At 37.4% G+C, this 144,179-nt stretch overlaps 1 protein-coding gene across 1 annotated transcript; it reads left to right on the top strand.

The window, feature by feature from the left end:
* The first annotated feature begins 88,856 nt into the window (after positions 1-88,856).
* FAM241A (family with sequence similarity 241 member A) lies at positions 88,857-131,816 on the top strand. The gene is made up of 2 exons (XM_030313248.1): positions 88,857-89,156; positions 126,707-131,816. Exons 1-2 carry the CDS (start codon positions 89,001-89,003, stop codon positions 126,950-126,952), a joined length of 402 nt encoding a protein of 133 aa, XP_030169108.1. The 5' UTR covers positions 88,857-89,000; the 3' UTR covers positions 126,953-131,816.
* Positions 131,817-144,179: the final 12,363 nt, after the last annotated feature.

The raw sequence follows: 144,179 nt of genomic DNA, 5'->3' as shown, positions 1-144,179 counted from the left end.
GTTTATGGTCCACAGGTTAAGAAGCTCTGCTCTAAAAATAACATTAAGATCAACTTTATAATTGGGAAATTGAGATGATCTACTGAATGTGTTATTTTTGCCTGCATTGCTTCAACCGTTAATTATCCCAGATCCTGGTAGGAGAAGAGTTGGACTTCCTGATGGTGAAATTAAAACTAATGGGGAAAAATTAGTTCTGTTTGAAAGTCATACTAAACATTATACTAAACATATTTTTTAAGAGAAAGTAGGAGATAGTAAACTAATATCCATAAGGTATTATTTCCAAAAAAGAAATTAAAGTAACAAAATTAACACGGAATTTTATTTCTTTGGAAATTAGGTAAATGAATATATATTTATAACAGTGAATTTTTATGCATACTATATGTATTGGTATCATTACATATTCATATATTTCAAATGGGCCTCTTAGTAGATACACAATATTGAGGAACTTTCTTTCTGGCCTCAGTGGACCACGCTGTCCCCTTTGATCACTGATCCTTCGCTCCCAAACCTCCTTCCAGTTCTTTGTACTCAACCATCAATAGACTGTTCCCCCAAACAGAAGTATTTTTCACCCTGCTCCTTTCCATCCCCCACTCTTTATTATATGCCTTTTTCTCATCCTTCAAGTCTCAGTTTAAGTGTCTCTTCCTCAGCAACCAGGTTACATCCTCGTATTATTGCCTCAAAGCACTCTACGCTTCTCCTTCATAGCACCTAATAGAATTGAAGTTTGTGCAAGTGTTTGTCTAATATTTCTTGCATCTACTAGACTGTAAGCACCATGAAAACAACAAGCATAAATATCTGAGTTGCTGTTGTACCCAGCATATAACCTGCTACATGGTGCATAATAAATGAATGAAGGAATGAGTGGAATTTTATATCTTCATTCCCTCACATTCCCTTAAGTTAAAACTTAATAAATTTTATGATGAATGTAGTTGCCAAATAAAACACCTGATACACATACTTAGCCTAGGATAGTGTCAGTCTCCATAAATATTTATTGCTTATTAAATATTGAATAATATCATTATGAGTCAATACCTGGCCATAAAGTCATAAAACATTTACTCTAAGTTGATACTACTTTAATCTCTCCTGAAATATTGAATTTCCATAAATAAGAAGAAAATTTAAATGTAAGCTCTCTGTTTTAATATCTGGGGCATTTAATCAAGTTTCTCTAGCAATGAAACCAGTATGGCCCTTATCACTGACTGGGATTGTACGTTTGGTTACTTCTTGTATTTTCCACTGAATCACTCCACCAACCTGATTTCATTAATTGAAGGCCCATCATCCCTCTCCCTTAAGACCTACTCTTTCCCACTTTAAGCCCAGAAACAAGAAAGCCCCCTTAGCCCAACACAGCTGTTGTTTCTTTCACTGACACTGTTGAAAACCAGGTCTTCACATTCTGAGGCCTACATGTCTCCTCCAACCTGCAGCAAACTCCTTTACAATCTGAGTCCTTGCATAGCCCCACACTTGAATGTGAATTCATATCTCTTTAATATCCTACTCAGATGCTCAATTTTTCCCCTGGGTATGAAAATTAAGTCAGAGTGGCTAAGTTGAAGAGGGATTTATAGCCTCAGCTACACATGATGCCACAACTAGCAGGCTTGTGACCTGCAAATCAGGGGCCTCCAGTTCAAATACGTCTCCTTGATATATTTTGTTAATCCACATTCTTTGAAAATTTACATAAAGTTTTTCACATAAAAGAGAAGAATTTCCAGTGTCTCTTAAATAATATTGCAATACTGAGCTCTTACCTGACACGGCAACAACCTTTTGGAGGTTAGTTGCAGGTACCTCCTTCTGCCTCCTATGTGCCAGATTACACGAGGCAAATACTTCATTACAGTCTGGCCCACTCCACATTCATTCTTTGATATTGACTGTTACCTACCACTGATTTTTTTGATGCCTGTTCTAGGCCCTAATTGTTCTCCAAGGTCAACAATCCAGATTACCCTATTTTCTTACAAGTTTCCCTATGTGAACCTGTGGGTCCCTACCAGCCATCAGATGTCAGTCAATGCCACTTTTGTCCATCAGAGAGGTCTCCAAGGCCTTTCCTCCCACAAGACTCATTGACCCCCAACCATCTAGGAACAAGCTCTATAGACAAGGCCAGCTACATAATTTGTAAAGTCCAGTGCAAAAGGAAAATGAAGAACCTCTTGTTCAAAAGACAGGAAAAAGTGTCAATAAAAATATTACACTATAAAACATTTTTCTTTCTTCTACTGTCCCTCTCTCACTGTGTCATGGTGGGTTTTATTTGCTATTTAATGAATTTAATGCCATTTAATGCTCCCTCAGACAGGGGAATACTTGTAGTACAAGTGCAGACCTTCACAGGTGCCCAGGGATCCCAGCTGCAATTCTGTACATATGACCCACCAGCAGCTGGGATTCAGCTCCCTGTGGTTGCCAGGTGCCTGCACAGCCATGGCCAGGGAAGTCAATTCATCTCCCCTTCCCATAGTTCTGCTGCCTCAATCCATGGTGGATAGGCAACCACCAAGGGACCATAACTTCAACACCAGGATGAATTTGGTACCTGGGAGGGAGGTGGGCAAAAGACTCTCCCCTACCAAGTCACCTACCAAATCACCATGGAGTTGCCAAACCAAGGAAGGGATGGCCACTACCTTGATGCACTCCAAGATTCTATGAGGCACTTGCTGACCATGAACCTCCCATGTTTGTTTACATGCTACTACTAGGGCCAAAGAGAGATGGCAGCACCACCCAACCTCCTCTTGTCAATCTAACCTGGTTGCCACCTCAAACAGAGGGCTGCAGCAGTCATGGAATGCAGACAGGGAAGGAAAGACTAAGCATGGCCAGGGTGTGAGGTACTAGGGAGCAGACAGCCAAGAACCCATCCTAGGTAAATAGTAGGAGTGATCAGGAGTGAGCTGAGGCTCCAATCACCCAACACATGCTCCAATGTACCATCATACTTCCCTTACAAAATACAAATTCTAAAACAAAATTATTAAGAATTTCATAATAGCTACAGAACATCCAGCCCCAAATGTGGAGCCCTTCTGAGCAGATCTTGTGTGATTGTACCGGCCCCATACCTGTGAAGCCAGCCCTGCCAGCAGACCATTGAATCTGAAGAGAAGTATCCTTGTCTAGCCACAAAAAGTTCTGTTACACTTTTCCTCTAAAGCCATGGATGCTTACTCATTTTATGTTTTCTAACTTAGTAGTGTACTCAAGTGACTCATATCTCAAGGAAAGTCTGTTTCAAGGAAGGTGATTTCCTCTATCCATCCAGGCATAGAGGTGTCTGGCAGTTTCTTACCAAAAACATAATAATAGATTGTATATCACCAAGCACTGCAGTTAGGAAAAGAAAATCCTCTAAGAAATTCAAACTTTCTGAGGAAAGTCATTAAATCATTAGCAAGTTAAAATAACAACAATAATGATAAACACATAGACAACTTCCACATCAATGGTATCTCAATAAAAGAAAGGATTTCACAAGCACATTTGTGTTCATTCAGATATGAGTACTGCTCTTCACTTTTAACTAGATTTGGTACAAAAGAGAACTAATACAAATGCATATTTTTTTTCAAGTATCAGAAGTGAAAGAGGCAAACATGGTATGATATTGTGATTTATAATAAATATATATTTGGTCTTCATCCACATTCCTGGCACAGAGCTCCTTAAATTCTTGGAATTTCCTCCATGATAAGAATGATGAAGGTGTCTTGATATTCATAACAAACCCCTGACTCTTTTTTAATTTTTTTTAATGTTTATTTCTGAGAGAGAGAATGTGTGTGAGCTGGGGAGGGGCAAAGAGAGTGGGAGACACAGAATCTGAAGGAGGCTCCAGGCTCTGAGCTGTCAGCACAGAGCCCAATGCATGGCTTGAACCATGAACCGTGAGATCGTGACCTGAGCCGAAGTCAGACACCCAACCGACAGAGCCACCCAGGTGCCCTCATAACAAACCTCTTTTAACCACATCTGTGTATATGTTAATGAAGTGACTTTTGTAAAGTACCTAAGGATGGGAGGGCTGATCACAAGGAGAAACAACCATGCAATTAGAAGACTGGAACTTTCAGTCCTACCCCCAGATCTCTGGGAAGGAGAGAGAGGCTGTAAATTGAGTTCAATACTAATGGCCAATGATTTAATCAATCGTGTCTATGTAATGAAGCTTCCATAAAAACTCAAAATGACAAGGTTCAAAGAGATTCCAGGCTGACAAACCAGAACTCATCCACATGCCACCCTGCTGGACCCCAAACTCTATGAGGACAAAAGCTCCTTCATTCAGGGCCTCATCCTATTTATCTCTTCACCTTAACTCATATCTTTTCATATCCCATGTAATAAACTAGTAATCTAGCAAGTAAACTGGTTTCCTGGTTTCTGTGAGCTGCTCTAGAAAGTTAATTGAACTCCAGGAAGGGGTCATGGGAACCTATGATTTATAGCTAATGGGTCAGAAGTACAGGTAACAACCTGGGCTTGCAATTGGCATCTAAAGAGGAGGGCAGTCTTATGAAACTGAGCCACTAACCTATGGGATCTGATGCAATCTCTGGATAGGTGGTGTCAGATTCAGTTGAATTGTAGGATATCCAGATGCTTGGTGGTGTGGGACATCCCACCCAACCCCCAACACACACTGCAATTGGTGACCAGAGTCATTACATGGTATGTTTTATTATGAGAAGTTATTAAATCATATTGGCCAAAGTCTTCTGAAGATCACCAAGAAACAAATATTAAACCAAACAGGCTACCACTTAATGAGGAGTCTCAACTTTCCTTCTTAATTAAACAGGGCCTGGTAATAAGCAGAGGGAATTCATTTTCTTTCTTTGCCTCACCTCCATTCTCTTTACATCTATATACATCCCATTGCAAATATCTGTGAACTTCACCACATTTTCCCTTTTCTCTACATTATTTTAGCATGTTTGATATGAAGCATATCTGACTATGACCTTGATTCCTAATTATATTATTTGAATTTAATGCTCTGCTAATGTTGTAATGTCAACATTGACATTATTATGGTTTCATTATGCATATATCATGATATAGCATGTGTTGGGCATTGTCTTAGGCTATAGCAATAAGGAAACAGGAGGAACAAAAAAGTATATTAGTTTTATAAGGGATAAATCACTGTGAAAACATTCAAATTTTTAATGGTCTAATTATTATTTCATAATTCTGTTCCATAATGTCAGTGGGTTTAATTTTAATATATGAATGTATGCAATACACAAATGGTTTTGTGTGACTGTTCAATAACAAGAAAACTGAAATTAAATGAATATAAAAGGAAAAATTTTGCTATCTACTACTTTGGAGGAATATTATCCTATCAATATGCCTAATCTAATTAGTACATGATTATCTGAGTCTCTGTCTCTATGTTACTTTTTTATCTTTTAGGGGGAAACAATTCCTTTTAAAATCCTAGCTTCAATGAACTTTGATGTCTTCAATTCCAGGGCTTCAGTATACTTTAGTAACTCTATCTGACCTCTTCAATTCCAGTGGCTTCAATACACTTAAATAAATCTCTCCCATGGCCCCACTTTGAAATTTCTCTTCAACCAACTCTAATACTTAACCCAAAAATACCTCTCCCTGACTATAGGTTTCTATCATACCAGCTCTCTCATTCCTACTCCACTTTTAGACTTAAACTATGTGCCCCTGATTTGTCCATTGACCCTGCTGGCCTCAAATCCTTCCACATCTAAATGGAACACTATGATTACCTCATGATGGGCCATTTCTCATCAACAAGTTTAACTCCCCAGATTTGGGGTCTAATTTCATAGGAACTTCAACACAATTTATCAATTTTTTTACTGATCTTTTGTCACCTCTCCCATGTATTTACTTAGCATTCATGTGAGCTCTCCATCTAACCCTAACCTCCTCATTCTTAGCAGATGATCTTGCCTTAAATGCCACTGCATACTTGGTTAAGTCTCAACCATCTTCTTCCTTTTGTTCGTGCTCAGAGAAAGAGGTATACCTCCATTCCTTCATGGTTAATTCTATACTTTTATCATCACCTCATGCCTTCCCAATCTTTCACTTCTTTGTACACCTTGCTCCAACAACTTCTACCTATCTCTTCTGTATGTTCAATCTCTCTTTCTCTCTCTCTACTAGGTCTCTCTTTTCAGATTATAGCATGCCCAACTTTCATCTATTTTCTAAAACAACACAACAAAAAATACCTTCTTCTGATGCCATAGTCACTGACCCTTTATCTTACTTAATGCATGGATTTATATTTCACATCTTATTTTCCCAACTTACCCTCATCCTACTTATCTTCAAGAGTTAAATCCAACTCATCTTTAAAATATAGTGCATGAGAGCTAGAACAAATAATCCTAAAATTTGTATGGAACCAGAAAACACCCCAAGTAGCCAAAGCGATCTTGAAAAAGAAAACCAAAGCAGGAGGAATCACAATTCCAGACTTCAAGCTATACTACAAAGCTGTAATCATCAAGACAGTATGGTACTGGCACAAGAACAGACACTCAGATCAATGGAACAGAATAGAGAACTCAGAAATGGACCCACACATGTATGGCCAACTAATCTTTGACAAAGCAGGAAAGAATATCCAATGGAATAAAGACAGTCTCTTCAGCAAGTGGTGCTGGGAAAACTGGACAGCGACATGCAGAAAAATGAACCTGGACCACTTTGTTACACCAGACACAAAAATAAAGTCAAAATGGATGAAAGACCTCAATGTAAGACAGTAAGCCATCAAAATCCTTGAGGAGAAAGCAGGCAAAAACCTCTTTGATTTTGGCCGCAGCAACTTCTTACTCAACACGTCTCTGGAGGCAAGGGAAACAAAAGCAAAAATGAACTCCTGGGACCTCATCAAAATAAAAAGCTTCTGCACAGCAAAGGAAACAATCAGCAAAACTAAAAGGCAACTGACAGAATGGGAGAAGATATTTGCAAACGACATATCAGATAAAGGGTTAGTATCCAAAATCTATAAAGAACTTATCAAACTCAACACCCAAGAAACAAATAATCCAGTGAAGAAATGGGCGAAAGACATGAATAGACACTTCTCCGAGGAAGACATCCAGATGACCAACTGACACATGAAAAAATGCTCAACATCACTCATCATCAGGGAAATACAAATCAAAGTATGTATCATTTTCTTAGGAGAAATCATTCTTGCAGCCCAAGCCTGATCACTTCCTTTGTCAAACATTTTCAATAAACTGTGTTCTCTTCCTTCAGAGAAATATCCCAATTGCCAATTATATATAATTTAGTATGATTGATTTATAAATTTTTCCTCCTCACCACTCTTAAAACTTTCAGAGAAGAGGCGCATGTCTGATCTTGATAAACACTGTCCCTCCAATATACTACAGAGATCCTAAAATGTATTTGGTGTTCAATAAATGTTTATAAATGAATGGATATGTTCATTGACTACTTTTCATAGATCCCTCTTTGAAAGGCATATTGTAGCTCTTTAATCCAGAAAAACTAATATGAGTCTTTCAGTTTAAAACAAAACACCTAGTTTTTTCTTCATATTGGCAATGCTAAAAGAGAAAGAGCATGTGTAGAGAGAAAAAAAAAAAAAAGGCAGTTCCATGGAAAATAGAAAGCCAATTCTCTGCCACTGTGGAGACCCTGTCCACTGTGGGAAATAGACCTGAATTTCTTGAAGTTTCTTTCTTCTTCTGAAACATCTCATTTTCAGATTATTGGCCACTAAAGCAAGTAATAGGCTATCCCTTGAAGGAAATTTTGAAAATTTTGTTTTATATATCTACAAATATTTTGAAATCTCTCCCATTTTTTGAGCACCTATGTAACAAATGTCAATTCAGCCTATTGACTTGTTTTAAAGCAATATACTATGTAATAGATCATATATCCACAGTGATCTTCAATAGTGAATATAACTATTTTAATATGCCACAGAAAAAGTTTTCTTTACCAGAAGAAACTTAGCCAACCCAACTTCACTCTCACATTGAAACTGGGACTTTGATACCACTAAAGTCTTCTGATGAAAATATGATGAATTTGGTATAAAAACATGATAATAAATGTCCATTTTTAGTGAGGAATTTTAATAATCTATTAATTTTGCATTGATTTTACATGTTTCCTTTTCCCAGAAGATATGATTTTGGTTCTTTCCCACAGAGACTTAAAAAGTTATCTTTTTTAATACTCTTCTACTCCTAGAATACATTGTCCATCAAATTGTCTGCCTTGGATTTTTCTAAAATAAAGGATAAAAAAACAACACTTTAAAAATTTTGTATATAAGTTTGCCAAAATGAAATTCCCATCAAAGGAAATGTATCTCTCTTCCTCTATTTATTTTTTTCTTTTATGAATACTAAGTAGTAGGTGTTGCTGGTCATCCAATAGTCCTTTCATAGAAAAATTTAAGTTAAATTCCTGAGAATTTAGGTTTCAGGTTTCAGCTGATATTTCTATTTCTTAGAGACATCATCATGTAGAAAGATGCTCTAAACTGATAATAATGTAAACCTGAAGGGAAAAAAATTAGGTAACATATGTAGCTGGAAGCGTTCAATTATGTTTTTTTGTATTGAAAGTAATGCTACTAAGCAAAAAAGACAGAACCCTCTTTTTAAGTCCTCATAAGTAAATTTTCATTGTGTTAAGTTCTCACTGAGTTAAGTCTCATGTCCAGAGGACTGATATTTACTAAGGTTTCCTAATGACATTTAGCAACAATGCTAACTCTAAAAAAGGAGACATACTTCAGCAAAATATTTAGATTGTAAACGTTTAGGGAATTAAAGAGTTCATAAGTGGTTATTAGCACAAAAAATGCATAGCTAAGGAAATGGAAAATGAGGTAAGAACTGTTAATGTTTTTTATACTCAGCATATAAATCAAAAATGAGGTTTGTAATTATGGTGTATGCATAGATGTGTCATTAAAGACACATTGTGGTGGGGCACCTGGGTAGCTCAGGTGATTAAGCATCCAACTCTTGATCTCAGCTCAGGTCATGATCTCACAGTTCGTGAGGTGGAGCCCCACATCAGACACTGTGCTGACAGCATGGAACTTGCTTGGGATTCTCTCTCCCTCTCTCTCTGCCCCTCCCCACTCATGCATGCTCATGGGTGCTCTCTCTCCCCCTTTCTCTCAAAATAAATAAATAAACTGAAAGAAAGATAGAAAGAAAGAAAGAAAGAAAGAAAGAAAGAAAGAAAGAAAGAAAGAAAGAAAGACACATCGTGGTAAAGCCAACATCAAAATAAGCTCAAAGCATTGGAGCAAACCCTTTCTAGTAATAAGTATACATCACTAACTTACTAAAAAAGGTACCACCTCAACTTGCCTTGAAATTTTTAGCCTATGCCAAACAAGAGTCTTCTCTGAAGAGTAAAATCTGGTAGTATATGTTGATGCTCAAAACTAATACTGTATGGGGGTTCTTAAAAAAATAGGTTTAGAATTACCATATAGTTCATTAATTCCACTTCTAAAATTGGATATATAGAAGAGAGTTGAAAACAAAAACACGAAGAGATATTTATACACCAATATACAGCATTGTTCACATGACAGAATTCACAATAGCCAAAAGATAGAAAGAACCCAAATATCCATCAGCAAATGACTGGATAAACAAAAATGTGGTACATACATTCAATGGAAAATTATTCAGTCTTAAATAGGAATGAAATTCTGACACATGAGACAACATGAGTGAACTCTAAAGAAATTATGCTAAGTGAAATAAGCTGGTTACAAAAGGACAAAGATCATATGATTTCATATATATGAGATACATAGAGTAGGCAAATTCATAGAGACAGAAAATTGAATGGTAGATGCCAGGGATAGGGAAGGGGAATGGGGAGCTGTTGTTTAATGCATACAAAGTTTCAATGTGGGAAGATGAAAAGTTCTGGAGATAGATGGTGGTGATGGTTGCACAACAATATGAGTACACGTAATGTCACTGAATCACTTAAAAATGATTAAATGGTAAATTTTATGGTATGTATATTTTATCACTTTTAAAAATCTTACAAAATAGAGGTTAGCCGTATAAAATTTAGAAAATTCAGATAGGCAAAAAATTCTCATAATATTACAATTTCATATAACTGCTGTTAACATTGTGGAGGAAGGGAAGCAAATACTAATGATTATGATGAATGTGACATTACTATTCACTTCTCTCAAGGAAAATGTAGCACAGTTTAAGCAAAACCAAGTTGAAAGGATCTTTAAATACATCTTTACATATGAAAAACAAAAACAGAGTCCCAGAACAGCTAACGTACTTCCTCCAACTTCACAGAATTTAAAATACATCTTGACTCTTAGCTAGTGTTCATAAACACAAAATATCTATTGCATAAATATTTTATCCTACCTACAAAAAAACTAATTGAGTCTTACACAAATTAAATCTATCTATAGTAGCCAGAGTGTTTCACATTTAAAATCTTGTTGAATAGATAAAGATAACACAAGGTTATAGTACTTTAATAATTAGCAGATAGAAAGGCTGTGGAGAGGATGATTTAGATGACATCAGAGCTTCTATTAGGTATTTCAGTACCAGAAATGATATACATTTGAGTCCAAAATGATTGTTACTGCTTTGTGTTTTCATCTCTTTTTTCCCTTACATCTAGATTACTCATTATCACATTGTTTCTCAAAAGTGTAAAAGTTAATCTTTGGTGTGCAAAAGGAAACTGATTAACACATTGAGCATAGGCCATGGTTCTTACGCAATACTTTATGTGGGCTCACTACAATAAGAGGGAAAAATCCACTTGATCTGGAACATAGCCCTAGAAATTTAGCTTGGCTTGAATTTTAAATAAACATATGTACACACTTCATGTGTGCACCAAAGTTGAGGCTTATCAAGAATATGTTTCTATTACACACATGCTCAAAAAAGAAGACTTTTTCTCAATAAGATACTAGCAAATCGAATTCAACAGCATATAAAAAGAATTATTCACCATGATCAAGTGGGATTCATTCCTGGGATGCAGGGCTGGTTCAACATTCGCAAATCAATCAACGTGATACATCACATTAACAAAAAAAAAGAGAAGAACCATATGATCCTGTCAATCAATGCAGAAAAGGCCTTTGACAAAATCCGGCACCCTTTCTTAATAAAAACCCTTGAGAAAGTCGGGATAGAAGGAACATACTTAAAGATCATAAAAGCCATTTATGAAAAGCCCACAGCTAACATCATCCTCAACGGGGAAAAACTGAGAGCTTTTTCCCTGAGATCAGGAACACGACAGGGATGCCCACTCTCACCGCTGTTGTTTAACATAGTGCTGGAAGTTCTAGCATCAGCAATCAGACAGCAAAAGGAAATCAAAGGCATCAAAATTGGCAAAGATGAAGTCAAGCTTTCGCTTTTTGCAGATGACATGATATTATACATGGAAAATCCAATAGACTCCACCAAAAGTCTGCTAGAACTGATACATGAATTCAGCAAAGTTGCAGGATACAAAATCAATGTCCAGAAATCAGTTGCATTCTTATACACTAACAATGAAGCAACAGAAAGACAAATAAAGAAAATGATCCCATTCACAATTGCACCAAGAAGCATAAAATACCTAGGAATAAATCTAACCAAAGATGTAAAGGATCTGTATGCTGAAAACTATAGAAAGCTTATGAAGGTAATTAAAGAAGATTTAAAGAAATGGAAAGACATTCCCTGCTCATGGATTGGAAAAATAAATATTGTCAAAATGTCAATACTACCCAAAGCTATCTACACATTCAATGCAATCCCAATCAAAATTGCACCAGCATTCTTCTCGAAATTAGAACAAGCAATCCTAAAATTCATATGGAACCACAAAAGGCCCCGAATAGCCAAAGGAATTTTGAAGAAGAAGACCAAAGCAGGAGGCATCACAATCCCAGACTTTAGCCTCTACTACAAAGCTGTAATCATCAAGACAGCATGGTATTGGCACAAAAACAGACACACAGACCAATGGAATAGAATAGAAACCCCAGAACTAGACCCACAAACGTATGGCCAACTCATCTTTGACAAAGCAGGAAAGAACATCCAATGGAAAAAAGACAGCCTCTTTAACAAATGGTGCTGGGAGAACTGGACAGCAACATGCAGAAGGTTGAAACTAGACCACTTTCTCACACCATTTACAAAAATAAACTCAAAATGGATAAAGGACCTAAATGTGAGACAGGAAACCATCAGAACCTTAGAGGAGAAAGCAGGAAAAGACCTCTCTGACCTCAGCCGTAGCAATCTCTTACTCGACACATCCCCAAAGGCAAGGGAATTAAAAGCAAAAGTGAATTACTGGGACCTTATGAAGATAAAAAGCTTCTGCACAGCAAAGGAAACAACCAACAAAACTAAAAGGCAACCAACGGAATGGGAAAAGATATTTGCAAATGACATATCGGACAAAGGGCTAGTATCTAAAATCTATAAAGAGCTCACCAAACTCCACACCCGAAAAACAAATAACCCAGTGAAGAAATGGGCAGAAAACATGAATAGACACTTCTCTAAAGAAGACATCCAGATGGCCAACAGGCACATGAAAAGATGTTCAGCATCGCTCCTTATCAGGGAAATACAAATCAAAACCACACTCAGGTATCACCTCACGCCAGTCAGAGTGGCCAAAATGAACAAATCAGGAGACTATAGATGCTGGAGAGGATGTGGAGAAACGGGAACCCTCTTGCACTGTTGGTGGGAATGCAAATTGGTGCAGCCGCTCTGGAAAGCAGTGTGGAGGTTCCTCCGAAAATTAAAAATAGACCTACCCTATGACCCAGCAATAGCACTGCTAGGAATTTATCCAAGGGATATAGGAGTACTGATGCATAGGGGCACTTGTACCCCAATGTTCATAGCAGCACTGTCAACAATAGCCAAATTATGGAAAGAGCCTAAATGTCCATCAACTGATGAATGGATAAAGAAATTGTGGTATATATACACAATGGAATACTACGTGGCAATGAGAAAAAATGAAATATGGCCTTTTGTAGCAACGTGGATGGAACTGGAGAGTGTAATGCTAAGTGAAATAAGCCATACAGAGAAAGACAGATACCATATGGTTTCACTCTTATGTGGATCCTGAGAGACTTAACGGGAACCCATGGGGAAGGGGAAGGAAAAAAAAAAAAAGAGGTTAGAGTGGGAGAGAGCCAAAGCATAAGAGACTGTTAAAAACTGAGAACAAACTGAGGGTTGATGGGGGGTGGGAGGGAGGGGGGGTGGGTGATGGGTATTGAAGAGGGCACCTTTTGGGATGAGCACTGGGTGTTGTATGGAAACCAATTTGTCAATAAATTTCATATATATAAAAAAAAATAAAAAAATTAAAAAAAAAAAGAAGACTTTGTGGGTTTTTTGAGTACACATACCTGCATTACTTACCTCACAAACACCCAACCTGTTTCTGGTCTGTGTGGGTAGTCCCATTCACACTTCATATCCCAGAGAAAAGCTAAGTAATTTGTTACTTTAAAACAAAACAAAACAAAAACCCCCAGAAAACAGAAAACATTTCTTGGTAAGGCTCCAACATTGTTGAGGTATGAGAGAAGTCCATAGTAACTTATCTGGAAAGGGCTCAGTGATCCTTGACCTCATTTGTGACTGTGTTTCCTCCTTCCCTGAATGCTTATTATCCCCATGACCCCAGAGAAGAAATGATTCATCTCCTCCAAGATGAACTTTTCAGGGTATTTGTTATTTAAGATTTGGCTGACTCACACATACAATGGAATTTTTTATTGTTTTTCCTTTGATTTCTGTTTTATTCAGAGGTTCCTGATCATGATCTTTTTCACCTCCTGTGACTTGTACATGCTTTTCCTTAGGAAGAAATGCTCTTCCTCAAATACCACATTTCTGGTAAGCACCTATTTGTCCTTCAAGTCCAAGTTAATAAGAAACCTCTGAGAAGCTTTTCAGGCTCCTCACTCCCATCTCATATTGGGCTGATCACATATACACCCCTGTGCTACGAGGGTATCTTGACACAGACATCTCTTGTCCATTTACTCCATTATATTACAATGCTGTCAATTCATAGAGAAAAGAAATATGTCCTCTCCTACTTACTATACTATTGCTCTCTTTTCAGAGAGAATTTTTTTTCATCTTTGTATTAACTGCACCTAAAACAGTCAGTTTCAAATACATTAGTACCCAATTAGTTTTTCTTTGATGTTGATTATTTAATTCTAAATTCTAAAAAGTAGTCTACTACCTTACTATAGGAGCTGAGACTCAAACGTAGGTCTGTTTCTAAAGCCCAAGATATTTCCCCTTCAACATGCTATCTTTTTATCTGTTCACTAAACCTCATTTTTTTTCCTGCCTCCTGACCATATGGTTAGACTTCATTTCCCAGCCCTATGTAAGAAGAAATGAAATATGCCATTCTAGGGCCTAGTCCCTAAAAGTAACTTCCTGTCAATTTGCTACCACTCATTGCTTTTCTTGTCTGCTGGATAGATTCAGTAGATTCAGCGAAGGAATCCAAGATCCTAGAAAATAACAGAGCCACCAGATGGGTCCCAAGTCACCATGTGAAAAAAAACAGGAATACCCAAGTAGAATTATTTTGAGAACAAGAAATAATTTCATATGGCTTTAAGCTCTTAAAATTTTTGAAGCTTTTAGTCAGCATTTTGCTGAGTGGCAGTTACCAGACTGGCTGCACCAGTTTGCCTTTAGTGCAAGAGGGTTCCCTTTCTCTGCATCCTCACCAACACCTGTTGTTTCCTGTGTTGTTAATTTTAGTCATTCTAAACAGATGTGAGGTGATATCTCATCCTGGTTTTGATTTGCATTTCCCTGATGATGAGTGATGTTGAGCATCTTCTCATGCATCTGTTAGCCATCTGGATGCCTTCTTTGGAAAAGTCTCTATTCATGTCTTCTGACCATTTCTTTATTTTATTTTATTTTATTTTTTTTAATTTACATCCAAGTTAGTTAGCATATAGTGCAACAATGATTTCAAGAGTAGATTCCTAAATGCCCCTTGTCCATTTAGCCCATCCCCCCACCCACAACCCCTCCAGTAACCCTGTTTGTTTTCCATATCTAAGAGTCTCTTATGTTTTTGTCCCCCTCCCTGTTTTTATATTATTTTTGCTTCCCTTCCCTTATGTTCATTTGTTTTGTATCTTAAAGTCCTCATATGAGTGAAGTCGTATGATATTTGTCTTTCTGTGATTAATTTTGCTTAGCATAATACCCTCTAGTTCCATCCATGTAGTTGCGAACGGCAAGATTTCATTCTTCTTGATTGCCAAGTAATACTCCATTGTGTGTGTGTGTGTGTGTGTGTGTGTGTGTATGTATGTGTATATATATATACATATATATATATATACACACCCCACATCTTCTTTATTCATTCATCCATTGGTGGACATTTGGGCTCTTTCCATACTTTGGCTATTGTTGACAGTGATGCTATAAACATGGGGGTGCATGTGCCCCTTCAAAACAGCATACCTGTATCCTTTGGATAAATGCCTAGTAGTACAATTGCTGGTTTGTAGCGTAGTTCTATTTTTAGTTTTTTGAAGAACCTCCATACTGTTTTCCAGAGTGGCTGCACCAGTTTTCATTCCCACCATCAGTGCAAAAGAGATCCTCTTCCTCTGCATCCTCACCAACATCTGTTGTTGCCTGAGTTGTTAATGTTAGCCATTCTGACAGGTGTGAGGTGGTATCCCATTGTGGTTTTGATTTGTATTTCCCTCATGATGAGTGATGTTGAGCATTTATTCATGTGTCGGTTGGCCATGTGGATGTCTTTGGGTAAGTGTCTATTCATATCTTTTTCCTATTCACTGGATTATTTGTGGTTTTGGGTGTTAAGTTTGATAAATTCTTTATAGATTTTGGATATTTTTTGGATGTTGAGTTTGAGAAGTTATTTATAGATTTCGGATACTATCCTTTATTAGATACGTCTTTTGCAAATGTCTTCTTGCATTGCATAGGCTGACTTTTAGTTTTGTTGATTGTTTCCTTCTCTGTGCAGAAGCTTTTTATTTTGATGAAGTTCCAATAGTTCATGTTTGCTTTTGTTTCCCTTGCCTCTCGTGATGTGTATAGCAAGAAGTTGCTACGGCCAAGGTCAAAGAGGTTGCTACCTGTGTTCCCTCTAGGATTTTTATGGTTTCTTGTCTCACATTTAGGTGTTTCATCCATTTTGATTTTACTTTTGTAAATGGTGTAAGAAAGTGATCCAGTTTCATTCTTCTGCATGTTGCTGTCCAGTTTTCCCAACACCATTTGTTAAAGAGACTTTTTTTTTCCTTTGGGTAGTCTTTCCTGCTTTGTTGAAGATTAGTTGACCATATAGTTTAGTTTTCTATTCTGTTCCATTGATCTGTGTGTCTCTTTTTGTGCCAGTCCCATACTGTCTTGATGACTGCAGCTTTATAATACAACTTGAAATTGGAATCATGATGCCTCCAGTTTTTTTTCTCTTTTTCAGAATGGTTTTGGCTATTCAGGATTTTTGTGGTTCCATACAAATTTTAGGATTGTTTGTTCTAGCTCTGTGAAAAATATTGGTGGTATTTATAGGGATTGCTTTAAATGAGTAGATTGCTTTAGGTAGTATAAACATTTTAACAATGTTTGTTCTTCCAATCTATGAGCATGGAATGCTTTTCCATTTCTTTGTGTCCTCTTCAATATCTTTTGTAAGTGTTCTACACCTTTCAGCATACAGATCTTTTACCTCTTTGAGTAGGTTTATTCCTAGGGATCTTATTGTTTTCGGTGCAGTTGCAAATAGTATCAATTCCTTGATACCTTTTTCTGGCGCTTCGTTATTGGTGTATAGAAATGCAACTGATTTCTGTTCATTGATTTTATATCCTGCAACTTTGCTAAATTCATGTATTAGCTCTAGCAGTTTTTTGGTGAAGTCTTTCAGGTTTTCTAAATAGAGTATCATGTTGTCTACAAATAAAAGTTTGACTTCTTCCTTGCCAATTTAGATGCCTTGTTTTTCTTTTTGTTGTCTGATTGCTGAGGCTAAGACTTCCATTACTATGTTAAATAACAATGGTAGACATCCTTTTCTTGTTCCTGACCCTAGGGGAAAGGCTCTAACTTTTTCCCTATTGATTATGAATATTAGCTGTGGGCCTTTCATATATTGCCTTTATGATGTTGGGCTATGTACCATCTATTCCTATTTTGTGGAGGATTTTTATCCAGAATGGATGTGTTTTTGTCAAATGCTTTTCCCTCATCTATTCAGAGGATCATATGGTTCTTATCCTTTCTTTTATTAATGTGGTGTGACACGCTGATTGATTTGAGAATATTGAACTAGCCCTGCAGCCTGGGGATAAATCCTACCTGATCATGGTAAATAATTCTTTTAATGTACTGTCAAATTCGATCTGCTAGTATCTTGTTGAGAATTTTTGCATCCATATTCATCATGCATATTGGCCTAAAATTATCCTTTTTTAGTGGGGTCTTTGGTTTTGGAATCAAGGTAATGCTGGCCTCAATAGAATGAGTTTGGAAGTTTTCCTTCCATTTCTATTTTTTGTAACAGTTTGAGAAGAACAGCTATTAAGTCTTTAAAGGTCTGGTAGAATTCCCCTCGAAAGCCATCTGGCCATGGACTCTTGTTTTTCCACAGATTTTTGATTACTAATTCGATTTCTTTACTGGTTATGGGTCTGTTCAAATTTTCTATTTCTTCCTGTTTCAGTTTTGGTAGTGTGTATGTTTCTAGGAATTTATCTATTTCTTCCAGTTTGCCCAGTTTACTGGCATATAATTTTTCATGATACTCTCTTATAATTGTTTGTACTTCTGTGGTGTTGTTTGTGATCAGTCCCCCTTCATTCATGAGTTTATTTGGGTCCTTTCTCTTTTCTTTTTCGTAAGTCTGGTTAGGGTGTTATCAATTTTATTAATTCTTTTGAAAACTCAGCTCTTAGTTTCATTTATCTGTTCTACTGGGGGTTTTTTATTTGTTTCTATGTCATTTGTTTCTGCTTTAGTCTTTATTATTTCCTTTTTCTGCTGGCTTTAGGCTTTATTTGCTGTTCCTTTTCTAGCTCCTTTAAGTGTAAGCTTAGGTTGTGTATTTGAGACATTTCTTGCTTCTTGAGGTAGGCCTATATTGCAATATACTTCCCTTTTAGGATTGCTTTTGCTTCATCCCAAAGGATTTGGGCTGTCATGTTTTCATTTTCATTTGCTTCCATGTATTTTTAAATTTCCTCTTTAATTTCCTAGTTAACCCATTCATTCTTTAGTAGCATGCTATTTAACCTCCAAGAATTTATGGTCTTTCCAAACTTTTTCTTGTGATTGACTTCAAGTTTCATAGCATTGTAGTCTGAAAATATGCATGGTATGGTCTCGATCTTCTTGTAATATTGAGGGCTGATTTGTGACCCAGTACATGATCTATTCTGGAGAATGTTCCGTGTGCACTCGAAAAGAATGTGTATTCGACTGTTTTGGATGGAATGTTCCAAATATATCTCTTAAGTCCATCTGGTCCAGTGTGTCATTCAAAGCCATTGTTTCCTTGCTGAGCTTCTGCTTAGATGATCTGTCCCTTGCTGTAAGTGGGGGTGTTAAAGTCCTCTACTATTATTGTATTAGTGTCAATGAGTTTCTTTATGTTTGTAATTAATTGATTTATATATTTGAGTTCTTTCAAGTTGGGGGCATAAATATTTATAATTCTAAGATCTTCTTGATGGATAGACCCTTAATTATGATATAATGCCCTTCATCACCTCTTGTTACAGTCTTTGGTTTAAAATCTAGTTTGTCTGATGTAAGTATGGCTACTCTGGCTTTCTTTTGGCGTCTTTTAGCATGATAGATGGTTCTCCATCCTCTCACTTTCAATCTGCCCATGTCTTTAAGTCTAAAATGAGTCTACTGTAGCAGCATATAGATGGGTCTTATTTTTTTTATTTTTTTTTATCCATTCTGATACCTTATGTGTTTTGAGTGGAGGAGGATTTAGTCCATTTACATTCAGGGTGATTACTGAAAGATATGAGTTTAGTGCCATTATGTTACCTGTCAAATTAATGTTTCTCGTGATGGTCTCTGTTCCTTTCTAGTCTCTGTTGCTTTTGGTGTTTTTGTTTTTGCTTTGTTTGCTCCCCCCTCCCCAACTCAAAGAATTCCCCTTTAAATTTCTTGCAGGGCTGGTTTAGTGGTCACAAACCAAACATGTTTAGTTTTTGTTTATCTGGGAAACATTTTATCTCTCCTTCTATTCTGAATGACAGCCTTGCTGGATAGAGTATTCTTGGCTGCATACTTTCCCCATTCAGCATGTTGAATATATCATGCTACTCCCTTCTGTCCTGCCAAGCTTCTGTGGACAGATAAGCTGTGAACCTGATCTGTATTCCCTTGTAGGTTAAGAACTTTTCTCCCTGGCTGCTCTCAGGATTCTCTCCTTGTCTATGTATTTTGTGAATTTGACTATATGATATGTCTTGGTGATGGCTGGCTTTTATTGAATTTAATGGGAGTTTTCTGTGCTTCTTGGATTTTGATGTCTGTGTTCTTCCCCAGATTAGGGAAGTTTTCAGCTATAATTTGCTCACCTATACTTTTTGCCACTTTTTCTCTCCATCTTCTGGGACTCCTATGATATGAATGTTATTACATTTTAATAAATCACTGAGTTCCCTAAGTTTACCTTAGTGATTCATTACCTATGTTTCCCTCTTCTTTTCAGCTTTGTTATTTTCCATAATTTTATCTTCTGTGTCACTAATTCGCTCATCTGCCTCATCCATCCTCATTTTTATGGCCTTCATTTGGGTTTACATCTTGGTTATAGCATTTTAATTTCAGCCTGACTAGATTTTAGTTCTTTTATCTCCACACAAAGGGATTCTCTGGTGTCTTCTATGCTTTATTCAAGCCCAGCTAGTATCTTTATAATTATTGTTTTAATTTCTAGTTCAGACATCTTACTTATATCTGTATTGATTAAATCCCTGGCCATCATTCTTTCCCTTTCATTCTTTTGAGGTTAATTCCTTTGTCTGCTGTGTTCTCTCCCTCAAATTATGCAGATTATTCTGTTAATCCTTAGATCAATTTCCTAGGCATTCAAAATGTTTTGATGTTGATCTAGCTATGTTTGAGGCATGAGACAAGCCCAGGGTCCTCTTATTACTCCATCATTTTAACTCCTCTCTTGTTCTCACATGTATTCTTATTCCATGTGTTTGCAATAGGAAACTTACTTGGGGGGGGGGGGCACATTCAATCCTTTTCATTCACTGCTTACCAACTCCAGAAACAGTTACTTAATACTTCCACTCCATCTCTCCTACTTAAATGCTCTGTTATTAGAGAATGTCTACTATATTCTATCTGCAAAAGGGAGACAGTATAAGGGATTCTTCAGTACAAGGGATAACATGGTGATAGAAATCTACATCTTCTCCATTATCCTTCACCTTCTCTTGCCCTTGAGGCCATATTGGGATCTCATGTCTGGCAGGCATTCGACTCCATCCTTGTTCACTACTTTGGTTTTTCTATTCTTTTTGTGGTCCATGGAGGTGTTTGTCTTGTTTTTGAGTTGGTTCTTTCAGATATCTCCTTATAAAGGTTACCTTTCGGGGTGCCTGAGTGGCTCAGTTGGTAAAGCGTTCAACTTCGGCTCAGGTCATGATCTCATGGTTCATGAGTTCGAGCCCTGTGTCAGACTGTGTGCTGACAGTTTAGAGCCTGGAGGCTGCTTCAGATTCTGTGTCTCCCTCTCTCTCTCTGCCCCTCCCCTGCTTGCACTGTGCCCCTCTCTCTCTCAAAAATAAATAAAACATTGAAAAAATAAAGATTATATATCATTACTCTTTGACACAGGTAAGATGTATCATAGCCTGGAAGTCCTCTGTACTTAACCCTTCTCTTCCTTGTAACTATTGACTTTCTCTCCACCTCAAACATTCTGAATGGGGATGTTCCACCCAGGGTCTAGAGAAAGAGGGTATGGGATGGACAGATACCACAAAGTATGTATCTACACATCCTTATAATAAATCCCTAGAAGTGGAATTCCTGTCTCAAAGGTATGATACCTACAGCTTTTGATATATATTATAAAATTGCCCTCCAGAATACTTAAACCAAGTTATGCTTCTGCTTGCAGTATGAGACTATAGCCAACATTATGTATTCTCAGCAGCTGTGATTAATAATTGGCATTTATTCAACATTACCTCTGGTGAAGTCAAACTCCTACATTACCTTCCCCTTTCATCATAGTCATACTTCAGGGAAAGCAATGTTTAGATAATAGCATGGCACTTCCTGAATGTCAATCACAGAGTACTCTTCCTGTCAGTTTGCATCTTTGGACTATTTTCACATTCGTGCATGAATGCAACTGAGCATATGGAATGTGTAACATTACGATTTATAATAAATATATATTTGATCTTTATCCCTGTTTCTGGAGTAGAGCTCCTAAAACCCTTGATATTCATAACAAACCCCTTTTAACCACACCTGAATTTATATTAAGTCATATGAGGTGACTTTTGGAAAGCACATAAGGATGAAGGCTGGTTGCCAGGGCAACCAACCATGTAATGAGAGCATTGGAATTTTTAGTCCTACTTCCAACTCTCTGGGGAGGGGAGAAGGGCTGGAGGTTGAATCACTTGCCAATGGCTGGCATTTTAATCAATCATGCCTGTGTAATAAAACTTCCATAAAAACCCAAAAGAACTGGGTTCGGAGAGCATCTGGGTTGGTGAACATGTGGAGATTCTGGTAGAGTTGCATACACAGAGAGCATGGAATCTCCATACCCCTTTCCACATATCTTGCCCTATGCATCTCTTTTCCCCCTTTCCTCATTCCACCCAAGGAGAGGTGGAGAGATTTATCTGATTGTTACATTTGAGAAAAGAACACTGGGCATGTTCACCTCAACAACTTCAGGTGTTCTCTGAAGAGCTAGGTATGTGAGAACATAGAGTCTTCTTTGCTCCCACAGGGATAGGCTATGTGAGCCCTTAACACTGGAAGAAATAGCTGCAGAAAAGGCTTGGGCCAATGTATCACTGTCATGACCTGGAGCTAATCTGTGATGTTCTCAAGTTCAGTCGTCAAACCTATTTTGCTCTCACACTAAGACAATCCTATAAATTATCTTTTCCCTGTAATAATGGTTTTTATTCCTCTTCTTTATTGGGCCAAACAGATATGTGGTCCAATCAGAGCTAATCGCAAAGTTTTTCGAAGGGTAATGGGGAGGAGGGGTGTGAGGCTTGATTTTTCCCTCTGGACTTGAATGGGGAAAGATGTGAGCCTGTATGTCTACAGGAAGAAGGCAGCCCAAATCAAGGATAGAAGCCAGGTTCTGCTGACATCAGGTAAATTCCTAAAACCGGTTATTCCTGAAGACAACTCTATAATTTAGACTTCTAGATTCATAATCCATCACATTTTTTTTTATTACTTAAGCTGATATTAGTTGGATTTCAGTCACTTCGAATAGAAAGAGTCCATACACAGGAATTAGCAAAAGGATATTAAGTAAGAAGATATAAGATAATTGCTTTTGGAGTTTGGAGAAGGAAGTTCAGGCTGGGATGAGCTTCCTAGAGAGGCTCTTAGTTTGGATCAGTTAAAGACACCATCAATGAATGATCACTATTATATGCTAAACACGATGATGAATAAAACAAAGCCTCTAATCCCAAGTTATTTACTCTCATTTACTGGGGGAAGATGGAGGTGTAAAAGATTATTTCCATATGAGATGACAGGTTCAATAGCAGAACCATTTTCCCAGTGTGCTATGAGGGCACATAAGAGTGCCTCCCCCATGGGGACTGGGGTGGAGACTGTTAGAAGCTGACACCTGAACTGCTTCTTGAAGGGACTAAGCATAGGAGTTGGCTGAAAGAAGATGGCAGCATAGGGCTTTCCAGACAAAGGGAAATGGAGTTGCTTAGGCAGAGAAGTATAAAATAATATGATGTTGGGGGAGGGGAAGGGCTGACCTAAGCTTGTTGGACCTTGAAGGATGAAGAGGAAGATGGAAACATATGATCACATATGTGGAGCATATGATTTATACAGGGGAAGAGTTGGAGACACCCTGGAAAAATAGGTTGCAGCAGACTTTAAAGGACCTGAAATAACAAGAGGGGCAAGGAAACATAGCCCTTATAATAAGTGATGAGATAAAACTGAAGCAAGCTTTTAACAGAGAATTGCATGATAAAAGCACTGTTTTTAAAAACTAATCTGGCAACAGACTATAGCATGGATTGGATGTTACAATACCAGTTAGGAGACTATTATATTGGTCACACTGAGAGAAGGCAAGGACCTGAACTATGGTAGTGGAAATGAAGTGGGAATGGATGAAAGAAGGAAAGCTACCTATCAGTGTTTGTTCCAATCCTATAGCAACTGGCTTAAAATAAGTATCATGAAGAAATTTTTCATCTCTGCTTGTATGGTGGTTATGGGTGAATGTTCTTCTCTACATAGGTCGCAAATTCTCAAAGGCAGGGACTACAGTTGGTTCTTTGTGATTCTCTAGGTATATAGTAGGTATTTAAAAAATATTATAGGCTTTAATTAAATTCTCAAATTGGGTTTCGCTGTTGTTTTTGTTTTTGTTTTGTTTTGTTTTGAGAGAGAGAGCACTGGGCAGGGGCAAAGGGAGAGGGAAAGAGAGAATCTTAAGCAGGTTCCGTGCTTCTAGCAAACAGCCCGATCTGGGGCTCAATCCCATGAGATTAGGACTGGAGACGAAACTAAGAGTCAGATGCTTAACTGCCTGAGCCACCCAGGCACCCAGGTTTTGCTGGTTTTATTATTTTTTTAAATTTTCTTCAAATATGTGTCTATGTTTAACTGACAAGGTTATATTGTTTGCATTGTTATAAGAGTCAATAGGAAAATGAGTTCAGTAGGGCACTGGTCCAGGAGAGAGAATACACAGTGATCCCACTATTGTTTACTAAAGAACCATAAGAAGAGATTTAATCCTACTTACCTATGAAATTCCCCTAAGATAAAAAAACGAGAACTCTCTTTTACAAAATACATGGAGACTTTATATTAAAAAGACTGAGGAGGAATAAGGAACAGTCCCTGCTCTCAAAAACTGCACAAGGGGAAAAATGAAGATAGCAATAACTATTAACATCGATCGTTTTCTTAGGATTCAGACATAACATAAGCCCAGGGAATTTTAAGGTTTTAGGAGGGGACTTATAGTTTAATAAATAAACAAATTGCTGCTCTCAAGATTATTTTCTTCTACATAGCTTTTTTTAAAATTAGGAAGCCTGATTAAAAGAAAATCAGTTTAAAAAAAAGTAAGCACTGGTACCACTACCATTAACTACAACCCTGATAACTGAAGCCAACACTTTTGCTTTGCTACCAATAAAGCTATGAGTGTTCACATCTTCTGGCATGTGTTTTGTTGATTAATGCAGCTCATGGAGGGATTACAATTTCAGGTAATGTCATGAATGTCTGCAATTGATAAAGCAATGGTTCTTTTTGTTTTACTGGTTGCAGACTGTACTCCCAGAGATTCTAATTCAATAGATGGTGTAGGAATCTTTCACTGACCACAAACCCTAGATGATGTTGAAGCAAGAGCTCCATGGACCATGTTTGAAAATCACATACTGTCTATATCTAGGTTTCCTATGTCATGAATATCTGGATTCAGGTATGAATCTGAGTATGTAATATGGGACCTAATTAAAATATAGTGGCACAGATAAGAAACAGACTAATTTTGTTCAATGAAAAGGGAAGGCAGGAAGAGGATAAGAGAGAAACTCTCCAAAAGTAGGTGTATTTAATTTAAGATTTAAAAGATGAGAAGAAATTTTACAACTTGGAAGGGGCAAGAAGAGAAATAACAGTGAAGAAAAAAAGTGTATGCAGAAGAATGACAGGTAGATGTGACAAAATATAAGACTACAAATATAACTTGGGCTACCTTATGCAAAGCCTTGTGCCCTCAGAGGAGCAATTTACCCTTTGGGCTTATGGTTCCCAAACACAACAGTTGCACAGGAAATCTCCTAATGTATTTATCAAAATGTAGGTAGATTCCCAGGGCCTCCAGCAGACCCACTGAGTGAAATCCTTTGGGGAAATATCTGGATATCTGGACTTATAAGAAGGTCCCCCAGGCACTCTGATTAGCAGCCAGTATGGGAACTACTGGTAAACCAAGGGCTTATCCAAACTGACACTTTAGGTCCTTGAGAGAATACAGCATTTGAGAGTTAATTTCAGGAAATATTCACCCAGGAGAGCAAAATATAAGAAGTTCCAAAGCCAGAAATAAGGCAGTCAGAAAATTTCCATAGAGTAAGGGATAGATTACAAAGATGAGAATTTGGTAAATAAATTGGGCCAAAAAAAGGAGAAGATGTGGACACCAGAAGGCAGTTTCTAGAAATAAAGACAATGTGACACAGAGAAGTGTCCGGTGAGAGATGAAGCAGGGGTGGACTTCCTGAACTGTATGCATAAGGTACTGTCCACAGAGATGGTTTAACAGCATCCTTAATCTAGCCAATGATGAACAGATATAGACAATTGGAAGTTGAAAAGACAAATCTAATGAAAAAAATATGTATTGAAGTTTGGAGATATGATTCAATAGAAATCTGACTTTTAAGCAACAGAGTAAAGAGGCACTGAATCATCAAGAGGTAAGAGGGTAATCTGCGCTGTATCTCTTAGTTTTGTAAATTATGTAGGCCTGTAAGGACTCAGCTTCCTTTTCCCTCATATAAATATATAGAACTGTTCTTAAAACTACCAGTAGATGGTGCCAGGGCTTTGGTAAAGAATAAGGTTAACACCAATGATCGTAAATTCAATATCTTGTTTTTAAAAAATAAAAATTTGTGTTAAAGAAAGAACAAACCCAAATCAGGATACTGGATAAATATCTGAAGGCTTATTTCTTGTCCAAGACTTACATTACTCTGATTTTCACACTCTAGTTTTAACTTAAGACCAATAAATTGCATAACCTAGCCAGAAATAAAACAGATCATGAAAGCCACAAACATAAAAACTGAAGAATGTTGAAAATGGTTGTCATGTAAGAAATGTTTATTTGCTATAAAGAAGCCATCTATTTTCAGTGTGAGTTATGACTTGTGGGCTTTAGGCATTTGTATACATACAAATATATTCCAAACTGGACTAATTAATTATTTTTTATAGTAGGCTCCACGACCAACATGGGGCTTGAACTCACAGCCCTAAGATCAGGAGTAGCATGATCTACCATCTGAGCCAGCCAGGTGCCCATAAACTGGATTATTAAATATTATTACTATATTCACATTTTCCTCTGAATTCAAAATTAAATATTTTTGTGGGCCACTAAAAGTATCATGGGTCCTATACATTATGTCTATTATGCCTAATGGATGAGTGCACTCTGGACCCATTAAGTTATCCTAAGAAATGAAACTTAGAGAGTAAAACTAAGGGGAGAAAATAAAGGTGAGGAAGAAAGTATCCCAAGCTGTCCATTAAAAAATTCTTTAAAGCTTCAAAAGTTATCTTAATATTATATTAAAACACTTCAAGAAATGTTTTAAATTACTTCCCATCAGGGGAAAATAAGGAGAACAAAATTTCTTAACTGATTCCTTGGTCAACGCATAAGGTGCAATTGCAGTGAATCTAAAACTCCCAGGAATTCATTGCTGAGGGAAGCAGAATGCAATGTACACACAAGACATTGATCAAGTGCTGTTGCGAGAAGAGGTAGAATCAATTTATGAGAAAGAATATTATCACTTTGAAAGATCTAGGTTTCTATTTTGTCAAGAGGGGAAGGATGGAAAAGCAGAAGAGAGCTGCTGTTATTTTTCTCAGGATCTAACTCTGAAAAAGGAAGTTTATGACTGCAATATTGATAGTGTGCAGTTTTCAGGCCTCCCCTGTACAACGGTAGCAACTTTTTTTTTAATTTTTTTTTTAACGTTTTATTTATTTTTGAGACAGAGAAAGACAGAGCATGAATGGGGGAGGGGCACAGAGAGAGGGAGACACAGAATCGGAAGCAGGCTCCAGGCTCCGAGCCACCAGCCCAGAGCCCGACGCGGGGCTCGAACTCACGGACCACGAGATCGTGACCTGAGCTGAAGTCGCGATCGTGACCTGAGCTGAAGTCGGACGCTCAACCGACTGCGCCACCCAGGCGCCCCAGCAACTTTAAATATAATTCAACATCTTATGAGTCGGAGAGCTGGAGAGTAGAAGGGCCTAGTCACTGGATTCCTGGGGAAGCAAGGAAAGCCATTCTAAGGCATTCTGAGAGACAATGCGGGTGTCCAGGATCACAGTCAGGAGTGTAGGGCCACTCTCCAAATGGAGTGATGCCTTTGAACACCATCCTTGCTGTGGAAATTGCTTTATTTGAACTTACCTCCCATTAATTTTTGCTAGACTTCAAATACAACTATTTGATGGAGAGTGCTTTAGTTTTTAATTTGTCCTTAATACTTTAAATATTAAAATAATAACTCATCAAAAATGTTCTATATTGGTAAACAAACAAAAAAATCTTTCATTCACATTGGAATGACATGGAGCACCTGGGTGGCTCAGTGGTTAAGTGTCCGACTTCAGCTCAGGTCACCATCCCACACTTCATGGGTCCGAGCCCCACATCCGGCTCTATGCTGACAGCTCAGAGCCTAGAGCCTGCTTCAGCTTCTGTGTCTCCCCCTCTCTCAGCCCCTCCCCCACTCACGGTCTGTCTCCCTCTCTCAAAAATAAACATTAAAAAAAATTACGAATTGGAATGACATGATTTGCTTTTTTAAAACTAATTTTCTTTTAATGTTCACACTTCATAAAGACTATGGGGGGAAACTATTCATCTACATAATTAATTCTCCCTATAACCTTTTTCAAAAAGAGCTACCAAAAAAGAAAAATCTTAACAGTAGAAATAGTGGATTTCTGAACTTCCTGCTGTAATAATAACAAGTTAACATCAAATTGGAATGTATTCAAATTCCAAAACAAATACTTAATTATTTAAACTCAATCTACAGATTTTTGGCACAGAAATACCTGTGTAGGCGAAGACTTCCCAGAACCTACCACATTAATGACTCAGACGGGCGGGGGGGGGGGGGGGGGGGGGAGAGACAAAAACCGTGAAGGAATATAGCCTTTTACTGAGGGGTGATGCTTATTAGGGGATTTAAGTCCAATACACGGTTCCAGACAGATGGTAGTGAAAAACTAGCTGACCATATCCCTATTTTTCTCAGCTTGTTCCCCCTCTCCCTTGCCACTTTACCCCCCCCCCCCCCAGGCAGAGACCGGAATAACAGGCTGTCCCCCAGCTCCTGCTCTTTCAGAGGCGTGAGGAACAATGCCACAAAATGACTTTCGTGGCAGCCCTCCAGTTCCAACCCACAAGTCTGGCGATCAGATTTGGGGAAGAGGGGTGGGTGTAGGATTCCTAGTGAGTATCATACACACGGAGAATAAGCAATATAGATTGTTTGTTTATGCGTCTCCAAACAATCCTGACCTTGGGCAATCCACTCTCACTTGCGGAAATGTAATGCAGGTCACAGAGCATTTGGTATTCACCTTCCGTTCTATTAAGCTTGCACTATATCCATCACGGAGAAAGAATTCCCTGATGACCAGCCATTCAGAGAAGCAAAATAGGGGTTAAAATCAAATTTCCTGGGTTCAGATCTGGTCTCTGCTACTTATTAGTTGTTTATTGACCATAAAATGGAGATGATGATAATAATACCTGCATCAGAAATATCTAATGGAGCACCTGGGTGGCTCAGTTGGTTAGGTGTCCGACTCTTGATTTTGGCTCAGGTCATGATCTCACGGTTCATGAGATTGAGCCCCACATCAGACTGTGCACTGACAGTGGAGCCTGCTTGGAATTTTCTCTCTCCCTCTCTCTGCCCACTGCGCACACACTCTCTACCACTCTTTCAAAATCAATAATTATTTTTAAAAAAGAAGTATCTAACAAGGATTAAATGAGATAATTTATATAAAGCTCTTAGCTTCTAGCACCTATCACGGAATAAGAGTTCGAAGTCAGGTATTAGCCATATTATTTGTTATTCCAGGAAATGACACTTCAGGACATGTCTGTTAAAGATGGCTGAGTCCCCATAGCTTGCATAGAAAGAGCTAGGGCAGAGGAGTATCCCCCACTGCCTCTGCCAAAGGCAACTTGAAAGTTAGACTTTTGTTTTTGAACTGCAAATGTTCAACGGCAGTGAACAAGAAAGAAACCCCGGCAGCCGTTTCCTCTGGAATCTGGCTAGTGATTTGTCATCTGGGAATTAACTCAACTTGTGGGTAGAAATAAACAAATCTTCCTCCCTACAACCCTATAAAACTACCTAGGGTTATTCTAATTATTTTCTGTACCTAATCCCCACTTCCCAAAACTATATAAAATAACTGCCATCTGCAAGCAAATGTGGCACTCTTGAGGTATGATCCTGAATAGCAAGGATGCGTATCTTTCTGTGAATACTGAATATTTTTTTTTCCATTACAGGATTTAACAATAATGATATAGACAAGCTCTGTGTTGAAATAGTAAGTAACCCCTTAATGTCAAAATTTGGCCTTTATTTCCTTTCATAAACCACTTCTTATTTCATAGTGTATTACTATACTATTATTTATAAAGCACACTTAGTCAATATTTAATTCAAAATTATTATGAAGAATAGAGTTATCTCCCATAATTTCAGTACTACATGTTTTCCACCATACACAATTTGTTTCAAGCAAAATAGAAAAATACCTATCCTCACATTATCAGTGTTCTTTCTTATAGAGAATATGCCATTTCATACATATCCTTCAAGGTCTCTCAGAGATGGAGAATCAGGTAGCATAAGAAATGAAGTCTGTTCCACAATTAGTATCCAGCTCATATTCATTGGGACTACTTGAAGAAATTAAAAAAAAAATTTTTTTAATGTTTATTTATTTTTGAGAGAGAGAGAGAGAGAGAGCAAATGGGAGAGGGGCACAGAGAGAGCGAGACACAGAATCCGAAGCAGGTTCCAGGCTCTGAGCTGTCAGCACATCCCTTGCCTCAAGCCTGTGTTCCTCTCCTTTAATTTGTGCTACATACCCCCTAAAATGAAGTTGCCTAGATACCCATTTTCTAAATTATTCATTCTGTCTCTCACCATTAGCAGCGTGGTCACAGAAATACTGTGAAAATGTTAGCATAATCAAGCAAACACATTGATTTCTTCTTTTATTCAAAACACTATTCCTTGAATACCCTCTGTCTCAAATATTGTACTAAGTGTAGCTTATGTAGTGACAAATAAAAGTTATAATCTTGGGGTGCCTGGGTGGCTCAGCTGATTAAGCCTCCAACCCTTGATTTCCTCTCAGGTCATGCTTTCATGGTTGTGGGATCAAGCCCCATAGTAGGCTCCGTGCTGAACATGGAGACTGCTTGGAATTCTCTCTCTCCTTCTCTCCCTGATCCTTTTCCACTCATACTCTCTCTCTCTCAAAATAAATAAACACACATTAAAAAAAAAAGTTACAGTCTCATCCTCATAAGGCTTACATGAAGTGGAGGAATCATATATGAGACAAATAAACTAAAAATAAATATATAATTACAAATTATAGTGAACAAAAACAAAAAGAAGAAGAAAAGAAAGCATAGATCATTACAAAAATGAGGCACACAACTGATGCTAAAGGATCAGAGAAGATAAAATAGGATAAATAACTTGAGGACCTATAGCATTCCACAGGGGTTATGTAGGGGGGGGATTATTATTTTTTTCATGTTTATTTATTTTTAAATAAGAGAGAGAGCATGAGCAGGGGAGGGGGGAGGTGCAAAGAGACAGACAGACAGACAGACAGAATCAGAAGCAAGCTCCAAGCTCCGAGCTGTCAGCATAGAGCCTGATGCAGGGCTCGAACTCACAAACCGCGAGATCATGACCTGAGCCGAAGTTCAACCAATTGAGCCACCCAGGTGCCCCAGGGAGAGATTATTCTAAGCAGAGCACATGCAAAGTCTCTAGGACAACAAAGAACTTGTCACCTCAAGAAACTGAGAAAGTCCAATATGGTGGAACATGATGAACAATGGGGAGAATCTTATAAAAAGGACTTAACTTCATATGACTTCTTTTAATTCAATTTTTTAATCTAGAAAGTCAGTTAAAAACAACCTACTGCTAGATAATTTACAGTGTGAATTTAAATTTCAGGTGCCCAGAAAAATTATATAAATAAGCCTGTATTCCAACCTGTCATCTTCCACACTCTCCCATACACCACTCCCCTAAGTCCTGCCTATATCTTTTAAATTATTTATCAAATGGTCTAAAACTAGTGAAGTACAAACATGAAATGAATTTTGCTTTTCTCCTTTTAACCATGCTCTATAAAATCTCTGGTCTATATTTTAACATCTTAAAGCAAATTATAATCACATCCAGTTATGAATGTCTAACCTAGTCTAATCCAAATTTTAGAACTTCAATCTCAATTAAATTCTGGGTTGTTTTCTTCCCCTCCTACTTCTTGCCTGAGTGATTTGGGAAGGAGAAGGGCAAGTTCTGCTCATCCACTCCTCCTATCCCACACCTGGGTTCCTTTCCCCTCTTGTGTATTGATGAGAAAGAGATATAGACCCAAAGGTTTTCAAGGACTAGATTCTAAAGAATCTTCTATGTTAAACTAAAGAACATCAGCTTTATTTTTTTAAAGAGACATAGAAAACATTAAAGGAGAATTACACAAATAGGATTTCATTTTAGAATGGCCCGTTTGCTACAATATAAAGAGTAGCTTAGAAGGAGACAAGGCAAGCATTTTGATTACAAAGAGAACACTGGCCTCTTAGAATCTCACTGATTGTTCCCTGTACACGTTTATTCACACAAACTTCTCTCAAAATGTCATGCAACCTCTGTTGGCTTTGAAATACTCCTTAAAATTCTTTCTCTAGACTTGGGCAAGCCTGACCAATCATTTTTAAGATTTATTAAACACTAGTATCCAAGAAGTGGAATTTCTGTTTGATTCATCTTGCTTGTAAAATAGCCAGATATTAATATGGGACTCTTTTGTCTTAAAGTTTCATCAGTGGCCCCAAAGTCTAAGAATAATGTGTAAATTGAGGTGCGACACTACTGAAGCAATACATCTTAAGGACTGTGAAACTGATGCTGCCAACATTGTTTAATCTTCCACCTCCATTTCAGTAAATGTTGAGAATAAAGAAGCCAATAGAGAAAATGCCTTTGAAAAGAGTTCTAGGCTAGTTCTCTCTAGGTAGAGAGAATGAGATGGGAAAGGGAAGGAGAAATTATTTTCCCTCACCTTAATCCAGGAAAAAGGAAATTCCCTCAAAGAACTTGACCTACAGCATTTGAAGATTGGGAAACCAGAAACTGGACTCTGCCTCTGCAACAAGAATTCTAAAGATGCAAAACTGACTTTTGCTGAGAAGATGGCAGTGTAGGAGGACGCTGTGCTCACCTCGTCCTGCTGATCACTTAGATTCCACCCACACCTGCCTAAATAACCCAGAAAACTGCCAGAAGACCAGCAGAACAGACTCTCCAGAGCCAAGCATAGATAAGAGGCCCACGGAAGAGGGTAGGAAGCAGGGAGAGGCGGTGCACGCTACACGGACTGGCAGGAGGGAGCCGGAGAGGTGGAGGGGGAGCCCACCGGGCAAGGCAGAGCCCCTGAGTCTGACTTGCAAAAGCGGAGGGGCCAGACTGTGTGAGTTCTGACAGCCAGCGGGACTTAACATCTGGAATGTTATAAATCAACAGCTCTGCTCGGAGAGAGGGAGGGCAAGAGGACACCGGGAGGGAGAGGTGTTGAGCCCTGGAAGACAGAGCTCAGCTCAGCGGAGAACAAAGGCACTGGCCAGCGCCATCTCCCTCTCCCATCCCCCAGCCGAAACCCCAAAGGGAACCAGTTCACCTAACTTGTTTGCACCGTGCAAACACCCAACACTGTGCTTCTGCGGATCCCTCCCTCCCGGTGCTGCAGGGCCCCTCCAGCAGAGGACCACGGACAGCAAAGCGAGCTGAGCCTGCCCCTCCTGCCCCTGTGCACCTTGTGGATCCACCCCAGCTAATACACCAGATACCGTCAAAGCAGCACCATAAGCCTGGCAGTGTGCAAGTAGCCCAGACAGGGGCCACACCACTCCACAGTGAGTCCTGCCCCTGGGAAAGGGGAAGATAAGGTACACACCAGTCTGACTGTGGCCCCAGAGGTGGGCTGGGGACAGATATCAGGTCTGACTGTGGCCCCGCCCACCAACACAAGTTACTCCAGACAGCATAGGGGAAGTGCCCTGCAGTTCCACGCCACCCCAGGGACCATCTGAAATGATGAAACGGAAGAATTCTCCTCAAAAGAAACTCCAGGAAGTAGCAACAGCTAACGAATTGATCAAAAACAATTTAAGCAATATAATGGAACAAGAATTTAGAATAATGGTCATAAAATTAATCGCTGGGCTTAAAAAAAGTATAGAGGACAGCAGAGAATCTATTGTTACAGAGAACAAGGGACTAAGATATAGTCATGAGGAGCTAAAAAATGCTATAAATGAGGTGCAAAATAAAATGGAGGCGACCACAGCTTGGATTGAACAGGCAGAGGAGAGAATAGGTGAATTAGAAGATAAAATTATGGAAAAAGAGGAAGATGAGAAAAAGAGAGATAAAAAAATCCAGGAGTATGAGAGGAGAGTTAGAGAACTAAGTGATGCAATCAAACACAACAATATCCGTATAATAGGAATTCCAGAAAAGGAAGAGAGAGAGAAAGGGGCTGAAGTGTACTTGAACAAATCATAGCTGAGAACTTCACTAATCTGGGGAAGGAAAAAAGCATTGAAATTCAAGAGGCACAGAGAACTCCCTTCAGATGTAACTTGAATCGATCTTCTGCATGACATATAGTGAAACTGACAAAATACAAGGATAAAGAGAAAATTCTGAAAGCAGCTAGGGATAAACACGCTCTAACATATAAAGGGAGACTGATAAGTCTAGTGACAGACCTATCTACTGAAACTTGGCAGGCTAGAAAGGAATGGCAGGAAATCTTCAATGTGATGAACAGAAAAAATATGCAGCCAAGAATCCTTTATCCAGGTTTGTCATTCAGAATAGAGGGAGAGATAAAGGTCTTCCCAAACAAACAAAAACTGAAGGAATTCAACACCACTAAATGAGCCCTACAAGAGATCTTAAGGGGGATTCTGTGAGTGAAATGTTGCAAGGACCACAGTACCAGAGACACCACTACAAGCGTGAAACCTACAGACATCACAATAACTCTAAACCCATATCTTTCTATATTAACACTGAATGTAAATGAACTAAATGCTCCAACCAAAAGATATAGGGTATCAGAATGGAAAAAAAAAAAAAAAAAACAAGACCCATCTATTTGCTGTCTACAAGAGACTCATTTTAGACCTGAGGACACCTTCAGATTGAAAGTGAGGGGATGGAGAACTATCTATCATGCTACTGGAAATCAAAAGAAAGCTGGAGTAGCCATAATTATATCAGACAAACTAGACTTTATATTAAAGGCTGTAACAAAAGATGAAGAAGGGCATTATATAATAATTACAGAGTCTATCCATCAGGAAGAGCTAACAATTATAAATGTCTATGTGCCAAATATGGGAGCCCCCAAATATATAAAACAATTAATCACAAACATAAGCAACCTTATTGATAAGAATGTGGTAATTGCAGGGGACTTTAATACTCCATTTACAGTAATGGATAGATCATCTAGACACAGGATCAATAAAGAAACAAGGGCACTGAATGATACATTGGAACAGATGGACTTGACAGATATATTTAGAACTCTGTATCCCAAAGCAACAGAATATACTTTTTTCTCGAGTGCACATGGAACATTCCCCAAGATAGATCACATACTGGGTCACAAAACAGCCCTTCATAAGTTTACAAGAATTGAGATCATACCATGCACACTTTCAGACCACAATGCTATGAAGCTTGAAATCAACCACAGGAAAAAGTCTGGAAAACCTCCAAAAGCATGGAGGTTAAAGAACAAAAGAATGAATGGGTCAACCAAGCAATTAGAGAAGAAATTAAAAAATATATGGAAACAAATGAAAATGAAAATACTACAATCCAAACACTTTGGGATGCAGCGAAGGCAGTCCTGAGAGGAAAATACATTGCAATCCAGGCCTATCTCAAGAAACAAGAAAATTCCCAAATACAAAATCTAACAGCACACCTAAAGGAAATAGAAGCAGAACAGCAAAGACACCCCAAATCCAGCAGAAGAAGAGAAATAATAAAGATCAGAGCAGAAATAAACAATACAGAATCTTAAAAAACTGTAGAGCAGATCAACGAAACCAAGAATTGGTTTTTTGAAAAAATAAACAAAATTGATAAACCTCTAGCCAGGCTTCTCAAAAAGAAAAGGGAGATGACACAAATAGATAAAAACATGAATGAAAATAGAATTATTAAAACCAATCCCTCAGAGATACAAGCAATTATCAGGGAATACTATGAAAAATTATATGCCAACAAACTGGACAACCTGGAAGAAATGGACAAATTCCTCAGCACCCACACGCTTCCAAAACTCAAACAGGAAGAAATAGAAAACTTAAACAGACCCATAACCAGAGAAGAAATTGAATCAGTTATCAAAAATCTCCCAACAAATAAGAGTCCAGAACCAGATGGCTTCCCAGGGGAGTTCTACCAGACATTTAAAGCAGAGATAATACCTATCCTTCTCAAGCTGTTCCAAAAAATAGAAAGGGAAGAAAAACTTCCAGACTCATTCTATGAAGCCAGCATAACTTTGATTCCTAAACCAGACAGAGACCCAGTAAAAAAAGAGAACTACAGGCCAATATCCCTGATGAATATGGATGCAAAAATTCTCAATAAGATACTAACAAATCGAATGCAACAGCATATAAAAAGAATTATTCACCATGATCAAGTGGGATTCATTCCTGGGATGCAGGGCTGGTTCAACATTCATAAATCCATCAATGTGATACATCACATTAATAAAAGAAAAGAGAAGAACCATATGATCCTGTCAATCCTGTCAATGCAGAAAAAGCTTTGACAAAATTCAGCATCCTTTCTTAATAAAAACCCTCGAGAAAGTCAGGATAGAAGGAACATACTTAAACATCATAAAAGCCATTTATGAAAAGCCCACAACTAATATCATCCTCAATGGGGAAAAACTGAGAGCTTTCTCCCTGAGATCAGGAACACGACAGGGATGTCCACTCTCACTGCTGTTGTTTAACACAGTGTTGGAAGTGTTAGCATCAGCAATCAGACAACAAAAGGAAATCAAAGGCATCAAAATTGGCAACGATGAAGTCAAGCTTTCAATTTTTGCAGACGACATGATATTATACATGGAAAACATGATGGATTCCACCAAAAGTCTGCTAGAACTGATACATGAATTCAGCAAAGTTGCAGGATACAAAATCAATATACAGAAATCAGTTGCATTCTTATACACTTATAATGAAGCAACAGAAAGACAAATAAAGAAAATGATCCCATTCACAATTGCACCAAGAAGCATAAAATACCTAGGAATAAATCTAACCAAAGATGTAAAAGATCTGTATGCTGAAAACTATAGAAAGCTTATGAAGGAAATTGAAGAAGATATAAAGAAATGGAAAAACATTCCATGCTCATGGATTGGAAGAATAAATATTGTCAAAATGTCAATACTACCCAAAGCTACCTACACATTCAATGCAATCCCAATCAAAATTGCACCAGCATTCTTCTTGAAGCTAGAATAAGCAATCCTAAAATTTGTATGGAACCACAAAGGACCCCGAATAGCCAAAGTAATTTTGAAGAAGACCAAAGTGGGAGGCATCACAATCTCAGACTTTAGCCTCTACTACAAAGCTGTAGTCATCAAGACAGCATGGTATTGGCACAAAAACAGACACATAAACCAATGGAATAGAATAGAAACCCCAGAACTAGACCCACAAACGTATGGCCAACTAATCTTTGACAAAGCAGAAAAGAATATCCAATGGAAAAAAGACAGTCTCTTTAACAAATGGTGCTGGGAGAACTGGACAGCAACATGCAGAAGAATGAAACTAGACCACTTTCTTACATCATTCACAAAAATAAACTCAAAATGGATAAAGGATCTGAATGTGAGACAGGAAACCATCAAAACCCTAAAGGAGAAAGAAGGAAAAAACCTCTCTGACCTCAGCCACAGCAATTTCTTTCTTGACACATCCCCAAAGGCAAGGGATTTAAAAGCAAAAATGAATTATTGGGACCTCAAGAAGATAAAAACTTCTGCACTGCAAAGGAAACAATCAACAAAACTAAAAGGCAACCAACAGAATGGGAAAAGATAACGGACAAAGGGCTGGTATCCAAAATCTATAAAGAGCTCACCAAACTCCACACCCGAAAAACAAATAACCCAGTGAAGAAATGGGCAGAAAACATGAATAGACACTTCTCTAAAGAAGACATCCAGATGGCCAACAGGCACATGAAAAGATGCTCAACATCGCTCCTCATCAGGGAAATACAAATCAAAACCACACTCAGATACCACCTCACACCAGTCAGAGTGGCTAAAATGAACAAATCAGGAGACTATAGATGCTGGAGAGGATGTGGAGAAACGGGAAGCCTCTTGCACTGTTGGTGGGAATGCAAACTGGTGCAGCCGCTCTGGAAAACAGTGTGGAGGTTCCTCAAAAAATTAAAAATAGATCTACCCTGTGAGCCAGCAATAGCACTGCTAGGAATTTACCCAAGGGATACAGGAGTGCTGAGGCATAGGGGCACTTGTACCCCAATGTTTATAGCAGCACTTTCAACAATAGCCAAATTATGGAAAGAGCCTAAATGTCCATCAACTGATAAATGGATAAAGAAATTGTGGTTTATATACACAATGGAATACTACATGGCAATGAGAAAGAATGAAATCTGGCCCTTTGTAGCAACGTGGATGGAACTGGAGAGTGTTATGCTAAGTGAAATAAGTCATACAGAGAAAGACAGATACCATATGTTTTCACTCTTATGTGGATCCTGAGAAACTTAACAGAAACCCATGGGGGAGGGGAAGAAAAAAAAAAAAGGCTAGAGAGGGAGGGAGCCAAAACATAAGAGACTCTTAAAAACTGAGAATAAACTGAGGGTTGATGGGAGGTGGGAGGGAAGGGAGGGTGGGTGATGAGTATTGAGGGGGTAACCTGTTGGGATGATCATTGGGTGTTGTATGGAAACCAATTTGACAATAAATTTCATATTTAAAAAAATAAATAAATAAAATAAAGATGCAAAACTGTGACCATTATTTCCTTGACTGTAAACAGCAGAGACGGCTGCATTGGACAAGATCTACGTTTCCAATGACTATGGACAAAGGTGTTTGTCTCATAGGACCCAGATGTGGATCCTGGGGCAGAAAGGCAGCCTAGAGCATGAGAGGTCAACTGGAGAGGCCAAAGGTCCACAATGGAGAAGTATATTTCTGGGAACTTAAAGGTAAAGGGGAACTCAAAAGCAGTTAGATATGGGAACATTACTTGTTTAAAGGGAACAGTAGGTCCTCTAGCAGGGGGATCTCCCAAGGGGATAAAACGCATCTCAAGAGAAAAAGAGTCCTCTTTGACATGCTTCTTATCTTTGTCCCCTGGCTTTGACTCAGGGTGTACATGTGACTCTCTTTTAACAAATACAATGTGGCAGAAGTGCCATTGCAGGACTTTAAAAGCTAGGTCAGAAAAGACAAGGCCGCTCTCATTTTGTTGCCGGATACAACTGGATCAGTCAAATAAAATCTTTCTTACCTCTTACCTGTCTTTTCTGGAGGAAGGGAAAGTCATACCTCGGAGAGGAAGAGGAAGTAGAATTAGGAAATCATGAAGAGGCAGAACATGCTTTCCCTGTTCCTAGTCAAGCCGAAGAGAGGGGACAGGAGAAACCTAAATGAGATAAGAATCCTAAGTTTTGATATTATACCTGATAGGAGTTTTTATTTACTAAAATGAGACTTTCATATGATTAAAAGAGCCAGTAAGTTGTTAGGCCTGCCAAACATTTCATCTAGGTCAGGAAGGAGTAATTCCAAAAGCAGGTTTGAAAAAAAAAGAGACTAGACAATAATTCACACACCACAGAGTCTAATTTATTTGATAAAATGACTACACAATTTATGATGTCTTTCGAAGCAGGTATAAAACAAGAGCTATGGGGTCAACAGAAAGAAGGAATTACATAGAAACTAAAAGCCATCTGCTGACTGTATCAAGGCAGGCTAAAATCCTTGGCCTGCTCAGGGTTAGGGCTTTATATGAAATAAATAAATTAGGGAGTACAATTATTAAGAACACACATACACACACACACACACACACACAGATACACACACACAGACAAAGAAAAATTGAGGTATACTTGCTCTTCTTTATATAATACTTCACTGTTAAAAGTTTAGTGGGTTTTTTTTTTTTTTTTTGGTATTTCCTGCAAGCCCAGTGAGTATTGAGCAATATGGGATTAATTTAAAAACTATGAAGTATTCTATGTTGTGGGAAGACATGCATGACCAGTAGATGAAGTGGCACTAATAAACCAGAGTAAGCCGTACATGAATCTCTCTTTTCTGCATGCAGCCTTTTTTTTATTTCTTTCCAAAAGCAAGACAAGAAGTTTGTGTTTCTCTTAGATGGTCTTTTGCAATATGTCCTATAATTTAAATTTCCTTAAAATAGATACATGTTTTTGTTTTGTTCTGTTTTTTTCTGGGCAGGAATTCTTCTGTCAATAGATATATAGAACCTATAGCGCCTCCTCAGGGAGGCAGGGGACCCACTTTTAAACAAAACAGTGAGGTGGAAGTGACATTGCATGACTTCCAAGGCTAGGTCAGAAGACCTAGCTGGTCAGACAACCAGCTCCCACTTTGTTTTCTAAGATACGTGCTTTGGGACCCCCAGCTGCCACACAGAGAGGTGTTGGTGTTGGCCCTGGTGTTGCCATACTTTGAGGAAGCCCGGGCAACAAGGAGAGGCCTCATGAAAGTGTTCCAGTTGATACCCCTGTTGAAGTCACAGCTGACAAATAACATCAGCCACCAGACAAATGAGAGAAGATATCTCCAAATGATTCCAGAACCCAACCCTTGAGTCACCCCTAGCCATTAAGTTTCCCAACCAAGACCCCAGACTATGAGCAGAAACAAGCTATTTGAATTACACCTTATCCAAATTCCTGATTCACAGAGTCTGTGAGCATAATAAAATGTTTAGTTTAAGCTACAAATTTGTGAGTGATTTGTTATACAACAATAGTCAGTACAATAAAACATTTTTTGCAAAATATTGACTTATCCGGCTAGTTTCTAGAATTTACAAAGTCCACCAGTCTCTTTAGCTTATCAATCACATTTTCCCTTACACATCTGTTATGAGTTGAGTTGTGTCCCAAAAACTTCATATGAAGTCCTAGCTCAAGTACCTCAGAATAGTACCTCAGTATCTTATTTGGTGATAAAGTTTACACAGAAGTAATCAAGTTAAAATAAGGTTATTAGAATGAACCTTAATCCAATATGATTGGTAGTCTTATAAAAGGGTGAAACTTGAAGACAGACATGCATACAAGGAGACAGCCATGTGAACATAAAGATGGCCATTTCCAGCCAAGGAGGGCCTCCTAGAACTGATCCTTCTCTCACAGCCCTCAGAAGGAACAACTCTGTCAATGCCTTGATTTCTGATTTCTAGCCTCCAGAACAGTAAAACAATAAATTTCTGCTGTGTAAGCCACCCAGTTTGTGGTGCTTCATTATGAGATCCCTAGAAAACAAATACAGCATTTAAGCTACAGCCAGTAGTCAGGGAGAATTCCCTGGATCCAGGACAGATGTAAGATTTCATAGAATCGCATTTCATAGAGTCCACTATTGTTGGATATGTCCTGACACATGAGTATTTTCTACAGTAGTCCCATCATACGATCCGCTGACCTATTTATTCCTGTGATGGTAAGGATATTACTATGCCCCCCAAAGCAGCCATTTCATCCTTAACCAACTCTGTTAACAATTCACTTCATAAGCCCAAATCATCTGGGGATCACACAGACTGAATTTAATCCGCCTTACATAGAATAGTCTTTTACATATTCTGAAACAGCTGCTTGTCTCACAGGAGTATACTCTTCAACAAAAGACATATCCTCAGTCTCTTGCAAAATTTCCTTATGTGATATGATGTCATGTCCTTTCACCACCATGATTATTCTCCTGTTAATTTAAGTCAATTTATGCCAAAACAAGAAAAAAAATTGTATGATAAAAACTGTCTGGTAATACCACAGACTACCTTACATAGCAGTGAGTTTACTATCACTGACAGAAGAGGTTTGAAGATTCACTCAGGGATATTGTAGAAAAATAAATAAATCTGAGAAGATATTAGACTGGCTGTCTTCAAGGATATTTTTTAATTTTATCATTTTATAACATATTAGACACCTAAGATTCTGTTATATTGCCTCAGAAAACATAAAATTTCTAGAAAAAAATGAGGAATTCTTTTCTAATCTTGAATGGGGAATGGACTTTATAAGCATGGTCCCAAACATCAAGGCTATAAAAGAAAACTGAAAGCTTAACTTCATAAAATTTTAAAACCAGGAATGGCAGTAATTAAATAAATAAAACAAAACCATTGGCAATAGGTTTTTTACAAAGTTTACAAAAATGAGTATAAATGACAAACATGAAAAATGCTTAATTTCATTCATATTTTAAAATGGAAATGAAAAGGAGGAAATTGTATATTCTGCCTATCAGATTAGCATTCTTTTTTAAATAAAACCCAATGTTGTCATGAATTGAAGGAAAAAGAGCTTCCAGATAAGATCCCAATCCTACCCACACCTTGTTAGACTCTAAGCAGAGGACCCAGTAGAGCCACACTGTACCCAGGCTTCTGACTCACAAAGCCATGAGATTAAAAAATGAGTATGTTATGTTGTTTTAAGCCACTAAATTCATGTGACTTTCAATGGCAGCAAGAGAAAACTAATACATCTATCAAGTATCAAAAGTCCATAAATAGGCCTAGATATATTATAAAAGTGACCCTGAAGTGCTGAAGGATGTCCTTTTCAATAAATAATGCTGGATCCATTTGATTTCTATATTTTGAAAAAGTGTATCTAGACCACTATTTCATACCATATACAATATAAATTCCAAATGGATTGCAGATTTGAAGGTAGGGAGGTGGGTGCTAAGTTTTTAGAGAAAACACAGCTTAGAGAAAAAAAGCTTTGTAAGCTTTTTTTTCCCCAACTTTACTGAGGTATTTATTATTGGCAAATAAAACTTGTATACATTTAGATTGCTAAGTGTGCTTTTTTTAGTTTATTTTTATTTATTTTGAGAGAATTAGAGCAAGCAGGGAAGGGGCAGAGACAGAGGGAGACAGAATACCAAGCAGGCTCCATGCTGTCAGCACAGAACCCAATGTGGGGCTCACGAACCATATTATGACCTGAGCCAAAATCAAGAGATGGATGCTTAACCAACTGAGACACCCAGGCACCTCATGGAATGTGGCTTTTTTATAAGGTGTACAATGTGATGATTTAAGATACATTGAGAACTGATTACCACAATCAAGTCGATTAACACATACACCACTTCACATAGTTACCATTTGTGTGCATGTATGGTGAGACATTTAAGATGCACTCAGCAAAATTCAAGTATACAATACAGAATCGCCACGCTGTACATTCGGTCCACAGAATCTATTCCTCTTATACCTGAAAATTTGACCAACATCTCCCCATTCTCCCCACCCCAGATCCTGGCAACCACCAGTCTATGTTTTCAACATTTTTTAGATTTTACATATAGGTGCAATCACACAGTATTGGTCTTTCTCTGTCTGACTTATTTCGCTTAGCATAAATGCCCTCTAGGCTCATCTGTGTTGTTGCAAATGGCAGGAATTCCTTCTTTTATGGCTGAATAATATTCCATTATTATGCAGTGTGTGTGTGTGTGTGTGTGTGTGTGTGTGTGTGTGTGTATCACATCTTTATGCATTCATCTGTAGATGGACACTTATGTGGTTTCCATATCTTAACCATCGTGAATAATGCTGCAGTGAACATAGGAGTGCACATACCTCTTTAAAATACTAATTTTGTTTCCTTCAGGTATATACCCAGAAGTGGGATTGCTAAATCACATGCAAGTTCAATTTTTAGTTTTTTAAGAACTTCCATTATGTTTTCCATAATGACTGTGCCAATACATTGCCACCAACAATGTACAAGCATTCTATTTTCTCCACATCCTTGCTAAAACATCTTTTTTCAAAATAATCATCCTAAAAGGTATGAGGTGATAGCTCACTGTGGTTTTGATTTTCATTTCCCTGATGATTAGTGATGTTGAACATCTTTTCATGTACCTATTGACTACTAGTGTATCTTCTTTGGAAAAATATCTATTTGGTCCTTTGCCCATTTTTTAATCAGGTTATTTGGGTTTTTCTGATCTTTATAATCTTGAAGTAACAAAAGTTTCCTAAAACAGGATTAAAAGAGTACAAACTATAAAGGATTTTTTTAATAAAAAAGTAAATTAATAACTTTTCTCCATCAAAAGATATTAGTAAAAAAAAAGTAACAAGACAATCTATCTAGCGGGAAAAGATATTAAAAACGCATGCATCTGACAAAGGACAAGTATCTCAAATATATTTTTTAAAAAAACTTCTGCAAATGAATAAGAAAAATGTCAGAAAACCCAATCAGAAAAATTAACAAAAGACCTGAAGAAACATTTTACAAAGGAGAATATCTTTTTTTTTCACTTTATATTTATGTTTATTTAAAATGTATATACAATTGTTTTCAAAATAATCTCCCCCCAATACACCAGTGTTATTAATTTACTCATGTAATTAAGTTGGAGCTTTTTACATTTTTAAAGCAATATGTTTGAGTTGATGTTTTATTTTTTTTATTTTTATTTTTTTAATATGAATTTATTGTCAAATTGGTTTCCATACAACACCCAGTGCTCATCCCAACAGGTCCCCTCCTCAATGCCCATCACCCACTCTCCTCCCTCCCTCCCCCCATCAACCCTCAGTTTATTCTCAGTTTTTAAGAGTCTCTTATGGTTTGCCTCCTTCCCTCTCTGTAACTTTTTTTCCCCTTCCCCTCCCCCCATGGTCTTCGGTTAAGTTTCTCAGGATCCACATAAGAGTGAAAACATATGGTATCTGTCTTTCTCTGTATGACTTATTTCACTTAGCATAACACTCTCCAGTTCCATCCATGTTGCTACAAAAGGCCAGATTTCATTCTTTCTCATTGCCACGTAGCATTCCATTGTGTATATAAACCACAATTTCTTTATCCATTCATCAGTTGATGGACATTTAGGCTCTTTCCATAATTTGGCTATTGTTGAAAGTGCTGCTATAAACATTGGGGTACAAGTGCCCCTATGCCTCAGCACTCCTGTATCCCTTGGGTAAATTCCTAGCAGTGCTATTGCTGGCTCACAGGGTAGATCAATTTTTAAATTTTTTGAGGAACCTCCACACTGTTTTCCAGAGCGGCTGCACCAGTTTGCATTCCCACCAACAGTGCAAGAGGCTTCCCGTTTCTCCACATCCTCTCCAGCATCTATAGTCTCCTGATTTGTTCATTTTGGCCACTCTGACTGGTGTGAGGTGATATCTGAGTGTGGTTTTGATTTGTATTTCCCTGATGAGGAGCAACATTAAGCATCTTTTCATGTGCCTGTTGGCCATCTGGATGTCTACTTTAGAGAAGTGTCTATCCATGTCTTCTGCCCATTTCTTCACTGGATTATTTGTTTTTCAGGTGTGGAATTTGGTGAGCTCTTTATAGATTTTGGATACTAGTCCTTACAAAGGAGAATATCAAAATGGCCAATAAGTTTATTAAAATGTGCTGACTTCATTAGTTTTCAGGGAAATGTAAATAAAACCACAATGATGCAACTGCACACCCACCAGAATGGCTAAAATGATAGCATAAATGTAGAGCAGCTGTAACTTTTATATACTGTTAGTGAGAGAATAAATTGGTATAACTTTGGACACTATTTAGCAGTATCTACTAAAACTGAGCATAGCCATATTCTTTGACCCAGCAGTTGCACTTCTAGGTATAAACCGAATAAAAGTGTAAACATATGTTTACCAAAACACAGGCACTAGAATGTTCACACCAGCATGACCAGTAATAAAGCCAATTTCCAAAACCTGGAAATTACATGTGCTAGTCTCCAGTTACTGTTTCTCAGCTTCAAAACCACCATTTTGTACCCCGCTTTGTAATGATGAAACTAGAATTCTGCAAACCACATTTCTACTTTGTCAGATAAATCCGTGTTGTCAGCTTCTGCCGGTGGAGGTGCTAAAGAGAGACTAGAGGGCTGGCTGGAAGAGGGAAAAGGAAGTGGATTCCTTCATGTTTTGCTTCCTGCTTCCGTCAGTATCATCCCAATAATGATCCTTCATTTTGGAATTAGCAATTTTGCAGTTTCCAGTTTTTTCCACTCTCCTAGAGCAGCCTCACCATCCCCTTCAGAGACATCAGCACCATCCAGGTCCCTAGAGGGACCCCTTCCTCCAACATCCTGACACACCCGCACCAGTTGACCAGTGATGCCTCTTCAGCTTTCTTCAGTTTTTATTTAAATTCCAGCTAGTTAACATAGAATGTAATATTAGTTTCAGGTATACAATACAGTGTTCAACACTGCCATACAATACCTGGTACTCATTACAGCATGTGATCACCTATTTAACCCATCCCCTCACCCACCTCCCCTCTGGTAACCATCAGATTGCTCTTTTTGGATGTCTTGATACCAGCTCTGCAGAACCACTCCTTCAAACTTCTAGGTTCTGATAATCTCGGCTTCTCCCCTTTGTCCAAGAGCCTTATAGGGTGCTTCCTGCAATTATTATCTTTGCATTATCTTAATGTTCCCTTTGACCCTTCAGTGTTCCAAAACCTACTTAACTAATTATTTATATTAAATTATCTCTTTTGAAATAATTGATATGTCGATAGTCCATCAACAGTAGAATGGATGTGGTATAATATATTCTGAAAATGGAATTCTACACAAAAATGAGCATGAATGATCTACTACTATACCTAATGATCCAGATGAATCTCATTAACAAGAGTAAGTGAAAGAACCCAAACACAAAAACTGTGTAGAATATACAATTCTATTAATATGAAATATAAAAACAATGTACAGTGTTTAGAAGTCAGGATAGTAGTTACCATTGGGAAGATAGTAGGGATGTTGGCTGATGGCTTTAGAGCACAAGAAAGGCTTCTGCAGTACCGGTAATGTTCTGTGTCTTGATCTGGGCTCATGACACAGCAGTGTTCAGTTTGTGAGACTTCATTGAGTTTTACAATTTATAATGTGATCACTTTTCTGTATGCTTATCATGCATCTGTAAAATATTTAAATAATGATGTAGCTTTCAGTTGTAAGCTAATGTTTGTAGTCAGTGAGTTTCTATATGTTTTACAAATGTCTTTATATATTCAAGAAAAGGGCAGAATTGAGTAATTTATATTTTTAAAATTAAAATGGCTTAAAATTAAGATATTATACAAAAATAGGCACAATACTTTTTCTTAACAGTCTTTTTGCATAATGCTTCACATTTGTTTTTTGTAGTCTTGTCTCATTTTTTTTAGAAACTTGTGCAGTACCTTTAGAGCACCCCAGGTAGTTGTATCACCATGGCTTTATAAGGACACGAGAAAACTAGAAATGACTTATGAAATGAATCCTACATTTGTTCTTGAAAACCTGCCAAAACTTTAGATCTTGGTTCCTGTCTTCCCTTTCAGTGTATATGCCCTAATATCTACTAAAAATCTATCATTGTTTCTTATCTGCTTTATTTATACCTATTTTTATACCTTTTCTACACCCCACCTGTTTGATAGTACTTGTTATATCCTCAGCCTCCCTAATGCAATTTATACTACTGGGCTGGACTGTTTGTTCTCTATAGTGAAACTTTCTGTATACCATGATCTGAATGTAGGCCAGACCTTCCCAATACATTTCTGAAGGGTCATCCATTCAATATCTTCTCCATCCCTATTTCCAAGACCTGACCCTTCCTGATCTTCCAGCTCCTGTCCTCTCATAAGAAATAATCCAAGAATATAATTTCCACAAACTAAACATACCCATAAAATGAGAACACAGCATTGCCAATATACAAAGCATTGCCAGTATGCCCCACAGGGTAGTTCATTCAGAGTCTAGATGCGAATCTGTTAAAATCAATTATTTATTCTATCAATATTTATAGTACATCCATAACACCAGCCCTATTTCCAGATTTTGAGTCTGCCCTGGAAATTCATGAAGCCAACTTTTTAGTTCTGGCTCTGCCACATTCTAGCTATTTGATCTGAACTGCATTATTTAATATTTCTAAGCCTCAATTTCTTGTATGTAAACAGTATTAAAACATTTCTAAGGTTTCATAGTTACCTAAGGATAACCCTTATTGGGAAAATTTAAGTTAAGAGGGGAAAGACATAAGTTTCTAGTAAAGCATAGTTAATTGGTCATGTTTCTATTCTCTTTCATAAATCCCACAAGAAAACGAATTAAAAAAAGAAAAATTAAAAGGCGATATAAGAAATGATATTTAAAAAGTATAAGAAAAAAAGAATGGACAACAGAAAATGAGAACTATTTCAACAAATTTACTGGAAAAGAAGATGGAGCAGGGATAACTAATTTAGCAATATAGCCTGTAACCTAACTATCTGAAGAGAGGTATACCAGTAAACTAGCCAATTTGTTCTCTGGAGGTTCAGGGCTAGGATATATGAGTTCCCATGGAAAATTAGGGAGAGAAGAGGGGAGCTCAAGCTAAAACCAGGGTCAGGTCAAAAATCTGTACATTTGTATATGAAGCAGTTAGAAGTCTGGGTCCCCATCCCGCCTCACTCATTAAAAGACTAAAAATTGACTCAGAGAAGTACTGGACTCATGAAATCAAAGAACCATGTGGGGGACAGAAACAGAGAAGAGGATTAAGTGAAAATCTGAATACTGAAAGCTGAGCCTTTTAGTCACTTTCTTCTACTGTGTTTTCAGAATAGCAGCCAGACATACACACCACCTCCCTCACACTCACCCTCGCTTCCCAATTCATGCTGCATTGAAATATATTCAAAATGTTGTTGATGCACGTGACAGAGTTATTTGGAAAAATTAACAAAAAAGATCTTAGCAAACATAGCAGATGGAAAGATGAGGGAATTATTAACTGCGGGAAAAAGTATTATATAACAAAGGGGGGTGGTGTAGTATGCGCCATGGCTTAATAGTGCATAACATTTGCACAGTTTGAATAATGCTAACACTGAGTATTGATTTAGCCTAAAATTATCTTGTACGTTGGGGGTGAGGGAAGGAGAGTGGCTGGACATGGGAGTGTGCTGGGTATGATTGGTCTTCCATATACACACTTACCCTTTCAACATACCCCCTTAGTTATAGAGGCTGGGAAGCTAAAAATGGCCATATTTCCCAATGGCCTTGAAGCTACAGGTCTGGATGGAATTTAAGTTCTGTTGTAAGATGCACTTGCTTGGGATTTGGAAGGCCGTGGTGAGGTAAAGGCCATTTCCTCGTGGCTGTGGCTACTGGTAAACAAGGTTGAACAGATAAGAGTGTTTACAGTGCCAGATTTCACATTCCAATGTCTATTTAGGACTTTATGGGTGTGTCATGCACTCTACCTGTTATGCCACTGAATCCAATAGTTCTGTGGTGGCCTTTGCCTCCCACTCAATTGTTGCCTGCCCCATCCCCCGCCCCCAGAACAATTTGGTAATCACTAGTTCCCTGCTCTGAATCCCTAGAACAGTTGGTTTCCAGAACTGAACAGTGGTACTGGGATAAAACTAAATCCCAAATGACAAATTGAGAAACAACAATATGAGCACATTACTTACAAATCTAGACTTCCCTAGGAGGGAAGTCAACTGCCAGAGTGGGAGTGAGTAGCATTTGAGGCCTGGGCAGACACAGAAGTGAACACATTTTATAAATTATACTGCAGCTATTCTAAAAGCATAAAGTGGATTTGGCCTCATTCATCTAATATCATTGTTCTAAAATTAAAGATAATATTACTGTAGGGCAGTTTTAAACAGTTTCAATCATACACATATGCCAATTGTCTTCTCTAAAAATTTTTCTTATATCGGGTTAATAGTATTCATACAGCCAAAGGAAGAAACATATTCAAGTATTCCACAATCTGTCTCACCATACATCCTTTCATTGACCTCTGAAACAGAAGAATCAGTGTGTGTTAATACAATGTTTTGATGCTTTCTTTTGAACACATATACAAGGAGTCTTACTTCCCGTCTCCCCTAGATCTCTAAGAATTTTCAGGAAGCTTATGTTTCTATGACCTTTTTGGTTCTGTTTCTCCTGAATTACCATTTTGAATCTGCTAATTCTTTTACAGCCTGGATGGGTTCACACAAGGAGCTTAGTTCCTTTTCTTGCTTTTCTTCATCCTCTTAGGAAGAAAAAAAGTCATATTTTCTTATATGGAAAAATTAAAGTCAACTTTCTCCTTCACACTCATCTCAGGGATTCCCATTACACAGTCTAGGAACCAGAAAAAACTTTAAAATTATAGCTGTCAGGTCAGCCACAGCACATTTTCTGAACAGTCAAAACTTTCCCCAGGGTAGATTTATAGGAAGACAGGTTTTAATTCAGACTGCACGAACAATAACTTTCTGATTATCAGAAAAGCAAAATTATGAGAAGAATGTCAAAATGAAATGACAATGTGTCCTATTTGAAAACATTATGAAAAGATAAGTAGTAATCTCTCCTGAAGAGCTTATACATTTTGATTATCTTTTTGCCACTGTGTGATAAATCTGTATTCACTGCCTCCCTCAGAAGTACATAGAATAAGATTAGGTAAAGAATCCCAAAGTTATCCGTGAAAATAAATTCCTTACTCTATGTGTGTGTGTGCACACATGTGTGCATGTGTGTATGCGAGATGATGTTTTTATTTAATCATGTCTTTAAAGCATTATTTTTTTTTTTTTGCTTTGGCAAACATATCATTGGCAATATCTCTCAATTTTTGTGTGATATTTTGATTTCCACATAAGCAGCAATTGGATTAAGGTGTAACTTTAAAACATTTTCATTCAGCAAACTAGTTTCTAAAACTGCAGAGGGGAGAGTATCTTTTTTTAGAAAACTACACTTATTCAATGTTTGTGGACCACTTTCCTCATTAAAAATTGAAACCAGCAGATGAAAGAAGCTGAAAACTGGAAGGACAAATCTCCAGAATATTTATTTCTTACTTCCATTTATTAATAAGAAATATATAAGTGATTTTGTGATTTTTCAGGCTTTTTAAAACAGCTTAATTGAGTTATAATTTACATGTCACAGAACTTGCCTGTTGTAAGCATACAATTATTTTTAGCACATTTGTAGAATTGTGTAACAATCACCACAATCCAATTTTAAAATATTTCCATCACCCCAAAAAGTTTTTTGGTACCTATTTTCAGCCATTCCTATTTCTACTCCCAGCCCCAGGCAACAAATGATTTACTTTTTGTCTCTATAGATTTATCATTTCTTAACATTTCTTATAAGTGAAATGATGCAATATATAGTCTTCCATGTTTGACTTCTTTCACTTAACAAAATATTTTAAGGTTAATCCACATTATAACATGTATCAATAGTTATTCCTTTTCATTGCTGAATAATAACCCAGTGTGTGGACAGATATACCCTATTTTGTTTATCAGTTCATGGACTTCTGGGTTGCTTCCACTTTTTGGCTATTATAAACAAAGTTGTTATAAACATTCATGTGCAAATTTCTGTATGGATACAAGTTTCCAATTCTCTAATTGCCGGGTCATATGGTAATTCTATGTTTAACTTTTTGCTATTTCCAAAGCAGCTGCATCATATTTGTGTTCACACCTGCAATGCAGAAGAGTTCCAATTCCTACGCATCCTGACAAAACTTACTAGTCTTTTTATTATTATTATTATAGCTATCTTAGTGGGTTGTGTAGTGGTATCTCATTGTGGTTTTATGTTGCATTTCCCTAATGATTAATAATGTTGAGCATCTCTTCATGAGCTTATTAGCCATTTCTATATCTTCTTTGTGAAATGTTGATTCACATCTTTTGCCCAATTTTAATTGAGAAGTATGTCCTACAATTATTGGGTTATAAGTGTTCTTTACATAGTCTGGATGGAAATACTTTACCAGATATAATATTTACAAATATATTCTTCCAATCTGTGGCTGTTTCTTAATTTTCTTAAGACTTTCAGGTTTTGAAATGGGGGAGAGGGAATTTAATTAACTCAATATTATGTAAGAAAGATACTAATCTAATGATTTTAATTTTTTAAATCCTCAGACACAAACTTTAGAGCTTCTGGACAATAATGCAGACTGAATTTGAGTGTAATTAAAGCCTACGTCCTAGAGGATAAACTATAATACAAGGAAAAACTTTTATAGTAATATATGTTGATATAAGACTAGTGGTTTACAGCTAACTCACTTGCAGGGGTTAGCTGAAGGTGGGAGTTGGGGGGTGGTGTGTATGTAGATCTGATTTGTAAGCATTTCCAATTTCCATGGTGTAAATACTTCCCCTAGACTATTTCAAGATTTAACAAGCAGCTCACAAAATACCTGAATATTTAGCTCTTGTCTCTAGAGAGCCAGAAGAAGCTAGCTCTAGCATTTTACTGAAAATCTATAATTGGACTAGTGACAAGAAGTCTTGAAGAGAAACTCCAATAAAAAAAAAAGGACAGGGGAATGCCTGGTGGTTTAGTCAGTTGAGCATCCGACTCTTAATTTTGGGTCAGGTCACGATCTCACAGTTGTGAGATGAAGCCCAACATCAGCATCAGGCTTTGTGCTGGGCATGGAACCTGCTTGGGATTCTGTCTCCCTCTCTCTCTCTGCCCCTTCCCTGCTTGCAGATTCTCTCTCTCTCAAAATATTAATATTTAATTTAACATTTATTAAGTCCAACTGCTTTGGAGGAATTTGCATATGACCAAGAAAGAAGTGGCTGATACTTTACGTAAGAATGAAAGCAAGATGAGTTTGTTTTAAGAGAGAGTCCTCTTGCGTGCACACCAGAGCAAGAGAGGCAGAGAGAGAGAGAGAGGAAGACAGAAAATCCCAAGCAGGTTCAATATTGTCAATGTAGAGCCCTACTCAGGACTCAAATTCATGAACCATGAGATTGTGACCTGAGCACAAATCAAGACTCACAGGCTTAACTGACTGAGGCACCCAGGTGCCCTTGAAGATGAGTTGTTAAGAATTCAAGTCTACAGATTTAAAAAAATATATAGGTGGGGACTTTAACACTCCACTTACAGAAATGGATAGATCATCTAGACACACGGTCAATAAAGAACAAGGACCGTGAATGATACATTGGATCAGATGGACTTGACAGATATATTTAGAACTCTGCATCCCAAAGCAACAGAATATACTTTCTTCTCGAGTGCACATGGAACATTCTCCAAGATAGATCAGATACTGGGTCACAAAACAGCCCTTCATAAGTATACAAGAATTGAAGTCATACCATGCACACACTCAGACCACAATGCTATGAAGCTTGAAATCAACCACAGGAAAAAGTCTGGACAACCTCCAAAAGCATGGAGGTTAAAGAACACCCTACTAAAGAATGAATGGGTCAACCAGGCAATTAGAGAAGAAATTTAAAAATATATGGAAACAAATGAAAATGAAAATACAACAATCCAAACACTTTGGGATGCAGCGAAGGCAGTCCTGAGAGGAAAATACATTGCAATCCAGGCCTATCTCAAGAAACAAGAAAATTCCCAAATACAAAATCTAACAGCACACCTAAAGGAAATAGAAGCAGAACAGCAAAGACACCCCAAACCCAGCAGAAGAAGAGAAATAATAAAGATCAGAGCAGAAATAAACAATATAGAATCTTAAAAAACTGTAGAGCAGATCAACGAAACCAAGAATTGGTTTTTTGAAAAAATAAACAAAATTGATAAACCTCTAGCCAGGCTTCTCAAAAAGAAAAGGGAGATGACCCAAATAGATAAAATCATGAATGAAAATAGAATTATTACAACCAATCCCTCAGAGATACAAGCAATTATCAGGGAATACTATGAAAAATTATATGCCAACAAACTGGACAACCTGGAAGAAATGGACAAATTCCTAAACACCCACACCCTTCCAAAACTCAATCAGGAGGAAATAGAAAGCTTGAACAGACCCATAACCAGCGAAGAAATTAAATCAGTCACCAAAAATCTACCAACAAATAAGAGTCCAGGACCAGATGGCTTCCCAGGGGAGTTCTACCAGACGTTTAAAGCAGAGATAATACCTATCCTTCTCAAGCTATTCCAAGAAATAGAAAGGGAAGGAAAACTTCCAGACTCATTCTATGAAGCCAGTATTACTTTGATTCATAAACCAGACAGAGACCCAGTAAAAAAAGAGAACTACAGGCCAATATCCCTGATGAATATGGATGCAAAAATTCTCAGTAAGATACTAACAAATCGAATTCAACAGCATATAAAAAGAATTATTCACCATGATCAAGTGGGATTCATTCCTGGTATGCAGGGCTGGTTCAACATTCGCAAATCAATCAACGTGATACATCACATTAATAAAAGAAAAGAGAAGAACCATATGATCCTGTCAATCGATGCAGAAAAAGTTTTGACAAAATTCAGCATCCTTTCTTAATAAAAACCCTTGAGAAAGTCAGGATAGAAGGAACATACTTAAACATCATAAAAGCCATTTATGAAAAGCCCACAGCTAACATCATCCTCAATGGGGAAAAACTGAGAGCTTTCTCCCTGAGATCAGGAACACGACAGGGATGTCCACTCTCATTGCTGTTGTTTAACACAGTGTTGGAAGTGTTAGCATCAGCAATCAGACAACAAAAGGAAATCACAGGCATCATAATAGGCAAAGATGAAGTTAAGCTTTCACTTTTTGCAGATGACATGATATTATACATGGAAAACCTGATAGACTCCACCAAAAGTCTGCTAGAACTGATACATGAATTTAGCAAAGTTGCAGGATACAAAATCAATGTACAGAAATCAGTTGCATTCTTATACACTTATAATGAAGCAACAGAAAGACAAATAAAGAAACTGATCCCATTCACAATTGCACCAAGAAGCATAAAATACCTAGGAATAAACCTGGCCAAAGATGTAAAAGATCTGTATGCTGAAAACTATAGAAAGCTTATGAAGGAAATTGAAGACGATATAAAGAAATGGAAAAACGTTCCATGCTCATGGATTGGAAGAATAAATATTGTCAAAATGTCAATACTACCCAAAGCTACCTACACATTCAATGCAATCCCAATCAAAATTGCACCAGCATTCTTCTCGAAATTAGAACAAGCAATCCTAAAATTTGTATGGAACCACAAAAGACCCTGAATAGCCAAAGCAATTTTGAAGAAGAAGACCAAAGCGAGAGGCATCACAATCCCAGACTTTAGCCTCTACTACAAAGCTGTAATCATCAAGACAGCATGGTATTGGCACAAAAACAGACACACAGACCAATGGAATAGAATAGAAACCCCAGAACTAGACCCACAAACGTATGGCCAACTCATCTTTGAGAAAGCAGGAAAGAACATCCAATGGAAAAAAGACAGTCTCTTTAACAAATGGTGCTGGGAGAACAGGACAGCAACATGCAGAAGATTGAAACTAGACCACTTTCTTACATCATTCACAAAAATAAACTCAAAATGGATAAAGGACCTGAATGTGAGACAGGAAACCATCAAAACCCTAGAGGAGAAAGCAGGAAAAGACCTCTCTGACCTCAGCTGTAGCAATTTCTTACTTGACACATCCCCAAAGGCAAGGGAATTAAAAGCAAAAATGAACTACTGGGACCTTATGAAGATAAAAAGCTTCTGCACAGCAAAGGAAACAACCAACAAAACTAAAAGGCAACCAACGGAATGGTAAAGATATTTGCAAATGACATATCGGACAAAGGGCTAGTACCCAAAATCTATAAAGAGCTCACCAAACTCCACACCTGAAAAACAAATAACCCAGTGAAGAAATGGGCAGAAAACATGAATAGACACTTCTCTAAAGAAGACATCCAGATGACCAACAGGCACATGAAAAGATACTCAACGTCGCTCCTCATCAGGGGAATACAAATCAAAACCACACTCAGATATCACCTCACGCCAGTCAGAGTGGCCAAAATGAACAAATCAGGAGACTATAGATGCTGGAGAGGATGTGGAGAAACGGGAAGCCTCTTGCACTGTTGGTGGGAATGCAAACTGGTGCAGCCGCTCTGGAAAACAGTGTGGAGGTTCCTCAAAAAATTAAAAATAGACCTACCCTATGACCCAGCAATAGCACTGCTAGGAATTTACCCAAGGGATACAGAAGTGCTGATGCATAGGGGCACTTGTACCCCAATGTTTATAGCAGCACTCTTAACAATAGCCAAATTATGGAAAGAGCCTAAATGTCCATCAACTGATGAATGGATAAAGAAATTGTGGTTTATATACACAATGGAGTACTACGTGGCAATGAGAAAGAATGAAATATGGCCCTTTGTAGCAACATGGATGGAACTGGAGAGTGTGATGCTAAGTGAAATAAACCATACAGAGAAAGACAGATACCATATGTTTTCACTCTTATGTGGATCCTGAGAAACTTAACAGAAACCCATGGGGGAGGGGAAGGAAAAAAAAAAGGAGGTTAGAGTGGGAGAGAGTGAAAGCATAAGAGACTCTTAAAAACTGAGAACAAACTAAGGGTTGATGGGGGGTGGGAGGGAGGGGAGGGTGGGGGATGGGTATTGAGGAGGGCACCTTTTGGGATGAGCACTGGGTGTTGTATGGAAACCAATTTGACAATAAACTTCATATATTGAAAAAATAAATAATTAAAAAAATAAAAAATATATAGGTAATTTCTACAAAGGATGAAAATGAAAATAGAAGTACTCTCTGCAGCAGAAAATAGAGAATATTTTATAACACTGGTATCACCACTATTAATGAGGCAAAGGAATTGGAGTGAACTGTGATAGCTGTGTGGAATTCATTCCATGTGATCTGAGTGGTACTGACCCATCCCATCTCCCTACAGCTGCAAACACACAACACTGGTCAGTCACAGCACTTCACCTCCTTATCCTCTAAGATTGGTTCAAGAAAGGCAGATGAACCAAATCCAGAGCCCTCCCTTGAACTTTTACTGGAAGGAGCAAGAAAGAGGTATACTCTTTTTGCTGGGGTCATTGGGCATGAGGACAGCCAAAGCTTGGAATTGTAGTTTTCTCAAATGGTGGACCCACTCTTCTCCCACTATTTAGTCATGGGATTTGCAAGGGATTAAAAAACATCAACTATCCCATCTCTCTACAGTGCAAAGCATTCTCCCTGGCTACAGTGCTAATCTAGAAGTAATCCAATTAAAGCCAAGTTCAGGACTTTCAATAAGAGTTTAGGGAAGTTAAAAATGCTCTCTTTCCCAGAAAGTGATCGAGTGGCCTCTACCAGTCATGGGAGAAGTCATCCTAAGGAAAAATCTAACACAAGGAGGACGGCAAAGCCTAGAATATCTCAGAGAAAGATCCAAAGCCCTGATGAAGCCATTCTTGAAGATTATATGTGAACAAATAAGTCTTTTTTTTTTTTTTTTTTTTTTTTTTTTTTTTTTTTTTTTTTTTTTAGTCAGTGTAAAATCAATTTTCTATTACTTACAACAAAACCATCCTATCTGGTTCAACATCTTTCTGCCCTATTTTGTTTTTTCAGCTTTTTGGTATCACTTAACACTGCCAATCGCTTTTTGGAATTTTGTCCTCCTGGGCTTCAACCCTTCACTCCTCATTTGCTCTTTAAAGGCATGCAGCATATCCATGGAAAGACATAAACAGCACAACACATCACTGTTGATCCAGGATCATTTCTTCTTTTTCACCATCAACCTCTTTTCACATAGGCTTATGTGAACCAATTTTGGACCGCATGCTCACTCTAACCTTACACGCCATCGGAACAGTGCATCTGCTAATTACCCACTGACTCCCTATGGAGAACTCTGGTCCCTCAGGTAAGAAATATCCTGCCTTGGAGTCCAGCCTAGGCTCCTGAGACTTGACCAGGCTGATCCCACAGGACACAGGACACCGGAAACCGCCGAGAAAGGGAATCACACATCTGTGTCAGCACTTTCTACTGGTTCCCTTCCTGCCTTTTTGAGAACTCTATTTCAGTTCTTTTCAATACCTCTAATGGTCATGCCTACTTCCTAAACATTAGCATTTCCCCAGGTTCCAGTGCCACATAATAATCCCAATTTTTATAGTCAAACAAAAATAAATCCACAATTGAGTCATCTGTCCGAGTCAATAGTGACAAAATCAGGCTTGGAATTCAACCTTCTACAGCCCAGAGAAGTGTATTATTTACTTCCATAGCAGGTTGAACAGCCTTTGTTGAGAAAACTCCATGGAGCACATTATATTTGATTCTGGGGGTGACATTTTAAGCAGAATATTGATATTATAAGTCCTTCTAAGAAGGAAGGATCCAAAAGCTATTTTCAGGTGAGGAAAGAGACTAAGAATGTTGTCTCCTGGGAAGAAAACTCATAGGAGAGAGCAGACAGCTGTCTCAAATATTTAAACATCTGGGCTATATAAAGAAAACCAGATTTAATTCATGCTTTCTCATGAGGAAGATCAGGAACAATGAGTAAAAGTTACAATTAAGTCAATCTGGGTTAAATGCACAATAAGAGAAACTTCTAATAATCAGAATTGTTTCCAAATATTGTTACCTTGTGAGGTGGTGAGCTCCCATCAGTAAAAAGTGTCAAGCAGAAGTTAGGCATCAAGAAGTCAGGGATATTGGAGGCACACATTCCTAATTTGAATTGATCAGATAGCTTTTAAGGAAGATTCCAGATGCTTTTTTTAAATTCTAGAATATGTCTCAAATGAAATGCAATCAGCAAAATTTTAATTGGTGCTTCTCAAACTTCAGTGTGCCTAACAATCACCTGGAAAGCTAGTTAAACCATATAGCCAAAGCTCCACCCTCCAGAGATTCTGATTCATTAAGTCTGAGGTGGGGCCTAAGAATTTGCTTTTCTATTAAGTTCCCAAATGATGCTAATTCTGCTGGTTCAGGGACCATGCTTTGAATAGCTCTACAAATCATAATTATTTATTAGATATTTGTGAAGAGATGAAAGAAAATTAAAAGGCTTTGGCAAGCAAAAAGGGAAATAAAAAGTAATGTGCACTTGGCATTCATATAGGAAATAAAACAGTGTAATGACTACTTCAAAGGAAAAAATCCTTCCAAAACACAGGCCACATCTACCCAACAGTATAAAAACATTTGGAGAGGAAATTAATTGGTACATATGGTTGTGGGTGTTCGTTTCTAACCATACTAAACATTCCATCAAAGCTTTTCTTTTATACATTTGGTTAAGTAATTCCAATGAGAGGATGCCATGTAAAAACTTCCTATTTGGGGTCAGATATCTACTCAGAACTAGGTATCTCTACTGCTTATCTCTAACACTTTCTTTAGCAACTCCACCCAGACCAGTGATAAAACTGAGGATGAGCTTGTCAGGAATTAAGGAGAGCTGTTTGGGACAAATAGTATAATTCAATTTCTAACTGTCTTTACCTTTGAAATGGAAATCTGAGGCAATCATTTTAAAACTATAAGTTCCTTAATGGAAAATTCAAATGGACAAATCCTTATTCCTCCTTCAAAGTTCATCTCAAATTGCACTCTCATTAAGTCTCTGCTGATCCTATCAACAGACTGAGCTCCAAATCCTTATCTCACTATTTATTATATGCTGACTTGCAAATGCTATTTGTTGCACTAGTGTAGGCCTAATAACACAATGGGTTAAACAGAGAATGCATAACATACAGAATTATTAAATTCTGATATATAAGTATATAGGAACAAGTAAAGGAAACTACGTGGTAGCTTAGGGCTGAGGGAGAGTAGCCAAGGAAGAACAAAGTTGAAAAGGATTCCTTTCCCTAAGACTGGGGTTCAGACCTCATTGGAGAAGGTACAGTTTAGCCCACTGGATAACAAAGGAGTTCCCTAGTGTGCCCTAACCAGAGTTAATTGGGGTCACTGGAAGAGCAGGAGACATCCCTCTAGATTACGAGCTGAGGATAGCTGATCAGCAGCCAGAGGTGTGGGTGTGTACAGGGCATGGGAACCGTGGGTGCAGGCAGGCCACAGGCACTGGAAAAGGGAGTGATGGCTCCTGGAGTGAAAACCCTCCAGACTCCTGGCGATCGACATTCAGGCCTGCACAAGGAATTAGAGCACTGATATGAGCAAGAAGCCTTCGGGACAGCAGTCTCTATGTCAAGGAGAAGGGTGCTATGGGAATCTTATTGACAGACTAGGCTGAAGCTGCGAGATCACCTACTGACCACAAAAAAAGGCATGTGGCTGAAGCAGATCTCCACCAGGTGTCCTCACACATTCCACCAGCTGGAAACAGCAGTAGACACCCTTCTAACAGTCTCTAAATGTTCAGAACAGAAAAACGTATAGAGAAAGAGAGTAGATTAGTCATTATCAGGGACTGGAGGGGAAAGGAGAATGGGGGATGACTGCAAATGAATATGGTAGGGAGAGACGAAAATGTTCTAGAATTAGATAGCAGTGATGTATGTACCACATAATGCCCATACTAAAAACCATTGGATTTCAGGCTTTAGGGTGAACTTTATGATATGTGAATTATATATCAATAAAACTATTATTTATTTTGAGAACTAAGATTTCAATGTATACTTCCATTTTCTTCTTTCCTTTCCAAGTACAGTTAGATTCAAAGAACCTGTATTGAAAACATAAAATTTCTTTCTTTTCTTGGAACAATTACGATATATAGAAAATTGGAATGTAATAATTAGTGACTTCAAGTTTCATATATAGATATCAAGATATCTAATGATAGTTATTGGTTGTCATGAATTCTGAAAACCAGTGAGATAGTGGGGAGACTATGGGGCTCAGTAACTAAGGGAAGAGAAGACTTGAGCAAGCCACCTCTTGCTCTATCCAGGTTTCCAATTACTCACTTGTGAAATAGGAAGTTGGGACAGATGACCTTCAACATCTACATGTTTCCATTATTTGCCCTAGAAAATTAGTTTTAGAGTCAAAATTTCAAAGACCTTTATTGTTTATGAATCAAATAAATGGTAATAAGAATTATTTTCTAACAAAAAAATACATATTAAATGTAGGTGGAATTATATACTGTGCTTTTCTTTTTCTCTTGACAAAGCCTGTGTCTCTTTATCACTAGGCTAAAAAATGTAATTCTAACCCTGTATGTATATGTGTATTATATTATTATATTTGAATTTTTATGTTTTCTTTGAAGGAATCTTTATCCACTTGACTACTTGAGCCTTCTGATTTTATATATACTTATGCATACTTTGATTACATAGATTTCATTTTTCTCTGTGGAAAGTTAAAATACAAGCAGCTAAAAAAAGCATGAACTATTTCCGCCAGCCCTCTCCTGGGACTTTGTTCCCAAGTTAGGCAGTTATTTAAAATTGAGCAATTGTACTGTCTTTTTTTCTAATGGTTATCATTTCAAAAACTCATGGCACTTAAAAAAAAAACAGAGAATAAAGCAAACCTACTTCAACTGGTCAGTGTGCTCCCTTGAAACACAGCAGATACTCTTCTATCTACCCATATTTGGATTTAAGTATATATTTAGACTCTTTATCCTAGGGACCTGAGTGTTTTGTACTCTGAAAGCACGTGCTCTTCTATTAGTCATCTTAAGAATCCACTTTTCCCTTCCCCTTCAACAAAAAGCATAAGGGCTAAGAAAAAATAAATAATTTGATCAAGAGCAGAAAGGGAGGATAACCAATAAGAAAAAAAAAAAAAACACTGCAAGTCAAGTTCCTTGAGTCCTTATGTTAATCTGCTCCCCACAAAAGTTCACTGCCTACTCACAAAGCCCTCCTCCACTACAATCAAAACTAACCCAACCTTATGAGAAAGAATGAAATCCTGCCATTTGCAACAGTGTGGACGGAACTGGAGTGTATCATGCTAAGTGAAATAAGTCAGTGAGAGAAAGATAGATATCATATGTTTTCACTCATATCTGGAACTTGAGTAACTTAACAGAAGACCATGGGGGAAGGGAAGAGGAAAAAATAGTTTCAAACAGAGAGGGAGGCAAACCATAAGAGACTCTTAAATACAGAGAACAAACTGAGGGTTGATGTTGGGGGGGGAGGGGGAAAATGAGTGATGGGCATTGAGGAAGGCACTTGTTGGGATGAGCACTGGGTGTGGTATATAAGTGATGAATCATGGGAATCTAACCCCAAAACCAAGAGCACACTATATATACACTGTATGATAGGTAACTTGACAATAAATTATACTTAAAAAAATAAATAAAAATAAAGTAATAGATCAGTCTCTAAAAAAAAAAAAAATTTATCTGCCTTTCCTCTGCGTACCCACAACATGTTACTTGAGACTCTTTTTAATGCTTATTTTATTCCGCTGTGCATTATATTACTTAAATGTCTGTCTCCCCCATTAGAATTGTATTTCCTTGAATAATGTGTCAGAATATCACTAAGTCACATTGAATAGAAACCTCATTTCTCAGTTTAAATCTCTCCAAATTCTCCTAAAATGGGGAAAGATGTCTACTTGATATTTATGTTCTTTGAACAGCTCCTCGTACAATGATTTCATTAAGGGGGTTCTCAATACAAGTGGTTGAACTAAATTCACCTGCAAGATCATCAGTTAAACCATATGAAATGGCCATTTCCTCAGGTCAAAATTTAGTAAGAATTCCATTACACTGGCCCAAATGCATTTCAGAAACCCACTGTTCAGTGTTAGCTTTTTTTTTTTTTTGCCCCTACAGTGGGCTCTCCTATCAGGGACTTCACATTCAAGTAATTTTGTCAACATTTCATATGGCTCAATTTAATAATTTTCACCAAAGAGTTTTAAATGTATATACATATATTCATTATAAAAGCACCATTTGAAATTAATTTCCTTCTGTCTCTTACGGATTTGATTATTTAAAAGTTAGCAGGGTGAGTGGGCCAGTTACCTGTGAAGGGAAAAAAAAAGTGGGGAGCAATGGTTCTTAGTTTTTTGGGGTATTAGAGAATGCCCCCTTTGAAAATATGGACATACTTCCCAGAAAAATACACACACACACACACACACACACACACACACACACACACACACTCAAGCCATTTTGCAAATAGTTCCAGCAGGTTAATAGATCTTTCCATCCTCACAAACCCATCAGTTAATAACTCCTCTTCCAGAGAACTGCACTCAGAAGATTAAGATAAAGTGTTGAGTTTTTGTCCAGTAATTCCAGTCATTTCCCAATTTTAGAACCAGAGTAAAAAATTAATCTGTTTGGGGATCTCCCCCAGTCCACAAATTACTAGATGGTTGCTTCTCTTCGCCTGTACAAATACAATTAAAGTGGAAGATCATATAATGTATTGTCCAAATTGTATTTGAGGGCAAAAGGAGCATTAATAATTACACTAAGACAACAGAACCATGATCTATTAAGAAAACATTACCATTAAATATTAAATATATCAGACTTCTATTGTCCAAATGACCACACCATTTTTTCATTTTCCACAAAGAACTGGGTGGTTCAGTTGGCTAAGTGTCGGACTCTTGATCGTGCCTCAGGTCATGATCTCAAGGTTCATGAGTTCCAGCCCTAAGCAGGGCTCTGCACTGACAGCATGATGCCTGCTTGAGATTCCCTTTCTCCCTCTCTCTGTCTCTCCCCAGCTTGTACACACATGCTCTCTCTCTCTCAAGATAAATAAATAAATAAACTTAAAAAACAAAAACAAACAAAAAAAAATGACCAGATTTATGGATCTCTTTTCCTTTTATATTTCAATTGGAGCAAGTAAGTCAGTTAAATTCTATAGGACTCAGTCTTCTCACCAGGAGTAGGAGTATTTGGAAATGCTTTTTATCAGAAATGTTTCTAAGTAAAGTTTCCTAAGCTTCCTGTTTAGAAAAAAGAAAGAAAGAAAGAAAAAGACTTAAAATCACAATATATTTGTAAAGGCCAAATAAACTGAATTGATGAAAAGTCACTAATGCTTACAGTCTACCAAAATCTAATTTTCAAGCATAAATTGTAAAAATGTATTATTATTGATAACCACACAACTAACATGTATAGAGTATTTACTATATGCCAAGCACTATGCTAAGTACTTCATGTATTTTCTCATGTAATTATCACACAGAGGTAGGTATCTTAGTCCCACTCACAGATGAAGAAAACAGAACTTAGACACTTGATTGAGGTTACACTGCTAGTGAATGATAGAATCAAGGTCAAAACCCAGTCTGACTACAGAGCTTGAGATCTTCATTGCTAAATTAAAGCTAATGAGTTTACCAAGTAATGTCCCTATTTTTTTTTTGTTTTTTTTTTTGTTTTTTTTTATGAAATTTATTGACAAATTGGTTTCCATACAACACCCAGTGCTCATCCCAAAAGGTGCCCTCCTCAATACCCATCACCCACCCCCCCTCCCTCCCACCCCCCATCAACCCTCAGTTTGTTCTCAGTTTTTAACAGTCTCTTATGCTTTGGCTCTCTCCCACTCTAACCTCTTTTTTTTTTTTCCTTCCCCTCCCCCATGGGTTCCTGTTAAGTTTCTCAGGATCCCCATAAGAGTGAAACCATATGGTATCTGTCTTTCTCTGTATGGCTTATTTCACTTAGCATTACACTCTCCAGTTCCATCCACGTTGCTACAAAGGGCCATATTTCATTTTTTCTCATTGCCACATAGTATTCCATTGTGTATATAAACCACAATTTCTTTATCCATTCATCAGTTGATGGACATTTAGGCTCTTTCCATAATTTGGCTATTGTTGAGAGTGCTGCTATGAACATTGGGGTACAAGTGCCCCTATGCATCAGTACTCCTGTATCCCTTGGATAAATTCCTAGCAGTGCTATTGCTGGGTCATAGGGTAGGTCTATTTTTAATTTTCTGAGGAACCTCCACACTGCTTTCCAGAGCGGCTGCACCAATTTGCATTCCCACCAACAGTGCAAGAGGGTTCCCGTTTCTCCACATCCTCTCCAGCATCTATAGTCTCCTGATTTGTTCATTTTGGCCACTCTGACTGGCATGAGGTGATACCTGAGTGTGGTTTGATTTGTATTTCCCTGATAAGGAGCGACGCTGAACATCTTTTCATGTGCCTGTTGGCCATCTGGATGTCTTCTTTAGAGAAGTGTCTATTCATGTTTTCTGCCCATTTCTTCACTGGGTTATTTGTTTTTCGGGTGTGGAGTTTGGTGAGCTCCTTATAGATTTTAGATACTAGCCCTTTGTCCGATATGTCATTTGCAAATATCTTTTCCCATTCCGTTGGTTGCCTTTTAGTTTTGTTGGTTGTTTCCTTTGCTGTGCAGAAGCTTTTTATCTTCATAAGGTCCCAGTAATTCACTTTTGCTTTTAATTCCCTTGCCTTTGGGGATGTGTCGAGTAAGAGATTGCTACGGCTGAGGTCAGAGAGGTCTTTTCCTGCTTTCTCCTCTAAGGTTTTGATGGTTTCCTGTCTCACATTTAGGTCCTTTATCCATTTTGAGTTTATTTTTGTAAATGGTGTGAGAAAGTGGTCTAGTTTCAACCTTCTGCATATTGCTGTCCAGTTCTCCCAGCACCATTTGTTAAAGAGGCTGTCTTTTTTCCATTGGATGTTCTTTCCTGCTTTGTCAAAGATGAGTTGGCCATACGTTTGTGGGTCTAGTTCTGGGGTTTCTATTCTATTCCATTGGTCTGTGTGTCTGTTTTTGTGCCAATACCATGCTGTCTTGATGATTACAGCTTTGTAGTAGAGGCTAAAGTCTGGGATTGTGATGCCTCCTGCTTTGGTCTTCTTCTTCAGCATTCCTTTGGCTATTCGGGGCCTTTTGTGGTTCCATATGAATTTTAGGATTGCTTGTTCTAATTTCGAGAAGAATGCTGGTGCAATTTTGATTGGGATTGCATTGAATGTGTAGATAGCTTTGGGTAGTATTGACATTTTGACAATATTTATTTTTCCAATCCATGAGCAGGGAATGTCTTTCCATTTCTTTAAGTCTTCTTCAATTACCTTCATAAGCTTTCTATAGTTTTCAGCATACAGATCCTTTACATCTTTGGTTAGATTGATTCCTAGGTATTTTATGCTTCTTGGTGCAATTGTGAATGGGATCATTTTCTTTATTTGTCTTTCTGTTGCTTCATTGTTAGTGTATAAGAATGCAACTGATTTCTGGACATTGATTTTGTATCCTGCAACTTTGCTGAATTCATGTATCAGTTCTAGCAGACTTTTGGTGGAGTCTATCAGGTTTTCCATGTATAATATCATGTCATCTGCAAAAAGCGAAAGCTTGACTTCATCTTTGCCAATTTGGATGCCTTTGATTTCCTTTTGTTGTCTGATTGCTGATGCTAGAACTTCCAGCACTATGTTAAACAACAGCGGTGAGAGTGGGCATCCCTGTCGTGTTCCTGATCTCAGGGAAAAAGCTCTCAGTTTTTCCCCGTTGAGGATGATGTTAGCTGTGGGCTTTTCATAAATGGCTTTTATGATCTTTAAGTATGTTCCTTCTATCCCGACTTTCTCAAGGGTTTTTATTAAGAAAGGGTGCTGGATTTTGTCAAAGGCCTTTTCTGCATCGATTGACAGGATCATATGGTTCTTCTCTTTTTTTTTGTTAATGTGATGTATCACGTTGATTGATTTGCGAATGTTGAACCAGCCCTGCATCCCAGGAATGAATCCCACTTGATCATGGTGAATAATTCTTTTTATATGCTGTTGAATTCGATTTGCTAGTATCTTATTGAGAATTTTTGCATCCATATTCATCAGGGATATTGGCCTGTAGTTCTCTTTTTTTACTGGGTCTCTGTCTGGTTTAGGAATCAAAGTAATACTGGCTTCATAGAAGGAGTCTGGAAGTTTTCCTTCCCTTTCTATTTCTTGGAATAGCTTGAGAAGGATAGGTATTATCTCTGCGCTAAATGTCTGGTAGAACTCCCCTGGGAAGCCATCTGGTCCTGGACTCTTATTTGTTGGGAGATTTTTGATAACCGATTCCATTTCTTCGCTGGTTATGGGTCTGTTCAAGCTTTCTATTTCCTCCTGATTGAGTTTTGGAAGAGTGTGGGTGTTCAGGAATGTGTCCATTTCTTCCAGGTTGTCCAATTTGTTGGCATATAATTTTTCATAGTATTCCCTGATAATTGTTTGTATCTCTGAGGGATTGGTTGTAATAATTCCATTTTCATTCATGATTTTATCTATTTGGGTCATCTCCCTTTTCTTTTTGAGAAGCCTGGCTAGAGGTTTGTCAATTTTGTTTATTTTTTCAAAAAACCAACTCTTGGTTTCGTTGATCTGCTCTACAGTTTTTTTAGATTCTATATTGTTTATTTCTGCTCTGATCTTTATTATTTCTCTTCTTCTGCTGGGTTTAGGCTGCCTTTGCTGTTCTGCTTCTATTTCCTTTAGGTGTGCTGTTAGATTTTGTATTTGGGAATTTTCTTGTTTCTTGAGATAGGCCTGGATTGCAATGTATTTTCCTCTCAGGACTGCCTTCGCTGCGTCCCAAAGCGTTTGGATTGTTGTATTTTCATTTTCGTTTGTTTCCATATATTTTTTGATTTCTTCTCTAATTGCCTGGTTGACCCACTCATTCGTTAGTAGGGTGTTCTTTAACCTCCACGCTTTTGGAGGTTTTCCAGACTTTTTCCTGTGGTTGATTTCAAGCTTCATAGCATTGTGGTCTGAAAGTATGCATGGTATAATTTCAATTCTTGTAAACTTATGAAGGGCTGTTTTGTGACCCAGTATCTGATCTATCTTGGAGAATGTTCCATGTGCACTCGAGAAGAAAGTATATTCTGTTGCTTTGGGATGCAGAGTTCTAAATATATCTGTCAAGTCCATCTGATCCAATGTCTCATTCAGGGCCCTTGTTTCTTTATTGACTCTGTGTCTAGATGATCTATCCATTTCTGTAAGTGGGGTGTTAAAGTCCCCTGCAATTACCACATTCTTGTCAATAAGGTTGCTTCTGTTTATGAGTAATTGTTTTATATACTTGGGGGCTCCCGTATTCGGCGCATAGACATTTATAATTGTTAGCTCTTCCTGATGGATAGACCCTGTAACTATTATATAATGTCCTTCTTCATCTCTTGTTACAGCCTTTAATTTAAAGTCTAGTTTGTCTGACATAAGTATGGCTACTCCAGCTTTCTTTTGGCTTCCAGTAGCATGATAAATAGTTCTCCATCCCCTCACTCTGAATCTAAAGGTGTCCTCAGGTCTAAAATGAGTCTCTTGTAGACAGCAAATAGATGGGTCTTGTTTTTTTATCCATTCTGATACCCTATGTCTTTTGGTTGGCGCATTTAATCCGTTTACATTCAGTGTTATTATAGAAAGATATGGGTTTAGAGTCATTGTGATGTCTGTATGTTTTATGCTTGTAGTGATGTCTCTGGTACTTTGTCTCACAGGGTCCCCCTTAGGATCTCTTGTAGGGCTGGTTTAGTGGTGACAAATTCCTTCAGTTTTTGTTTGTTTGGGAAGACCTTTATCTCTCCTTCTATTCTAAATGACAGACTTGCTGGATAAAGGATTCTCGGCTGCATATTTTTGCTGTCTAGCACCCTGAAAATCTCGTGCCAATTCTTTCTGGCCTGCCAAGTTTCAAAAGAGAGATCAGTCACGAGTCTTATAGGTCTCCCTTTATATGTGAGGGCACGTTTACCCCTTGCTGCTTTCAGAATTTTCTCTTTATCCTTGTATTTTGCCAGTTTCACTATGATATGTCGTGCAGAAGATCGATTCAAGTTACGTCTGAAGGGAGTTCTCTGTGCCTCTTGGATTTCAATGCCTTTTTCCTTCCCCAGTTCAGGGAAGTTCTCAGCTATGATTTCTTCAAGTACCCCTTCAGCACCTTTCCCTCTCTCTTCCTCCTCTGGAATACCAATTATGCGTATATTATTTCTTTTTAGTGTATCACTTAGTTCTCTAATTTTCCCCTCATACTCCTGGATTTTTTTATCTCTCTTTTTCTCAGCTTCCTCTTTTTCCATAACTTTATCTTCTAGTTCACCTATTCTCTCCTCTGCCTCTTCCATCCGAGCTGTGGTGGTTTGCATTTTGTTTTGCATTTCCTTTAAAGCGCTTTTCAGCTCCTCGTGACTGTTCCTTAGTCCCTTGATCTCTGTAGCAAGAGATTCTCTGCTGTCCTGTATACTGTTTTCCAGCCCAGCGATTAATTTTATGACTATTATTCTAAATTCACTTTCTGTTATATTATTTAAATCCTTTTTGATCAGCTCATTAGCTGTTGTTATTTCCTGGAGATTCTTCTGAGGGGAATTCTTCCGCTTGGTCATTTTGGATAGTCCCTGGTGTGGTGAGGACCTGCAGGGCACTTCCCCTGTGCTGTGGTGTATAACTGGAGTTGGTGGGCGGGGCCGCAGTCAGTCCTGATGTCTGCCCCCAGCCCACCGCTGGGGCCACAGTCAGACTGGTGTGTGCCTTCTCTTCCCCTCTCCTAGGGGCGGGATTCACTGTGGGGTGGCGTGGCCCGTCTGGGCTACTTGCACACTGCCAGGCTTGTGATGCTGGGGATCTGGCGTATTAGCTGGGGTGGGAAGGCAAGGTGCACGGCGGGAGGGGGGGCAGGCTTAGCTCGCTTCTCCTTAGGTGATCCACTTCAGGAGGGGCCCTGTGGCAGCCGGAGGGAGTCAGATCCGCTGCCGGAGGTTTGGCTCCACAGAAGCACAGAGTTGGGTGTTTGCGCGGAGCGAGCAATTTCCCTGGCCGGAACCGGTTCCCTTTGGGATTTTGGCTGGGGGATGGGCGGGGGAGATGGCGCTGGCGAGCGCCTTTGTTCCCCGCCAAACTGAGCTCTGTCGTCCGGGGGCTCCGCAGCTCACCCTCCCTTTGTCCTCCAGCCTTCCCGCTTTCCGAGCAGAGCTGTTAACTTATGACCTCCCAGACGCTAAGTCGCGCTTGCTGTTGGAACACAGTCCGTCAGGCCCCTCCGCTTTTGCAAGCCGGACTCGAGGGCTCTGCTTGGCTGGCGAGCCGCCCCTCCGCCCCGGCTCCCTCCCGCCAGTCCGTGGAGCGCGCACCGCCTCGCCGCCCTTCCTACCCTCTTCCGTGGGCCTCTCGTCTGCGCTTGGGTCTGGTGACTCCGTTCTGCTCGTAATGTCCCTGTTTTGAACTTAACTATCAACCAGTGGCCCTGACATTAAAAAATATATATATACTGCATTTCCTAAGTGTCATAAAAGATACCTCTTTCACATCCTTTAATTGCTTATTATCACAGTAAATGATAAAAGTCACTCTCTCGGTTTAGATCAGGAGAATATAGTATATTCAATTATTGTTAGTCCATATTAAAAATGTCAAGTCTGTTAAGACCAATTATCTAAGGAATAATTCATAATGGGCTACATCCTTGAATATGAAATAGCTACAAGTGTGAGGGATATGACTCCATCTGAAAGAATTTTTTAAATGACAACCTAAAAATTACATTCTATATTTTTACATGTGGTACTTAGAAACAAATTCTATTGAAGCATTTTTAAAAATCTTAAAAAATTGTATTTTTGATGTTTATTTATTTATTTTTGAGAGAGAGAGAGAGAGAGAGAGAGAGAGAGCGAGCATGGGTCGGGGTGGGGCAGAGAGAGAAAGAAAATCCCAAGCAGGCTCTGCACTGCCAGCACAGAGCCTGACATGGGAATCAAGAGTCGGATGCTTAGCTAACTGAGCCACCTTGTGCCCCTAAAAATCTTAAAATATAATTTAAACGTGAAATTGTTGGGGCGCCTGGGTGGCGCAGTCGGTTAAGCGTCCGACTTCAGCCAGGTCACGATCTCGCGGTCCGGGAGTTCGAGCCCCGCGTCGGGCTCTGGGCTGATGGCTTGGAGCCTGTTTCCGATTCTGTGTTTCCCTCTCTCTCTGCCCCTCCCCCGTTTATGCTCTGTCTCTCTCTGTCCCAAAAATAAATAAACGTTGAAAAAAAAATTTTTTTTTTAAATAAACGTGAAATTGTCAATTGCTTTCAGTATTGAGAAGCTACATTAGCACAACATATGGTTCCTACTAATGCCATTTTAAAGACCCCACCTTATATTACTTACTACCTTGGAGAAAGTCTTAGTCCTTAGTGGATTTTTAAACCTAATGATAGATTTAAATATCTTAACCTTGAAATCTAATATTGTAAGTTAACATGCAAGATTATAATGCAGATTTTCCTGAAGATATATGGAAAAGTCAAGCAAAATTTGGGAAACATTTCATTAAATAACCAAAGTGAATCACTTTACCAACACTTAAAATTGCTGAAGGCTGTGCCATTTTAATTTTTTTTTTTTTACATTTATTTATTTTTTGAGAGACATAGAGAGACAGAGCACAAGTTTGGGAGGGGCAGAGAGAGAAGGAGACACAGAATCCGAAGCAGGCTCCAGGCTCCGAGTGGTCAGCACAGAGCCCGATGCAGGGCTCGAACTCACAAACTGTGAGATAATGACCTAAGCCGAACTCAGACACTTAACCGACTGAGCCACCCAGGTGCCCCAGGACTGTGCCATTTTATATGCTCAGGACTATACAGTAACTACACAGTTAACAAACATTAACAATCATAGGGTATCTGCCAATAACTGCCCTCCTATCCTTACATGAGTCAGCCAATTTAGGTCTAGGACAAGGCAGAACAAAAAAAAAAAATTTTTCAGAATAGAAAACTTTCAAGACCCTGGGGATGTTCCACTAACGTATCCTGATGTTTTATCACCTCGAAAACATTTATTGTTAGTTGTGTAAATGCTTTGTATTCCCTATGAGATTTTAAGCACTCAACAACATGGGAGATCTCTTAAGCAAATATGTGATGCTAGCAAAATAACAAAAATAACAATAATATCAGAAGATGTAAATATTAAATTAGTCTATAATATTAGTGACCTAAAAGCTATAAACTTTAGGAAATAGAAAGGACTTAAGTTTTCCGTGCCTTTCACCTAGTACATAACTTAAGTTCCCATAAATCTTAATACTAACATAAATTACAACCAATTTATTTTTTCCTACAGATATGCTGAAAGTAATATAAACTTCCATTTGGAGGTCACTGTATATATACCAAATTACATAATTAAAGCTAAAAATAATAAACATTTGTGTCTATCTACTAGACAACAAAAACTGGAGATAAATTGACTTGTAAACTATCAAACTATCAAAAAATAGGTCCAAAATCAAGAGCATCTTTATTTTTTTTTTATTTTTTTTAAATTTTTTTTTCAACGTTTATTTATTTTTGAGACAGAGCATGAACGGGGGAGGGGCAGAGAGAGAGGGAGACACAGAATCGGAAACAGGCTCCAGGCTCTGAGCCATCAGCCCAGAGCCCGACGCGGGGCTCGAACTCCCGGACCGCGAGATCGTGACCTGGCTGAAGTCGGACGCTTAACCGACTGCGCCACCCAGGCGCCCCTCAAGAGCATCTTTAAACACAGGTCAGAAATCCTATTAAATGAAAGGCAAAACTTGAAGAATGTTTTAGCACCACTATCCAGAAACTTAAAACCAGCCGGGTACAGGAAAAATAGAGGGAGGTTTCTTCAAAACCACCCACACAGTGGCTGTCCTCCTCCTTCCAGGTCTGCCTATGGAGACCAGCTTCCTGCTCAAGCATGAGGAGCACACAGTGCATATGGAAAACTGTGGAGTCAGCCAAATTCCCACCCACCTCAGTTCCTCTCCTCAGCAGCTCCCTGACAACACACAGAAACCAATCGGTTCGATGTGATGGCGAGATGAAAGCCAGGACCCACTTCTCTTGCAAATGGAAATCTTTAGCAACATTGCAGGGACTCAACAAACCCACAGAGCACGTGAATGAAACATCAAGAGTTTTAAGAAGCAAAAGTTGAAGAGGTGTATTTTATTAGAAAAGGAGATTTGAGGCAGGAAGGAATGGAGTTTTTATATGCAGATTGTTTACAGTATGGTACTATAAGTGTAATTTCTCTTCCTTATAATTTTCTTAACAACATTTTCTTTTCTCTACATTGCTTTATTGTAAGAATACAGTATATAAAGCATATAACATCTAAAATATATACTGTCTATAACTAGAATATATACTGTTTATATTATCAGTAAGTCCTCCAGTCAATAGTAGGTTATTAGTTTTTGGGGAGTCAAAAGTTATATGTAGATTTTTGGCTCCACAAGAGGTTGGCACCCATAATCCCTGTGTTGTTCAAGGGTCACTGTAGGCACACGAAGGAAACTAATATGAGAAATGAAATCCCTTTCAAAGGTGTTAGGAAAGTAAGAAAAAAATTGAGTAATGTAAATAAAAATTAAAACCTTGTCTCTCCAGAATCATGAGTGAATGAATTATGGTATGCAGAGTTTTTTGGAGAGTTGGAAATACGTCCTTTAATACATATTTAAAACATATTTAACCATCTTGAATGCAAATCTTTCTAAAATCTATTGTACATTACTTTGACTTCCTAAATGTGCTTATTCAGAAACACTGTGCAATGATTTACAAACTCCAATCTGAGATGAGGTGCAGGTTTGACTCATAAGAATCACTTGGGACATAGAAATATAGAGAAAAGATTCTGGTTTGGGGGGTAGAAGTAAAGCCCGGAAATCTGTGCTTTTTAAAAACTTTCTCAGGTGATTCTGATTCACAGCTAGTCTCATGAACCAAGAGTGTAAGAGAAAGAACATTTGCCTGACCATTAGTATTTAGGTAGCTTTATTTCTAATAGTTGTGCATGTATTCAATGCACAATGATCGGGCATCTAATATATCCTATTATTGAACACCTAAAATGGGCTTTGATATATCAAGATGAATAAAACATGGTCAGAGAGTTCATATTCAAATAGGGGAGCCAAATACATAAATATGGTACAATGAGTCAATCCAATAACAGGATGCCATGAAAACCATTCACTGGACAGTGAAAGACCTCCTGTTTTAGCCAGGGCTTCCTGGAGGAGATGGCATCTGAGGTGAGTCATAAATGTTGAGATATTTGCCAAGTGAATTTGGAATGAGAATAAGAAGGGAGAAGGCGGTGATGTGCCAAGTTTCCCCCTAATTATACATACAATATCAGGAGTTGATGGTAGAAAGTAGGGAAGGAATGGTTGAGTTTGAAGTTCATCTTGCAGACAGTGGAAAGCTGTTGCAGTATAAAGTCGCTGTCACCATCAGACTTAAACTTCAGTCAGATGTCTCCGGCTGGATAAGCGGTATATAAATTTAAGAAAGATAAGAAACGAAAGGAGAAAGAGGACTTAGGAAATTGGTGGGAAAATTCCAGGCACATGATATCGAAGGTCTCATATAAGGCAGTGAAAATTGATATGGAAAACAGAATAAACATTGGAGGAAAATGGAGGAAAGGATGACTGCCCACCAGCAAGACTATATAAGACAAGTAACTTTTCCTTTCTAAATGTCACCAATAAAATGTGGAGCCTAGATGGCCTTTAGGAGAACTTTGAACTCTAAAAGACTATGAATCATTACAAAACAGATTATTTTATTATTCAATGATGTCCTCAAAGTATCTTAAAGTTGACCTTACACTAAGTGACCCCTGGACATTTTAAAATAGTTTTTATTGTTCTCTAAAATATTGCTAAGTTCTCTCTTGGTGTTAATTTATCCATTGCAATAGTAGCTGCTGACAGCATGCCTGTATATAGTACTTCTTCCCTCTTCTAAGTTTTCTATTTCATATGTATACTGTAGGTACAAAAGTTAGGTAACTTAAGTAATGTCCTTCTCTTCTGAACTCACACCACTTCATTTGTAATTCCCTACAACATTTCTTCCTTCTATACTGCTTTGCTCTTAGTTGTGTAAATGCTTTCTTTTTTGTATTAACTTGTTTTATTTTTTTATTTTTTTAAATTTACATCCAAATTAGTTACCATATCGTGCAACAATGATTTCAGGAGTAGATTCCTTAGTGCCCCTTACCCATTAAGCTCATTCCCCCCTCCTATAACCCCTCCCATAACCCTCAGTTTGTTCTCCATATTTGAATCCCTTCTGTTTTGTCCCCCCCCCCGTTTTTATATTATTTTTGTTCCCCTTCCCTTATGTTCATCTGTTTTGCCTTTAAGTCCTCATATGAGAAGTCATATGATTTTTATCTTTCTCTAATTTCACTTAGCATAATACCCTCCAGTACCATTCACATAGTTGCAAAAGGCAAGATTTCATTCTTTTTGATTGCCGAGTAATACTCCATTGTATACATATATACCACATCTTCTTTATCCACTCATCCATCGATGAACATTTGGGCTCTTTCCATAGTTTGGCTATTGCTGATAGTGCTGCTATAAACATGGGGGTGCATATGTCCCTTTGAAACAGCACACCTATATGCCTTGGATAAATGCCTAGTAATACAATTGCTGGGTCGTAGGGTAGTTCTATTTTCAGTTTTTTGAGGAACCTCCATACTGTTTTCCAGATTGGCTGCACCAGTTGCATTCCCACCAATGCAAAAGAGATCCGCTTTCTCTGCATTCTCGCCAACATCTGTTGTTGCCTGAGTTGTTAATGTTAGCCATTCTGACAAGTGTGAGGTGGTATCTCATTGTGGTTTTGATTTGTATTTCCCTGATGAGTGATGTTGAGCATTTTTTCACGTGTTGGTTGGCCATCTGGATGTCTTCTTTGGAGAAGTGTCTATTCAAAGCAGTTTTTGCCTGCTTTCTCCTCAAGGATTTTGATGGCTTCCTGTCTTACATTGAGGTCTTTCATCCATTTTGACTTTATTTTTGTGTCTGGTGTAACAAAGTGGTCCAAGTTCATTTTTCTGCACGTCGCTGTCCAGTTTTCCCAGCACTACTTGCTGAAGAGACTGTCTTTATTCCATTGGATATTCTTTCCTGCTTTGTCAAAGATTAGTTGGCCATATGTGTGTGAATCCATTTCTGGGTTCTCTATTCTGTTCCATTGATCTGAGAGTTTGTTTTTGTGCCAGTACCATACTGTATTGATGATTACAGCTTTATTGTACAGCTTGAAGTCCGTGATTGTGATGCCTCCTGCTTTGGTTTTCTTTTTCAAGATCGCTTTGGCTACTCGGGGTCTTTTCTGGTTCCATACAAATTTTAGGATTGTTTGTTCTAGCTCTGTGAAGAATGCTGGTGTTATTTTGATAGGGATTGCATTGAATATATAGAATGCTTTGGGTAGTGTTGACATTTTAACAGTGTTTTTTCTTTCAATCCATTAGCGTGGAATATTTTTCCATTTTTTTGTTTCTTCTTCAATTTCTTTCATAAACTTTCTATAGTTTTCAGTGTATAGATTTTTACCTCTTTAGTTATGTTTATTCCTAGGTATTTAATGGGTTTTGGTGCAAATGTAAATGGGATCGATTCCTTGATTTCTCTTTCTGTTGCTTCATTATTGGTGTATAGGAATGCAACCGATTTCCGTGCATCGATTTTATATCCTACGACTGTGCTCTTTTCATGAATCCGTTCTAGCAATTTTTGGTGGAATCTTTTGGGTTTTCCACACAGAGTAACATGTCATCTGCAAAGAGTGAAAGCTTGACCTCCTCCTGGCCAATTTGGATGTCTTTTATTTCTTTGTGTTGTCTGATTGCGGAGGCTAAGACTTCCAATGCTGTGTTGAATAACAGTGGCGAGAGTGGATATCCCCATCTTGTTCCTGACCATAGGGGGAAGGCTCTCAGTTTTTCCCCATTGAAGATGATATTAGCATTGGGTATTTCATATATGGCTTTTATGATCTCGAGGTATGCTCCTTCTATCCCTACTTTCATGAGGGTTTTTATCAAGAAAGGATGCTGTATTTTGTCAAATGCTTTCTCTGAATCTGTTGAGAGGATCATATGGTTCTTGTGCTTTCTTTTATTGATGTGATGAGTCATGTTAATTGTTTTGCAGATATTGAACCAGCCCTGCATCCCAGGTATAAATCCTGCTTGGTCGTGGTGAATAATTTTTTTAATGTATTTTTGGATCCGGTTGGCTAATATCTTGTTGAGGATTTTTGCATCCATGTTCATCAGGGAAATTGGTCTATAGTTCTCCTTTTTACTGGGGTCTCTGTCTGGTTTTGGAATCAAGGTAATGCTGACTTTATAGAAAGAGTTTGGAAGTTTTCCTTCCATTTCTATTTTTTGGAACAGCTTCAAGAGAATAGGTGTTAACTCTTCCTTAAATGTTTGGTAGAATTCCCCTGGAAAGCCATCTGGCCCTGGACTCTTGTTTTTCAGCAGATTTTTTATTACTAATTTGATTTCCTTACTGGTTATGGGTCTGTTCAAATTTTCTATTTCTTCCTTTTTCAGTTTTGGTAGTGTATATGTTTCTAGGAATTTGTCCATTTTTTCCAGATAGCCCATTTTATTGGCATATAATTGCTCATAATATTCTCATTATTGTTTTTATTTCTGTTGTGTTGGTTGTGATGTCTCCTCTTCCATTCTTGATTTTATTTATTTGGGTCCTTTCCTTTTTCTTTTTGATCAAACTGGCTAGTGGCTTATAAATTTTGTTAACTCTTTCAAAGAACAAGCTTCTGGTTTCATTGTTCTGTTCTACTATTTTTTTTTGGTTTCACTAGCATTAATTTCTGCTCTAATCTTTATATTTCCTGTCTTCTGATGGTTTTGGGTTTTATTTGCTGTTCTTTTTCCAGATCCTTAAGGAGTTAGGTTAGGTTGTGTACCTGAGATCTTTCTTCCTTCTTTAGGAAGGCCTGGATTGCTATATACCTTCCTCTTATGACTGCCTTTGCTGTGTCCCAGAGGTTTTGGGTTGTGGTGTTATCATTATCATTGACTTCCATATACTTTTTAATTTCCTCTTTAACTTCTTGGTTAGCCCATTCATTCTTTAGTAGGATGTTCTTCAGTCTCCAAGTATTTGTTACCTTTCCAAGTTTTTTCTTGTGGTTGATTTCAAGTTTCATAGTGTTGTGGTCTGAAAATATGCACGGTATGATCTCAATATTTTGTACTTACTTAGGGTTGATTTGTGTCCCAGTGTATGGTGTTTTCCGGAGAACGTTCCATGTGCACTGGAGAAGAATGTATATTCTGCTGCTTTAGTATGAAATGGTTCTGCATATATCTGTTAAGTCCATCTGGTCCAATGTGTCATTCAAAGCCATTGTTTCCTTGTTGATTTTTTGATTAGATGATCTATCCATTGCTGTGAGTGGGGTGTTGAAGTCTCCTACTATTATGGTATTACTATTATGGTATCGATGAGTTTCTTTATGTTTGTGATTAATTGATTTATATATTTGAGTGCTGCCACATTTGGCGCATAAATGTTTACAATTGTTAGGTCTTCTTGGTGGATAGACCCCTTGATTATGATATAATGCCCTTCTACATCTCTTGATACAGTCTTTATTATAAAGTCTAGATTGTCTGATATAAGTATGGCTACTCTGGCTTTCTTTTGTTGACCATTAGCATGATAGATGGTTCTCCATCCCCTTATTTTCAATCTGAAGTTGTCTTTAGGTCTAAGGTGGGTCTCTTGTAAACAGCATATAGATGGATCTTGTTTTCTTATCCATTCTGTTACCCTATGTCTTTTGATTGGAGCATTGAGTCCATTGACGTTTAGAGTGAGATATGAATTTATTGCCATTATGATGCTTGTAGAGTTGGAGTTTTTGGTGGTGTTCTCTGGTCCTTTGTAATCTTTGTTGCTTTTGGTATTTATTTCTATTTTTTTTTTCATCTTTTCTCCGCTCAGGAAGTCCCTCTTAAAATTTCTTGCTGGGCTGGTTTAGTGGTCAAAAACTCCTTTAATTTTTGTTTGTCTGGGAAATTTTTTATCTCTCCTTCTATTTTGAATGACAGCCTTGCTGGATAAAGAATTCTTGGCTGAATATTTTTCTGATTCAGCACACTGAATATATCCCGCCACTCCTGTCTGGACTGCCAAGTTTCTGTGGGTAGGTCTGCTGCAAACCTGATCTGTCTTCCCTTGTAGGTTAGGGACTTTTTTTCCCCTTCCTGCTTTCATGATTCTCTTCTTGCCTAAGTATTTTGTGAATTTGACTATGATATGCCGTGTTGATGGTCAGTTTTTGTTGACTCTAATGGGGGGGGGGGTCCTCTGTGCTTCCTGGATTTTGATGTCTGTGTCTTTCCCCAGGTTAGGAAAGTTTTCTGCTATGATTTGCTCACATAACCCTTCTACCCCCATTTCTCTCTCTTCCTCTTCTGGGACCCCTATGATTCTGATGTTGTTCCTTTTTAATGAGTCACTGATTTCTCTGATTCTTAAATCATGCTCTTTTGCCTTCATCTCCCTATTTTTTTCTGCTTCATTATTCTCTGTAAGTTTGTCCTCTATATCGCTGATTCTCTGTTCTGCCTCATCCATCCTTGCTGCCGCTGCATCCATCTGTGATTGCAGCTTAATTATAGCATTTTTAAATTTCATTCTATTTTTTCCTTCTTTTATCTCTGCAGAAAGGGATTCTAATCTGTTTTCGACTCCAGCTAGTATTCTTATTATCATGATTCTAAATTCTGGTTCAGACATCTTGCTTGTATCTGTGTTGTATCCCTGGCTGTCGTTTCTTCGTGCTCTTTCTTTTGGGATGAATTCTTGCTGAATTCTGTGGTTCAGGTTGTGCAGATTGTTGTGTTAATCCTCCAATCAGTTTTCTAGGTGTGTCAGATGGTTTAGTGTTGGTCTGGCTGTATTTCATGGACACGAGACACACAAAAAACTTCCATGCTGTTCCACCATCTTGGCTCTTCCCCTGTATAAATGCTTTCTATGCTTTCTTAAGGTTTAAGCAAGTGAGAATAGGTCTCATAATATTCTTTGTGCCCTTCTCCATAAATAATTTCATGCACAATCACACTGTACACAGAACTTAAATGATTCATAGGTGTCTTTTTACACCAAGATTGTTAAAATTATGAATAGATTATGAATAAGCAAAATGAAGACGCAAGCAGCATTTTTTTTTCCTGAGTAGGGTACTACAGTGTTCAAAAGATTTAAGCGTTTCTCAGAAGACCTTTTGCTTAGTTCCTCGTTCTTAATTGTGTTCTATACAGAAAATGTTAAGAAGCAGAGACAAAAAACAGCAAAACATCATTAACACAGAAAAACCTGAAGATAATCAAGTACAATTTGAGAAAAGCAACTATCAAATGAACAGATAGATAGATAGATAGATAGGGGTGGCCCCTGATTTTGCACATAATGAATTTCTGAAAATCTATGTGAGAGTTAAATGTGTACATTTTAGTTACAAAAATCCTTTAGGCCCATACATTTCATAGGTGCAATTTGAAAATATATGTCTAACAACCTGTATCAACTCTTTACTCTTATCCTCCCTGATAATTGAACTTCACAGATGAGTTGAACAATTTAAACCTAAATAGTGTATTGTATTTATAAGTGTCATCATGTGTACCATTGTGCTCAGCAGCTGGAGAATGATTCTTTTGATCCATTAGAGGAAAAGGGCCAATAGATCAGTGTGGCCCTATCACCTTCTATTCAATCAAATAGAATAATAGCTATTATACTCAATTGAATTTTGACATAACATTTTTATAGAGATAAGAGGCAGTATGCTAGAAAAGTAAAAGTTCTGTTGAAACATATATAAAGTACGTATAGACCTCATAAAATTAATTGTAGTTTTACAAAGTCAAAATCATAAGACATGTCTCCAATCTTTTTGGTTTTAGCTTACTTGATACAAGATGGGAATTTTCCAAAAATTTTTAATAGGAAACTAAGCAGACCAGCAGGTCTCAAAATGAGCACAGATATGGGATGAGTTTTACAGAGTAAGCCTTTAATGCAAACCTAATCAAAATTTAGATATAGATGAATAAGCTCAAACACTGATTATGTACCTACTACATACGTGGCACTTGGTAAAGCACAAAGGATAACAATGGATCTTCTCTCTAGAAACATATAGAGACTTTTCTCAATTAGAGAAAGTAACACATAAACAAAGGAGTTACTATAATGTGGTAATTGCTAGGATAGAAATATACATGTATTATTGGTTTACTAACAGGCTTGATAGACTACTTCATTTAAATCTACTAATTTTTCCTCTTCCCTCAGTCTTAGTAGCATTTATTTGTCAGTTGTCAAAGTCACTCCCTATTCCTGAAACTTGCCTTCTTTGTCTTTCATACCTAAATCAAAGATGGCAAATAGATGGCACTTGTGCCATAGCTCACATTTCCCTTGCCATGGCAGTCATTCCTTCCCAAAAAAGTTCTCAAATGCCATCTTATACTGTGTACCAGGGTGTCACCAAGAATAACTGGCACATGAGATGAAACCCATCTTCTTCCCTTATGTGGATTTACTTCCACTAGGACCATATTGGCAGATGCTGATTCAGCATAGGGTCTGATTTCTTGCCCAGCCAAAAACACATACTTTTTAATTTCTGTTTCAGGTTTTTGTATTCCCTTTTGAGCTAACCAACTCAAGGTCCAAGCTCATCTGTATTCAAAGCAGAAATAACCATTGGTTTCCCATATGCAATGAAAAAATCACGTACACCTCATGTTACTAGTTCTACTCACATAACATTAATACTAATTAATGTTTTGATTTTGTAATTAAGTGCCAATAGTACCCACATATTGCAAATATGAAAACTGAGGATTAGAGCGAGTCAGGATTGGAATTCAGGCAGTCAAGACTCTCAATTATTAGCTTGTAGCCTCTACCACCTCCACTTTTCCATATCCTTCTAAATGTTTCCAGGCAAGGGCAGCACTCCTCTGAGAAGTTCTTAGTTGTTTGTTTGTTTGTTTTCTTTTGTTTTTTTTAAGTCCTTAGTTTTCTTTACATGCTATTTTAAACATACATTGAGAGTAACAGACTTACTCAGGAAAATACACACAGGAAAGCAAGTAGGACAAAATATTGACATCTGGCCAATCTGGGAGAAAACTCTCTTGGTATTCATTGTACTATTCCTGCAACTTTTCTGAAGATTTGAAATCTTTCAAAATAACAAGTTGGAGACAAAAGAGTAATAGACCTAATTTTCACTGGGTAATGGGTCTTAAAATTATAGATGCCTTAGAATACTAATAGAACAATTTATATGTCCATTAAACCACTTTTAAAATTTGAGGAGGGTGGAGAAAATAACCTTTGGTAATTTAAATGAAGTGATAAAGGAATTTGCAGATAAGAAAACTGCTTCTATCCTTTTGCTTTTGAGAATTAACCTCTCTAATAAGAACAACTTAACCAACTGGAATAAATGCAAAGGACAGCAGCCAAGACATACAGGCTAGATCTGGAGGCAGGAAAAGTCATATGGAAATAATACAATTTTAAAGCAGGAAGAGGTTTTTAAAATTTTCTACATCAACCTGCTCATTTTACTGATGATGGAATTCAATGCCAGACTTTAAATGAACTATCCAAATGTCTTCAGTCTAATAGCAGCAAAACTACTCATTTCTTCTGTATCTCAGTTACAGCCTGTATCATCCTAATTCCTTTAGTAAGTGATGAAGCCATCCCAAGATGGCTTATGAGAAAAGGGGTTGGCAGGGGTGGCGGCTAGGGGTGGGAGAGAACATTATGGTGACAGATTCATTGGCCAACATAACTGAAAAAGGCACACATGGGTAACTTAAGTTTTAGAGGAACTGGCTAAAATTATTCCTCTGTCAGTCGTGTATTCCACTAGGTCCACTTCGTTACTTGGCTTTGTAAGGTGGTTCTCCTGTGGTTCCAAGTTCATATCATCATCATACACCAATCCTGTAGACAGAATTTTGCTTTTCTTATAACATAAACAAAAGTCCCAGAATTGAATTTTGTTGACCCTGACCAGCCTGACTTGGTCATGTGCCCACCCTTGAACCAATCACTGTGGCCAAGGCGGGTAACAAGGGTGAAATGCATTTGATGCACTTAGTAAAGGCCATATTCTCTGGTCCTGGACTCAGGAATGAAATCATATTCCCTGAAATCACAGACTGAGAGTGGGAGAGAGTTGGATCAATAAAAAAAGCTGGGATACTGTTAACACAAGAAGTAGGTACAGATAACAAACGGCAAAATCCAAAAATTCTATTACATCTGTCCATAAGTAAGTTGAAAAAAATAAAGGCTGAGAGAAGATAAAAACTGCCTTTTAAAAAACACCCAGGGTGCCTGGGTGACTCAGTCCAATCAGTTAAGTGTCCAATTCTTGATTTCAGCTCAGGTCATGATCTCATGGTTCATGGAATCGAGCCCCACGTTGGGCTACACTCTGGCAGCATGGAACTTTCTTGGGATTCTCTTTCTCCCTTTAATTCTGCTCCTCCCTTCCTCTCTCTCTCTCTCTCTCTCTCTCTCTCTCTCTCAAAATCAATAAATAAACAAAGAAAAAAATGTCAAAACACCCAAAAAACTTTCTTGAAGGGAAAAGAAAGACTAATCTGTTTTCTTGTACTTCATGAAAGAATAAGGACCAATACTCAGAGAAAAAAAGGATACAGTTTCAATTCAGTAGATGTAAAGAACTTTCTAACAATTAAAGATATCCAGTAACAGAACAGGTGGCATCATGAAGTAATGAGTTTCCCATAGTTAGAAGCCTTCAAGCAGAAGGAGGGTGACCATCTGTCAGGAATGCTATAGAAGGGATCCCTATCCTGGGTGGGAGGTTGCTCTAAACTGCCGGTTAGATTCCTTCCAACTCTAAGATTCTAAATTATTGAGAACAGCATGAATAAAAGATCCAAACTCATTCAAGAACTAAATTATTCAACAAAAGGTAATAAAACTTTCAGCTATGAAGTTGAACCAACCAGACTTTGGGTGCCAGCCATCCCCTTTTACAAAGAAAACAGATACAAATCTTTGAAAATGATTATTTTTATTTTTTTTAAGTTTACTCATTTATTTTTGAGAGCAAGAGTGCATGCACGAGCAAGGGGGTGCTTACTGAGTGGCTCCGCTACTATTCAGCTGTACTTTTTTCTCTTAGCATTACATTAAATATGTTTACTACACTGATAAATAATCTTCATTGTTACCATTTTAACACCTTATACATACAATTGTGTTGGTATATCATATTTACTCGGCCATTTTCCTACTGCAGGGCATTTAGGCTTCTTTGAACTCCTCACTATAGTTCTACTGTGAACCTGTTTATATACACAGCCTTTTCCCCTTTTGAACTATTTCCTAGATCTGGGGTTAGTGGGCCAAAGGGTATGGATATTTTTATGGTGCTGAATATGTACTGCCAAAAAAATGTTATCAGTCTGCACTGCTACTGGCAATAGCTGAGTTTAATCGCTCCCCTAAGGCATTATCCATATTAGGTTTAATTCAATATTTTTAAAATTGCTAACATATATTAAGTGGTACTGTATAATTATTTACATGTCCTTTTTCCCCCCCTCTACTAGTGAATTAGGATAGCCCTCTCAATTTTTTTTTTCTTTTAAACAAAACACCACTCTTAATCTCCATTCCTACTGTAGGGAAAGAACTCAGCAGTGCATATAGATGCAAAGTCACACCAGAAGAGAATAAAACAGTGTTAAGGTAACCAAATTAGACCCTAGTTGGAGTCCACCCATACTAAGGCCCACATTAGCAAACCAAACCTTAACTAAATTTCTATGCTTGCCTCTCCCAAGAAACGAAGGCCTAGATCAACCAGTCAGCACTTGCCTGCACAACACAAGTTACCTAGCCCAGCTCCAAACTTCCCTTTGCTCCAGTCAGCAAATGCCCAGTATAACTTTCTTGTTCCTGCTCACTTTGGTCTATAGAACTCTCCTGAATTGAATAATTCTTTGAAACTCCTTTCTAACTACTATGCTGGATGCTGCTCAATTCATAAATTGCTGAATAAAGCCAATAAGATCCTTAAAATCTACTTGGTTGAATTTTGTTCTTTAACAACAGAAAGCTTAAAAATTAATTCCAAGAGGAAGGACAAATTTCTCCTCCTCTGACTCACAGTGGACTCTGGGAATGCTAGAGAGCACTGAGCAAGTATTGCTTCAACATCTCTCCGATGGAGCTTCCTGAAATTGAAAGAATGCTAAAGACAGTGAGTATTCTCAAATAAGTTCCTTTTCCTTTAAATTCACATATATCAGGGCACCTGGGTGGCTCAGTCAGTTAAGCATCTGACTTCAGCTCAGGTCATGATCTCATGGTTCCTGGGTTCGAGCCCCGTGTCAGGCTCTGTGCTGACAGCTCAGAGCCTGGAGCCTGCTTCTTATTCTGTGTCTCCCTCTCTCTCTCCCCCTCCACCCCCTTTCAAAAATAAACAAACATTAAATTTTTTTAATGAATTCATATATATCAATCCAGAAACCATACTTTTGCCTGGGATTTGGGTAAGATTCCAAACATCTCAAAAATAATTCCCCATACTGAAGGCTCTGCTAAACAAAAAAGCACATAAAAAATCATATAATAAGCAAAAATTAGAACACAGGAAACATAAATTAACATTACAGTAATGTGAAAAACAAACTAAAAATGAAGTTTTCACAAATAACTGCACTTGTTTTTCTAAGATTATATTGCTGAATGAGTGCAGATCACTCTGATTTGTTCATTTTCCTTTCTGGAAAGACACCCAAAAAGAGTGGAAGAACATTAAAAAATAAGACATTAAAGGTGTGAAAGTGACAGATTAAAAGTCCTTGTTCCCACAGCAACTGCACAAGACACATTTGTACTACATAGGCTACTCCTTAGACAGGCATCAATTTCTTGCCACTTATTATTTCCCGGGAAAACACAAGATAAATACAATAACAAAACCACAACTAAAGTACACACAATTTGAAACCAACATGTCATAGTTGTCTAGGTAATAGCAAATATATTTGCCATGGGAAACCGGCAATAATAGCTTTATATGTATATTATCCTTATTTTGCAGCCCAGTGAAAGTAGCTCTCCCCAATATGATCAAAGTATAGATCAAAGTGTGTTACATGTGATATAACCTAAATAATGTCTTTTTCACAAAATGCTACTGTAAGACTTTTTTTTTAAAGAAGTGATTCCCTAAATCTCCAGGAAAGACCGAAGTCTCTATGAACAGAAGATTCACAGGTCAAAGGGAAACTCGTTCACTAAATGAAGGGTAGACAACACTAAGAAAACGTTGTAACATCAGTTATGGGCAAGAATGAGAAGATTCTGACCAGCCTCTGGTGGAAGTTCTTGGCTTTTGCCAGATAAGCAGACTAGAATTTGAAAGAGAATAAAATGGAAGCTTCTTAAGAGTAGGGATCTCAATCTAGGGCCGAATGCCTAGTGGTTTTCAATAAATACTTGTTAAATGACTGAATATAATTCTCCAAGAAGCCTGAATCTCTGAAAGGCCAGCTAGTATATTCTAGACTAAAGGACTTGTGTAAGACTTGACCCTCAAGTTGAACAAAACTAAGCTCTATATTACTCTTTTTACTGCTCTGCTATACATATGCAGTGCCTTCTGAGTCCTCATGCATTTAAGGAATTTCTGTTCATTCTGTAGCCTGACTGAAGAGTGCATAGCTGCTTGACTTATCACATTATCAGACACAAACAGAAACAGGGAGAACCTCAACATGTGCTTTAAGCTCCAAAGAGTTGGCAATAAAAGGTTGATGCTCTCTGTGCCTCTGTATATAATCATAAAGCTTTTCATAAAAAATACATAAGGCCACTTTCTTTAAGAAACACTACTAAAAGCCAAAGCAAAATTTCAAGAATGAAAATGTTGTCATTAGAGAAAAGCAATAAGGCCCATCAGGAATGTTTTTGGCTTCCCATGGTGACATTTGTTTCTGATTATATATATAATATTAAATACTTTCTTCTGGATTTTTAAAGGCTTTTAAGACAAGAAATAAACCAAATTCATTTTCTTTGTAATTTATGATATCCAAAGGCATATTTTCTAGTTTCTATAGTCCTGATCCCCAAAAACAGGAAGTAAGTTTTTAAGCCTTTTAACTTTCTATTTTAATTCCCTCTCTGGGCCTGAAGACATTTTAATAGAAGATCCCAAATAACTCTTATTCTTCTCCATACATAGGCATATCATTTTCCATTGACAAATAGCCTGATATTTTCTCTATACAATAGTCTATCATTTTCTCAAAGAACAGATAAAAGATATAAAATTTGTTTTTAAATGCTCATCGATTTCCCTTCAACAAAATGGGCAAGGTAGTTTAATAAGCGTTTTCTAACACCACCAAGCAATTAACTCAGTTCTGACACTATCTACCTGAAGATAAGATCACAGAGCTCACACCTTAAGAGCTCAGTGCCACAGGCTGCCCTCCTTTTGATGCCAACTGCAAGTCCAGGTTGTTACCTGCGCTTCTGACCAGCTGGCTCCAAATTGGAGGTTTCCATGACCCCATCCTCGCTTCAGTTAACTTGCTGGAACACTTCACAGAACACAGAGGAACTTTTACTAGCTTATTATAAAGGATAATGTAAAGGGTAATATAAAGGATACAGATGGACAGCCAGATGTAGAGGTACATAGGGCAAGATATATCAGAAAGGGCACTGAGCTTCCATGTTCTCTGTGCGAACCACTCACCTTGCAAATTGAAATCTTTACAAGCTCACAAGCTCTCGGAACCTCTGTCCTTTTGGGCTTCCATGGAGGCTTCTATCTAGACGTGATAGATTAAATCATTGACCATCATTGATTGATTCAACTTCCAACACCTCTCTACCCTCCTCCAGTTCAGGGGGTGGGACTAAAAGTTCTAAGCCTCTAATTACCAGGTCTATTATCCTGGCAACTAGCCCCCCACCCACACTTAACTAGGGGCTTTCCAAAAGTTTTCTCATTAGCATAACAAAAGAACGTTACTGCTCTCCCCACTTAGGAAATTCCAAGGTTTTAGGAGCTTTGTGACCAGATTGGGATGAAAACCAAATACATGGTTGACCCTTGAATGACACAGGTTTGAACTGTGCAGGTCTACTTATCTGTGGATTCTTTATGGTATCAGGTATTTTCTCTTCCCTATGATTTTCTTAGTAACATATTCTTTTCTCTAGTGTACTTTATTGTAAGGATACAGCATATAATATGTATAATGTACAAAATATACTAATCAACTATTTGTGTTGGCTTCCAGTCAACACGAGGCTATTAGTAATTAAGTTTTGGAGGAGTCAAAAGTTATACATGAATTTTTGTGCAGGTCAGTGTCCCTAACCCCTGCGTCCTTCCAGGGTCAACTGTATATTTATTATAAATCACAATATCACAGGTAGTAAGGAGAAGATTTATAAATTAGTTGTACCCCCCTTACCATCCACTAAAAGAGACAGACATATTCTTGCCCATTTCTAGAAATATACACAAAGGCAGATACACTACCAAATGCTCCCAAGACTCCAACAACCAACAGAGAAACGCTTAACAGAGACAAAGACGCCGACCTTCAGAGAGATACAAGACGGGAGCCAAAAGGAACAAAAGAGACAGAGAAGTGTGTATTACTTGCACAGGATGCACCGCTACTCAGGACAGGCATGCAGCAGCACAGCCAGGCACAGCCCCAGGGCCAGGCAAGAACAGAGGTACCCCACTGGAGCGTGACTGTGTGTCACACACACACCCCAACGCACACGTGCTCTCTCCTTCACAGTCTCTTACGTACACACACTTTCTCTCTCACACACTCCTTTCCTAACACTTTCACACACACATACACACCCTGTCACACACATACAATCTCTTCCAATTTCTCTGTTATGTAGTACATAATCACTCTCACACCCTCTAACAGTCTCACACACACAATCTCATACACACACAGACTCTCATCTTACACAATCTCACACACATACATAGTCTGCTAATGTACATAGTCTCTCACACACACACACACACACACACACACACACACACACATACACAGAGTCTTACAAACGCGCGCCAACACGCACACATCCAGTCTTAGGTCGCACACACACGCGCGCGCGCGCGCGCCCGCTGGCTCCGCCCCCCGTCGTGGCCCCTCCCCCGGGTGCGCTCCGCCCCCGGGGCCGGGCCGGGGCGGGGCGAGCCGGTGACAGGAGAGGCCGGGCTGGGCTGGTACTTCTGGCACCCTGGCCGGCTGGGCGCGCTCGGGAGGCTCCTGTCTGTGGCCGCGCGGCCGATCTCAGGGCGGCCCTCGTCTGACGGCCGCTGCCTGGCGTTTCACGCTTGGCCCCTCCGGCTGCCGTCCCGGCGGCGGGAGTTGGCTACGGGATGTGCTCGGCCGGGGAGCTGCTTGGCAGCGGCAGCGGCGGGGAGCGCGACGAGAACGGGGACGCATTGGCGGAGCGGCCGGCGGCGGGGACGGAGAGGGAGCCCGGGGCGAGCCCGCGGCGGCGCGGGCAGCGGCCGCTGGCGGAGCGCGAGCAGGTGAGTGGGGAGGGGCGGCGCGGCCCGGCCGGTTTCCCGAGCCCCACCCGGCGGCGGAGGGAAGTGGGCGGGCGGGCGGCGCTTGTGCTCTGCTCTGCGCGGGGCGCTGGTGGCCGCGGCGTTCGGGAGAGCTTCCCCGAGGAGAGGTTAGACGGCGCGCTCGGGGCCGGACTGCGGGGTCGTGCGCCAGCGGTGTGGCCGGTGCCCTGGGATCGCGTGCCTGCCGGGGTCAGCGCGGCCCTTCCCCAGCTGTCGGGCAGAGGAGGCTCGGGCTGGCGCCCAGGGCTCTGGGGAAGTACCCTCCATAACGGTCACTAATCCCAAAGCCCTACATGTAAACACTTTTTTTTTCAACTTCAAGTCCATACCCCCGTGCTGTGCCGTAGGGGACAGCTGGTCCCTTCCTGCCCTCCATCTTGGCATTTCTGAACACACACCTAGCGCCTCTGAAAGGTGTGGGTGTATTTCTCTAGATGTGCAATCAGTGTCTGACGGCATGTGTAGGAGCGAGTATTACAATAGCTATCTTGACGGGGACTCTCCAAGAGCAGGTTCTTCACATGAACACAGATGAGATCTAAACTTCATGCTAAAAGTGAAAAAGCAAGAAAACTGCTTTCAGTTCGTACCAAAGGGAAAGAAGTACTAAGAGTCCAGCTTTCATAAGGGAAAGGAGAAGTTGGGTAATTTTTGAAACTCTCTGAATTTGTTCTCGTTAAATGAAGTATGATAATAGGCATTACAGCATATCAGATGTCTTCAAGATTAGGCAAGAAATTTAATCAAAGAAGCTGAATTATATGGAGGATAGCTTTTCACCAGCAAAGACAGTAATTAGACCTTCAAAAATAACTGAGATAAGCCAACCTGCGGAATCACGTTAAGGAGCAGGAATTCAGATGATTATTTGCCTTTACTACAGCCTATTTACTGTTGGGACAATCCGTTGATACCTGTCCCCTCTTGTTATTCTTCTCCATCTGTCCTTTTTGTCACATTTCACAAACTCCAGTGTCATCACCAAATGCATTAATAAAGTATAACTTCTAGTATTTCAACATTGCATTTAGAAAACAGAAATACCGGGGCGCCTGGGTGGCTCAGTCAGTTAAGCGTGGGACTTCGGCTCAGGTCACGATCTCACAGTCCGTGAGTTTGAGCCCCGCGTGGGCTCTGTGCTGACAGCTCAGAGGCTGGAGCCTGCTTCAGATTCTGTGTCTCCCTCTCTCTCTGCCCCTCCCCTGCTCACGTTTTGTCTCTCTTTCTCTCAAAAATAAATAAACTTAAAAAAAAAACTTGAGGGAGAGATAAATGATTTCTGTGACTATAAAACATATCCTAAGAAGTTGTTTCATTTACTTTTTCTTTAGGGGATGGTATGTGTTTGCTATTTTCAGGGCACATGGACTCCAAATTACAAACAGAATTTTTTGAAAATTTGGTTTGTAAACTAGTGATTTGGAATTGAAAATGAATTTTTCCACAGAAACAATGATATGAACAGAAACAAAACCAAAACTAATTAGCTGGAAATGAGGCAGAGGCCACCTTCCTGGTGTCTTTTCTGCTTAGCACACTCACTTGGTGTTCCACAGTCCTAGACTTATGGCTGTTGAGGGACAGACAATTGGCAGCATCAGTGGCTGTGGCGGCAGCAGTCACCATGGAGGCGCCTTTCTATCTGGATCAAGGCCGTGGTGGTGTGTGTGCTCTTGAACACAATACCTCCAGAAGGCGCCTGACTTTTGCTCTTTCAGCTCTTTCAGTGAGTTTTTTCAGTCCCTAATTTTTTTCTATGAAATTCCTTCCTGTCTCTATTTTCCTCACAGAGTTTCGCCCTTACTTGATAATTTGATGAAGCAGATTTCTTCCATTAGCTATTCCCCAGGCTAAAGGTTCCTCCACATGCATCCTTTCCTTCACTGATTTTTCTTTCCACTTCTGGTTGAAAGGCTCATGCCCTTCCCTCAGTTGGAAGGCTCTTGTAGCACCTTCAACCATACAAATCCTATCTTTGGCTCATTCTGTGATACCAGCTCAGAATGTTATCTATATCTTGGCATTATTACATGTAATACTGAAATACTGGTATTAATATAGATATTTTCCTAATAACTAAGATATTGTCCCAGCATTTTTTTTTTTTTTTTTTTTTTTTTTTACTATTTGTCCTTAAATGCCGCTTTACCTGAGAGGAAACTAAGTTTCCTCTGTCCTTCTGGCCTGAGTCTCTCCAGGTAGGATGATTGACAAAGGAGGCCTCCACTGGAAATAAAACGAGTCCTTTAGATGAAGCAACTGTGTCAAGCTTGAAGTAGGAGTCAGGCATCTAAGAGATAAGCAAGGGAGAGAGGCAAAATGCCCAAGGGGTTAAAGGGACATGGTGTAACTATCCCACGTGTGTTCATTTTGCGCACGAAAGATGATTCAAGTATGTTAATGACTGGGAACGTCAGGTGGCTTTTTATAAGAGAGTCTCTGATCTGCTGCATAGCTGAAAGGCTAAACATCTCCAGTCCTTTTATTAGATGCTTACAGCGTGAATAGCATCTGCTTTCAGATGTGGCAGTTCACAACCTGAATAACCTAAGATGGCCCTGCTTACCTCCTAGAGCATAGAGATCCCATTATCCTCCAACTGACTTTAGAAACATTATCTTTAGCTCTAAGATCTTTCTTTATGATTGTGAAAGTAATGTACTCTGGGAAATGTAGGAATATAAAAAAAATCTAAGGAAGAAGACAAAAACATTTAACATCCCAGTCCGAGTAACATTTTGTTAAAAAATATCAAACACTAAAAAAAAATATATCTCAAACATTTGGTATTAGTACATTTATCTCTCTCTTTTTCTCTCACATATTACCATACTCGTATATATACACACATATATTTTTTAGCATGTTTTAGTGTAATTGAATTTGCTTTCTTGTTTCAACAATTTAGCATGCTGTGTAATTTTCCCATGTTATCAAAAATTATTTGTAAAAACTATTTTTAGGGCTGTCTAAGAGTCCACTTCTCTACTACTGTGCTTTTAAGTTGTTTTAAACTTTCTTCTATAAAAATGCTGCAATGAAAATCTTTGCTTGTAAATCTTCAACATTCTAACGTGCAATAGATTCCTAGAAATGGAAGAAGTAGGTCAATGAGTCAAACTCTTTGAAGCTTCTTGTAACATTCTAAAAGGTTGCATTCAAGAAAGGTCACACCAATGTACACTTCCAGTATTGGTGTGTGAGAGCACTGATTGGAAACCATCCATGCCTGTAATGAATGGTATAATTTATGGATTAATCTTTGCCAAATCAGTAGGCCAAAATTATCTTATGTTGTAAGATCTTGCTAGAGAGGTTTACTAAACCTTTCATATATTTATTGAGCAGTTTTATTTCTTTTTAATCATGTTCTTTGAACTTTTTTGACACTATTATAAGGTATTAATCTCTTATTTCACATTGATTAAAAATATTTTCTCTGTTTACAATTTACTTTATAATTTTGTTTATGATTTTTTTGATTTTGAAATGCTTTAAATTTTTATTAGCTAAAGGAATTTATTTTGGTAATTTCATACACACCAATCACACATACACACACACACACACACACACACACACACACACATAATATATACATGTCTATATCTGTTTAGAACATTCTTTCTAATCCTACAATCAGTTAAATATCCACCAATATTTTCATGTGTGTATGTGTGTATCAATGATTTTATTTTTCTATTTCTATGTGCTTATTCTGTTTAGAATAACTTTATGTGTTCTGTGAGGTATGGAGCTAATCTGTTTTTTCTCCCAGTCATTGAATATTCCAATTTCTCCCTGGCTTTACAATCCTATATAGTAGTTATAAATACTAAAATCTATATTAAACTTAAATTTTTGTTGGTATTGTGAATGGGATTTTTTTCCCACAAATCATTCTTTTGCTGCTGGTTTCTAGCTACTGGTTATATATATTTAGTTTTTAATTAGCTACTTTCCTAAATTATTAATTCTAATGCTAATAAATACTAGTATCTCTTAGACTTCATTCTTTTGCATCTTCTAGGTATATAATCATCCAGTCTATAGATAAGGTTGATTTTGCTTCCTTTCAAATAGTAATGTTTCATTTCTATTTCTTGCCTTTGTGATGCCTAGAACTTTCAGATCAATACTGGTTCATAGATATGTAGGTGAATAAATGAATAAATCTTTATAAAAGCACTTAAGTACTTGCCAGAGTTTGTGCTACGGGATTATCTGTTAAAAAAAAAAAAAAAAAAAAAAACAACTTCAGCAGAAAGAAGCCTTATGCTTTCTCTTTGATCTATTAAAACTATGGCCAACAGGACAGATTCTAGACCCAGAATACCTGGGTTTGAATCCTAACTTTGCCACTTACTAACTATAGCTTTGGGCAAGTTAATTATCCTCTCCAGGCTTCAGTTTCTTCATCTGTATAAAAGGAATAATAGTTGTATCAATCTTATAGGATTGTTGGGAGGATTACATGAGTTAATAATGTGTGGAAAGTGCTTAAAGCAGTCCTTAGCACATAATAACCATTTAAATGTTAGCTTTGGGACCTAATTTTCAACTGGAACCCACACTGAAAAGAAATCTAAGAAATGTTGCTTTCAATTTTTCTAGCCTGTGCATTTAGAAAGTCACCCTAGGAGGAAGTTGCTCCTCAGTTTTAATGTGTATTCAGATCATCTCTCGTTGAATTCAGATTGTGATTTCTTTGCTCTGGGTGAGGCCTAAGATTATGCATGTCTAACAAGCACCCAAGTGATACTGATGCTATGTCCACATGCCACACTTTGAGTGGCAAGGGAATAGAGGATAAGCAAGTCGGTCTATAGTATTCGCCATATTTGCCCTTCAACAGAGTAGCAGTAATAGATATATGTAAGAAAGTTATTTAACTATTCCCTAGAAGGGTATATTTGAACTCTTGGTGAGGTGTGAGAAGACAACAGTTGTCCCCCAAACCAGTCATTTGTAATAGGTCCCACAACTAACTAGTACTGGAGAAGACCAGTACCCAGGTCTCCAATTCTCAAGCCAGTGTTTTTTCTTATATGCAAAGAGGCTTCCCACACAGTGGGACAACAGTCTCTGATAAATCTGCTCCTCTCCCTTACACTGTGGAGTTCAAACTAGATATTTTTTCATAGCTACTTCTTTTCACACTTTAAATTATTTCTTTATATGTGTCTTATTTATTTAACAGAGGAATTTGGTCTTAAGCAATTGTGGGAACTGGTTAAGCAGTCTGTAAGTCTTTTGAATCATGTCTGAATATGAGCTTGAAGTCCACTGGGCAGGCAGTAAGGAAGAAAAGATGGATATAAATAATGGGGAGAAGCGGGAGCAGTCTGGACCCATAAGCGTGCACTGAAACTCCAGGAAAACTGGAACCTTGGCTTTCACTGTGTCCAACCTTGCCAATGTGGGTGATCTGTTAGAGCTAGGGCCTTTTCTCAAGTGACTAAACTCACACATCTGGACGAGGAGTTGGAGAAGCTGGAGGAGCATCTGGGGAAAAGGAAAGCAATTATGGACCCCAGTGCAGCTTTGGGGTGAGGCACTCGGTGAGGCAGCAGATCAGCTACAGAGTGGCTGCACCCCCGTGGCCCACCCTAACTTTGTGTTGTGCAAGAATCCCTCAGTCATGAAGATTTAGAGCCAGAGTTCACCACCACGTCTCACTGAATGGTGTGTCCTAGAAAGTGGTTTGGTCAACTGGGTGGGGGTGACGCTGGGGAGAAGGATTGAAGAAACTGAATGATATTCTCCCAAGATAGACAGGGCCACGAGTCAGGAATCACCATCAAGAAAAGCCCCAGATGATGCTGACATCGTTGGTGAAGGGAGCATGCTTTGAGTAGCAAGATCTGTTCTCTTTCACACTTTTAAAAGCAGTTTTCAAGCAAGAACTATAATAAGTGTTTATGAGTTTAGTGAATTCAGCCATAAACTTAACCTAATCTTGTTTCCAAGGACATCCAGTCACTAGAGTAACTCAGGGAATAATTTTGCATATGGTAGGCATCTTTTCATTTTTTATCATTATTCAGAGTGAAACCTCTAAATCAGTAGTTTTTAACTGGAGCAGTTTTGCTTGTAGAGGACATTTGGCAATGTTTGTAGACGTTTTTCACTGTTAAGACTGGAGGGCTACTACTATTTCTAATTGAAATAGTCCAGGGATGCTGCTAAACATCCTATAATGCACAGAACAGCCACTTACAACAAAGCATTATGTGACCCAAACATCAACAGTGCCAAAGGTGAGAAACCCCTCTTAAACTGTATTAGAGTTATAGTAGTTTCAGTTGTCAAGAATAATTACTCTGCTAAGAGATATTCCAAATATTGAAGCCTGCATGCCAAACAGGTGGCCCCTGATTATTTCTCTTATCTCTTCTTCCAACAACTTCTCTTAAACAACTTTCTCCATTTTGCTCTCTCTTTTTCACATCCTTTCTCTGACCCTTTCCTACCACTCATCTCCTTTCTGTCTGTCCATATCGAGTGTCTCATTCGCCCATTGTCTCTTATACATCTCTAGCCATCTCAGCCACTTTCTCTTTTTCTCTGTACATCTTTCTACTACCTCCTCTCCTCTGTAGAAGCTCAGCGTTATGGAACAATGAAAAAGGTTGTGGAGTAGGACATTTCTAACTGTGAATTCTGACTTTACTATTTTACTAGCCTTATCATTCCTTAGTCCCTCAGAGACAATTTCCTCATTGTAACAGATATAATGCCACCCAGTTCTTGAAGTTCTTATGAGGATTTGGTAACATTTTGTTTACAAAATACCTAGCATGTAATAGACCCTCAGTGAATATTAGCTCCCTATTTTATCCCCACCTTTCCTCTCATTTTTCTCTGGTTCCCTTCTTATTCCTCTCACCAAACCACATCATAAAACTATATTTTTAGTATATATAATATTCAGGTTTACATAATAAATATTACTTAGATATTGAATAAAGTATTAAGAGTTACTCATCTAAAAATCAAATAAATTAACTGTTTAATTTCTCTAAAAATAAATAACCCACCAACCTAAATTACATTGCTTTTGGTATAGCTCTTCAGTTGACTTCTTTTTTTTCCTATTGTGACTCATTGGTCCTTCCTGGGAAAAAGAATATCCACCTTCCTCTATTCAAGTTATTCTCAATTTCCTATTCAATAGAAGTGATAAAGCAAGAATAAAGGGAAAAACTAGAAGTTCTATGACATTAACCTTGTCCTGAGAGGCCTAAGTAGAAACTCTTTATCTTTATTCCCACCTTCTTTAAGCCTTAGGACACTATCTTCCTTTTCTGCCTTCTCTGGAATTGCAATCTTATCTTGCTTTAGCAGCCTTCAAAAACCTTAGGAGTCCCTATTGGTCATATTTTAGTTCAGTAAGTATATTGTGTGTGTGACGGGGTGTGTGTGTGTGTGTGTGTGTGTGCGTGTGTGTGTGTTTAAGGGAAATGATAAATAAGACAAGCAAAGAGTAGTTTCATTCCAGCAGCGAAACTGACTTTCTAGTTAACGTGATGCAAAAGACATTTTCCATCTTCTGATCTATTTTTTTTTCCCCATATCCAGCTTTTTTTCTCCATCTAACTTCATGGGCAGCTACACTTTATCTTGGCAAAGGAGGAGGAAATGATTGGCTTTATTTGTTCTTGCTGTTCTCTTACAGCATCAACTATAGCTTATCAGAGTTCTGAACAACAAGAAAACACACTGCAAATGCTTTGAACTTTATAGAAAGTGAAATTATTAAATAAAATTATATTAAAATTGATTAATAAAATTTATAATATATCATATTGTATAATATATGTAAAATAAATAATAAAATTATATACAGTAATAATAAAATTATTAATACTTAATATCTAAACACAGTGTTAAGGAAATTAAATTTCTATTTGTGGATTTTACTATATTCTCTTTGATATAATATTTTCTAACATCTCTGAGATTTTTTTAATTCTCTTTTTCAACTAATCTGAAAAAAATGATTTTTGTTGTTTTATCTTCTTGCTCAAAATTTTACTTGAACATATGCAGACCATCCAAAGAGGCAGGGAACTTACATCTGTTTCCCATGACCAGCAGATTTCATCAGTCTGATTGAGTTCAGAATTCCTGATTCCATGGTGCTCAGAAGTAATAACATGTAACAGAACCTATTGTCACTTCTGCAGTTGAGAATTAAAAAGGAAAATCATTTTTAAGGAAAGATGTTTGATTTTGGCTACTTTCAATAGACAAGCTATTCTATCTTGTGGTAACATCTAGCATACCGCCCTGTACATACAAGGTATTCATTGTCGCTAGGTAGTTCATAACTTAAAAAATATGTAGATTTTAAGAAAAGCACAAAACATAGAAATTTTTACCCTGCAGCTTGAATTAATCATTTTCTTTACTTCATGGCCTAATACTATCTCATGTTCATGCACAGCCCTTTTCTTCTTAATTTTTTTCTTTATGTAACCATTCTCTTCCTCACAATAGGCAACTTTTTTTTAAGTAATTTCTTCCCCCAAGGAGGGGCTCAAATTCACCATCCTGAGATCAAGAGTCACATGCTCTACTGACTTACTGACTGAGCCAGCCTTAAGCAACTTTTTAAATATGTTTGATAGCTTTGGCTGAAATTGTGTGTTATCTTTTTGAATACTTGATGGTTTCATTTGGGTATGTTTGCAACTATGATTTAACATATTGGACCCTAACTCTTGACTATAGAGAACAAACTGATGGTTACCAGAGGTGGGTGGCGGATGGGTGACATAGGTGATCGGGATTAAAGAGTACACTTATCACGATAAGCACTGAGTAATGTACGGATGTGTTAAATCACTATATTGTACTCCAGAAATTAATATAACACTGAGTGTTAACTATACTGGAACTAAAATTTAAAAACTTAATAAAGTAAGTAATAAAATAAAATATTGGATTCCGTTTGTTAAAATGAAAATGAATACAAATTTTAGTACTTTTCAGTTTATAATAATTTAATAGACTAATTCAAGAACTACCTGATAGTAAACCTGAAACTAATATGTGTGTCAATTATACTTCAATAATAATTTTAAAAAACAATTTATAGTAATGTACATTAAAAAGGGTGGATTGAACTGTATGTAAATTATACCTTAATAAATCAAACCAACTTAAAATAAAACAAAGAAGATCTAGCTGATATTCTCATTGATTTTTATCTCCTCAAAAAGTTTTTTTTTCCTTTATTGGTTCTATATAATTTAGTAGGAGATAAGTGTAAATAAATGCTATAACTTTGCAGTTAGTTAGAAATGGTAAATAAGTTATAAATCTAATAATAAACATGTTATAAATTATAATATATAATGCTGCAGTTAGGTGAAGTTTTATATGGTTAGTAAATGCTTGTATTTAATGTAATTTTGTGTACATTTTGTAGGAAATAAAAACTGCAATTATATGTAATGTCCAAGGAGCAGGAAAATGTATTGTCTCATTAGAAATAAAATAAATGCAATTTAAAACTATTAGGAATTATTTTTCACTAACCAAGGTGTTAAAGATTAAAAAGGTAAATGGTGTGGGTTTAAAGAAATGACATATGACCTAAGAATAAAAGTATAAATTGATTCAGTCTTTCTGGAGGGAAATCTTGTATCAAACCTCACTAGTACATACTATTATTGCCCCCACTTTAACTATGTAAAAACCTTAGCACAGGGAGGTTAAGTAACATATTCAAAGTATCACAGCTAGTAAGTTGCAGACTTGAGATTCAAACCCATGTTTAAAGCCTGAGTTCTTAACCACCAAGCTAGTGTTGGACCATGAAATCAATTCAGTGGATTGTGAACAGGATAAGATAGATTTTAAAAAGTGTTAGAATCTATCACACATGCTATGCATGTCCTTTTGTAGAACTTTATATGTACTGGGTCAAGGTATAAAATACATTTCTAACATGGATCACAAGTCAAGATCAAGATCATAGCCACCTTAATTCTGTCTCATGGCCTTTGCCTGGACTCTTTGCCCCAAATCTTCCTTTGACAGATCTTATGTCATCAACTTGTTACCTCTCCAAGATCCCAGCTCTGCTTGCCGTGTACAAAGAACCTCTGACCCAACCCAACTTCCTGTATTCCACTATTCTGTTGTATGTTCCTTATAGCTCTTCTCACTATTTGAAATTGTGTTAATAATTTGTCTGTTAAAGTGTTTATTCTCTGCTGCTTTCCACTCCCCGCCCCCATTGGCTCACAGAAAAACATGAGAGCAGAGATCACATTATATGGCAAATGCTTCAATTATTTGGCATCCCTAAGGTATAGTATAGAGTCTATAAAAACTTCTACCGAAAACAACGCTGCTGGTAAAAACTCAATTGATGTCTTTGCTGAAGTAATGTGGCTTCCTAGGGGCAATTATGACAAGACTTCGTTTCGAAAGAGAGAGGACTTTATGTATAACAGAAACATACTCTATTGTCAGAATCAACAGAAAAGAAACTAGTAGTGTTAATCGTGCATTGAACTAAGAATCCTGGTAAAATACTTGTAAGAATTTAGGCAAAGATCATGTTCCTTAATATGCTGTATTTTAAGACCACCACACTATCAAGAATGTGAAAGGCTAATGAACACAGGAAATTAGAATACTAACTGGCATTAACTTATGTAATTAGTCTAAATTTGCAAATTTATTTTTAATTTTTCTTGAGCTCAACATATAAAAGATAAAAGATAATACCCAGAACTAACATAAATTAAAATTCAGATCAGTCATTTCAATAATGGCATTGTTAAAGGATAATTTTCAAAAAAAAAAAAAGGTAAAATATAGTGGCCATTAAATATAAAGTGATCACGTTAAGGACTTTACTTAACTCATCATTAATGAGGGACCCAAGCAAATGTTTCACCTGTTTGATTCACAGGTGAAATCAAAGAATTGAAAATGTTTATGGGGAAAAGATATGTTGAAATAAACTTACAAATGGACATGAAACTGCCTTTTTCCCGTAGGCAGGGGAGGGAAGACAATTAAAACTCCACAGGAACAGAATTAATTTGTGTATCTATAGATAAGAATTATTTTTAATTGCTTTTGATTATCAGTAATTTATAGATATAAAATAGCTCAAAAGCTATGAAGGTTAAACAATAGTCTAAACAATGCATAGTTTCTATAAATTTTTTTGTTTATTCTTAATTTCACTATAGTAATAAAGTAATTTCTAAAATTTGCTTTATGGAGTAGATTAATTTTTGGATAGTGAGAGTATTTGGTCTCTCCTTTTATAATGTCTCGTGCTGGTGGAAAATATTAATTCTAATATTTTTCCATGGTAATGCTGTATATATACATTCAATATACATATGAAAATACCTGATTTATATGTATGTGAAAAGCAAAGATTGATTTATATTTGAAGTTCTTTCTGTTGGGTTATATAGCTAAAATTACCAGATTCTAAGATAACTACTGAAAAAAATTTTAAGTTTATTTATTCTGGGAGAGAGGGAGCACGAATGGGGCAGGGGCAGAGAGAGAAGGAGAGAGAGAATCCCAAGCAGCCTCCGTGCACTGTCAGTGTGGAGCCTAATACAGGGCTTGATCTCTCAAACCAAGAGATCATTACCTGAGCTGAATCAAGAGTCTGCCATTTAACCAACTGAGCCATTCAGGTCCCCCAAGATAACTACTGAAAAATTTTGATGAGAACAAGATTGCTGCTTTCACATTTATGCCTAGTTTTTATTTAGCACACAAATTCCAACTCTTGTTCCTATCATCCTAGCACTTATTGAATGGTTATTGGTTTCAAAGACAACTTTGTCAACTTAAGAGTTTCACAGGAGTGTAGAAGTACATTAAGTTTTAAATTTAAAGAAGGGAAACAACAAAGTAATTTCTTCATAGAGAGTTAACCATTTAGTGTGACCATCCTTGGTATCAATAAAATTACCCAGTATAAAACACTGGAGAATAAATTAAAAAATTAAATACCAAACTTCTTCATTATTCTCCATTATTCAATATGTATACATAGTCTATTTAATAGTAATATAATTAAAAGGATAAATGATTCTGCCATTTCTGGTTAATAATATTTTCCTTTTGGAGTTTAAATGATTCACTATTTGGAAATCTGTCTTCGGACACCCTATACTTGATACTGTTTTAAGACTTCAGTTGCTTTAACAACCTGGCCATATACCGAAGATATTTTCTTTCTTCATTTGTATCATATTAAAAGCAATTACTTTAACAACTGATTATAGTTATTGTATTATAGACAGTTTTCTGTAGTATTTGTTCCTTATTTTTCTGGCTAGCATATACTTTCTCAATAGCTTTTTACTCATTCATTCATTCAAAAAATGTATTGAGCTCCTACTATTTTCTAGGCAATGCTCTAGGCACCCAGGACACAAACAAACGAAACAGCCTCAAATTGCTCTCTTCATTAATCTTGCATTGTAGTAGGAGGTGAGAGAATGAATAAATGAACAAGTACATCACTGGGTTATAAGTGCTATGGAAAAAATAAAAGGGAAGGTGTAGGGAGTGTGGTCATGGAGGAGGGTTATTGTTTTAAATAAGGGGATCATGGAAAGGCTCACTGAGTTGACATTTGAGCAGAGACCTAAAGGAAGTGAGAATTACTTGACTGTGCCCCTTCTTTTGCTTTGACTTTCTTGGAGGTAGAGACAAATTTGAGGTTCGGGTTTAGTAATTGTGGTAACATATATTTCCCCAGTCTAGTTTCTCAGTTCTTTCTCACCCATCCCACCTTCCAGTTCTCTAGTTTTTATTACTATTTCATTTGTTCGTACTGTAAGTAAATTCAAATTCTTTGTGGAAAGAAGAGAGGAAAAGGTAAATTAATTATGGACTTACAAATTTCATCTCTTAAAAAGTAAATTTCCTAAGGTGTATCATATAATCACACCTTGTAATGAATTTATTTAACATATTTGCTTTCTTTTTAATGCCTGGTTCAGTTCTTTTGAACTAAGGTTTGCATCGCAGTTTATTGGAAAGAGCTCAGATTTATAGTCAGAAGTCTCCTGCCTTCAAATCCTGGCTGCTTGTCTGATTCTAGGAAAGTCACTTGACCTCTAGAGTCTAACAACACCCACCTAATGATGTTTTTATGAGGCTCAAAGGCTTGGAATATGTGTGTTTAATAAGCTTATTGAACAAATGGCTAATAAGCAAATAAAGATGGGGCAGGGACTCCATTTAAAAATGGGCAGAGGGGCGCCTGGGTGGCGCAGTCGGTTAAGCGTCCGACTTCAGCCAGGTCACGATCTCGCGGTCCGGGAGTTCGAGCCCCGCGTCAGGCTCTGGGCTGATGGCTCAGAGCCTGGAGCCTGTTTCCGATTCTGTGTCTCCCTCTCTCTCTGCCCCTCCCCCGTTCATGCTCTGTCTCTCTCTGTCCCAAAATAAATAAACGTTGAAAAAAAAAAAAAATTTTAAAAATGGGCAGAGGAGCGCCTGGGTGGCGCAGTCGGTTAAGCGTCCGACTTCAGCCAGATCACGATCTCGCGGTCCGTGAGTTCGAGCCCCGCGTGGGGCTCTGGGCTGATGGCTCGGAGCCTGGAGCCTGTTTCCGATTCTGTGTCTCCCTCTCTCTCTGCCCCTCCCCCGTTCATGCTCTGTCTCTCTCTGTCCCAAAAATAAATAAAAAAAACGTTGAAGAAAAAAAAAATTAAAATAAAAATGGGCAGAAATCAAATTAAAACTACAGGGATTTTTTTTTTCTGAAGAGATTAAAAGTATTTTGCTAATAATTTTCTCTTGGCCAGGATGTGATTTAAAAAGTGAGAGCTGAATCATATAAAACCATGTAAGCATTAATAAAATCATTAGAGTACATGAAATCTTCAACAGGAGAGATGGTAGAATAAGATGAGAAGATGGCCTACACATAAGTCCCTGAGGAGTTCTAACATAAACTCAGAGGGAAATAAGCCAGCAAAAGTAGACCAAACGGGACAAAGGAGGTGAAGACATCTAGAATGACCCGCAGGCTTCTTGCTTGCACTTCTGTGTTGTGCCATTCTCTGAGGTAGGAGACCCTGGAGGAGGGCCAATTTTAGGACAGATGATTATGAGTTTGGTACAGAACATGTTGAGTTTGAGTTTCCTATAAGATATCTACATGGAAATGCTGAATATGCAGTTGAGCACACAAGTCTAGAAATCTGAAGAGTTGTCTGAGCTGAGAAGTAGTGCTCAGAAAAACAAAAAGAAACTATGAATCTGTTATAAAATTGCAAGTCATTTTATTTTTTTTATTTTTATTTTTTTATATATATATGAAATTTATTGACAAATTGGTTTCCATACAACACCCGGTGCTCATCCCAAAAGGTGCCCTCCTCAATACCCATCACCCACCCTCCCCTCCCTCCCACCCCCCATCAACCCTCAGTTTGTTCTCAGTTTTTAACAGTCTCTTATGCTTTGGCTCTCTCCCACTCTAACGTCCTTTTTTTTTTTTTTTTTTCCTTCCCCTCCCCCATGGGTTCCTGTTAAGTTTCTCAGGATCCACATAAGAGTGAAACCATATGGTATCTGTCTTTCTCTGTATGGCTTATTTCACTTAGCATCACACTCTCCAGTTCCATCCACGTTGCTACAAAAGGCCATATTTCATTTTTTCTCATTGCCACGTAGTATTCCATTGTGTATATAAACCACAATTTCTGCAAGTCATTTTAATTAGTAAGGGAGAGGGCAGCAGTTTTTTAATATGATGATTTGAGTACATATCCTTCCTTAAATATTAAATAGCTTAATGGCAGGGAGTACAGATAATTTATTTTGTGTACCCCACAGTACTTACTTTGCTCATGGTATGCATTCAATTCTTATTTATTGAATTAAACTAAATTGACTTAAGGGATTATTTTATAAAGCAGACTGTTCTGTGTGAGTCAAGGATTGTGAATTATTGGAGTTGGAGTTAAGTAATCAAAGATTAGTGGTACTCAGGGAGGATGTGACACACACCAAGAACCAGAGTGTGGTTTCCTGAAAGTAAGCAGCTGTCAGTCTGGCAAATCAGTCAGGTCTGTGCAGGTTTGCCACAAGTAGAGCACAGCACATCTTGCGTGAAATGCAGGTGCAAAATGTGCTGAGAGGAGAGGATCATAACTTTACAACATAACTATGGACTTCACGTCAGTGGGCAGAAAACTTGTAGTCATTTTCACTATATCACCATTCAACTAAAATTAAAACAACTATTATACTTCATTATAAAATAAGGTGGCTTTATGTAGATATACTGTTTTTCAAAGTATTTCTTCCATGAGAAGTGTAATAAGCCCACATACTTGACCTTATTTACAAAACCAGATTCCTACAGATTCTTTAGTGCCATAAATAATGAAGAGCAGTCTTTTTCCTCCACTTCATCTAAATGGTTGATTGATAACTTAATGGGCATTTCATTTCAAAAGAATTGCACCACAGTGGTTAAATCAGAACTGCAAAGAGAAATATCATCCAAGTCACTGATTTGACAAAAAGCACAGTGTATAAAACAAGAAGCTATTATTGTACAAAACAATAAACAACTCCTAAGCATTGTTATATGAGTGGCATTTTCATAGCTTTTTTAAAAATTGTCATATTCATAAATGCTGTTAACTTTTCTGTGAGACAAAATCTCATTATAGACCTTAGTAAGAAATTAATGATAAAGAGTTAACTTTATTTTTTTTATTTTTTTTAATGTTTTTTTTTTTTCAGAGACAAGATCGGGAGTGTTCAGGGTGGTATGGCCATAGACTATTTTTTTTGAGAGAGACAGAGACAGAATGCAAGTGGGTTAGGGGCAGAGAGAGAGGGAGACACAGAATGTGAAACAGGCTCCAGGCTCTGAGCTGTCAGCATACAACCCAACGCGGCGCTCGAACTCACAAGCTGTGAGATCATGACCTGAGCCGAAGTTGGACGCTCAACCGACTGAGCCACCCAAGTGCCCCATAAAGAGTTAACTTTAAGGGCAAATTAATTCTAACAAGGATGGTTTTTATATTTGCATAGTTCTGTTAGATGTCTAGATAAACTACCATGTTTATCTCTTCAAATTTAATACGGAAAAGAAATATAATAGCATAAGAAAGTAGAATTTCCAAATTTTCATAAAGTTATACTTTTATAGCCTAGGTACAAACTTAAAACTTCTATCCTAGATCTGATTTGTTTGTTCTTCTAATGTTCAATACTAGTTAGTTAACATATAGTGTAATATTAGTTTCAGAAGTAGAATTTAGTGATTTATCACTTACATATGACACCCAGTGCTCATCCCAACAAGTGCCCTCCTTAATGCCCGTCACCCATTTAGCCCATCTCCCCACCCACCACCCCTCCATCAACACTCAGTTTTTTCTCCATAGTTAAAGTCTCTTATGGTTTGCCTCCCTCTCTTTTTTTTTCTTTCCCCTATGTTCCTCTGCTGTTTCTTAAATTCCACATATAAGTGAAATCGTATGGTATTTGTCCTTCTCTGACTTATTTCACTTAGCATAATACACTCTAATTCCACCCATGTCATTGCAAATGGCAAGATTTTATTCTTTTAAAATCTGATGTAAAAGAGGTATTCATGAAGTCATAAATATTGATGATTCTTTTAAGAATTGATGATTGCTTTCAAGCAACCAGAACATCAGCCTTCAGTGATAGAACTCGTCCTTTTAACAATCTGTCTTCATCTACTTGGTGCTTTAGATTCTGACTAGTGCCTCTAATTTTGTAACATCTTTGCCTTTCTTGGTTTTGTTTTTAAAGAAAGTGTGACTTGCTTAATACATAAGGGTTACAATTCCAATCAGGATCTCTATTTTATTTCTTTTGTTTTAGGAATAAAAAGGTGTATTATAGTATAAACCCACTTTTGTACTTAGATGTATGGGTGAGAGCATTTGGAATTATGAAAACAGGTTAACCTTAAAAAGAAATAGCAATACCTCTAACCTCTAAGGAAGGAGAAGTTAGATGAGTGGGAAAGATTTGGAACAGTAAATATAAAGAATTAGATTAACAGCAAGAGGAGGCTGAAAGGATTTGAGAGTATGGAAGGAGCACTGGGGGAACACTGAAACGATGTGGTTTTATAACAAGGCATACCACAATTTTTACCATAACACTTAGCCTAGAAGGAACAGGGAAATTAGAGGTTACTGAAAGTCAGGCAGTGGTAGAGAACATGGGATTATGAATTCATAGTTGAAATGGTAGGCTGTGGGTTCTAAACTGCAAGGAGAAAATAAAATCCAAAAGGACTAAATCTGTAACCCAGAAGCTTTTACAATTTATAATTGCTTCTTTCTTAATATTTGTTTTCACGTATTTGTTTATCACCGTATGATACCGTTGTTGGTGTTTTGCAAATGTGAGACTCCTGCCCTTAAAAGAAAGTAGCAACATCTTTAAAAAAAAAAAAAAAAGTCTTTCTTCTGAGAGGCTGAGTGGGATAGTAGAGTGGATTGAGTGAAACAGAATTCCAGTATTTTGAGGTAAAGGGAGGCTTTTCAGTCTCAAATCCCTCTGAAACTGACTCCCACTTATTTCTGTCATTGTTCTTCCTTCATTTTTGTCTCTTCATAATTATATTCATTCAAAAATTATGTTATTTATAAGTGATAATTGGAGTACATTCTACTACGTTAGAAGTTCGTTGTTCATTCTACTAAGATAAGATGATTGCAGGGGGGAATAAAACGTGGTTATTTTCTGTCCCAAACTGAATATAGTTAGAAAAATGAAACCCAAAAAATCTTCCTCTAAAGTATTCTATGTGTTTAGTCTTTATGCCAGTTTATGCTGCTTTTCTTTTATATGGGGTAGGGGCACTGATGGAATTAAGAATTAGAGATTGGTTTGGCATTTATTTAAAAAAAAAAAAAACAACACAAATTTTAAATCCTGGTCAAATAGCAAGTATCACACTTGAAACCAGGTGTTATACTGTAGAGTGAGCCAAAGGTAAACATCACAAAACCATTTTTAAATAATTTAACATTTTTGCTGAATGTAAATGAATCCAGACAAGTGTAACTGTTTGAATTGCTGTTAAAAACTGATATATTAAAACAAATAGAATGCGAATAATTACAAGATTGGTTTTGTATTTATTAAAAAAAGCATATAGTGCAGAGCTTTAGAATACAGGCTTTAGAGCAGAATGCGCAAATGTATGTCTTCACTTTGGTAATATTGATGAAATCACATAATCTTTCTTCCTCAGTTTCCTCTGTTTTGAAGATCAAAGTACTTTAAAATACTGCACAGCACATAAAATTCAGTAAATGTTAAGATTTTTTAAATTAATAAATATGTTGTAAAATTCATTAAAAACTTCACTTGAACATTATTTAGTTGTTGTTTATAGGTCTTTTATTTGTCTACATAAGGCATCCCTACATAGGGCCACCCTTTGAGATGAAGAGGAATAAAAAGCAACAATGAGTCTTTGCAGGTGATTAAATGCTGAAGTAAAGATGTTTTTGATAACCACAGAATCAGTTTATACCACATCAGTGCTATACACAACTATTGTATTATATAACAAGACAAAAGCAATTAAACACACCATGTCATTTTTTTTCAAACTATATTTGAAAGCAGTGTCTTTATAATTGTTTTTGTTGTTGGTTTTGGTTTTATGCCAACTCTGATTTAAATTTTTTTTTACCAAATTGACCTTTTTTGAACTAAATGCCAAACATTTTGCCGCTCTTTTTTTTTTTTTTTTTTTTAATTTACATCCACGTTATTTAGTATATAGTGCAACAATGACTTCAGGAATAGATTCCTTAATGCCCCTTACTCATTTAGATCATCCCCCCTCCCACAATCCCTCCAGCAACCCTCTGTTTGTTCTCCATATTTAAGAGTCTCTTATGTTTTGTTTCCCCCACCCTGTTTTTATATTATTTTTGCTTCCCTTCCCTTGTGTTCCTCTGTTCTGTGTCTTAAAGTCCTCATATGAGTGAAGCCATATGATATATGTCTTTCTCTGACTAATTTTGCTTAGCATAATACCCTCCAGTTCCACCCACGTAGTTGCGAATGGCAAGATTTCATTCTTTTTGATTGCCAAGCAATACTCCATTGTATACATATATACCACATCTTCTTTATCCATTCATCCATTGATGGACATTTGGGCTCTTTCCATACTTTGGCTATCGTGGATAGTGCTGCTATAAACATTAGGGTGCATGTGCCCCTTCAAAACAGCATACCTGTATCCCTTGGATAAATACCTAGTAGTGCAATTACTAGGTCATAGGGTAGTTCTATTTTTAATTTCTTGAGGAATTTCCACACTGTTTTCCAGAGTGGCTGCACCAGCTTGCATTCCCACCAGTAGTGCAGAAAAGATCCTCTTTCTCTGCATCCTCGCCAACATCTGTTGTTGCCTGAGTTGTTAATGTTAGCCATTCTGACAGGTGTGAGGTGGTATCTCATTGTGGTTTTGATTTGTATTTCCCTGATGAGTGATGTTGAGCATTTTTTCATGTGTTGGTTGGCCATCTGGATGTCTTCTTTGGAGAAGTGTCTATTCATGTCTTTTGACCATTTCTTCACTGGATTATTTGTGGTTTTGGGTGTTGAGTTTGATAAGTCCTTTTTAGAGTTTGGGTACTAACCCTTTTTCTGATCTGTCGTTTGGAAGTATCTTCTCCCATTCCGTCAGTTGCCTTTTAGTTTTGCTGAATGTTTCCTTCACTGTGCAGAAAAAAGCTTTTTTATTTTGATGTTTCCCTTGCCTCTGGAGACATGTTGAATAAGAAGTTGCTGTGGGCAAGATCAAAGAGGTTTTTGACTGCTTTCTCCTCGAGGATTTTGAAGCCTTCCTGTCTTACATTGAGGTCTGTCATCCATTTTGACTTTATTTTTGTGTCTGGTGTAACAAAGTGGTCCAGGTTCATTTTTCTGCATGTCGCTGTCCAGTTTTCCCAGCACCACTTGCTGAAGAGACTGTCTTTATTCCATTGGATATTCTTTCCTGCTTTGTCAAAGATTAGTTGGCCATACGTTTGTGGGCCATTTGTGGGTTCTCTATTCTGTTCCATTGATCTTAGAGTCTGTTTTTGTGCCAGTACCATACCGTATTGATGATCACAGCTTTATTGTACAGCTTGAAGTCCGTGATTGTGATGCCTCCTGCTTTGGTTTTCTTTTTCAAGATCGCTTTGGCTACTCGGGGTCTTTTCTGGTTCCATACAAATTTTAGGATTGTTTGTTCTAGCTCTGTGAAGAATGCTGGTGTTATTTTGATAGGGATTGCATTGAATATGTAGATTGCTTCGGGTAGTACTGACATTTTGACAATCTTTGTTCTTCCTACTCAGGAGCATGGAATATTTTTCCATTTTTTTGTGTCTTCTTCAATTTCAACATTTTGCCACTCTTAAACATATCATATTTTGCCTTAAATATACTTGTTTTTATATAAATGTCTACCTCCTTACTAAACTTTTAGCTTCTTAAAGTTAAAGATATAGTCTTATTTATCTAATACATTACAGGCATCAGAAACATGTTTGTTGAATTGGATTGGTTCCATAAATAAAAGTGTTTTTACAAAAAAAAATAATTATAAATGTTATATTGAATATATATGATAACTTAAGTTTTACTCTTATATGTATTTGGTATGTTTTCTTCTTTGCTTATGATTTTCTTTCTGGGTTGCCAGGAATTTAATATGGGGAGTAGGAAGAAGGTGATTATTTTAATGCTCAGAGTATTCTTGATTTACTTTTCACATTTCTACATCTTTTACAAACTTTTCCAGGAGCTTATAAATACTAATAAAAAAAGTATTTTAATTATGCTAAAATTACTTTTAAAAACAGATTTGGGTATGACATTTAATATATTGATAACAACTAAGGGAAAAACAGAACTATTCTGAGATTTGAAAATCTGGTTAATTTTCCTAAGGCTTAATTTAAAAAATGAGTTAAGTCAACTAAAGTACTTGCTAGACTCTGCTGAACAACAAAAACAAAACAAAAAAAAAAATGAAATGAAAGTTGCCTCTTTAATGTTGGGTGTGAAAGGAACTGAGAAAGGGGGAAAAAAGAAACTCATTGTTTTTTTTATTTAAACTTTAAATATAACTAAAAAAAGACTTTTCTTAGTGTTAGTAGAAGAACTATTTGATGAAATAGATCCTCAAAAGTTGAGCTTTTATACTCAGAATTTGACATGACAGGACATATGAAAAATAATAAACACTCTTCAAAGGCTTAAGGTCCCAGGACTGATTAAAAAAAAAATAGCTATCCACCATTCAGGATCATCCAATTCACTGTTACAGGAATTGTACCTCATTTCATCATCAAAAATAATTAATGTCCAGAAACAACCAAGGCAGAACTTCCAAAACAATGAAGTAAGGAACTCAGGGGGCTTTTCTGCCAGCAAAACAACAATTTAACTGGTGAAAATTACTTAAAAATAGCAATCATTCAGTCTTTGGGAGTTGTTCTAAGTGCATACAGCAAACCAAGAAACATTCATTAGGGAAAATCTACTAAATATCAGAACAGTGAGTTTTTGTGGCATTTGAGCCACAACCCAATCCATTACCTCTCTCTCGTTGCCTTCCCCTCACAGTGCTGTGTTACAGAAGCTACAACCCAAGCATGTGTAGCCAAAAAGCCAACAAGAAGATGAAGTTTCCTCTCTCCCTAACTCCTAGCCTAGAGCTGCAGTTTGATCATGAAGGAGTAGGCCTCTGGTGTTTCTCATCCCCATCCACCCACCCCCACCACCTCCATGTTGTAGGAATTCTGTTCCACATGGGCATGGCTGAGAAGACCACTCCCCTTTTCCCCAACCAGCCCCTACTCTAGCAGAGCAAGCTGAGAATACTGCAGCCCAATTGCCCTGCCCTAACTCACCATGGGGTAGAGGTTCCACACAAAGTAGGGCAAGCCAAGACCAGAGCTGCTCCCCACTTCCATGCCAACTTATAGAGCAGGGTTGTAATTGGGAAAAGAGGGTCTGTGTCCCCAATTCTAGTGCATTGGTGCAGGTGTTCTACCCGGGGGTAAAGGCAGATCATAAGGGTAAAGAGCTCCATAGATCTGAGTGAGAGGACTGACTATTTGTAAGAAGTGTAGAATTCATGCATGATGGTGTACAATACAGATCTTGATGAAGAGAAATTAAGAGGAGGCTGGTAGCCCCATAAAGCATCAAAACAACAGAGCAGCCAAAAGTTTTAAAGAAAGAACCAGTGAAAGAGTCAGCCAAGAAGAGCCCTCCTGGCATCATAATCAACTGTGTGATCAGGAACGTAGTGTGCATGTGCAAGGCTACACCCGCTTAGGAGCAATCAGAGCAGGATGTGGGGCAGACTTGAAAGCATTCCCCAAGTTGCACACAGACCCATCAACACAGGGCAAAAGCCTCAGAAGAACAAGGGGCTTCAACACAACCTGTGATCAAACACTTATTGAACAATAATAAGCTACTCTGACTCAGGGGTAACTCCTAGGAAGCAAGCCTCCTATGATATCATGGATATTCCTGGCAGTCTGGAGAACTGTGCAGATGCCCAAGGCTGTGCCATCTTAGGAGCAGAGTGGGAACTTCCAAACTACCAGCCCTGCCTGAATGTGGGGCAAACAAGTAAAATCCCTGAACTAGAATAGCAATGTCCAAGCTACAGATACAGCCAGTAGTAGAGAGTAAAAATCAACTGGCAAAGGAGCCTTAAGTGCAACTTTAACCAATAATTCGCTTATGCTAACCCAAGAGCAACCCCTAAATAATGAGTGAGAAAACATGGTGGGAAAATATGAGTAAGAAAATCAGAGGCTGCACATTGCAGGGGAAAGGACTTTGCAAAATTAGTTCAGCCAAGTCACTAAGCAAATAAGCAATCAAGCAAACAACAGCAGTGATACTGGTAGTGATACTGATGCTACAACAAATAGTTGTAGTTGAGACATGGAAATAAATAGAAAGGTATGACCCATAAACAGGGGAAAAATAGGAAATAGAAAATGCCTTTTATGGGTCCCAGATGATGTATTTAGCAGACAAAGACTCCAAAGCAATATTACAAATACATTCAAAAAAACAAAGGAAACCATGCCTAAAGAATGAAAGTATAATGACAGTGTCTCATCATATAGAGAATATTAAGAGAATTTTTTTAATTAAATGGAAATTCTGGAGTTGAAAAGTATAATAAACCAAATGAAAATTATTTTAACTGGAAGAAGATAAAAATCAGTGAATTTGAAGATAGATCAATAGATACTATACAAGCTGAAGAACAGAAAGAAAAAACAATAAAAAAATGAGCAGAGCTTAAGAGAATTGGAGGACATGATTAAGCACACCAGATAATATAGGCAATGGGAATAACAAGGAGAGGAGAGCAAAAGAGATAGCAAAAATATTCTAAGATACAATAGCCACAAATTTCTCAAATTAATGAAAAACATTAAGCTACACATTCAAGAAATTCAATAAAGTCCAAGTAGAATAAACACAAAGCAGTCCACATCCAGACATATCATGATTGAAATGCTGAAAGACAAAAAGAAAAAGAAGATCTTGAAAGAAATAAGGGAAAATAACTCATCACAATGGAACCCCAGTAAGATTAATAGTTGACTTCTCATCAGAAATATTGGAGAACAGAAGGCAATAGGGCAACACATTCAAAGTGCAGAAAGTAAAAACCTGTCAATGAACAATCTTATATCCAGCAAAACTATCTTTCAGAAACCAAGGTGAAACACATTCCCAAATAAACAAAAATTGAGAATTTTTTGCCAGAAGATCTGTCTTAAAAGAACTATCAGAGGAAGTTATGAGGATGAAAGCATGTAAACCAGAGAATACTATGAATCCACACACACATAAAAACAAAGAGCATTCGTAAAGGTAATTATGTAGATAATCCCAAAAGATAGTATAATTGCATATATCTTCTCAACTGATTTAAAAAGAATTGCAAAGAACACTATGTACATAATTGTATTGTTGAGCCTAAAACATACTGAAATGTAGTACACTTGACAATATCAGTGCGAGAGGCAGTTGTATTGTTGTGAGGTCTTGTATTGGAGTGAGGAAATGACACTAAATAGGAATTCAAATCCACAGGAAGAAATGAAGAGAACCAGAAGGGAAAGAGGTTGAGAAGACAGATTATATATCAGCTAAAGAACAAGAGATATTAGAAAAAATATAAATGTTTGTTCTTTTATCTTCTTTTTAGACATGTCCTCACAATTGCTTATGACTAGCAACTGGTCCCTTTTCCATGCTTACAAAAGTTCACTTACAAAGACAAAGGGCAAGATTTATAATAAAAGTTAAGGCATGTTCGTGTGTGTGTGTGTGTGTGTGTGTGTGTGTGTGTGTTGTAGGGAGGGAGCATACAAGCTAAAATAAGCCTCTTGAATCATTACAGTACATAATCTTGCCAGGTGCTATGGTTAATGCAATAAGGAAAACATTATTCTGGGATTTAATGTTTTAATTAATTAATAAGGTACTATTTATTAGTGTTCCTTGCATATTGATTTCCCTGGCATGCAGTAATTGGGATCTTTACTATTATTTGTTTGGTTACATCTTCCCTACTTTCAATATTCATACATCAGTGCTCATGGAGAGGAAGTCTCCTCCATTTAAGATGCTATCTTTGTTCTAGTCCCCAAATTTTCTGTCTTATTAAAAAAATTTGGGTTTTGGCTTCATAAATGCTCAACTCATACCTTATGGCTAAGCTATATAAAATCTTTTACATACTGAGTTTTAAAATGGGGATAGTGTTACCTAACTGGTATAGTGCCATAGTTCTGGAATCAGTCCAAAATTTAATCTTGGTTTTTCCATATACTGTCTATGTATTATGTATCTCTAGTTGAGTGAGTGGTCTCAAACACATCATAATACACCTACTTCATAGGGTTATTTTTCATTTTAAACAGAAATACATAGGAAACAAGCATAGCAGATGTTTAATACAATGTTTATTACCTTAAGGCTTAAATGTGAGTGGGGAGGATGCAGAGAACAGAGGGTTGTGACCAGAATAGAATTTATTTTAGAGGACAGTTAGAAAGTAGGATGAGTTAGTACAGTGGTTACATATTATACCTTGTAAAATCTTGTAATCTAGGTAGAAGTGCCTAAAATATGGCAGGCACTGAGAATGTAAAAGTTAAGAGGGAAAAACATGATTTTTGCTGTTCTGCTACTTACACACCATTGAGGAAGATAAACATGAATTAGATTATCACACAAACAAAACACAAAATTCATCTGATGTAAGGATAGCTATGTGGTATGATAAGAACATTTAATAAGGAGATTTTTCTAGCAGAGAGGCCCGAACAGACTTTCTTGAGAGCTGAAGAATAAAATAGTAATTAATAGATGAAAAGAAGAAGATAGAACATACTGGGAAGAGGAAATAACTTTTAAAAGCTTTCAGTCAAGAAAAGTAAGGGAGTATGAGAGACTCAAATTAGGACAGGGAGAGGAAAGTAAAGAAAGTGAAAGAGGGAACAAAGTATAAGATGAGGCTAAGTGAGAAAAGCTAGTAGAATCATGTAGGAAGAATTAGGTAGATTAGGGAGATATTTAGGATTTAGACATAAAAATCGACAGAACATACTGATGAATTGGATGTAGGAAATGAGGAAAGAATTTTTGCAGATCATTCCTAGGTTTCTGGCTTGTAGAAATTAAGGATGGATTTCATTCCTGACAGTCTATCTGTTCAATGAATGAAGACCTCTTTTGAGGAGGAAAATCATGGGTTTGGCCTTGTATGTGTTGAGTGTTGAAATATATTCAAGGTATTCAAGTGTAAATGTCAAGAAGGTAGTTGAATATATGGCTGTAATGTGCTAAATAATTGACTTATTGGTAGTAAATATAACTGTAAGATTTGGGTGAGCTTATTTGGGAAATAAAATGTACAATGAAGAAAGATGAGGGCTTAGGACCAGAGGTTGAGGACCAATAGCTGGGTTGAGGAGGGTGAACTTACAAAGGAGACTGAGAAGGTATAGCCAGAGGGATAAAAGTAGAACCAGGAAAATGTGATGTCCTAAAATGGAAAAGAAAAGAAAAAAGGGTCATTGTGAAGTCTACTTAGGAGTGGAATAAATGAGAGCTGAAAAATGTCTAATTTATTGGTAAGAGTTTATTGGCAACCTTTTCAAGAGCTGTTTTGGTGGTGTAATGGGGACAGAAGCCAGATTGGAATAGGTTGAGATGTGAATGGATGGAGTAATTCTCCAGGGATCTCTTGTACTAAGAGCTTTTGTTTAGGATTGTTTTTTCAAGGATAGTTGTTGTTAAGTAAATAGACTTGGAAGATAGGGTTACTGTCTCCTTCTGGAACAGAAAGCAATTTTGTTTGCTGTCCAGTATAATAAAGATAATATCTCCCTCTGGGACAAAGGCCAGACAGGTTTGCCTATAGCCCAAAATAAAAGATTAGAATTCTCAAAGTTCAGAGTTCCTCAGCTGTGATACAAACCCATTGCCTGCAGCATCTACCTGTGCCCCTCTGTATCACCCTATGGGACTTAGGAGGAAAGGGGAACCAGCATCAACATGAAACTCATGCTGCTTCCTGTGGCCTGAAAAATAAAGTCCTTGTCTCTAACCTAAGAGTCTTATGTCTTCTACCAGCATCCATGAAACTGTGATAGGTTAATGTGTTAACCTGTAGGTAGTCAGGGTAAAATGTCAGTCTCTTATAGTTCTTGACAACCATGAAAAAATGGGAATAAGCCAAGTGAATTGTTTCAAATAGTTGGGCTATGAAAGAGACAAGGCAAAACTAATAGGGGATGTGGCATGGAGGGAGTCTTTTATTAAGGGGTTAAGATCTAAGCATGTACAAATAGTAATGAGGAGCCCTTGAAAGGGAGAGATTGAATATATATGAGACAAAGGATAATGGAAGAGGGATAATCTAGGCTAGGAAAAGATCCTACACATAGGTAAGAGGAATTAGACATAGAAAAAGGAACACTTCCTCATTTCTTTATGAGTAACAAAAGAGAATGGAGAAAGAGCGACATAAACTGAAGTGGCTGTTACATTTAGTATCACAAAGTTAAGGAAGCTCTTTTCTGACTACTCTCTTTTCCCTGAGAAGTAGGTAGTCAGATAAAATGCTAGAGGAGGGGAATAGAAAAAGAGAGGAGCAGGAGATTTGAAAGAAAGAGGAGGCTTGAAATAGTCTATGGGGAGAGCAGAAAAAAATGAGCTGAGCAGAGAAATGAAGTAGGAGTTCAGGGTATTTTAAGATCTTATTAGGGGCTAATGGCTATAAACTAGTGGTACCAGTATACCCAATAGTATGACTTTCTCTAGCATCCTCAGGTACAGGCAGAGAAAATAGTTAAGCTCCTCTAAAATTAAGGTTTTGCCCAATGAAACAATGAAGTTTAAAATGTTATTGAAATTCTGGGCCATAGCAAGAGAAGAAAGGAACAGGCTTAGCTAGTGGATTGAGAGAATTTGTACATCAGTGGACTACAAGCCCAGTGTAGTTGGAAAGAGTCATTGGGAGTAGTTGAATAAACAAGTTGAAAGGGGAAGAAGTTGCAGCAAGAAGATTTAGGAGTTGTATTCATTCATTCACTAGTTCTTTCATCCATTCAATAAACCTCAATTCACATAACAGTATGTGCTATCTAAAAATTATTTTCCTCTTGCTTGGTATGCCTCTTGAGATGTGTAAATTTACCTGCCTAGGTATGATTTCCTTGGGTTTACATTATTGAGACTGATCCTTCTTGACAGCTAGGGAAGGCCAACCAAAAGTAGCAAGGAGAAATCAGCATTTTAGTTTTATACTGTGTTCTCTGAATGCAGTAAATAACCATTTATCCACTTGTTCTTATGGTAGTTGTTAAAAACAACACTTAGAAAGTTATATCTAAAAATTTCTACTTGGATAACCACCATTAATTGCTGTTTTTAACATTATTAATACATTTGTCATGTTAGTTGTTGCTAGTAACAGTAAATCCAAGTTTAATGAGGAAATGGCTGAGTACTATAAAAAAGAATACAAGCTTTAGAAGTAACTATCAATACTTACTGTAAAAAAATGGATATTAAATGCCATAATGAATGTAAAGTGCTTAACACAAAATTTAGCATATAGTACACATTCAATTAATAGTGTCTATTATTTTTATCATGGTCATCATCATTATCATCATCATCCATGTTCAAAATTCTTGATTCCAACTGAAAAAATTTCAACTTCTACTGGATTTTGCAAAATAGGAATTTATTGGCTCATGTAATTAAAAAGACCAAAGGTAGATGCACTAGCTGTATTCAAGTATTGACACTATATTGACAATATCATTTCCTGGCTTTATATTGGCTTCATTTATAGCAAGTTTTCCCCTCATGAGAATAAGATGCCCTGTATCTTATCAGCTAACCAATAGCAGTGAAAGAAAAAGTGTCTCTTTTTTAATAGTTGCAGCAATGGGGTGCCTGGGTGGCTCAGTTGCTTGATTATCCTACTTCAGCTCTCACAACTCGTGAGTTCGAGCCCCACGTCTGGCTCTGTGCTGACAGCTCAGAGCCTGGAGCCTGCTTCGGATTCTGTGTCTCCCGCTCTCTCTCTCTCTCTCCCCTCCTCTGCTCATGCACTCTGTGTGTGTGTGTGTCAAAAATAAATAAACATTAAAAAAATAGTTGCAGCAGAAGTCTTAGAGTTGTTCCATTGGCCTATCATTGATTACATGTTTATCATATGTCCAAGGAAATGGAATATTCTGATTGGCCTGCCTAGACCTGGGGAATGGGGACATCGTCAACCAAACACAGGGACTAAGAGTAGATTGGGGATGGTTTTTCCATAGTTAAGTCAAGGTACTGCTACCAGAAAAAAGATGTAATAAATACCAAACAGGCAAAATAGCAGATTTCCAATCCTGCACATGTAATCCTGTGCAGTAATACAAATGTAATACTTCAAACAGGAAAAGAGTTGAAAGTGAATTTTAAATTGTCACCCACTCAGCAAAAGCCTGTTTATAGAATGTAGCCCGTGTGCTTCTTAAAGTGAATAAACCGAGGTCCTGCCATACTAATATGCACAGATTGTTCCATAGGTAAGGATGTCCATAGAAAACATCCCACCTCAACTTCTGTATAATTAAATTGTCAAAACATTTGAAGAAAAATACAACTGAATTTAATTATCATGAGAAAGATGATCACTAAAGCTGTTAATTATCTCCAGCAACATGGTACAACAGAAAGAGAAGTAAACATCATAAAATATAAATCTACCAAAAATATAATAATAATAATATTTACCGCATATTGAATGATTAGTGTGTGTATTCTAAAAGCTTTTTATCCATTTCTTCATTTTATTACCGATTCTATAAGGTAAGTATTATGTTCCTTTTATACATGGGGAAACTGAGGGTCAGTGATTAAATAATTTGCCTTGAATGTGTGCAGAGCAACATATGAGTCTGTTCTATTTGCTTCCAAAGCCTGTATTATTGTTAGTAGCCTGATGACTTAACCTCATATTCCTTCTTTCTAAAGTAGGGGATTTCGATTTATTTATCTTTAAGGATACTTACTTCTTAAAACTCCCATGATTTGGGGCACCTAGGTGGCTCAGTTGGTTGAGTGACCGACTGTTGCTTTCAGCTCAGGTCATGAACTTACAGTTCGTGGGTTCGAGCCCTGTGTGGGGCTCTGCACTGCCAGGGCAGGGCCTGCTTGGAATTATTTCTCCCTCTCTCCCTGCCCCTCCCCAGCTCTTGCTTCCTCTTTCCCTCTCAAAATAAATAAATTAACTTAAAAATATCCTATGATTATGTAAAGGTTCACCTTTAATTTCCCATCATTAATTTTGTGTATCTTTTAAGAAGGTCTTGAAACAATTTTATCACCTCATTATTTTTTTTAAGTTTATTTATTTTTGAGAGAGAGAGCACGTGCGCACTCAAAAAAGCAGGGAGGGATAGAGAGAAGGAGAGACAGAATCCCAAGCAGGCTGCGCACCGTCAGTGCAGAGCCTGTTGTGGGGCTCAAAGCCACGAACCGTGAGATCATGACCTGAGCCAAGATCAAGAGTTGGACACTTAACCAGGTACGCCACTGAGGCACCCCAACCTTTTTATTTTAATGTAAATCTTAAATCATAAAAAATAATGACTATTTTGGTAAAAAAAAAAAAAAACACTTCAGTGTGCATGCATATCATAGTACTATTGTACAATCATGAAGGAAACTGTGCTTTTGCCAAATCTTTCATCAGGACCTCACATACAAAGAAAAAAATTTGCCAAATACACAAAGTGACTAATGTTAGAAGAGAGGGAAAAGCACCACCTGAATTTCTGCACTGGTGTACCATTTTATGTATGGAGTGTTTTGTTTGGTTGATTTTTGGGTTTTGTTGTTGCTGTTGTTGCCAAGTATATCTCTGCATTCTTGCTTGGACTCTTTTTCCACATTTGTTTTTTTGCTTGTTTTCTTTAGCCAAGACAGCAGAAGAGATGATTTATTGTACATGTGTTACATTCAGCCACAAATGAAAACAGAATTAGTCCCGAAAGTCACAGACAGGTCCAGGGCAAAGAACAAAAACGGACTGTTTTGATATGAGCGAGGCAGGTCTCTCTAAGGTGGTCATTACAATCAACGGCATGCATGGTCTAGATCCATTGAATCAAGCTCTAGAAAGTAGGCATGTAGTCCAACAATTGGTTCCAAGGTCTCTGGCCTCTAGCTTTCCTTATTTCTGCTCCTGTGACTCCGTGGGACCACAGGATAGTGGTTTACTTGGACCTCTGCCTCATCTTTCTCCTTTTACGCTTCAGCCTGTGCATTTGCTTCTTCCTCCACTTGGCTCTCACAGCATGGAGGTTTCCGAGAAGATCGTGCTAAGGCCGAGAGATTTGTTTCCACATTTGAGTCTGAATTCTAGTCAATACTGAAAAAGCCATGAAAAATCCACTTAGCTGTTGCAAATAGCTTTGTCTTGTTTAAATTTTTATGTAAGATAAAAATAAAAATTTGAGTAATTTTTTTGCTTGGTAAACTCACTGTAAACTGTGAGAAAAGATGTAAAGCAAAAAGAGATGCTGGTGTTCCTTTCAGTTTGTTAAATGTACTCATTCTGTGAAAAATGAAAACGTGTTACATGGTTTTTCTTTTTTCAGACTTCAAATATGTAAAATTTCTCTGCCAAATAAGCAGCATTAGACAGATGCTAGCTATCAATAATATAATAATAACTAGAAGGAGTGTAGTATAGGGATTCATGGTGAGGGAGTATAGTATAGTTAATAATTAATTACTCTTAATGGAGTAAGAGTGTCTGGATTCATATCACAGCTCCTTCATTCACTAAGAATAAGTCAATAACCAGACATTTAATACCTGTGAAATTTAGTTTCCTTATCTGCAAATGAGGGAAAATAATAACGCCTCCACAGTTTGTAGAAAGATCAAACAAGATAATGCTTGTAAAGCACAGTGCGTGGCACACAGTAGGCACTTAGTGTGAGCTTTTCTACACCATAAATAATACTGCCACTACTATTACTCTGAAAATTATAAGCATGTGAGAGGGAGTCAAGGACTCAAGAACTCATCTGTTTATATTACTCTCTACTATTAAAATACAATGGTTTGGCTAGTAGCTACTATATCTTGTAATCTAGTCTAGAATTTATTTATAAATATTTGAACAAATTCACAACTGTACTCATGGAGGAATAAAATATTTGATGTTACATGTAAGTTTTGTTTATTTTGTGTGGGTATTTCCTAATATTTTGTTATTATAAAATATTTCTGTGGTTAATTCAACAAATATTTATTATTAATAGGCCAGTCACAATACAATATACTAAATACTAATGTAAAAATTCATAAGACACGGCCTTTCCCGTCCTATCAAAGCTAGTGACAGGAAATAGATATACAAAGAAATAATTTTATAATAAAATATTGTGGTAGGCAGAATAATGCCTCCCCAAAGATGTCCATATCTTAATCCTTAGAATTTGTGAATATGATAACCCACATGGCAAAAGAGATTTTGCAGGTGTGATTAAATTTAAGGACCTTGAGATGGGGAGATTATTCTGGATTGTCCCATTGGGCTCGACCTGATCACATGGGTCCTTAAAACCAGAGAACCTTTCCCTACTGAGATCAGAGAGAAAAGTTAACTACAGAAGAATGGTCAGAAAAACTGCAACATTGCTGGTTTTGAAGATGCAGGAAGGGGGTCGAAGCCAAGGAATATGGATAGCCTTTAGGAGCTGGTAAAGGTAGGCAACTAGATTCTCTCCTAGAACCTCTAGAAAGAAATGCAGTCCTGCTGAGATTAAACTACAGAACTATAAGTTGATAAATTTTTGTTGTTTTAAGCCACTAAGTTTATAGCAATTTCTTTTATATATATATTTCTTTATATATACTTATTTGTTGGTTATTTATTTATTTATTTATTTCATATATATATTTCTTTTATATTTATTTTTTTATTTTTTTATTTTTTGTTTATTTTCTGTGAGACAGAGCACAAGCAGGGGAGGGGCAGATAGAGAAGGAGGCACAGAATCTGAAGCAGGGCAGGCTCCAAGCTCCAAGCAAGTGTTCAGCACAGAGCCCGATGTGGGGCTAGAATCCACGAACCATGAGATCATGACCTGAGCTGTCACTTAGCCGACTGAGCCAGCCAGGCACCCCTACAGTAATTTCTTATAGCAGCAATAGAAAACTAATACAAACACAATAAATTGTTTTTATTTAAGGATTATATGTGAACAAATAGAAAATAGAATCATTTTCCAAATTTGTGTCAGGAGAGCTAAGGAGATATTTCCAAGAATACCTACAAAAGTCATGTTCCAAAGTGGATCACATGCGCTTTCCAAAGCCAGCTTATGGTAGAGGGAAGTTTATTACTCTTAGACTTACTATCGCTGGAGCTGTAGGTGGGGTATGCCTCACCTGAGGAATACGGGCTGGAATAAGGTTCTAGGCTGGAATAAGAAGAAAGAGGATGCTTAATAATATTCAAAACAGAAATACTAACCCCATTAAAATCTATACATTGCTTTGAAATTAATATAATAAAAATAATTTGGAAAATAAAGATCATCTTTTATTTGTCAAGAAGTGAGAAAGGTAGAAAATCTATCAAGATATTGCTCTAATGCTTGCCAGACACATGATCAATTTTCTCCATTTATTCAACAAATATGTATTGAGCTCCTTCTATGTGCTGCTATTCCCAAGACAGCCCCTGCTGTATACTAATATTAGAGGATATCTATCAATGGCCAGCAAAAAACAGATATTGTCCCTATCCTCATGCACAGTGATAGAGACATTCATCAAATAATCACACACACACATTTACACTGATTCAGAATACATTGAAGGAACATTATATAGTGCTATGAGACTGAGTTGAAGCTTAAGCTGAGACTGAATGAAGAGCAGGCATTAACTGAGCAAAGAAGGGAGGGAAGAGTGTGGTAGGCAGAGAAAACAGCAAGTACAAATACGTGGCAGGCAAAAGCACAGCCTGTTTAGGGGCGCCCAGGTAGCTCAGTTGATGAAGCGTCTGACTTCGGCTCAGGTCATGATCTCATAGTTCATGGGTTCAAGCCCCACATCGGGCTCTGTACTGACAGCTCAGAGCCTGGAGCCTGCTTCAGATTCTGTGTCTCCCTCTCTCTCTGCCCCTCCCCTGCTCACACTCTATCTCTCTCTCAAAAAATAAATAAACATTAAAAAAAAAAAAAAGCATAGCCTGTTCAAGAAGTTAAAGACCCATGTGGCTGAAACAGAGAAAGACAAAAGGAGGCTGATGACAGGACGAGGCCAGAGACCCAGAGAGAAGCCAGACTAAGCAGGGCCTCATAGATCATGTTAAAAAGTTTGGTCTTTATCCTGGGGGGGGGGGGGGGGGGGGGGGGGAGGGAGGGGGGGTTGGTGATTGCATTTGCGATTTAAAAGGATCACTTTGGCTGTGGTGTGGTAAATAGCTTATAGGGGAGCTAAAGAATATGTGCAAAAGCAGTTAGGAAACTTGGAATAGTCAAGGCAAGAGATCTTAGTAGATTATTTTGGGATTACAGCAGCAGATGGAATAGCAATATATACAATAAGGAAGTATTTAGAAGGTAAAATAAAAAGGGTATATGTTGATGAGCTTGCTGTAGGGGGGAGGACGAGGGAGGAGTCATGAATGCCTCAGGTTTCTCACAAATCATCCAGACAGTGTAAGTTCTATTGTAAATAAGAATTTGTAAAAAATTACTGAATTGAATTTACTTTTGATATCTGTATGAAACAGACCAGAAAAAGCAAAATTCTGTTCCTTGTTGTGGTGGTTTTGTAACTTTACATGTATTTCATTTTATCTACCATATCCACTACTCAAATCATAATATATTTCTTTCTTCATACAATTTTCCTAATTTTAATGTATCGTAGTAATTCTATGTAACTAACCCAACTTACCAGTTTTGTAAGCTTAAAAAAAAAATCATTAAATCTGCTAATTGATGGAAAGAAGGGAGAGATCAAACTAATCAATTATAACCATGCAGGTCTTTATCTCAACTACTGAATCTACAGTGGAGTACTGATGGCAACTACTACTTGACCTCAGGAACCAACTGTTAAATTCTCAGGAACGTTGTAAGCTAGCTGTTAAGGAGCTTGAAAGTGAGCGCAGCAGGAGCACTAGCTACAGAAACTGGAAAACACTACAAAACTGGCAAACAATTCAAATTAGAAATCCACCTACCCCAACTCCCACCCCCCACAAAGCCTTATGAAACACTTACCAGCACACCAATGTTTGTACCTCTTAGAATTGTGGTATTTGAGATGGGTATTCTGGATATAGAAAATACTGTGATAAGATTGACTATAATCTCACTGATTTAAAAATGTTGCAGGAGGGGGGCGCCTGGGTGGCTTAGTCGGTTGAGCATCCGACGTTGGCTCAGGTCATTGAGCCTGGAGCCTGCTTCAGATTCTGTGTCTCCCTCTCTCTCTGCCCCTCCCCGGCTCACACTCTATCTCTCTCTCAAAAAACAAATAAACATTAAAAAAAAAAAAAAAGCATAGCCTGTTTGAACTCACAGCTGGTGAGTTCAAGCCCCGCGTCGGGCTCTGTGCTGACAGCTCAGCCTGGAACCTGCTTCGGATTCTGTGTCTCCCTCTCTCTCTGCCCCTGACCCACTCACATTCTGTCTCTGTCTCTCTCTCTGTCTCTCTCCCTTTCAAAAATAAATAAGCATTTAAAAAATAAAAATAAAAATGCTGGGTGTCTGGGTGGCTAAGTCAGTTAAGCCTCCGACTCTTGATTTCAGCTCAGGATCTTGCAGACGGTCGGTTGGTCATAAGATCAGGCCTGGGTCGAGCTCCACTGGGTGTCGGCCCGCTTAAGATTCTCTCTCCTTCTCCCTCTGTCTTTCCCGTGAGACTGTATGCGTACTCTCTCAAAAAAACAAATAAATAAAATATGCTGCCTATTTTCCACATTCTTAAATGTTTTTCCTTTAGGATTGTTTGAAACCCATCTAATTCATTGCTGAATATCTTGGATGTTTCCACAGAACTTCATTTGTGAAGATATGCCACTTTAAGCATTCTTCTAATTTTTATTTTTTTCTTTCCTTTAGATTGCCCAGATTAAGAAGTGCTGCAGTAAAGTGGCAAAATTTTAGTAATTATTGAATCTGGCTCTAGGTGTATAGGAGATCAGAGTACCATTTTTCTCTAATTTTGTGTGTGCTTGAAGTTTTTCATATTAAAATCAGAAGCAGGCTGCAGCAGCCACATCTTGCCCAACCCAGTCCTTACTGGATCTTTCACTTCCTGTCTCAATCCCAACAGGTATTCTCAGGATCTGAGCTGATGTGATCCATTGCTGCCTCCCCATCTGGCCTCTAGGAGTTAACTAATTCCTTATTTTGATTTAAGTCTTGCAACACCTACTTCTTCCCCGAAAAACCCACAAGCAGTCTGTAGAAAAATTTAAAGTAAATCTTCAGAAAGAACCATACCAGATTAGGGTAATTTCTTTGTACTACAACCACAAAAATACTGAAAAAAAAAAGTCTTAAAAATCTTCAGTAACCACAGAAAACCCCAAAGTACAACGAGTGCACAGATTAAAAGAAATTGGAAAAAGTAAAAAAGAAAACAAAAAACTTTAATAGAAAGTGAAAAAGAGGCCAGAAATGCTATCAACAATGCAAGACACTTGAGGAGTAGAGAGAAGTGGGGGACCAGAAAAATTATAAACTAAATCAAGTAGTCTTCAAGTTCTGTCCTAAAGAAAAGAAGGGCTTGATCTCAGGCAAGAGCGAGACTTTTTTTTTCTTTTATAATATAGTATATTATTTATGGAACACAAAACAATATGAGAAGCTGAGAAACATAAAATTCACCTAGTCACAGCACATCAGTGACATTTTCTTGGGAGTTGGCTTCCAGGTGGACTTTCGGACTTCTTGTACAAATGTATTCCAATTTGAAAACTTTGTCTCTTCTGATGGGATTAATAAGAGGCGCTTAGGATGTTCGTAGAATTTGGACAAGAGAGTATGCAAGGCCCTACACTGAGGTCTCCTTAGCTAGGGCTAAGAATGAAAGATCACAGCAGTAATGGCTGAGGATTGCTCAACGGTAGCAATAAGACTTGCTCAAGTCAGCTGAGTCTAGGTTCCTTAAAGTCTTAGTGTCAAGGGAATGGACTAAACAGCTTACTTACACAAGACAGAGCAATCTGAGGCCCTGCCTCAAAACAGGAGATTGGTAGAAAGGTGATTTTGAAATCATGGTAAATGATAAAGGCAGTACAAACATGATTCCTCATTTAGGGACCTGTCTTTTATAATCCCAGGAAACTAGAAAATGAAGGGAAATGAATCAGCTCCCTCCTTAATCTTATAAATCAGTGTTCTGGTAGTTGAGGGTCCAATGTTAATTCTACAGAAATCAATAAATTAGTGCTTTCCATATTCTTGAGAGTGCGCACACTCATAGTTGTTTTATATGTCAATGAAAAGGAAGACTCCCAAATATTTATTGAGTGATTATCAGAAGAATGCCCAGTACTTTGGGAGAATGATTATTATTGGGAGTCACTATTCTTAAGGACCTTCATTATTCTTAAGGACCTTCCCATGGGGGAGCCTGGGTGTCTCAGTCAATTGAGCATCTGATTCTTGATTTTGGCTCAGGTCATGGATCCCAGGGTCATGGGATCAAGCCCCACATCAGCATCTGTGCTGAGCATGGAACCTGCTTAAGATTCTCTCTCTTTCTCTGCCCCTCTCCCCAACTCACTTACACTCTATCTCTAAAAAAAAAATTTTTTTAAAAGGAACCTCATCTATTTCTCATTTTATGTTTTGTGGTTTTTTGTTTTTGTTTTAAAGGATATTGAAGAATCACAAAACCACACTGGCGAGCCTGTTGGAGATGACTACAAAAAGATGGGAACACTTTTTGGTGAACTGAACAAAAACCTCATCAACATGGGCTTCACAAGGATGTATTTTGGAGAACGAATTGTGGAACCAGTAATAGTTATTTTCTTTTGGGTTATGCTCTGGTTCCTTGGTCTACAGGCCCTTGGACTAGTTGCTGTTCTTTGCCTTGTCATTATTTATGTGCAACAGTAAAAAATGGCTAAATAAGCCATTGTTTGACATTTGGTAGCCAGATATGTAATTGGTGAAGTTCTATATTTCACTACATGAAAGCCGAAAAATTTGCCTTGTTTCAAATTATGTGCTGTTTTGTAATTAAATTTGTAAGTGGATGTTGTTTAAAATTAAACTCAACTCTTAATTATAACAGGGTTGAACATACATTTTGTAGCTTATTCAAAAGTCTTGTTTTACTACTGTAATCTGTGCCCACTTTTAAATACCCCTCCCTATTCCCATGCCAAGTCTTAATACCACCAAAAAGTGGGCAGGAAAAATAACTGGATATGGGATTCAAATCGGGCAATAGAGGTGTTGTAAAGAATTCCAACAAAACATTTTAGAATAAACAGGATGAAACAAGGATATTTAAAATGTTTTAATGGTAGATTTTCCCCACCCATACCCACCAAATAACCCCATGTTATTTGGGAAATAATTTGGATATCTATGGTTCCTGCTCAGATCAAATCAATATAAATGGTAATTACATATACACTACCTTAAAATTGTGATAAAAATCAGTAAAGCTAGCACATTTTCTAAAGATTGAAAAGAATATATTTATTATGGCTGGTGAAACTTCCCAAGTCCAATGTAACTTTTTTATAATGTAACACTTGGGTCTGGAATCACTTCAGTATATCATTTGAAGTTTTAGACACTTTTGGTGCTAATTACCTTTTGTGAATTTTTTAACTCTCATAAGACATGTCTATTGCTGGCTGTACCCCGTGGTAATGCTGTATTTTCTTGTATCTAACAAGTTGCATATTTTTTTCCTAGAGAGACATTTTCCATGTATTTTTTTCCAGAAATTTACATTTTGTAGTTCTTTTATAACAATTATTCTAAGATTTAAAAAATCTATTTCCTATTTTGGCATGGATTTTTCCCCCAAAATTGATTTATATTATGGCTGAAATTTTTTACTATGCCTTTAAGAAAACAAAAAAAAATCAGTTCATTTTCTTTGATATTTGTATTGGAAAGGTTCAGTATTACAGTATCAAACCAAATGCTTAAATTTGGAATTTAATAGCCAATTGTAATAATATTCCTCTAAGGCTAAAGCCAAGTCAGTAATTGGCCAGTCATGTTATTAGTGTGTCTTAATTCAGTGCTTTGGGATTTTATATTGAAATAAGCATTTCTTTAAATACACTTTAAAAATAGAAAGTGGCTTAGTGATATTTTGGATTTTGTTAAAGAACCTAAAACCTGTACACTTTTGTCTCAAAGACGTTCTATATACATGAAGGAGGGGTACTAAAGATAATTATCTAAAAACTCAAATTAAGTAAGGGGAAAATGGGACAATGGGATATTTTTGTCTTTGGCAAGGCAGTAACTAGAGTATAAAGTGTTTAATATTCCACTTTGTAAAGTTTTTACCCAATCCTGTTTTAAAAATTTATTCTATAAGTTCTCAGCATCTTCCACGCTGAAGCAGAAAACTGATTAAAAAAAATGTTCAAGTTAGATTCTAAAATCAGATAATCCTGAACACAAATATCAATCAGAGGGCACTAAAAAAATATTGTGTATTTGTATAAATACAGACCTTTAAAGTTTGACAAAAAAGGAAGACTTTGTATTATATCATTGTGTTTTTATTGGGTTTGAAATATTTTTATAGTAACCTTTATGAATTTAGCCTAAGTGCAAGTTATTTGAAAAGGTGTCTTCATTTGTGTATAGTAGAATTGTGAGGTTATTAAGAGACATCATGAGATTTTGTATATCTGAATTAAATATTAAAAAGTGCATTCTTTTCTAATGCTACCAAGAATTTTAATTTTCCTTTGGAATATAAAAAAAGATACAGTATGCATAATAATAGCTCTGGTTCCACCAGTGCTAATATTGAAAATATTTTAAAAGTAAGTTTAAATAGTAATTATTTAGTGTACTGCCAATACTATGTATCTATACACTGCTGTTAATAGAGTACATGTTAAATTACATAAACAAATGAGATATTTTGCTACTCTTCCTGCATTTTTGTATTGGTTAGAGCAGTATACCATCATATTGTTTGCTTTGTTAGGGAAAAAACAGACTCTGCTTATTTGATGGAAATAATATATTTTCTTTTATGAAATATAATAGTATGTAGTTAATACTTATACCCTGAAATGAAAAGAAACTGGTCACTTCTTTGGTTCATGGTATAAGGAATTAGATGAAAAATGACTCTCAATCATTTCAATCTCAGATACAAGCCAATTTTAGAAACTGTTACTCCTTATGAATAAAGACACGGAAGTTACAATGCTAAGGTTATTAGATTATTCATGTGTATGTAATTCATACCACAGTTCTCAATTCAAAGGGAAAGGTCAAGATCTACAAATAAACTGACTACACATGAATAGGTCAATTTTCCCGCAAGTAGAAACTCAGTATTTTGTAGAATTCAGTTCCCTCATATCTTAAGCTGTGATCCGCAAGGTAGTTTCCCGTTCCTGGCCACCAGCCAATCACACTTGGTCCAGTAGTGTGCTGGAGCCAGTTTGCACTGACTTGCAAGGGACAGTTGTGTACATCCCCCTAGTTTGCGTTCAGTAACATCAGTTGGTAGCTTGAAATTGTCTGTGAAGGGAGTATTCACATTTACACTATAAAAACTGGCAAACACAACAAATCAGGGCTCTTTTTTTTTTCCTGGCAAGCCAGTTATTAAACATATATCAGCATGCCACCTATTAGCCACTCTAGAGGTCACATCCCCGTTTTGACTTCTATGGATATAAAAGGAAGCATGTTGAGGCAAATCCCCATCAACCAATGTAAAACTGTATTTGGATCTTTTCCATGTGGGAATTATGAATTACGGTTGTCTTCTGACCAACACATCTCTATGTGTTTTGATCAGAGAAAATCCCTCTGGGCTGTCGCTGAGCTGCACGTAACGTTAAAGGCTATCCAAATGATCAGGAAATAAACAGTTATAGAACTGATGGAAGGAAAATTACAGCATAAGGAAAGATTCATTGCGAAGTAGAAAGTTCAAAATAGTCAAAGCTAGATATTGAGGAGTCAAAGGCTATTTGGTTTGTAGATTATATTTAACAGTTATTTTACAAATGTTTACTGATTTTAGGTCATGTTAAATGTTTTTATTGTCAACCCATGTCTTCACAAGGTAAAAGAAGACAAACAATAGAAGACTTTCATACCTGTTAATACTTGTAGTACTAGACTTGGCCAAGGAGAATATAAGGAGAACACAGCCTGTTTTCTCATCACCTTACGCATTGCCTTGAACAATGTCACCACTCCCATGGCATCAGTTACCATTTCATACTAACAGCTCTCCATTCTGTATCTCCAGTTCAGAACACTGTACGAATATAAAATCCATACATTCAATTGCTTGCCCAACATTTGTACTTATTTATCCCTTAGTACCTCTGATTCACTGTATCCAAAAAAACAAAAAAAAAATAAAAAGGAACTCAGGATCCTTTTCCCAAACCTTTTTATCTTTCTGTGTTTCCAATCTCAGCAAGTGATAGTGGTCTCAGAAACTGCCCACATATAACCAGTCACCAAGCCCTGTCTATTTTATTTCCTAAAACAATGTCTTTAATCTTTACGCTTCTCTTGATTCCCAGTATCACTAACTTGGTTCATACCACCTTCATCTCCCTAGATTGCTATCTCAGAATCCTAGGCGGTCTCCCCTGCCTTCGTTTTCCACTCCACAGTCAGGATAATCTTTCTAAACCATAACTCTGATATCTTTGGCCTAAATCTTTTCAATGGCTTCCTGTCGCCATTATGATAAAGTGCTTAATCTGTTTTATAAGGCTCCTCAAGAACTGGTTCTTGTATACTTCATCTCTCCATACTACTACCATCCCTTTCTAAGACTTAGCTTTAGGAATTAGTTTTTCTGTTCCTTGTGAGAGAAGTGCTTACTCACTTCCAGAACTCTGTACATGCTTTAGCTTCTTTATTTAATCCCTCCCCACCAAACTGACCAACACATCCACAGCTTTAAGACCTTTAGACACAATGTCCCCCAGGAAAATTTCTCTGACTCTTAAATCCAGTTTTGATATTTCATGTGCTTTCTGAGAACCCTGTGCTTCCCTTATCAGCACTTGTCATGCTATATTATAACTATAATATAGCTATTATAATAGCTTATTTGTCAGCTTCTTCCTTTAGACAACATACTTCACAAGGGTAGGGAACATGTCTAACTGGTTCATAAATTGCATTGTCAAACACAATGCCTGGCACATAATACATACTCAAAATATTTAGCAGATTAATAAATCACCTTCATTTATTCGTGTACTCCCTATAGTGCATTAACAAAGATTTAGCATTGGTTGTACTTTAGAGTTCTTTAACTCCAAAAGTATGCTTATTGTGCATAAAGAAAGTGAATTGATGTATATGTTATCATTTATAAAGTTTGTTCACTTTTAATGGAAGAATATAGCTGTTATTTGCATATACAGTATTACTACTATTCACTTGCATATTTTTAGGAAACTGTGTGAATTTTCAGTGTTGTACTTGGTAAAATCACTATTTCTCCAGAAAGGATACTTTCGAATGCATATGGTCACTGATGCTACCTAAATTTCATATGTTCCAGTATTTTTCAATAGACTTTTATCTACTAAATTTTAATTTAAAAAAAAAAAACACAGAAGTTGTGAGGAGGAATTCTCAAGTATCTAAGCTTGGGTATTTTAGGCTACAGAATAAATTCACTACTAGAATGTTCTAGTCACCCAGATCATAAATGTTAAATAACATGTATATAAAGTAGTTTGTTATTTTTTCCAATAAATAATACTCTTTCACAACCTTACATTCTGAGACTCTCTTCTGACTCCCTCTGTCATGTTCTCTTTACCAGTTAATTGCTGCCACATCAAGTTTGGAAATTGCCAAAGCAACAACATACCTATGAGTGAATCATCTCTAATGCTGCAGCAGAAAGCTAAGGCCTGAAACATGTATGGCTTCCCAGGCAACAGAGTAGTAGGAAAACCTAGGTTAAGATCAACTTCCGCATCCGAGCTGTACTTCTCCTTTGTTGCCATGACTATTGTGTAAGTTAGAATTATTGAATGAGCTCTGCAAGGGCCTGCTAAGATCCAGAACTTAGTCATACACATGCTTATTAAATTTGAGTTATCTTTTCAGCAGTTAAAGTTGTATCGTTTAGCCTTTCAGCAACTTAATTAGTTGGAAATTTCCTTGATAGCTTTCCAATCACCACAGAATACAATGAATTTTATCATAAGACCGTGGTCCTTTTTTCTTATTGGTTTACTGCTTTATTATAAGAGGCTAATTGAGGTATATTTTTTCATGTTTTTTTAACAGAAGAATGAAAATTCTATATAAAATATACTTATTTATACCATAGTTTTTTAAGACAAAAATCTCGAGTTATTTTTCAAGGGTAGGGGATGGGATATGTAAAACTTCTATCAATATCTGAGTACATATGCCATCTACTGAATGCCCTTCTCTGCTATGACTGCTTCTGTTTCAGAGTTTCTTAGTTTTACATATGTAATATCAAAAATATTTATGATTTCATTATTTAATGTATTTTCAGCTTTAACAGGCACATGGGTGTATATATAAATGCAACATACAAAGGCTAAGAAGAAATAATTACAAAAGGAAAATACACTGCTTAGATGTTGGTTTGGAAGGCTTAACTTAAATTGATCTTGCACAAAACTATGAAGGTGATTTTTCATATAAGGTGAAACATTTCTTCAAATAGTAATTAGATCAGTGGCTTTCAAAGATTTTTAGTCTGGTTTGCCCTAAGTGAAATCTCACATGAATAGCCAATATCTATAAATGATAAAAGCAGGGCTGCTATAATTGATTTTGCTGTAGGTCCAGTTCCCTGGGAAACAGACTCAGAAAAAATTAGCATGCAGGAAGTTGATTAGGGAGTGCTCTGGCATCCGCAACTGTGAAGGAAGAAAGGAAGCAGGATTGGACAAAGGGAGGTATGCAATACAGTCACAGCAAGGCCTCAGCCACTCTATAGGGTGCCCTCAAACGGAGAAGTCCCTAAAGCATTGACTTGTATTGGGAGCTCTTCAACCAAAAGCAATTCCCAGAGAGAGCTGACAGCTGGGGCTTGTCACCTGGCAGCTCTCCCAGCAGTTAGCAGAGTAAGTCCTTGGCTCTGAAGAGAGGATCTGAGCTGCCCAACACAGCATCCACTATAGACTCTTATTTTCTCACCTTACTTGATACCTGAGTCACTTACAAAACCCCACTCTTCAGGGTACAGTATGAAGATGACTAATTTAAATCAGAAACTCACTGGTCAAGGTGGACTTTCAAAGGGTACAGCCTTTAGTCTGTTGTGTTGCCTGCTTCCACTTTGAGATTCAGGTCTTCAATTATGATCAAGTTTTAGTTGACTAAACATTACGCCCAGGATTCAGCAAAGACTTGAAGCTACTAGGAACAGATGAACAAATGATTGACAGACAAGCCCATTAGTTAAAACTGGAAGTAGGAAATCCATGAGATTTAGTATATGTAAATTGTTTAGACCAACTATTGGCTAATAAGTCTCTCAGATAGGTCCTCAAAAGACATCAGACATCAGGACAAACTATCATTAGGTTGTGTCTTGGGATCTGGGTATGTTCAAACCTAGATATAGGTCAGTCTGCTCTGTGCTTTCTGGTCCTTTTCCCAAGCTCCAAAGCAGTTTTAATTCTCAAATTTTGGAAACGTTTAAAATAGGATTTTCAGTGGCGGAGCAGAACTCACTTGTAAAGAAACTGTATCTTGCCCCACCCCCAACACACTATTGGAACTGATTTATGACTTGGAGATTTGGCCCTAATCATGACTTTCTGGTTTAATTTTAGCACAAGAGTTCTCAGCAATAGGAATTGGTAATTGAGTAAGCACTTGAAAAAAAGCTTTCTCTAGTCTTGGCCCAGAATATTTTGGGGGCCCCTAAACATAATTTTAGCTGCTATTTTTATCCCTGGAATCTTAGGAGGTAGCAAGATCAAGCAAGACAGTGGCTGCAAGCCAGTTACATACTGAAACTATAGTAGTGTTTAGGCATGATTTCCCCCTTTGGTCGTATGAAAATATTAGAACAATACACAAACCAACTCTCAGATACAAAGATCCAAATTTAAGACCTTATTCTGATATTTACTAACTACACAATTTGTAGAAGTCATACCCACATCTCTTTAAACTCCAAGATCCTCATCTATAAAATGGGGTAACTGTTATGGTTAAATAAATTATTGCATATCTTTTTGTTGTGCCTTATACAAAGCAAGCTTTCAATGAATGATGGTAATTATTTTTAAATATAAACATTCACATATAAGAGAGGACATCGTTCACTATCCATGGAAAGCTCATACATTGAGAGCCATAAAAGGTCTGGTCTATTTTATTGTTAGCAAAAGACTGATAAACACAAAGAAATTCCATGCTGTGATCCCAATTCCTCAGGACTGGAATCTTTCTGAATTCTCTTATTAATGTCAAATATTAGTGCTTCATGAATCAAAATGATCATAAAAATCAGGAACGAAGAACCTAAAGATTTGATGAACAGAAATGAAATAAATATGCCCTGTGCACCCACACCTTCTTTAATGAGATACTATGTTTTCTTTAAACATCTGCTTACTACAATACCATGCATTTTCTTTGCTCCTTTGCCTTAGTAAAATTAGGTGTAGAATTACACTCACCAATGAATATACAATTCTGCCATAGATTTGAACAATTCACAAAATGAAAACAATCCCCAAAATACTTTTCTGTTTTACTCCATTACATAGGCCAAGAGTATTATGCTATGTTTATAGAATCACAAACATTATCTTCCTTTGTTTTCAAAGTGAAATTTCAAACTAATCTATTGGTCTGTATGTCACGTTTTTAGTATGCACTAAAAACGTTTCATCAAGGTAAATATAATTGTATATTAGTACTTTCACATACAAAATCCTGTACCTAGCAATATGGATACATTGTGTAGAACTAGATAGTACAACCCAATAAAGACTATTAATATGTTGTGTTTACAAGAGTGTTAATATGATCGTAAAGTCCTGCCTTTTAGTCTGTGAAAATATGCTAACAGCATATCATAATCTTGTTAATCCTTATTTTAGCAAATCTTTGATTACATTGTTCCATCCTGGGTTCCTCTTTCATATCCTTTTCTTTCAAGTAATTCTCCCTACCTGAAAAGTGGAAGTTCTTCCAATCAAATGTTTACACATATGAATGTTTTATAATAAGCTATGGCATATCTTTAGTGCCATCTCCTAATGCATTTCAAAACTGGTTCTCCCACATTTTCCTTAACTGTCAATTTATGCTTTCAGATATTTTTATAAGATGCTTAGATAGAGCTGATGTTGGCCAAATACAGTTCTTCTCAGGCGTTTCTCCCTTTTTCAAGTTATAAGAAACATTTCTTGGGAGCTCCATGCCTGGCTACCTGATGGTCACAATTGCCTCCCTCTGTGATGGAAATCTGTGCTTTACCATATCACTGACACCCAAGTGGATGGCATAGGCTTTTTTCTGCTAACTTGGTTTGCAAAGGCCCTAGACTGACAAAGAAGACATTATTTTTGCAATGCAGAAAGATTTAGAGACAAAAAGCCCTGAACTTTAATACTCGTTTTAAATGACGAGCACGTCAATGGTACCATTTACTAGCACTAGGTGTTACTGTTTCATCTCTGCCACATCAAAGAAGACAAACTGCTACTAAAACTACCTCTGCCAGGTGAGTACCTCCCCTTCATCGATGACTGCCAGAAATGTTCATACCAGGAAAAATAGTAATGCTGAATCCTGAAAGTATATCCATATTTGATGTTTTGTGTCTCCATTGACATCTAATTAAAGAGCAAGAATGGTACCCCAACTGCCTGCCTCTTCTATTTTTCCTAATTTACTGCACTTCCAGGCCTATGTAGCACTTTCTTCCTAGACGAGCCATGTTGTTCAATGCAGTAAATCTAATCTTCAGAGGAGGCCTAGAGAATGAACAATTATTTTTTGAGTAGATTTGGCACATATAATCATAGCAAGACTGAAATAAAACTTGCTGTGAGACACCATCTGTTGCCAACTTTTTTCTTTAAATACAGAACAAGGGATATCGGTATGAACTCATGCTCAGTTTAATATAGATGCAGATAAACAATATGGAAATAAGTAGAGATATGTATGTATGGCATCTGTATTGAAGGAGTTCATGACATGCCACCCCAAAATATGCTGCTTTGGTACATTGATTACTTTGAGCTGAAGGCACTTGAAAATCAGCAAATGCAGGGAGGGGCTTTTTCTGTGCTTCCCTTACCTGCCTAAAGACAGATCCTCCAAAAGAAACTCAATTGTCAAAACCTGCCTGGGAGTTTCACCAACCAGGGACCATTGACTCATCACAAAACAGGAGACTAGAAGCCGACACCACACCCAAACTTTGTCACAAACCATCATACCTCCAATCTATTCTTCTAAGAGCCCATTCATCTCCCCTAAAGATCATGAACTGTCCCCTAAATTGCCTACATCCCCACTCCCCTTCCTCTATTAAGATAATACGTAAGTTCTAGGGGCGCCTGAGTCCCTCAATCGGTTAGGCGTCTGACTTCAGCTCAGGTCATGGTATCAGGGTTCTGAGTTTGAACCCTGTGTCAGGCTCTGTGCTAACAGCTCAGAGCCTGGAGCCCGCTTCAGGTTCTTTGTCTCCCTCTGTCTGCCCCTCCTCTGCTTGCACTCTGTCTCTCGCACTGTCTCAAAAATAAATAAACATTTTTTAAAAATTTTAAAATAAAGATAATACATAAGTTCTCAAATCTCATTGATTTTGAGGGGTATTCACATTTTTCCCCCTGTGATACTTCCATGCAGGTAGTAACAATTAATAAATTTGTACACCTTTTCTCCTGTTGGTCTGCCTGTTGTCAGTTTATTTCATAGACCCAGCTAATCAAACCTAGGAGGGTAGATAGTCTTTCTCCGTATAATATTGACTCGTATTTCTAAGTTGAGAGAACTTAGAAATAACAACACCCCAGTAGTAACCGGCACACGAGGCCTTTGTGTCTAATACTATTCTCTAATAAATGGAACCCAGGGTTCCTGGAGAAATGGCCAATTCTAGGACTGGGCAGGATATATACAAGATGAGCCTGAGTTAGTGCCAGGAAGTAAGGAAGTGCTAAAATCACACACACACACACACACACACACACACACACACACGGTATAAGAACCAATTGAAAGAATTCCCAATGACTGAAGCTGGAACAATTGGACCAAGAAAATACATAAAGTATTGGATTATAACCCAAAGTATAAAATAAATATCCATGAGTTCATCCTGATATAAATAAATGATTACAGAAGTAAATTAATGGGAAAAAGTAGACAAATCTCCTGTACAGGAAAAATTCCAAATAATTTATGTAGACACTGCTCCTTCAAGAACATGGAGCATCATTCCCCACCCCGCAAATGCAAGCTTTTACTTCCCAAAGAGCACAGTATGGAAGGGAGTAGGGGAAGTAACTTTATGTAGAAGAAGCCTGACAAACACTACCTCAGCCAGGTCATCAAGCTTAATATCACCAGTGATAAGTCATGCTGACAGCATACGACCTTGGTAGGATTTGATGAGAATGTTATTGTACATGTGTGGTCTTCCTCTCAAGAAACCATAACTCCAGGCTGATTCTGAGAAAAACATATGACAAACCTAAATTGAGGATCATCCTACAAAGTGTCTCACTGGTATTCCTCAAAACTGTCAAGGTCATCAAAAACAAGGAAAGTCTGAAACACTGTCCTAGACAAGTGGAGGCTAAGGATGCGTGATGATTAAATGTAATGTGGTATCCTGGAAAGGATTCTGGAACAGAAAAAAAGACATTAGGACTAAGGAATTCTGAATAAAATATGGACTTTAATTAATAATAGTATGTCAATATTGGCTTGTAATTTGTGACAAACGTAATAAACAGTAAGTATAAATATTAATGTAGGATGTTAATCATAGGAGAAACTGGATGCTGGATATACAAGATCCCTGTGTATAATCTTTGCAACGTTTCTATAAATCTAAAACTATTCTGAAATTAAAGTTTATTTTTAGGGGACACCTGGGTGGTTGAGTCAGTTGAGCGTCCGACTTTGGCTCAGGTCACGATCTCATGGTTCGTGAGTCCTAGCCCCACATCGGTCTCTGGGCTGACAGCTCAGAGCCTGGATCCTGCTTCAGATTCCGTGTCTCCCTCTCTCTGCCCCTCCCCTGCTCATGCTCTGTCTCTCTCTCTCTCTCAAAAATAAATAAACATTAGAAATTTTTTTAAGTTTATTTTTTTAAATAAGTAATTTAACAAATTCTGCCTGAACTCTTAATCATGTCAGTAATTACATATTGTCACCTTTACAACAAATATAATTTGTGTTATCAGACATGAGTTTCTAATGACTTCTGCTTTTTCACACTCTTCTTTTTATACACTATTTTATAGTAGCAATATAAAATTCACATTAATTCACTCTCCTTTGTAAAATCATTGATCTGTAACTTTCCATGTGAGCATTTGATCAATGTTTAATCATTTCCTGGGGGTGGGTGAGAAATAATAAGAATCTAACTGTTGTAATACACAAGCAATAGCTCACACCCACGAGAGTGTTTGGGCATGACATATACTCCCATACTTCTAGAGGGTTCCTACTAGGTATGGGGTATACCTCCAAAACACCCTGGAAGTGGGCAGGCTGTGACAGTGACAGAGTCTGTTGGCTCAGAGGACCTGAAGAGCCTCACCACTGTTGAGTATTCTTATCTGCTCAAGACCACACTGTGCTGGAACACCATCTCCTTCCCCCACCAACATTCAAAGAACAGCCTTAGTCCCAGAGGCAGTCTACCCATAAGAGAGCTCACAGACCCCAAAATACCTTAAAAAGTCTTTTAGGTCAGCTTCCCAGCATTGATATCAATGTGGCCCTCTGGCCTTAAGAGGACCCTGAAGAGGAATCATGTAGGGAGAGGTCCTGCAACCTCACAATCCCATCTGCACTCACACTTAGCCATGGGGCATCCTCAATATATCTGCATATCACTAAGAGGCCCTCTCAGGAAGAAATAGCCAGGTACTGGGTACTCTCTGGAGTGCAAGGCTTTACAAGATTTGATAACTGCTTCTGACAGCAACACCTGTTTTCCTCTCATTAAGAGACCTCTGGCTTATGAGAATTTAACAACATTTCTGCCTAAATATATGCAGTATACTCTCTGTTCTATTTTGAAGGTCAGCTACTCTAAATATCCAATGGTGATTATGAGGACTATCTATGCATTGAACAGGTGACATAACAGAGGAAAAAAATTGCCCTTACTTGGTATTCTTGACTCCTGCCTTCTAGGAATTAGGCTGTGTCTTAGCTTTCATATTTGTAAATGCCAGTTTGATGTAACTCTCAAAGAGGCAAAACATTATCAGATAAGGTTTAAAAAAATATTGAGTTCAGTTAAATATTAAATTTAAATGAACTTGGTTATATTTATATGTTAAATTTATATATGTATTTACTATGAATATTTATTATATTTACTTTATTTTTTATAAACATTTTCCAGGAATATAGTAAGGTGCTAATAGTTGTGACCTCTGAATGGTGGGTATGTTTTTATTTAATAATTTTTAATTTATTTTCTACACTACGTGTACACTAATAATAAAAGGTTATTGTGTTTAATATATGTTAAATTATGTATTCAGTGCATTAAATTTCTCTACCTTCTACCTGTTCCCTGCCTGGCAGAAAAGTGGTTTTTAAAAGGATAATCTATTTAATGAAATAGAAAAGCTGCAAAAATACAAACTAAGAATGTTAATAAACTGAGTTTCTATTAATAAATAAATGCTTCTCAAAGTTTTCCATGAGGTGTTGGCCTTCAAGATGGAAATTTCCAAACTATTTTCACTTGCTACCATAAAAATTGCATGAGTGGTCAGGCCTAAACACAGATGGGAAACTTGGTGATGCCTGGATGACAAAAAGGATAATAAGGGCCAGATGCTGAGCTGTTTTCTTTACACTGCACCTGGTCTATGGGGGCCCAAAGTGCCCCACAGGTGATGGCATAATTGGTTGTTGAGAAAATGAGCTTAATGTCATGGAAAGTTCAGTTGTAACATTGAAAACTATTTGAGCTGAGAACTTATTACTGCCAATTACTTTGAACCTAATTTTTATACAGTTCTTTCTTCAACTGTTTGCATGCCTGGGATCGGTAATGAAAGGGATCGGTAAATGAAATTGAACCCTGGGATCGGGTTAAATTCTGGAACCCCTGAAAATATGTTTCATGAAGTTCCCTACTTCTGCTGCTTGCTCACTCCTGCCATAACAGAATTCCAGGAAAGAAGGGAATAATTCCAAAGCAAGGCCAAGAGAAGTTCCTTCTGGATCCCTCTTGGGGCATCTGCTGGAGCTGTCCTGTTTTTACCCTCAAGTCAGCAATCATGCCTATTTTAATATAACTGATCAGATAAATAGCAGGCCCAAAATTCTTATTTCTTAAATCTTATTTCCTTCCTCTGTGATACTCAAAGCACCTTACAGACCTGCTCAACCAGGCTTTCCCACACTCTGGATAGCCTGGGAATTAAGTATAGCTGGCTGACACCAAATAATTTAGCTCAGTTAACTAATGACTTGCTCATCTATGGACAATTGTCTATCCACCAAGCCCTACCACTGCTTTCCTCATTTCCTTTCATGCAAACTTGTATAGAACTTATTTAAACACTGCAAAGGAAAGATCAAGTTTAAATACAGGTTTTTTTTAAGTTTATTACTTCTTTCAGCATTTTCTCAAAACAACAGTCAATGGTTCTTACCTGTATGTTATCCAGACATTTGCATAGAGAAGGGAATTCTTTGGAAGCATTCTGTGACTTTACTTGGCATTTGCTTTCTGCACTGAGATTTTTGTTTTGTTTTGCTTTGTTTTGTTTTGTTTTGTTTTGTTTTTTCACCAAGATTTTGGATGTGTGCTTTTTCTGTTGAATCACTCAATCCATAAACACTTACTAAACATCTACAATCTGCAAAGCAATACAGACATTGCATGCTATAAGAAATACAAATTATAAGGCCTAGTATTTACTCTTACAGAGTTTATAGTCTAGCTGAAGAAATCAGAAATAAATATGAAATTTTTAATAACAGCAAACAGATAAAAATAGGTTGTAAATCTAATTCTGTGGTTGAATATGATAAAGTTAGAATACTATTAGATGAGACAATGACATCAGCAAAATTGTGGCATAGGAATTTCTAGTACTTTTACAGAGCATATTGTAGAAGTAAACTTTCTTAGAAACACCATTTATAAAAATTCAATACTTAAAGTGAGTTTGGAAAATACAAAAAGTGATAACTCTGCAAAACAATGAGCAAAGAATAAGGTTGATAAAAGTGGAACAAGGAAAATGAAAAAGAAACTTTATTGGACCAGAAAAAGAAAGAACACACGTGTGTGTGTGTGTGTGTGTGTGTGTGTGTGTGTGGTGTGTGTTTTGGACGTTTGCGTAATATCTCTGGAAGATTATACCAAACACTGATAATAGAAGTTTCTTCTGGGTAGAAAAACTGGGACAAGAGAAAAGAGTCTTAACATATCACTGTGTACCATTTTGAAGCTTTTTATTTTGTTCTATGCATATGCATTAACTAGTTTAAAAAAACAAAGCAAACAATTTTTAAATGCATGCATATCACATCTAAAAGGATTCATACCAATATGTTAATACTGGTTGTTTTTCTTTTCTCTTTTGTATTTTATAGTTTTAAATTTTTCTACAGTAAATGTCTATTTAATTTATAACTGAAAAATATCTATTTTTAATTTTTTCTAAAAGCATGGTGAATAACCAATGAATCAATATAATTAAATAGTTATATCAATATTCACACTGTATGGTATTACCAGTTGTTGCACATAACCTCACTTAAGTCAACAATATAGAAAACTAAATATAGTTCTCATTAAACAGTATTCATTTTCAACTAACCTCTTTTGTTTTCACCTTTAATTCCACACCTTAAGGACCCTATCAGGTATTGTTACAGATTCTTGAATTAAGTGGTCCCTGCCCCTCCATATTTAGGAGTCTGGGAAGTACAAATTTGGATAAACAGCACTCCAAACACACTTTAACATGGCTAATTTTTATATGTCACCTACTCAAGACTGGTCCTAAAGAAGCAGATGCAGCTAACATAGAGTAATTTACAAATTACAATTTCATACATAAAATATATGTAAAACTTTTATACCTATACATAGTAATGCCTTGGATTAATAGGTGGCATGAGAAAGTTCTAAAAAAATTTTATTATGACATTTCTCCAAAGAAAATATACAAATGGACAATAAGTACCTGAAATGATACTCAACACCATTAGTTGTTAGAAAATAAATATGAAAACCCACAAGATACTAGTTCACACTCACAAGAATGACTATAATCAGTAATAGACAATAACACATTTTGGCAAGGATGCAGAGAAATTGGAACCCTTATACATTGTTGATGGGAATGTAAAATTGTGTAGCTACTTTGGAAAACAGTTTAGTAGTTTCTCAAAAAGTTAAACATAGAATTTCCATATGACCCACATATATACCCAAGAGAAATGAAAATATATTCACAAAAATCTTGTACATGAATGTTCACAGCAGTATTATAACAATCAAAAACTGGAAACAACCCAAATATCCATCAGGTGATGAATCACTTAACAAAATATATATCCATACAATGGAATATTATTTAGCCAAAAAAAGGAATGAAGTACTAATAAATGCTACAACATGAATGAACCTTGAAAACACTATGCTTTAAGTAAAATAAGCCAAACACAGAGGACCACATATTATTGTATAATAACATTTATATGAAATGTCCAGCGATAGAAAGTGGATTAGTGTTTGCCAGGGGCTGAGAGGAGGAGAGAATTGGGAGTAACCACTAATGAATACTGAGTTTCTTTTAGAGGTGATGGAAATGTTCTAGAATTAAAACAACTGACAGTAATGGTTACACAATCCTATGAATATGTTAACTACTGAATTGTACATTTTAAGGAGTGAGTTTTATGGTATGTGAATTATATCTCAACGATTTTATAAAATTTCATTATAAGCTGCATGCTGAAGGTCAGGGTATCAACCTGGTTATCAACCTAAGTTTATTGACCCAATGGCAGAAGAATCAAGAGGGTTAATTCTTTGGGAGACCATGATGATATTATTACTGTATAAATAGCATATTTATGGAGCACCTGGGTGGCTCACTTGGTTAAGCATCTGACTTGGGCATAGGTCATGATCTCATGGTTCGTGGGTTCGAGTCCCGCATTGGGCTCTGTGCTGACAGCTCACAGCCTGGAGCCTGCTTCGGATTCTGTCTCCCTCTCTCTCGCTACCCCTCCCCCACTCATGCTCTGTCTCTCTCTGTCTCAAAAATAAATAAACATTATAAAATTAAGTAAATAAATAAATGAATGAATGAATGAATAAATAAATAGTATATTTAAACTAATGCAGTGCAGACCATATTTACAATCTCTTCAGGGATATGCTAATTCTAAAAGTTTGCCTTGGAACTTACCACTAAAAGAAAGGTAATATGACAAAAAATAAAAGCAAATTTGTTTTTTTTCCCACAAACTTTCACTGTAACAGCATAGTGGTTTTGGTTATTTTTACGATTCTTATCACAAAGGTTGAACTACCACACAGAGAAAACTGACAATATGGTCTCAAATATCAAACTGGACTTATTACAGCAAGTGTTTGACAGTATATAGGAATATGACCAAAGTCTGACTTCTAATATCTATCGAAACATTTCCTTCTATATTATACAGAAAGATTATGCAGTCTGTGTTTTCATTAACATAAACTAAACATTATTATGATTGGTTTTAAAATTAGAATCCTTTTCTAATGTTGAGAATATACTGTAGTTATTCAATTTCTATGTATTATTGACATATTTCAATGAAAACATGTAAATTCTCTTGGTTTTTCTCCTGAGTTATGTGGTCATTTGTTAATATAACATTGTAAGAGGACAATAAAATTGCTGAA

The sequence above is a fragment of the Lynx canadensis genome, chromosome B1 (genome assembly GCF_007474595.2).
Source record: "Lynx canadensis isolate LIC74 chromosome B1, mLynCan4.pri.v2, whole genome shotgun sequence".
In the NCBI taxonomy this organism is placed as follows: Eukaryota; Metazoa; Chordata; class Mammalia; order Carnivora; family Felidae; genus Lynx; species Lynx canadensis.
This window is presented reverse-complemented; position numbering and strand designations above follow the sequence as displayed.

Excerpts from the sequence above, each read along its gene's own strand:
- FAM241A (XM_030313248.1), top strand. The coding sequence starts at position 89,001 with ATGTGCTCGGCCGGGGAGCTGCTTGGCAGCGGCAGCGGCGGGGAGCGC. Across the intron at positions 89,157-126,706 it reads CGCTGGCGGAGCGCGAGCAG|GATATTGAAGAATCACAAAA; the intron begins GTGAGTGGGGAG and ends TTTGTTTTAAAG.